This window comes from Patiria miniata, unplaced genomic scaffold, assembly GCF_015706575.1.
Source record: "Patiria miniata isolate m_02_andy unplaced genomic scaffold, ASM1570657v1 HiC_scaffold_8, whole genome shotgun sequence".
NCBI classification, from domain to species: Eukaryota; Metazoa; Echinodermata; class Asteroidea; order Valvatida; family Asterinidae; genus Patiria; species Patiria miniata.
The window spans coordinates 403,806-547,984 of NW_024037075.1; the positions used below are offsets into that span (position 1 = coordinate 403,806).

The following is a 144,179-nucleotide window of genomic DNA, read 5'->3' on the forward strand; positions in this document are numbered from 1 at the left end:
TAGCATGCAGGACGCATGGCGGACAAGCCTTCGGCATGGGCGTCAATCGGGGGGGGGGGGAGGACATGTCCTTATTGCAAATTTCTTAAAGTTGGGGTATCGTATCGTTTGTCCCACCCTCTTTCTCATCCCCGAATAAATCCTGTAGCCTACTACAGTTTGATTTTAGAGTTCTCATGATAGCTGATTCAATTACTCCAAGCTCGATGTTTTAAAGATGATCTTTTGCTAAAAAAAACTGGTTAAAGTGGTCAGATATTGCCTGAGATCGCACCACAGAACATCTAGAATCCAACATTTTTCGGGGCCCTTAAGCGGGCCCCGGACCCCACGCCACGCGCTCACAATGATTACTTTTCATCACCACCCTCTTTGGCCTTCAGCGTAGGCGCCACAACTTGCCTTTTTCACACCCACCCCCACCCCACCCCCTTTGGACAATCCTGGTTCCGCCTCTGGTTGGGGTTTGTAAAGGCCGGTTGGACCCCCCCCCCCCCGCTCCAAATTCCTGGCTACACCTGTTATCGAATGATGAGATATAATAGCAACATGCGGTGCTAAAATGTCACTCAGGCACTTCAGAGAAAATAATTATTTGATAGAAAATTAGATCAATTGATTATTATTTTAACTTTTTATTCACCAGCAAATCCAGAAAACTGAATCAAAAGTGACTTGAAATTCAGAACAAAATTGTCAGGTTGGAAAAACAGTTGCCTCTGATTTCCGCCGACTTGGCCCTGATCTGAAGCGACATCACACATCGCAAAATATCTTTGCAAATATTTGCAATGTTCCAAATATTTTTGCAAAATCACCATTTCTATGTGTAGCTTAAATACCTGTGAGATTTCTGAGTATTTTTCAAAGAATTTTGAAGTATGGGCATTTAGCACTGGTGTCTATTTTAATACAGGGTTGCATTCGTCGTTCGATCGCAGCGACACGTTTTATCACAAGAGGGCGGTATTAATCTTTTCTGTGCGTGGCGTTTTCTGTTTTGATGACCAGGCTGATCTTGGCACGAAAATTGAGCCGGATTTTCGGAAAAGCACTATTTTTACGGCGGCGCGCCGCCGTGAAGATTAACACTACGGTGGCCCTAAACAGCCATTGCAAATAAACCTTAGGAGAAAACGAATTATAAAGGAAGTTCAACTTCTTATCACGGTGAATTACCTTAAATAACTGAAACTGTTGTTTATTCGACTCTAAAGTAAATCGTAATAAAAACTGTGGCAATTTATTTTATGTTCAGAATTGGGAATGTTAATGTTATAAATTTTAACGTTACTGAATAAAGGTTCTGCCTTATAGCCGATGAGAGGGCGCTATATCCGCCAGACTGCCACTCAAGTAGTGGTGCGTTGCGGGAAAGACCGGGTCTCAGGCATGAGAATCCTGTTTAAACATGAATTCCTATTTGTTTTTTGCCAAAATGTCCCGGGGTGCCTCATTTCACATTTTTCTTTCTTTTTTTTTCATAAAAATTAATGCTCAAACGGCCCGGCCGCCATTTTCTTTTCCCAAACTACAGGGTTGTTTAGCGCCCTCTACAATACTTTTATGACACGTACGTACGCAGGTAAAGAAAATACGGATATCCCATTTTGAAATGATTTTGTACCATCCTAAATGTCCAAAATGTCCCGTTCCAATTGCATACACGGGTTGGAAGACATCCAAAGTGTATTCTATTCGCGCCCCGAATAAATCGGTATTGAAACAGAGTCAGCCCAATGAAATTAATCATACAATTGATAATTACGATACAAAAGACTGGTTTTTGCAAAGAAAGTACGGATATCCCATCTTGAAATGAGTTTGTACCATCCTAAATGTCCGAAATGTCCCGTTCCAATTGCATACACGGGTTGGGGGACATCTAAAGTATATTCTATTCGCGCCCCGAAGAAATCGGTATTGAAACAAAGTCAGCCCAATTAAATTAATCAAACGATTGATAAACGTACAAAATAGCCGTTTTACAACGAAAATACGGATTCCCAATTTGAAATGAGTTTGTACCATCCTAAATGTCCGAAATGTCCCGTTCCAATTGCATACACGGGTTCAGGGACTCTCAAAGTGTATTCTATTCGCGCCCCGAATAAATCGGCATTGAAACAGAATCAGCCCAATTAAATTAATCCAACGATTGATAATTACGATACAAAAGACCGGTTTTTGCAAAACAGATACGGATATCCCATTTTGAAATGATTTTGTACCATCCTAAATGTCCGAAATGTCCCGTTCCAACTGCATACACAGGTTGAGGGACTCTCAAAGTGTATTCTATTCGCGCCCCGAATAAATCGGTATTGAAACAAAGTCAGCCCAATTAAATTAATCCGACGATTGATCATTACGATACAAAAGACCGGTTTTTGCAAAGAAAATACGGATATCCCACTTTGAAATGATTTTGTACCATCCTAAATGTCCGAAATGACCCGTTCCAATTGCATACTCGGGTTCAAGGACTCTCAAAGTGTATTCGATTCGCGCCCCGAATATATCGGTATTGAAACAGAGTAGGTCCAATTAAATTAATCAAACGATTGATCATTATTACGTACAAAACAGCCGTTTTCCAACGAAAATACGGATATCCCATTTTGAAATGATTTTTGTACCATCCTAAATGTCCGAAATGTCCCGTTCCAATTGCATACACGGGTTGGGGGACATCCAAAGTGTATTCTATTCGCGCCCCGAATAAATCGGTATTGAAACAGAGTCAGCCCAATTAAATTAATCGAACGATTGTTAATTACGATACAAAAGACCGGTTTTTGCAAAGAAAATACAGATATCCCATTTTGAAATGATTTTGTACCATCCTAAATGTCCGAAATGTCCCGTTCCAATTGCATACACGGGTTGGGGGACATCCAAAGTGTATTCTATTCGCGCCCCGAATAAATCGGTATTGAAAAAGAGTCAGCCCAATTAAATTAATCCAACGATTGTTAATTACGATACAAAAGACGGGTTTTGCAAAGAAAATACGGATATCCCATTTTGAAATGATTTTGTACCATCCTAAATGTCCAAAATGTCCCGTTCCACTTGTATACACGGGTTCAGGGACTCTCAAAGTATATTCTATTTGCGCCCCGAATAAATCGGTATTGAAACAGAGCCAGCCGAATTAAATTAATCCGACGATTGATCATTACGATACAAAAGACCGGTTTTTGCAAAGAAAATAAATAACGGATATCCCATTTTTAAATGATTTTGTACCATCCTAAATGTCCGAAATGTCACGTTCCACTTGCATACACGGGTTCAGGGACTCTCAAAGTGTATTCTATTCGCGCCCCGAATAAATCGGTATTGAAACAGATTCAGCCCAATTAAATTAATCCAACGATTGATAATTATTACGTACAAAACAGCCGTTTTCCAACGAAAATACGGATATCCCATTTTCAAATGATTTTGTACCATCCTAAATGTCCGAAAAGTCCCGTTCCAATTGCATACACAGGTTGAGGGACATCCAAAGTGTATTCTATTCGCGCCCCGAATTAATCGGTATTAAAACAGAGTCAGCCCAATTACATTAATCCAACGATTGTTAATTACGATACAAAAGACCGGTTTTTGCAAAGAAAATACGGATATCCCATTTTGAAATGATTTTGTACCATCCTAAATGTCCGAAATATCCCATTCCAATTGCATACACAGTTGAGGGACATCCAAAGTGTTTTCTATTCGCGCCCCGAAAAAAATCGGTATTGAAACAGAGTCAGCCCAATTAAATTAATCCAACGATTGATAAATAACGTACAAAACAGCCGTTTTCCAACGGAAATACGGATATCCCATTTTGAAATGATTTTGTACCATCCTAAATGTCCGAAAAGTCCCGTTCCACTTGCATACACGGGTTGAGGGACATCCAAAGTGTATTCTATTCGCGCCCCGAATAAATCGGTAATGAAACAGAGTCAGCCCAATTAAATTAATCGAACGATTGTTAATTACGATACAAAAGACCGGTTTTTGCAAAGAAAATACGGATATCCCATTTTGAAATGATTTTGTACCATCCTAAATGTCCGAAATGTCCCGTTCCAATTGCATACACGGGTTGAGGGACATCCAAAGTGTATTCTATTCGCGCCCCGAATAAATCGGTATTGAAACAGAGTCAGCCCAATTAAATTAATCCAACGATTGATAATTACGATACAAAAGACCGGTTTTTGCAAAGAAAATACGGATATGCCATTTTGAAATGATTTTGTACCATCCTAAATGTCCGAAAAGTCCCGTTCCAATTGCATACACGGGTCCAGGGACTCTCAAAGTGTATTCTATTCGCGCCCCGAATAAATCGGTATTGAAACAGAGTCAGCCCAATTAAATTAATCCAACGATTGATAAATAACGTACAAAACAGCCGTTTTCCAACGAAAATACGGATATCCCATTTTGAAATGATTTTGTACCATCCTAAATGTCCGAAAAGTCCCGTTCCACTTGCATACACGGGTTGAGGGACATCCAAAGTGTATTCTATTCGCGCCCCGAATAAATCAGTATTGAATCAGAGTCAGCCCAATTAAATTAATACAACGATTGTTAATTACGATACAAAAGACCGGTTTTTGCAAAGAAAATACGGATATCCCATTTGAAATGATTTTGTACCATCCTAAATGTCCGAAATGTCCCGTTCCAATTGCATACACGGGTTGAGGGACATCCAAAGTGTATTCTATTCGCGCCCCGAATAAATCAGTATTGAAACAGAGTCAGCCCAATTAAATTAATCCAACGATTGTTAATTACGATACAAAAGACCGGTTTTTGGAAAGAAAATAAATAACGGATATCCCATTTTGAAATGCGTTGTACCATCCTAAATGTCCGAAATGTCCCGATCCAATTGCATACACGGGTTGGGGGACATCCAAAGTGTATTCTATTCGCGCCCCGAATAAATCGGTATTGAAACAGAGTCAGCCCAATTAAATTAATCCAACGATTGTTAATTACGATACAAAAGACCGGTTTTTGCAAAGAAAATACGGATATGCCATTTTGAAATGATTTTGTACCATCCTAAATGTCCGAAATGTCCCGTTCCAATTGCATACACGGGTTGGGGGACATCCAAAGTGTATTCTATTCGCGCCCCGAATAAATCGGTATTGAAACAGAGTCAGCCCATTTAAATTAATCCAACGATTGTTAATTACGATACAAAAGACCGGTTTTTGCAAAGAAAATACGGATGTGCCATTTTGAAATGATTTTGTACCATCCTAAATGTCCGAAATGTCCCGTTCCACTTGCATACACGGGTTGGGGGACATCCAAAGTGTTTTCTATTCGCGCCCCGAATAAATCGGTATTGAAACAGAGTCAGCCCAATTAAATTAATCCAACGATTGTTAATTACGATACAAAAGACCGGTTTTTGCAAAGAAAATACGGATATCCCATCTTGAAATGATTTTGTACCATCCTAAATGTCCGAAATGTCCCGTTCCAATTGCATACACGGGTTGGGGGACATCCAAAGTGTATTCTATTCGCGCCCCGAATAAATCGGTATTGAAACAGAGTCAGCCCAATTAAATTAATCCAACGATTGTTAATTACGATACAAAAGACCGGTTTTTGCAAAGAAAATACGGATATCCCATTTGAAATGACTTTGTACCATCCTAAATGTCCGAAATGACCCGTTCCAATTGCATACTCGGGTTCAAGGACTCTCAAAGTGTATTCGATTCGCGCCCCGAATATATCGGTATTGAAACAGAGTAGGTCCAATTAAATTAATCAAACGATTGATCATTATTACGTACAAAACAGCCGTTTTCCAACGAAAATACGGATATCCCATTTTGAAATGATTTTTGTACCATCCTAAATGTCCGAAATGTCCCGTTCCAATTGCATACACGGGTTGGGGGACATCCAAAGTGTATTCTATTCGCGCCCCGAATAAATCGGTATTGAAACAGAGTCAGCCCAATTAAATTAATCGAACGATTGTTAATTACGATACAAAAGACCGGTTTTTGCAAAGAAAATACAGATATCCCATTTTGAAATGATTTTGTACCATCCTAAATGTCCGAAATGTCCCGTTCCAATTGCATACACGGGTTGGGGGACATCCAAAGTGTATTCTATTCGCGCCCCGAATAAATCGGTATTGAAAAAGAGTCAGCCCAATTAAATTAATCCAACGATTGTTAATTACGATACAAAAGACGGGTTTTGCAAAGAAAATACGGATATCCCATTTTGAAATGATTTTGTACCATCCTAAATGTCCAAAATGTCCCGTTCCACTTGTATACACGGGTTCAGGGACTCTCAAAGTATATTCTATTTGCGCCCCGAATAAATCGGTATTGAAACAGAGCCAGCCGAATTAAATTAATCCGACGATTGATCATTACGATACAAAAGACCGGTTTTTGGAAAGAAAATAAATAACGGATATCCCATTTTGAAATGCGTTGTACCATCCTAAATGTCCGAAATGTCCCGATCCAATTGCATACACGGGTTGGGGGACATCCAAAGTGTATTCTATTCGCGCCCCGAATAAATCGGTATTGAAACAGAGTCAGCCCAATTAAATTAATCCAACGATTGTTAATTACGATACAAAAGACCGGTTTTTGCAAAGAAAATACGGATATGCCATTTTGAAATGATTTTGTACCATCCTAAATGTCCGAAATGTCCCGTTCCAATTGCATACACGGGTTGGGGGACATCCAAAGTGTATTCTATTCGCGCCCCGAATAAATCGGTATTGAAACAGAGTCAGCCCATTTAAATTAATCCAACGATTGTTAATTACGATACAAAAGACCGGTTTTTGCAAAGAAAATACGGATGTGCCATTTTGAAATGATTTTGTACCATCCTAAATGTCCGAAATGTCCCGTTCCACTTGCATACACGGGTTGGGGGACATCCAAAGTGTTTTCTATTCGCGCCCCGAATAAATCGGTATTGAAACAGAGTCAGCCCAATTAAATTAATCCAACGATTGTTAATTACGATACAAAAGACCGGTTTTTGCAAAGAAAATACGGATATCCCATCTTGAAATGATTTTGTACCATCCTAAATGTCCGAAATGTCCCGTTCCAATTGCATACACGGGTTGGGGGACATCCAAAGTGTATTCTATTCGCGCCCCGAATAAATCGGTATTGAAACAGAGTCAGCCCAATTAAATTAATCCAACGATTGTTAATTACGATACAAAAGACCGGTTTTTGCAAAGAAAATACGGATATCCCATTTGAAATGACTTTGTACCATCCTAAATGTCCGAAATGTCCCGTTCCAATTGCATACACGGGTTGAGGGACATCCAAAGTGTATTCTATTCACGCCCCGAATAAATCAGTATTGAAACAGAGTCAGCCCAATTAAATTAATCCAACGATTGTTAATTACGATACAAAATACCGGTTTTTGGAAAGAAAATAAATAACGGATATCCCATTTTGAAATGCGTTGTACCATCCTAAATGTCCGAAATGTCCCGATCCAATTGCATACACGGGTTGGGGGACATCCAAAGTGTATTCTATTCGCGCCCCGAATAAATCGGTATTGAAACAGAGTCAGCCCAATTAAATTAATCCAACGATTGTTAATTACGATACAAAAGACCGGTTTTTGCAAAGAAAATACGGATATGCCATTTTGAAATGATTTTGTACCATCCTAAATGTCCGAAATGTCCCGTTCCAATTGCATACACGGGTTGGGGGACATCCAAAGTGTATTCTATTCGCGCCCCGAATAAATCGGTATTGAAACAGAGTCAGCCCATTTAAATTAATCCAACGATTGTTAATTACGATACAAAAGACCGGTTTTTGCAAAGAAAATACGGATATGCCATTTTGAAATGATTTTGTACCATCCTAAATGTCCGAAATGTCCCGTTCCAATTGCATACACGGGTTGGGGGACATCCAAAGTGTTTTCTATTCGCGCCCCGAATAAATCGGTATTGAAACAGAGTCAGCCCAATTAAATTAATCCAACGATTGTTAATTACGATACAAAAGACCGGTTTTTGCAAAGAAAATACGGATATCCCATCTTGAAATGATTTTGTACCATCCTAAATGTCCGAAATGTCCCGTTCCAATTGCATACACGGGTTGGGGGACATCCAAAGTGTATTCTATTCGCGCCCCGAATAAATCGGTATTGAAACAGAGTCAGCCCAATTAAATTAATCCAACGATTGTTAATTACGATACAAAAGACCGGTTTTTGCAAAGAAAATACGGATATCCCATTTGAAATGACTTTGTACCATCCTAAATGTCCGAAATGTCCCGTTCCAATTGCATACACTGGTTGAGAGACATCCAAAGTGTATTCTATTCGCGCCCCGAATAAATCGGTATTGAAACAGAGTCAGCCCAATTAAATTAATCCAACGATTGATAATTACGATACAAAAGACCGGTTTTTTGCAAAGAAAATACGGATATGCCATTTTGAAATGATTTTGTACCATCCTAAATGTCCGAAATGTCCCGTTCCAATTGCATACACGGGTTGGGGGACATCCAAAGTGTATTCTATTCGCGCCCCGAATAAATCGGTATTGAAACAGAGTCAGCCCAATTAAATTAATCCAACGATTGTTAATTACGATACAAAAGACCGGTTTTTGCAAAGAAAATACGGATATCCCATTTGAAATGACTTTGTACCATCCTAAATGTCCGAAATGTCCCGTTCCAATTGCATACACTGGTTGAGAGACATCCAAAGTGTATTCTATTCGCGCCCCGAATAAATCGGTATTGAAACAGAGTCAGCCCAATTAAATTAATCCAACGATTGTTAATTACGATACAAAAGACCGGTTTTTGCAAAGAAAATACGGATATGCCATTTTGAAATGATTTTGTACCATCCTAAATGTCCGAAATGTCCCGTTCCACTTGCATACACGGGTTGGGGGACATCCAAAGTGTTTTCTATTCGCGCCCCGAATAAATCGGTATTGAAACAGAGTCAGCCCAATTAAATTAATCCAACGATTGTTAATTACGATACAAAAGACCGGTTTTTGCAAAGAAAATACGGATATCCCATCTTGAAATGATTTTGTACCATCCTAAATGTCCGAAATGTCCCGTTCCAATTGCATACACGGGTTGGGGGACATCCAAAGTGTATTCTATTCGCGCCCGAATAAATCGGTATTGAAACAGAGTCAGCCCAATTAAATTAATCCAACGATTGATAATTATTACGAACAAAACAGCCGTTTTCCAACGAAAATACGGATATCCCATTTTGAAATGATTTTGTACCATCCTAAATGTCCGAAAAGTCCCGTCCCTCTTGCATACACGGGTTGAGGGACATCCAAAGTGTATTCTATTTGCGCCCCGAATAAATCGGTATTGAAACAGAATCAGCCCAATCAAATTAATCCAACGATTGATAATTACGATACAAAAGACCAGTTTTTGCAAAGAAAATACGGATATCCTATTTTAAAATGATTTTGTACCATCCTAAATGTCCAAAATGTCCCGTTCCAATTACATACACAGGTTGGGGGACATCCAAAGTGTATTCTATTCGCGCCCCGAATAAATCGGTATTGAAACAGAGTCAGCCCATTTAAATTAATCCAACGTATGATAATTACGATACAAAAGACCGGTTTTTGCATAGAAAATACGGATATCCCATTTTGAAATGATTTTGTACCATCCTAAATGTCCGAAATGTCCCGTTCCAATTGCATACAGGGTTAAAGGACATCCAAAGTGTATTCTATTCGCGCCCCGAATAAATAAATATTGAAACAGTGTCAGCCCAATTAAATTAACCCGACAATTGATATAAATTAACATATAAAACACCGGTTGTCCAAAGAAAATACGGATATCCCATTTTAAAATGATTTGCCTTCAAAGGGATAATCGAAAAATATTTCATATAAAGCGCCCCGAGAAAATCTGTTGATTGAAAAACCCAGCCCAATTTTTTTTCTAATGCAGTTGGACTCGAGGAATTGGGCAGACATGTATAAAGACACACTGCAGACCTCACACCAGGAAACACTGTTCTATCAATCAACATGCAGATAAGATAATTGACCTCACAAATAAGTCCCCAGCGGCCAGCCTGGCCACTGCCAGCCACATGTTCGTAAAATTAATGGTTCCCATGTGGATGGCCTGCCCGAGCTGAGGCGTATGTATCAGCCCATAGATCAGCCACCAGCCAATCCAAATACATGTACAAGTAGTCTGGTTTCGCCATATGGTATGGAGCGATTGTGTGCTCAAATATAGGTGGACAGTTTTTTTTGTGGAACACAATACATACGGAGTATTAGTTTTTCCTTCCTAGGGTATAACACACTAATCCACAAACTGTCCCTGATTATGTTTTAATAAATCATGCTGAACAAGGCAAGGGCAAATTCACCAAAATGTTCCCTACTGTTCAGACATATTTCAGCACGATAATTTTATCTGCACGCTCATCAAAGTGTCAGGTTTATTTGGAGTGAGGAATGGCATTCATAATTATATTACAAGATAAGCGCCGGGGGGGGGGTGATTTTATCTATACTCATCAAAGTGTCGGGTTTATTTGGTATGGTGTGATGAATGCCATTTCACATACAAGATAATGAAAAGCGTATACATGTATGTTTCTGTAATGTAAGTGATTTTAGTTTCCATATTGAGCAACATGCAATTTTTTAAAGTTGGCATATTATTGTAATTTCATTGATCTTATGGGTATTGAAATACGAAATCTAATATACACCGCTATTGGTATTTACCCACATGAGTGAATTTGTCCATGTCCATGATTTGACCACACTGTAATGAAGTCAAACCCTATTTCTATCGACTATGTGCAACCTCTTCAACTATTAAAAGTGCAGGGGATGCATTTTGTTGTTCTGATAAACAAGATGGGAAATTGGACTAGGGTATATAATTATATTTCGACTGACTTCTGATGCAGCTTATAAAAAATCAAATGGTCGAGGCCGATTGATGAATGACGGAACTTTCACGTTAATCATTACATTTGGTATCTTTCATTTACTATCCGCTCCGTGCACAAGTAGTACCCCATTAACAGCCAGAAAAGGAGAGTTTGGGGTGATCTAGACTGGTTCCTGATCCATCCACTGCGTATTTCGAATGTCTCTAAAGTTATTGGAGGCGGAGATTAGTCTCAGAGACCCTTGCAAGTTGAATTCGAATGTATTCGCGCGCCGACGACGCATGACGCTCTTGCGAAGACACGGTTGTTATAGCTTTTGCACACTCAGGAAGTCGTGCGTACTTTGCGCACGAACCATACACACCGTACGCGCACGCTGTGTCAAAAGAGGTAAAAACGTGCCCTCTTTTGGTCGCGCACGGAGCCCATACTGGTGCTTCTTGGATTAATAAATTGAAGGTCATCCAACCCTTACATATTTTAAAAACAATGGATAGCAAAAACGGTAAAAGTAAAAGGGTGACAGAAGAGGAATTTTTGTCATTAACAAATTCATTCCAATTAAATCTAAAGCCGGAAATCCGTATTTCTGATGAAAAAATGTTTGTTTTGCCCGAATGTTAGCCTCGATATGAAATAAATTGGGCTCGGAGACTGTTTCAATACCAATTTATTCGGGCGCTTATAAAATAAACTTTGAAAGTCATTTCACCCTCCTATCCATTCAGATCTGAATTCTTTTGTAATTAACGATTGAACAAAATCGTTTGAAAATACGGCTTTCCGTTTCAATCAATGTCAATGGATGGAAAAAGCCTGATCTCCGTCTTATAATTAAATTAATTGGGCGGTGCTTTTTAACGAACAGATTTTCTCGGTGAGCTTATAAAATTTTTGTTGATCATCTCTTTGAAGGATTGTAAAAAAAAAGAAGGAATTTCTGTCATTAACGATGGAACAAATTCATTCCAAAGCCGGAAATCGGTATTTCTGATGAAAAATGGTGCTTTTTTTTTTGTCTGAATTTTGGCCTAGGTATAAAATTAATTGGGCTGAAACTAAGTCATCACCAATTAATTCGGGGCGCTTATAAAATAGACTTTCGAAGTCACTTTACCGATGTATCGAATTATATCAGGAAATTTATGACATTTACGATCGAACAAAATCGTTTTAATATACGGTTTCCGTCTTACTTTTATCCCAATGGGTGGGCCGCGTCCGCCTTATTGATCACGGGGAGACAGGGCTCAACGGTCAGCCGGCGCGCAGCGGTCCGCGCCTGCAAGCGCCGGCCGGGCTGTGACTGGGACAATTATTGGCCGCCGTACTCGTTAAAAAATCATTTTAAAATGGGATATCCGTATTTTCGTTGTAAAACGGCTGTTTTGTACGTTAATTATCAATCGTTGGATTAATTTAATTGGGCTGACTCTGTTTCAGTACCGATTTATTCAGGGCGCGAAAAGAATACACTTTGGATGTCCTTTAAACCGTGTATGCAATTGTAACGGGACATTTCGGACATTTAGGATGGTACAAAATCATTTTAAATTGGGATATCCGTATTTTCGTTGTAAAACGGCTATTTTGTACGTTAATTATCAATCGTTGGATTAATTTAATTGGGCTGACTCTGTTTCAATACCGATTTATTCGGGGCGCGAATAGAATACACTTTGAGAGTCCCTGAACACGTGTATGTAATTAGAACGGGACATTTCGGACACTTAGGATGGTACAAAATCATTTTAAATTGGGATATCCGTATTTTCGTTGTAAAACGGCTATTTTGTACGTTAATTATCAATCGTCGGATTAATTTAATTGGGCTGACTCTGTTTCAATACAAATTTATTCGGGGCGCGAATAGAATACACTTTGGATGTCGCTCAACCCGTGTATGCAATTGTAACGGGACATTTCGGACATTTAGGATGGTACAAAATCATTTTAAATTGGGATATTCGAATTTTCGTTGTAAAATGGCTGTTTTGTACGTTAATTATCAATCGTCGGATTAATTTAATTGGGCTGACTCTGTTTCGATACCGATTTATTCGGGGCGCGAATAGAATACACTTTGGATGTCCCTCAACCCGTGTATGTAATTGGAACGGGACATTTCGTGCATTTAGGATGGTACAAAATCATTTTAAAATGGGATATCCGCATTTTCTTTGCAAAAACCGGTCTTTTTTATCGTAATGATCAATCGTCGGATTAATTTAATGGGGCTGACTCTGTTTCATTACCGATTTATTCGGGCGCGAATAGAATACACTTTGAGAGTCCCTTAACCCGTGTATGCAATTGGAATGGGACATTTCGGACATTTAGGATGGTACAAAATCATTTTAAATTGGGATATCCGTATTTTCGTTGTAAAACGGCTATTTTGTACGTTAATTATCAATCGTCGGATTAATTTAATTGGGCTGACTCTGTTTCAATACCGATTTATTCGTGGCGCGAATAGAATACACTTTGGATGTCCCTCAACCCGTGTACGTAATTGGAACGGGACATTTCGGACATTTAGGATGGTACAAAATTATTTCAAAATGGGATATCCTCATTTTCGTTGTAAAATGGCTGTTTTGTACGTTAATTATCAATCGTCGGATTAATTTAATTGGGCTGACTCTGTTTCGATACCGATTTATTCGGGGCGCGAATAGAATACACTTTGGATGTCCCTCAACCCGTGTATGTAATTGGAACGGGACATTTCGTGCATTTAGGATGGTACAAAATCATTTTAAATTGGGATATCCGCATTTTCTTTGCAAAAACCGGTCTTTTTTATCGTAATGATCAATCGTCGGATTAATTTAATGGGGCTGACTCTGTTTCATTACCGATTTATTCGGGGCGCGAATAGAATACACTTTGAGAGTCCCTTAACCCGTGTATGCAATTGGAATGGGACATTTCGGACATTTAGGATGGTACAAAATCATTTTAAATTGGGATATCCGTATTTTCGTTGTAAAACGGCTATTTTGTACGTTAATTATCAATCGTCGGATTAATTTAATTGGGCTGACTCAAAGCTTTGCTTGCCACGCTCCACCCACAGTTACCGCCCACCGTGACCGTCCACCGCCTTACTTTTATTATTCAAATTGTTCGGTGCTTCTATTAATCACGATAACAATACAAGAGGATTCCAAGTCGTTGAGCGGTACAAATTTCAACATAACAAAAGAACATTCTAAGTGGCAGGATCAGGAACAATAAAGTGGAGTTGTATAGTGCTGTACCTATAGGCGACTCATGACGTGATGAAGAAATGCACTGGAAATGTTGTACATGTACGTGTATACGTGTATAGGATACTTTAGTGCACGTACAACTCAAACTCATGTTGACATTTTTCGACAAAGTTTGTCAACCCTTTTTCCTGTCAATAAAAGTAAACTCAAACAAATCTCTGCTTCTTTGAAGCTCTATCGTATAATCTCCGATAAATAAAAACTGAAATTAACAAAATAAAAGACTTGTTATCGATTATATCACATGTATTATAAATAAATAATTATAAATAAAAATTGGAAGGACTTGCCGAAACATGGGTCAGCTAAGTTTGTTGATTGTAGTTTCAGGTCATTGTACTCTTTAAACAGTTTGCAGCAGTTTTTTCGTTTTTAGTTATGAAAAGAATATGATAAAAATACGGTACATACAAATATTTCTTGATTTACTGTGATTTACTCTATAAACCTATGATTTACTCCATAAACCTCTTCTTTGTTTATAAACTTATGGCGATATGCATTAAAAACAGGTGCCCTCTCCTCATCATTGATATTCACACGGGCACATTTGTCAAACGTTCCCCATATCGCGGTGCCTCACTTTCGTCTTGCTTTCAGGGTGACAGAACCCGACGGTACGTGGCCTTTAGCTTTTACAGGCATACAATGTATATGTCTTGTTAATCTGAATACTGACTGTACCCTGCGTAAGCATTTATAATCCTATGTACCATTTGTATTGTTGTTCTAAGTAGCGCTCGTACCCTGCCTTAGCCTTATTATTTCCTTGCGTTCCGAGTGTATTGTTCATCTGAATACTGACTGTTCCCTACGTAAGCCTTTTTAATCCTACATGGTTTCTATTGTAGCGCTCGTACCCTGCCTTAGCCTTATTCTTTCCTTACGTGCCAAGTGTATTGTAAATCTGAATACTGACTGTACCCTACGTAAGCCCTTATAATAGTGTCTATTGTAGCGCTCGTACCCTGCCTAAGCCTTATTCTTTCCTTGCGTTTCGAATGTATTGTTAATCTGAATACTGACTGTACCCTACGTAAGCCCTTATAATAGTTTCTATTGTAGCGCTCGTACCCTGCCTTAGCCTTATTCTTTCTTTACGTTCCAAGTGTATTGTTAATCTGAATACTGACTGTACCCTACGTAAGCCCTTATAATAGTGTCTATTGTAGCGCTCGTACCCTACCTAAGCCTTATTCTTTCCTTGCGTTTCAAGTGTATTGTTAATCTGAATACTGACTGTACCCTACGTAAGCCTTTATAGTGGTGTCTATAGCAGTCGAACTCTGCCTTAGCCTTTTTCTTTCCTTACATTCCAAGTGTATTGTTAATCTGAATACTGACTGTATGCTGTACCCTACGTAATCAGAATAGTTTCTATTGTAGCGCAATCTTGGCAAAGGTGCAGGCAAACAAAATATGCCCGTGCAGAGAAAACCCATAAACAGAGTGTTGAAATAATTCCAAAGAAAAGCCAGCTCTTCGTCGAGAAAAAAATCAACAGGGGGTACACTTATCAATAACAGAAAGTAATAACATAGAAAGGAACATGATTGTGGCCACGGGATCCGTGACTAAAGGCAGTATGTATACAGAAGTTTGAATTCATATACCTGCACTAAACTAATTACGTGCGTAGTTCTGTTTGCTTTAGGCCAAAAAAAGAGGGTTTTTTACCTGTTTTTTTTTGCTTCAAATGTCGGCTGATGACTGCAAATGGTGCCCGACTAAACTTAGTGCAAATATTATGGGAGACCAGAGAGGCCACAAAAAGCTTATTCTCGATCATAACCCCATCTAAAAACACGTTAAAATTGTGCAGCAGCAGGATTCCAGTCAAACCAGTGAGTTTGGCGGTTTTGAGACATCATCTTTCATTGAAAAAAAAAACCTTTTCATTTTGCCGACGCGCATGGCTACGGCGACGCGCACGCATACCAGAAACCGGAGACTTTTTGTTTTGGCCTTACCGACTAGATTTTGTTCAAAACACATCATGTACAATGTACATGTACTTGCAAAAGTGCTTGGATAGAGAGATTCAGCAGGCATTATGTCAGACAAAATTCATTGTAAGAGATCCTCTTTGGTTATTTAGATTTTTGTACCGCTCAACGAGTTGGAATCCTCTTGCATGCAGCAAACAATTTGAATAATAAAAGTAAGGCTGTGGACGGTCATGGTGGGCGGTAACTGTGGGCGGAGCGTGGCAAGCAAAGCTTTTCATTGGCTGAAACGTAAATGCCCGTCTTGCGTACGTTCAAAACGAATGAACACTATTGGAACGGGACATTTCGGACATTTAGGATGGTACAAAATCATTTCAAAATGGGATATCCTCATTTTCGTTGTAAAACGGCTATTTTGTACGTTAATTATCAATCGTCGGATTAATTTAATTGGGCTGACTTTGTTTCAATACCGATTTATTCGGGGCGCGAATAGAATACACTTTGGATGTCGCTCAACCCGTGTATGCAAATGGAACGGGACATTTCGGACACTTAAGATGGTACAAAATCATTTTAAATTGGGATATCCGTATTTTCGTTGAAAATGGCTATTTTTTACGTTAATTATCAATCGTCGGATTAATTTAATTGGGCTGACTCTGTTTCAATACCGATTTATTCGGGGCGCGGATAGAATACACTTTGAGAGTCCCTGAACACGTGTATGTAATTAGAACGGGACATTTCGGACACTTAGGATGGTACAAAATCATTTTAAATTGGGATATCCGTATTTTCGTTGTAAAACGGCTATTTTGTACGTTAATTATCAATCGTCGGATTAATTTAATTGGGCTGACTCTGTTTCGAAACCGATTTATTCGGGGCGCGAATAGAATACACTTTGGATGTCCATCAACCCGTGTATGTAATTGGAACGGGACATTTCGTGCATTTAGGATGGTACAAAATCATTTTAAATTTGGATATCTGCATTTTCTATGCAAAAAACCGGTCTTTTGTATCGTAATTATCAATCGTTGGATTAATTTAATTGGGCTGACTCTGTTTCAATACTGATTTATTCGTGGCGCAAATAGAATACACTTTGAGAGTCCTTCAACCCCTGTATGCAATTGGAACGGGACATTTCGGACATTTAGGATGGTACAAAATCATTTCAAAATGGGATATCCGCATTTTCGTTGTAAACGGCTGTTTTGTACGTTAATTATCAATCGTCGGATTAATTTAATTGGGCTGACTCTGTTTCAATACCGATTTATTCGGGGCGCAAATAGAATACACTTTGGATGTCCCTCAACCCGTGTATGCAAATGGAACGGGACATTTCGGACATTTAGGATGGTACAAAATCATTTCAAAATGGGATATCCGTATTTTCTTTTCAAAAACCGGTCTTTTGTATCGTAATTATCAATTGTATGATTAATTTAATTGGGCTGACTCTGTTTCAATACTGATTTATTCGGGGCGCGAATAGAATACACTTTAGATGTCCTTCAACCCGTGTATGTTATTGAAACGGGAAATTGCTGGCATTGAGGAGGGTACAGAATCATTTTACATTTAATAATACCTGCATACGTACGTGTCATAAAAGTATCGTAGAGGGCGCTAAACAACCCTGTTGTTTGGGAAAAGAAAATTGCGGCCGGGCCGTTTGACTTTGAGCATTAATTTTGATTACGATTTACTTGAGAGTCGAATAAACAACAGTTTCAGTTATTTAAGGTAATTCACTGTGATAAGAAGTTGAACTTTCTTTATAATTCGTTTTCTCCTAAGGTTTATTAGCAATGGCTGTTTAGGGCCACCGTAGTGGTAATTTTCACGGCGGCGCGCCGCCGTAAAAATAGTGCCTAACCGAAAATCCGGCCAGCCGAAAATCCGGCCTGATTTTCGTGCCAAGATCAGCCTGGTTTTTGATGATGACTCAGTCTCACTCTCAGACAAGAGACAAACTTTAGTCAGGATAATTTGTTCATTGTTGGTAAGTGAAACGTGGACACGGTATGGGTGAATCTGTGTTTTTATGTCTGACGTTAGGAGTGAGTTAATAATAGATTGTTATGTTGCTCAGAAATACATGTGAAGATGGTACCGGGTACAATTAGCATACGGAACAGATTCCACGGAACATACACGATACCTATGGTAAAACTTAGTCCGAGTAACTTGGACCCAACTTATCGCCTTTTTTAACATTTGGACATGGTCTGGCGATAGTAAGCTGTTGTGCTCACGTTCAATGGCGTCTGACAATGGCGTCTGACCTCGACCTCATGCAAATGTCGTGACGGCGCGCTTGCGCATAATGCAACGGCAGATTCCCCTGCGCCGCGCCGACGACTGTTTCCTGATGTAGAGTGCTGTGTAAGTTCGCGGTACGCCTAGGAGTCGCGCTGGCTAGCCAGGCGCATGGCTGGCGCTCTACATCAGGAAACAGTCGTCGGCGCGGCGCAGGGGAATCTGCCGTGCATGCAGTGCATTATGCGCAAGCGCGCCGTCACGACATTTGCATGAGGTCGAGGTCAGACGCCATTATCATGCAGTTTTGAACGTGAGCACAACAACGACAACCTAGGCAGAGGGGGTCTTCAGAATTGAACGGAAAATTTCACTTTTTTCCGGATCGTAAGTAAACTTAAGTACAACCATCTTAATTATCTATGTCTACTTGTACCTCAGGTGACATATCTAGTACTTTGGAGGCCGTTTTGAAGGTGAAATCTGATGTTTTTTGTTGGAAAATGTTGGTTTTTGGGACTGTGTTGTCTAGGTCTCGGTATTAGCTTGGACCTTACTATTGCCAGACCATGTCCAAATGTTAAAAAAGGGGATAAGTTGGGTCCAAGTTACTCGGACTAGGTAAAACTACACGATCATCATGATCATGACGATGATTTATCAGGTGAAGGCGTATCGTACTGTCTGTAGCCTACATCATGCACTCGACCATTTGCCAACTCGACTCGGCCCAATTGCAGAATACCCTGCCACTCGATCTATTTTTTTAAAATGTTTTTGGACGTGCGTGCGGCAGCGCCGTACGTACATGTACGTACATGTACATTACTTGTAGACAACAGCCTAGTACGTGCATGCACACGTACGTCCGCGCGGCGGTGTGCATGCACGTACTGGGCTGTTGTCTACAAGTAATGTACATGTACATATGTACGTACGGCCCCGCCGCACGCACGTCCAAAAACACGAGGTCATACGTCACAGACTGTTTATGCATATTCATGAGTTACAGCACGGCCGTCATTTTGAAATCGCATAGGGGAGCATTTTCGGGACGATATTTGTGGAAGATGATGACTGAAAGTCGTCTTTTGGCCAGATGGATGAAAATATTGAGACCAAAGAACGTTTTTTTCGAAAAGGTATGAGTTGCTCTACGACTAAGAACCTTAAATGTGGAAATTTTTGTCCTGGATGAAAAGATAATCTCGATCAAAAGATGTAGCAAAATCGCTACATCAGCGGCCAAATTTTTTTTTGTCTTTTTGGAAGCATTCAGCGTCTGGCCGTACTACAGAGCTTGCGATAGTACTGTACGGCCAGACGCAGTCGGGCTACTATGCGTCATGCTCCATTCCATTGCACTCCCACTTCGTGACCGCGTAGCCGCCAACAGGGTAGTTGGTTTGGACTTAGAATTTTTTCAGCAACTCCCATTCCTTTTGTGTTGCTTCGTTCTCAAGCATATTCAAGGGGACTCCCACTCCGTAGCCTCGTAGCCGCCAACGCAACCACATCGCAATTCAAACACAAATCGGAATTTAACGTGTTCATGGTCGCGATAGGAGCTCTCAGAATTTAACGGGAAATTTAACTTTTCATCCAGATCATAAGTAAATTTCAGTACAACCATCTTAATTATCGATCTCTACTTGTACCTCAGGTGGCGTATTTAGTAATTTGGAGGCCGTTTTGACGGTGAAATCTGATGTTTTTGTTGGGCAATGTTGGGTTTTTGCATCAAGGACAAAATTGTGTTGCTTTGCATATACGGATTAGCTTGGACCCTACTATCGCCAGACCATGTCCGAATGTTAAAAAGGCGATAAGTTGGGTCCAAGTTACTCGGACTAGGCCGCCCTAGCCTTCACGGACGTTGTTTGTCTTGCGTCACTGGAATGTTGGTCAAATGCCAAGCATGGTGCTGCTTGGAGTTGTTTTTAAGTAATCGTGTTAATGAGTTTAAAATGCCAGGTTACGGGGCTGAGAATTTGCCAGGATGGGCGTGATAAAAAGTTGCACTGAAGAATCAGACTTCTAAACCATGTTGGCCTACGGGCCCTTTTAAAAAAAAAAAATTATGATATGGCTGTTCACAAGAATATTCTCGCATGCTGAATGAATATGTGTGCAAGGAGGTCTATGGTTGGTATTTAAATGGCTTGTAGCTGTATTGTGAAGAGTTCGGTAGTCTTCTTAAAGGTAAGGACACTGCTATGTTACGAGCATTCTTTTTTCCTGAGGCGACCTTAGGAAAAGCAGAACACTCATTTGTTTTCAGCTTTCTATGCTTTCCATTCAATTGTTGTATTCTGTTTCTTATAGGTTTGGTGAGACAACAGTCACAGCAGAATTGTTCTGCCATATTGGCCTCGTAGATGAAGAGTACACCACTGCTAAAACAACGAGTAACAGAGATCCACATCAAATCAAGTTACCGCTGAAAAGCATGACAAGAACTCGGCAATGAATGTGTCGTTTGTGACAATACAGACACAACACTGGAAATTTACCCCGACACTAGATTGATATTCTCTGATACCCGCGGCATCCATTTCAAGTTTGAATTGTCACAACAGACGTTTTACCACTTCCCGAACCCTTGCCCCGTCGCCATGGTGGGAATGTTCCGGAGTCACGTCTGGGATCCGGTTCTCCTGGTCTCCCAGATTATTGCCATGCAGTGTACTTTCTACGTCTTCTATGGATTCTGGCTGGTATTCGTTGACTTAATCCTGGATAATCCCAAAATTCTTGATCAAGTCTTCAAGTATGAGGTTAGTACATGTAGATTGCGATTAATTTATGAGGGATACCAGGGGCACGTGTGGTCTAGCGGTAGAGCATAGGATTCATGATCTTGAGATTGTGGGTTCGAGCCCCGCCATGGCCATGCATGTTGTGCCCTTTAGTAAGGCGCTTTTCCTCAATTACTCCTCTCAACCCAAGTGTTGAATAGGTACCGGCATGCTTGCTGTGGAAGAGGTGTGGCGATCCCCCACAGCAGCATTGCATGGACTTGAGTCTGGCCCAATCACTTTGAAAGAGAGATGGGCACTCCATTCCTGTGAACACAGGTTCATCCTCTTTACCTTTCACTGGGATACCGATTTCGATTCTGTACAGGGGACGCAGTCCTAATGCTGTTCGGAATATGGAGACCTACCTTTAAAAATTGCAAACATCATAAAATTGCTGTCAGGTTTGCACATGTAAGAGAAGTACATGTGCATGTAGCACACACAAAACATAATCTTGGTCATGTGGTCAACTTCGAGAGTTCCCGGTAGAACGGGGCAGGATGATTTTGCATTAAAACAAAGGATCTTCACCAAAATATTTACGAAAGTTGTCATTCAAAATGGGTATTTCAATGATTCCGCAGGAGACAGGCACATTGACACATTTCATACACGCTCCATGAGTGAATAATGAATTTTTCATTGTGAAATATTAATCTTTTTCCATAAAGCTGTTCAGAATCGGAAGTGTTTTGGTTTCAAATTATTGTCAACTTGTTTGGTTTTAATGAATTTTAAACCCCTAAATGATTTCTTTATCCTCCACACAGTGCTTAGAGTTTGGCAGCTCCAAAGGTAGAACCATTGTGGCAGTGTACGTCTTGAATTCATTAACATGGTGAGTTGAACTTTGACCAAGACGTCATATGCAATGTACCAGATGGAAACAAAGGATTTTGTACCATGCATCTGGTGTACGGCCGCATCTCTCTTAATACTTCTTGGTCGTACACAACTTGACAATAACACACGTTTATGAAAAGTGGATTCAACCGCTTCCATAGCCACTTGTATTATTACCAGCCCTAGCCAAGCAATTTGGACGTACATGTAGCCTAAAGGTCAGTTCATACTCCGCACAACAAGCGAACGCGAACGTGAATTTGTCATGTCATGGCATTTCCCTGCTGTGAATTCGCAAAAGTTTTAACATATTTCAACTCTGGTGAATTTTACAGCAAATATTTCCTGAAGTTGAAATCCCTTTGCCTTTGCTTTCGTGTGAAGTATGAACCGGCCTTTAGTTACATGTGCATTATTAAAGACCTTTTAACCCCGGTTTACACTGGTGTTCAAAAGTCGCGCCGTACCAAATTAAAGTCAAGATTTGAATTAAGTACATGAAAAGTTTGATGCCTGAAACAATTAGGAGCGACTAGACGCGCCAGATGGTGAAAGATTGCTGTGGGTACAGCAGAAAGTCCCCGCAACTCGGTCCTAATTTTCCTAACAATAAAAAACTTCCCCATAACGAGGTGTTGGCCTGCCTACATGTAGATACTTTCTCTATTGGAGGTGGTGATCGAGACATTCAGCCTGTGCTTGAGCTCCAAATGTAAACATTATTACTTAACAATTGGAACACAATGATTCTGATCTAATTTTTATTTTTGTTTGCAGTGCCTTGGGATTGTGGGTTGCCGTCGGGAGAGCCAAGCAGTGTACAGACTTTGCCTTCACAGTGCACCTGTTTCACCTGATAGTGTGCTGGATCTACAACAGACAGTTCCCCCACACAGTGTCCTGGTGGCTGGTCAATATCGTCTGCATCGCCATGATGACGGTACTGGGCGAGTTCCTGTGCATGAGGAGCGAGATGAAGGCGATCCCGCTGAGCACAGTGGCAAGGTCGGACTTATGACCTCGTGAGGACGTGTCTGTTAACCTCCTGACATTTGTCATTTTTTGTGTGCCCAAGATTTTTTACAGACCCAACTATCTAGACCCAACATATATACATGTAAATTCCTGGATGGTCAACATTGTCAGCAAACTCCAGTCGTTTGCGTGCTTCCCATTGACCTTTGACATTTGCTGGGCTACGTTAATAACTAGACTGGGGACCTAAACCTGAAATCACATACAGTAAACTCTCGTTAGCTCAAAACTCTGTTTATCTCAAAGTAATACCCCATTCCCATCAAGAGAATAGGATTTTATGTACATAAATACCCCCGTACCTTGAAATACCCCATCGGTCTGAACTGGCCTGAACTTTTGTTTGGCCAATCCATAGAAAACACCGCCAAAGTAGTCATAAAGAAGCATATAAAACAACATCACAAAAATGTTTAGCTCCAAAATGTTTAGCTCAGGTTAGAACAATATGAAATCTGAGGAAAATGATCTGAGGAAAAATACACCATAAGAATTTTAATAAAGAAGGAAAGTGTGCCAAATAACGTGCCAATGATTGAATAGTCAGTAACGGAAGAAGCCATTCATGTACAATTTTTTTATCCATTTGCTTGAGGTTCAACTTAAAGCTATAGTCCATCATTTGCAGCTATCCAAAAAAGTAACTGGCGTAATTATTGTTGAAAAACGTGCTTGGTTGAAAGATAGTAATGGGACTAAACTCCCTGTGAAATTATTCTTTCTGGCAAGCTGTAGTTTTGAAGAAATCAACGAAAGAAGGCCTTTCCAAAAGGAAATTTCCATTAGTAGTTCTTTTTTTTTATTCGGCGCTGGCACTACATCGCGTAGCTGCATTCAGCTCAGTGAGAGCGCGTCTCGAACGCTGAATTCAGGCCCAATTCAAAACTTGATTCAGCACCTTTTGATATGAAATCGAGATCCTAGAATGCTGTTTTTCTCGGAATATACAGTTTATCTGTCTAGAACCACCAAAGCCCCAAATTCTTAGTATGCTATCAATTAGTGTAATTCTAAGTATGCTATCAATTAGTGTTGTGCAAACTCAACCCAAAACCAACCCTACCTGAAACCGACTTCAGGTCGGATCAGATTGGTTTATCCATCATTTCAGTCAGGTCGGGTTGGTTTCAGTTTTGCGTTTGCGAATTTTGCGTCGGGTTGGTTAAGGCCAAAAAAAAAAAGTCTCCGGTTTCTGGTATGCGCGCGCGTCGCTGTAGCCATGCGCGTCAGCAAAATGAAAAAGTTTTTTTTTTCAATGAAGATGATGTCTCAAAACCGCCAAACTCACTGGTTTGACTGGAATCCTGCTGCTGCACAATTTTAACGTGTTTTTAGATGGAGTTATGGTCGAGAATAAGCTTTATGTGGCCTCTCTGGACTCCCAATCCCATATAGGCCTATTTGTACTAAGTTTAGTCGGGCACCATTTGCAGTCATCCGCCGACATTTGAAGCAAAAAAGTCGGGGGAGGGGGGAGGGGAAAGCCGCGTCGCCGCACCACTTCTTGGGCAAGCTCCATACCAGAAACCGGAGACTTTTTTTTTTGGCCTAAGCCATTTCGGAAAGAAACAAAATTCACATGGTGCACTATTTAGTGCAAAGTCACTGTGCCCGGTACCACCAAAATGGTTTCCGGTCTGTCATGCACGGTCTATAACATGTAGGCCCACCAGTAGTTCGCGTTATGAGTGCCATACAGTATGATTCATTTGCCGAGAGATGACGATTTTCACGCCACACTGTTAAGGCACAAAAAGTGGACACAGTTGCCAGATATTCAGGGTTTTTTTGGGTCGGTTTGGTTTCGGGTCAGTTCGGGTCGGTTTACCTTGAATTTTTGACGAGTCCGGTCAGTTTTAGGGAGTTCAGATAGGTTTGGCTCAAATTTGATTTATACCAGGTACATGTATCTACATGTATAATGTTTCAGGTCATTTTTGGCATGGTCAACCTGACCCGATGCACAAAACTACTATCAATTAGCGTACATACATGTACATGTATTGTACATGTATTTCTATCCTTTGGGTCACTTCGCAAAAATTGTACACATTTTAAAAAGTATTTTTGCAAAATCTCGATGTAAAAAAATCACTTTAAATTCCATGTGGGCCGGAAGAATTACTCTGAAAGTCTACATCTTCGCACGAGAACAGAGGGCTTGTAATGTTGAACTGCAAATTTTGTTTTTGTTTTTAGAGACATTACAGGATAACTTTAACTATTAATTACAAAATTACTGCCAAAGCATTAAGAAACAAGAGCTGACAACAAGAAGATTTGTTAACTTATTATCTGAGAGGACACGTGTATGTAAAATAATGTAATTTATTGGTTTTTTTATGTCTCGATCTAGCTGGAAATGTATAAACGTGTAAGGATATTTAATTTGTGCTTGGTAAAACCCTTAGATATTTGTTAATGGTGTCAAAAATTGTGTTAATCAGTTCTTAATTACATTGTTTCCTGTTATTAGTGTAATGAGTGTGTTAGAATGGTTGTTGACAAACAGCTTAACAACTGACCAGATTTAAGGAAAGTTTCCCAATTTATAAAAAAATATTTGGCTAGCCCTTTTTTCCAATTTTCATATGAATTTTTTAACATTTGAAAAGTTTCAACTTTCAACCCTGTTCCTTAAGTTCCTATTTCAAAAAATTTACTTATTGTAATTACAGTGTTGGAAAATCATTTTTTAAAACGACATGTAAAGGTTTTTATTTCGCACAAATATGCATGCAAGAGATTATTATTTTAATGTAAAATAAAAGTACGTGTGAACCTCTTTATATAAACAAAACAAAAACATAGTACAAGCTGGAATTAATACATGTAATGTCATATTTTAATAAATAAATGCATGTGTAAATGTTTCAAACATGCTCAGTGAACTGTCTCGTCCGTGTCTGAAAATGTAAAACTATAAATTTCAACCTCTTCACAGCTGCCTTAAAAACACCATTAAATTATAAAGGAAACTTGCAAAAATTAATGTTAGTATCTACATGTACATAATAAAATATGTACATCACTGAAGAGCCAAAGTGGCACCATGTTATATTCTGAATTCTTTGAATACCTTGAAAGGAGAAGTTGCCAAGAGATATATCTGAAAAGTGGAATTTGTCTTAAAGCTATAGTCCATCATTTGCAGCCATCCAAAAAGTAACTGACGTAATTATTGTTGAAAAACATACTTGGTTGAAAGATAGTAAGGGGACTAAACTCCCTGTGAAATTATTCTTTCTGGCCAGCTGTCATTTTGAAGAAATCAACAAAAGAAGGCCTTTCCAACAGTGCGTCCTAAGACCCATCGTTGGAAATTTCCGTTAGTAGTTCATTTTTTTATTCGGTGAAGTGCGCGCAAGCATTGAAACGACGTACACGCGCGCGCGCGGTTGCTATAATTCGTCACATCAGTGCGCGACATCGCATAGCTGCAATGGGCTCAGTGAGAACATGTCTTTGATGCTGAATTCAGGCCCAATTCAACACATGATTCAGCAACTTTTGATTTGAAATCGAGATCCTAAAATGCTGTTTTTCTCGAAATATACAGCTGAAGCTGAGCTGAAACTTCATCAGGTTAGTTGTTCAGCACCCTTCTTTAGATTTTGAGCACGTTTGTTGCTTCAAACGAACAAAATGTACAAACTAGATGTGGTTGTAACTGAACAACCACAGAGCTGTTCCCAACTTGTTTTGATTGTCTATTGGACAGTAGAAAATAATGTAATGATTTTAGATATGCTAATTAGGGTCTTAAATTAACACTTCCGGTAACACCGGAAGTAGAGGTCACATGACCCGGACATACCAATTTTTATCTATAACACTTTCCAGTCTGTATACCTGCCAGGTTTGAGATCAATCGGTCAAATGGTTCTATAGTTATAGGTCTGTAAAGATTGTCTCATTAAATATTCATGACATCATTACATGACAATAATTAAGTGCACAGTAATAATAATGCAATATAATTATCTGTCATCATAGCTTTGTATTAATGTGAAGTTTCAACCCAATCAGATTAATAATTCATGAAATATGATATAGGGGTCTAAAATTACCACTTCCGGTAAAACCAGAAGTGAAGGTCACGTGACCTTGACATATCAATTTTCATCTATAACTCTTCCCTGTCTGTATACCTACCAAATTTGAGATCAATCGGTCAAATAGTTCTACAGTTATAAGGCTGTAAAATTGAATCTATAAATAGATGTCACGTGACCCCTGATGACGTCACGATGACGAAAAGTTTCGGCATACATCTTCAGATGATGGTTAATGACTTTTGCTGAGTTTAAAGTTGATCTGATTTAAAATAATTCCCAAAGTGGCTTGTAGAATAAAAACGTGTACAAAACCTATGGGGAAAAGTGGAAAAAGAAAATGAAACTAGAAATGTATTTGTGGACAAACACTGAGCTGCTTCGACTGTTTTATTAATGACTGCCGTAAAGGAGTTTCATCCAGGTCGAATGAACATGTACATGCGTATTCTATACAAAAAGTGTCCATCCTATGAAAAAAAAAAGAAATTCATGACGTCATGATGACGGCACACATTTTTTGAAATCTATCTACGACCTTACAAACCTTTTGCAAAAAGAATTTCGAATTAACCACGTTCCATTGATGAGATATGAGTAAAAGGTCCAAAAACTGAATAATTCATATAAAATCGTCATCGTAACGTTACTGCGATTTTTGTCTATAACACTTCCTGGAATATCTGCATACCGAGATTGATACTCAGGTTCTCAAAATATAGTAACTTAAACTATGCAGTTTTAGGATGACGTTAAGTGACACGTGATGATGTCATGATGACGTCATGATTCGACCTGAATCTTCAGATGGTGGTTTAAGTGTGTGCCAGGTTTGAAGTCGATCGGACCCTATTTTATATCATTTTTGCCAAATTTGAAGAAAATATTAAAATCTGAAAAATTCATAAAATATCAGATGATGACATCATGATGACGTCACTACAGATTTTGAATGCTTTTATCTAAACCTACCTACCCACCAAGTTTCAAAACGATCGGACATACCCTTATATGTGAATCACAAAATCACGTTTTTGATGAACTCATGATGACGTCACACATTTTATGAAATTTTGTGCATCTATCTTTCACCTAACAAACATGTTACAAAAAGAATTTTGAATTTACCATGTTCCATTGATGAGATTTGAGTAAAAGGTCCAAAAATTGAATAATTCATATAAAATCACATGATGACGTCATCGTGACGTCACTGCAATTTTCGTCTATAACACGTCCCGGAATACTTGCATACCAAGTTTGAACCCACTTGGACCTCTGGTTCAGTAGATATAGGGCCTTAAAGTATGCACTTTTAGGATGACGTCATGTGACACGTGATGACGTCATGATGACGTCATGTTTCGGCATACATCTTCAGATGGTTGTTTAAGTGTGTGCCAGGTTTGAAGTCGATCGGACCCTATGTTATATAATTTTTGCAAAATTTGAAGAAAATATTTCAATTTGAAAATTTCATAAAAAATCAGATGATGACGTCATGATGACGTCACTTCAGATTTTGGATGCTGTTATCTATACCTACCTACCCACCAAGTTTCATAACGATCCGACATACTACCCTTATATGTGAATTTAAAAAAATCACGTTTTTGATGAAATTTTATGCATCTATCTATGACCTAATAAACCTGTTACAAAAAGAATTTCGAATTTACCACATTCTTTTTATGAGATATAAAAATTGAATAATTTATGTAAAATCACACGATGACGTCATCATGACGTCACTGCAATTTTCGTCTATAACACGTCCCGGAATACTTGCATACCAAGTTTGAACCAAATCGGACTTCCGGTTCTGTAGATATAGGGCCTTAAAGTATGCTCCTTAAGGATGACGTCACGTGACACGTGATGACGTCATGATGACTTCATGATTCGGCATACATCTTCAGATGGTGGTCTAAGTGTGTGCCAGGTTTGAAGTCGATCGGATTTGAAAAAAAGCCAAAAGTGACTTGTAGAACAAAAACACGTGTTATCCTATGAGAAAAAAAGTGGGGGAAAAAAATAGAAAAAAAAATAACAGAAACAAGAGCTGTTTCGATGTGTACATCGAAACAGCTAAAAAAGAAAGAAAAAAACAAGGAAAAAAAAAACCTTAAACGAAAACAATAGCTGTTCCCAATTGAAATTGGGAACAGCTAATGATGGACTATACCTTTAAACTGGTTCGAATTCATTATCCAAAAAGCTACCACTGGCAAACGCAAAGAAGGCTGCATGTGCATTAAACACCATGAGTTGTTTCAAGGTATTTGTCATGTACACATTTTTGTAACCACTAAAAATTCTAAGTTGTCATAAACAATAACTCATTAATAATGTCTTTCATAGTTTGAGAGAAACTGGAGCAGAGATACATGATGAACATGTACATGTTACAGATTTGCATGAAAGCACACCCAACACGATATCTTTGCACTCCTCATTTACAGCTTTCAGTAGAGGTTTCTTGAAATTTCGGACGGAACAGAGTAAATGTTATTCTACTAAATTAACTAGTAGAAAGTGCAATACATGAAAATACATAATGCAGCTGTGAGTATTTGTAAATTATTTACACAAGTTTTTTTAGCACGTTGAGTTGGAATGTTTTTGAATACACCATCCCAATCTTCGGAAAAACTGTTACTAAAAATGTCCACACATTCAAAGTTGTCTTTAAAATCATATCCTTAAAATGAATTTCAGCAGATTAGGAAAATGTTTGGAAAGTAAAAATAAGAACCCCCCCCCTTTCTTTTAAAACTTATAGTTGATAAATCAGATACATCTATGTGATTTACATTACAAACTTGCATAAAGTTTGGCTGTTTTGGAAGAGTAATATTTCATCAAAGAACAAAAAACACCCTATTTCATCACCAAAAAAGCTAATACAGAGATGACACAATTTCATAAATACATATACCTTAAACAATTTTGCCAAGTTGATGTGTGTTTCTACCCTGTTAGAGTTACAGTAAAAACCAAGTCATGACAGTCTACCCACAAAACACTGGATCTGGCAAATGCTTCTATGTGTTAATGTAATCCATATCATTGCATAACCCAATGACACAGAATATTCACTTTGTACTGGAGAAAATTGCTTGGACTTGACCAACTTACAATAACATCTTTAAGACACGTTTTAAGGCACAGATCTTGAAATATTCACAATGACAATAATACAGCTGAAAGTGAACATGGGTTGTTTGAAAAGTCTTAAGTTGTAAACAGCATCTGTAGATTAATCCAACATTAACCCACCAATTTGGTATGAATAATCAAACGTTAACACCAGAACAGCAAGAGTAAGGTGCAACATACAAGATAAGTAATTCAACAAATGTATATACATTGTACTTATGAAACTGTTTACACATTAAATTTGAACTGTTAAAACCAATAATATTTAAACGTTCTTGCATTGAATACTTGTATATAGCCAGGCACTTGTAGATATGCATATTAAGTCGTAAATGTTTATTATTGCTTACATATAATGTAGTAATGCTAACATATCAAATGGCATGCTAAAAATTGCCTTGTAACAGGTTACTTACTTTAGGTTAACAAATACAAATTTAAAGTCATCCAAAGTACATGTAGGAGCGATTACTGAAGTGTAACTTTTACTTTCCCAGCACCACACTATTGCCATGGCCTTTCAACTGAACTGTCTTCACTGGTACACATGTACACTCTCATAAACATCAATAGATGTCAGCCACGTGCAAACCAGAGAAAACTATAAGTCGGTCATTCTATAAATTACATCTACAGTCTGTGATTTTATAATTCTGATGCACTCCTTAATGCAGTCGTCCTCTAAGAGTGATGCTGAATATCAAACTACCTACCCGACAAATAGAAATCATTTGAAAAACCATTCTTAATCATGATGATGCTTGAGAGGTATATTACAAAGTGTGTAACTTACAAAGTGTCAAGGTAACGGGCAAAGAAAAATGTCCTGCTTTGGACCTTAAATTTATACGACCAAAGTACCCTTGCTGCAAGGCAATACAGAGCAATGCCTTTAGTATTTGTGTGGACTCCGAGTCCACTACCAGACTTAATGTGCACCTTGAATTGAGTTTTAAGGGTAAAATGCATGGTACTACCCAAAGTTTGCCTTTAACATGTAAATGTGCCCTGGCCTACACTGCGTTATGGGGAAGTTTTTTATTGTTAGGCAAATAAGGACTGAGTTATGGGCACTTTCTGCTGTCCCCACGGCATTTTTGGTCCCCACAAATACCTCGTACAGACGAGTGTATGTCCCCACAACTACGGAACAAGACAATGTGTACTTGTTCTACATAACCCCCCCAAGGACAGACACACAAAGGGAGAACAACAGATCCTTTCAGTCCTTGGGCATGTTGGGAGTTGGGTCTTTTTTTTCAAAACAGTCCTCTGTAGTAGGTTTGTGTGCTTAGTCTATGGGAGAGTGTTATATTACAGGGACAAAGGAAAACACAAAGCATGTCCTCGGGAGTATAGTAAAACAAGAGTGTGTGTACTTGTTATGTATTACCCTCTATGTTTCTTACACAGCATGCGGCTCTCAAGGCAAACAATGAACCCCCCCCCCTCAAAAAAGAGTAAAATAGAAGAAATAAAATTCTCAAACTTCACTTTCATTGGAGATATGGAGAGAAGATAAGCTCTTTTTATGTTTACAACACTGTCAGGCTGTAAAACGTCTGTGAAATTGGAAAATTCAAGAACTTACTTAAGCAAATTGCATCTTTAAAAAAAGGTTTATTGGCAAATGCTACCTTGCAACTTACATGTATACTCCCAATTTGTGGAAGGTTTCATACAATAAATTCTCCACATAAACAATTCATTGCCACTATCAAACTTAGCATTACAATTAGCACACAACAGTGAATATTTGCACCCACAATGCTCATAAAGTTGGCTCAGTGGGCAATTAAACAACAACAAAACTCTTCAAAATTTCTTTAAACAATTACAATAACAATCAAATGTACATTTTTAAATAATTATTTAATGTTTGGTCACGGAGTAAGCAACGGACTGCAATTTTATTTGCTTGTTTATTTACAAATAAACACTTCTTAAAGTGAACTATGACTAAGACTAAAAATAACAGAAGGTATACTTTGGTCCGCTATGAAAGGCAACACGGTGTGTCAAAATGCCTTTGAAACCTTCAACTTACAAGGCAGCAAAAATATTGATTTAAAAAAGTGAGGAAAAGATCTTACCCTGGTTGAGTTTTATCCTGCATTATTTTTTTTTTCAACAAAACTAAAGTGTATTTGTTTTTTACAAGAATATTACCCAGTTGACTCTGAAGGCACATTAAGTAACTTGGATTCGGTCTGTAGAATTTAAGAAAGGCTTTCAATTGTCTTGAATGTATTTCAAGACCTTAGCACAGCTTGAATAGCGCAGTGTTCAAAGAAGCTATAATAACTCATTCAATTCAGCTAGTCACCCTTTTCCCTGTAACACCGTAAAATGAACAAAAGGAAGGAAATCAAGGCTCAACTTTGAAAGTGTTGTTCCTCAGACATATTAAGTAGAAGGTTCTACAAAGAAACGTCAACCAAAAGCAGGATTTGATGCTTCCTTGTTACGCAAGAGAAATCGATCAACTGATGATGGAAGATTTAAGCTTCTTTCTTATGAGTAGTTTGGATGTCTTTTACCCTGGACTAGACATCCTTCAAGGAACCCTCATTTGTAGAAAAGCTCCAGCCATTGTTATTGTTTGATTGAATTTGTCTACCCTGTAGAGGCTCCTCACCTGATTTAGACATGGCTAAGGAAACAACAGAAACTCAATATTTTTTTAGTTATCTGGTTGTCTTTTACATTACCCTGGACAGATAGAATGTGCATCAACTGACTTGGACCTCTTCAGGGATACTTGACTTGCTGTACAGCTTCATGCTTTCTGGATATTAAATTGTGTTTGGCTACCCTGGAGAGTCTCAACATGACAAGAATATTAATAAAAAACATGTACTTATAGCATAGCTCCATTCTTCCTAGTTGTCTGGTTGTCTTCAACATTACCCTGGACAGTTAGAAGGCTCATCAACTGACTTGAACAGCTCTCTGGCAAGCACTCTTTGGGACATTTCCCCTCCTGATTGACGGTATCTAGAGATGCTGAATTATGAATTAAAAGCTCTGCCATCTCAAGGTTGCCTTTTATGGCAGCCACCATCAAGGGGGTGTTCTGTATAAAGTAAATATAATTTTTACAATAGACTGTTAGAAATTGATCAAAACACGTTGGAAAAGACTAAATTCTGCAAAACGTGTGGTTGAATATGTCCTACATGTGTATGCCTTATTGACATCCTGAGAACAAGATTTGATTTTTATTTAATTGGTAGTATACATTTTTGTACTACCATAGTCTTCAACAGTTTAAAAAACTGCACAATTTGCCTTAAGGGCCCGTGTCAAATCATATCCGGGACAAGTTCCAGATACTGTATGGGGTATAATTGGCAGGTTTCTGAACAACTTCCCCGTAATCTTCCCGCAATGAAATTATCAGTATTGGTGAGTCAAGCAGTTGCTTATGAAACTTTCCCCGGAACATGTCCGGGACAAATGCAGAACATCTTCTGGACAACTCAAATGATTCTACCCGCAACTTGTCCGGAACTCTTCCCATTCGTAAATCAATTAATCACACCATTTAGATTGACAGAAGTCAGCTGAGAAACAATTAAAACCATAAAACATTCTATCGCTTATATTTGAGAACAACTTCAATCCTTATCACATCGGGAAACTTGTATGGTTAAACTATCACATAAAAATGGACCCAAGAAAACTAAGAAACTTAAAATACATAGCTCCTTTTTTCCATAAAAAAATGACAACTCAGACAGTAGAATGTCTCTGAATACTTGATGCTGGCACAAGATTTTAAAGAAAAGAACTCCCAGATTTTATCAACACAAAATGCAACCAAGAATCACATGTCACACAGGGAAATGCCCCAAACAAATTTAATCCTTTATAAACCTACAGTATCAAGTGAAGCTAGACAAACCCAATCCGCACAGTGCAGTGATTTTCAGTTGAGATTCGAACCATGGTCACTAGAGACAGAGGAAAAAGGAAATCACCACTGTCCCATACCAGTCCTGGCTCAGAGTTTACCTTGCACTTTGCATCTCTGACGTCTGGGTCCATCTTTGCTTCTTGCAGCAGATACTCTGCCACTCTCAATGCATCATGCTCAGCAGCAACGTGAAGGGCCGAGGTCTGTTCATACATGAAACTCAGATTGACATACTGCTCCTGGTGTAGTCTTTGCACCTAAAATGGACAAGAAAGCATAGTGCCAGTATATCCACATCATTTTTACTGTATTTTACAAAGCATCTTGCAAGACGACACATATACACCACAAGACTCAAAGCTGTACTCCATGCAAAATTCAGTGCATGGAAAACTTGTTAGGGTAGCAGCAAACATCACAGTAAAACTTCATTTACAATTCATTTTCTTCGTGTATTTCTGTTTGCCTTTTGATTGTTTTGTTTGTTTATTTTGTGTAAGATTATAATGAATTTGTTGTCTATCATTCATTTTGTTTGCTCACTAATTCGTTACTGTTAACTTTATTGTGTTTGAGTTTTTTCCCATTATTTATTTGATCAGCTGAAATAGCCTGGTCGGGCGGCCATTTTGGAGGGGGAAAAAAGGGCCTCCCCCTTCCTTTACATTCATCACTTTTGATTGTAGTTATGTTTGTCCGATTGTTAGTCTGCCTCTGTATTTGTTGAGTTGTTATTTGGGTTTGGTTTTGTCAAGGCATCTCCATATAAGCCCCCGGCTTCAGCAGATGCCTCCATAATTACCCATTGATTTATTGTTCTTTCTTTCTTATCTATAAGATCTACATGTATAATCTTAATAATATTATTTATTACTTCACTTTGTTACACTGTTTTATGAAAATTGTGGCATTATGGAAATAAATGTTGATTAAATTGAAAAAATTTACTTGAAGTCTGAACCAGCCTTCAGAGTGTACTTGAACCCACAATGTGCTAAATAACCCACACAATTTTGCGTTTGACACCCCAGACTACAAGGCCACAGCCTTTGAAATTGAAGTCTTAACAGTGTTTGGCTGACTTTCACTCGGGAGGTAACACACTGAGTATACAGTGTTTAAAAAACGTCGGTGAAGGGCAAAACCTAATTTGATTTATATCGCCCCGATGCAAAATTCCATCTTATAATAGTTTATGCGGTACCCGCTGCTATGTACATCAGATTCGAACCGGCCAACCGATCCCGTTAGCTCGGTGGTCGAGTGGTAAGACATCTGCACTAGAAAGCAGGAGGTCGTGGGTTCGAGTCCCACCCGAGTGATTTTTTCCAACTTTCACTCGGGAGGTAACACACTGAGTATACAGTGTTTAAAAAACGTCGGTGAAGGGCAAAACCTAATTTGATTTATATCGCCCCGACGCAAAATTCCATCTTATAATAGTGTTTGGCTGGTCAACTATCTTATAATTACAATTGTGATATAACAAAAACACTTGACGGGGCAGTTAGAAATGCTCTAACTATTGTGCATGGCTAGCCATGTCACCAAGCCTTTAACTATTGTGCATGGCTAGCCATGTCACCAAGCCTGTAACTATTGTGCATGGCTAGCCATGTCACCAAGCCTTTACCAGTTTGTGGACTGCGGTCTCATGGACATTTTGACACCAACTACATTTAAATAGGACATAGTGTTCTCAGGGTACTGAAATGTCTTGTTCTCTCAACTGACCATGTAAAGAAAAATGCACTAATTCATGGATGGATATGTGGAATTCTGTAGATCATACTTACAAACACTAAATCGATTGAGCTCAAACTGTGCATGCATGAGCATGAAAATGTTTACTGGCCTACCAAATAGCACTTTTATCGGGCGGGGGGGGGGGGGGGGGGGGGGGGGGGGAGGGGGCCAAATTCTCCTTCCCCCGGTTGCAAGATTACAAAAAAAAACAGCTCAATGAATACAGCCTACCTCCGTCACATCGTCTTGCTGTACAGCTGTCCACATGCATCTCATCTCATCGTCATCGTAGATAGCAACAAAGGAGGAGGAGGGGGAGGCTATGTCATCATCGTCATCTTCATTGCCGTGACTACCAGAGAACATGTCGCTGGATACCACCACCTCAGGGATGGGCGTGGTCAGGGTGTGTGGGTAGGACTTGGCTGTGTACAGAAGAGGCAGAATTTCCTAAAATCCAAAGGGATTTTCCATTCTAGTAAGAAAATACTCACCTCTGTTTACCTACATTTGCATATCAGCGCGCATGCGCACAAACATTCGCTGAAAAGAATAGCGCCCAAGCCACACCCTCATTGTCCACTGCATGCCCCAAGCCCACAAAGGACCCTGTATAGGTTACAGGGTCCTTTGTGGGCTTGGGGCATGCAGTGGACAATGAGGGTGTGGCTTGGGCGCTATTCTTTTCAGCGAATGTTTGTGCTCACCTCTGCGAAATACCTCACCTCTGTTTACCTACATTTGCAGAGTAGCACCGAAAGTCTCAAGGGGGGAAGGGACATGCAGCTCGTCCTAGTTTTTTGTTTTTTTTTTTTTAAAGGGAGGGATGGTAAACAGAGGTGAGTATTTTCTTACTAGAATGGAAAATCCCTTTGGATTTTAGGAATTCCATTACAGAAAATACCTCACCTCTGTTTACCTACATTTGCAGAGTAGCACCGAAAGTCTCAAGGGGGGAAGGGACATGCAGTGGTACTTGAAAGTCTAAACTAGGCCTACATGCAATTCTAAATGGCATGAAAAGGTTGCTTATATAGACATACCCGGGTGCTGCCGATCTATTCTAAAGGAGCTTTGCGGGCTTTGCGGGCTGCTGATTGTGCAGTTTCCTTGAAGACTTTCTGCTAATGCAACCCTCTGCTTGCACAACAGCTATAAGCAAGGTGTGACAGTGTAAGGGTTCTTCCGGCAGTCCGCTTTTCTGATACCTGAAAAAGAGAGCCCTGTTCCCTGTATCTGAAAAGGAAGCTCCAAGCAGTTGAGTTCAGGAAGTTGTCACGCTGGGTGTTTCCTGAGCTTGAGATTTTGATCCTCGATTTTTGGGAGGGCACTCTTTGGTGGCACCGACAATCGAGCGATCATGGTCACAGAGGCTTGAAGTAAATTTACAGTCATGTGCCAATGGCTATGACCTGGTAACTTAGTGAAATTCCCTTCTTAAGGCAAGCTACTACAGCAGCCAGTAAGAATATGGGTTTCGCAACCCGACAGAAAGGAGAGTTTCAATGTACCTGTTGGTTCCGCAAGGGGCTAAGGCGAGTGACCCAATGATGATACTTGGATCCAAAGATGGTAGGCCTATCTACCGGTACTTTACAGTAGGCGGTCAACTGATAAACCTGCCGTGCATCCGAGTGATTTTGAGGAAACTGTAGATGTATCATTGGAACCCTGATAGAGGACTACAATTATGGTTCATCAGTAACCCTGGACAGTAGATATCTGAAACTGGATTGACTGTCAGCGAAATCCCAAATGAAGGTGCAGATGCAGATCGGGGATTGGCAGCTACTATCATACCCCATGGGGAATCAACTTGCTTCTGACTCTAAAGACTGTAGCTTTCAGATAATGAAAGCATCCAGGTACAAGATGGAGAGTACATGTACATGTAGCAATGTCTGCGTGTAGAATTATTGTTGTGAGACCAAGGTGGTCCAGGAGTAAAGGGATTATGGCTGCTGTAGCCAAAAAGGAGCTACATGTATGAATTCCTGCCGCGTTGAAGCTGAAGGATTCTTCTAGACCAGAGGACTACAGGATGAGTATAAACTTGGCGAAAGGCTGGAATTGGAAGCTGGTAGCCTGGAAGGGATGTAAATACATGTAGATAGGTGCAAGTACTGGTAGCATACTGAGAATGTTGAGGACCTGTGTCTGAATACTGAAGGGAGAAGAAATCATTCTGTTGAAGTGAATTCAACACCTTCTTTCTGGCCAGGTGAAACGTTAAAGCAACAGCCAACGGGGTGTCTCTAAAGTGGACAGGCAAGAAGAAAGAGCGAGTTCCCCGGATGAAGCAAGTAGTACACTACATCTGAACTGTGGAATTGTCCATCCGGACCAAGACAAGCTTGATTGTGACTTTGGATGAGCAAATGCCAGGTCTTGAGCACTGTCAATAGCTTTAGTTGAAGGAATGCAACTGGCTCTCTATAGTTGGCCAAGTGCTAGGTATTAAATGACCATCCAGATGGAATCTCAAACCCTGTCCGAGGTACCCAATGCGATGGTAGAAGGTGTAGTTACCTGGTACATAGTCCTAAAAGGTGCAGTGGGTCATAGCTAAGATGGGTAACTGGAATCGCTTTGGAGGTGACTCTTAGCGTAGATGGGAAGACAAAGGAAAGGCTGCACAGAGCTTCTGTGTGTCATGCACCAGGGAACTAGGTCTATCATCAAGATGCCAGAAGGTTCTGATGCCATCACGTTGTGTTTAACCTTCCCCAGTAAAGCCTGAAACGAAGTTGAAGGAGCTTAATACTGAAGATGAAAAACCACCTCAAGTGCGAGTAAGGTAGACTGTTAAAGGCTAAACTGGAGATACATTTACATGTAAGGTCTGCTGTAGCCTAACATCTAAGTACCACAGCAAATAGATCTGTTTTGCTGTAAAAAGGAATGTTGTCACAACAACGGTGATTCTTATAAAGACCCAAAGGAGGTGTGAAAATCCAAAGGTCTGTAGCGAAACCTTGTAGGTATGTGGAACTCCAACTTCTGATGATCCATGAATGGGTACTGTACAAGGACATTATTATCCCAAAGATTGATGGAAGCAGCAAACCAACCGTCTCAAGAGACTGGAGGGAAGTAGAAAGCATTTCCATCTGAATTCCTTGCTGCATGTCGAGTCTGATAATGGGCTGCCATTCGTCAAACTGCTACTGACTGAGAAAGGTTGAAGTAAGCCGAAACCTGATCCAGTTGGAAGTATCCTGGTCTAGTTCATTCCTTAAGGAAAGATAACTTTCTCTAAAGCAACAAACAAGTGTATGTTGAGGCAGAAGCTCGTGGTCAGGGATAACCGAGGTAGATAAGAATTCTGAACAATGCTTCGAAGAAGTGTCTGACAACCCCTTTATGTATGAAGTTACATAAAACCACATCTGGCCGGACTCTGTAGGACAAATACTTGTTCTAAAGACTCGAAGCAGTGGAGATATGTCGAGATTCTGCTGTAAGCCAAGGATGAAGAGAAGGCCGGTCTACAAACTCCTAGCTGAATCATGCTGGTTTGAGACCCGGTTGGAGACCGACGTAGAAGATGTACATGCATGCCAAGCACCTATGAGGATTAACTTATCTCAAAGTATGGAATCCTGCACCATAGTCTTGCTATATAACCTGATATTATGCAAAGAAACATTCATTCAAGACAAAAATGCCCAATAGCCAGAATTAGCAATAAGTCCAAATGCAATTCCACCAATCTAGACAATAAAGCAGAATGATAAAATCTCCAATAAAAACTGTATCAGTTAAGGGAGATATCATGGCAACTTGCAAGGGCACCAGACAAAGAAGAATATTCTGTGAAGGCCCCGTGGCATAGATAGATTGAAGAGTAAGGCAATAATCCTTGGTCTATTGTAAAAATCAACGAAGCATCCCAACAGGCTGATGAATATATAAACAGGCCAGCTAAGCAAGATATTCAAATGACAGAATATCAAAGAATCCAAATAAGGAATCCTCCTACACAACAAACCCCAACCCAATCGTATATATTGGGAAGAAGCAGGGAAAGAATGCTGCATCCAGACGCCAGTAACGTTTGAGTAACAATCTTGTAATGATATCAAACTAAAGTGGCATCAGGTTGCATCCTACTAAAAAGTACTATCCAAAGGTAGCTTGAGCGTAGATACATGTGAGCCTGTAATATGAACATGCTCAAAAGGACCAACCCACTGTTATAGGATGGAGAAACTGAAAGCTTACCGATAGCCGGTCGAGTGCTGCTAATGGAAAGGCGGCAAGGCTGTAGTGTTATCACGCATTTTCACTGAATAAATAACATTATAAGAGAAAACCCAGAAGGCAATCTCGAACATGGGAGACGACTCCAAAGAATAACTAATCACAATCCAATCGGCCCGAATGTCCGAAGTCAATCCTCCGTCCGAGTCCAATTGAAAACGCAAGTTGGAACCGCAAACAGGCTGGGCTCGGAAGGCGGTCCGCGCCGGGTCAAATCCCAGTGCCAAATCCCAGTGCCGTGGACAGTCGAGCAGTTGGTAAGATTAACTGCTGAAGTCATGTTGAAAAACTTCACGACGGTGCGTACATTGGATGAAAAATCCACGGTAGAATGGAATCCTAGTCTCCGAGTTAAAAAGGAACCCCAAAATCCTTCAAAGAGTGTGGAGAAATCCCAAGACGATCGACGAGTACCCATCGGTAACGCAAAGTCATGAAGGTCACTTAAGAAAGTGCGCCCTCTGTAGGGCAAAACCACGTACATATGGCAAGTCTGGTTCCATGTGTACATGTAGCCATGCTGCACCGCACCACGTGTCGATATCGCGTGGCATGCATGGCCCCGTCCTTGTAAATGTTCTCAAAATTTGAAATTTCAGTTCATTTAAATCCAGTGTTCACAATAAAGTAAATATTTAAAATACACAAAAAAGCCCACTTAGTGTTGATTCTATTGAAGGCGATGGAGAAATCTCGGGCTCGCCCGGAAAGCTTGATCATGGTGTACGTCTGTACTTGCGTGTAGTGTTGATGAAGAAGGCGGTGGTGGGTGGTGCCCCGCCTCTGTGACCGGGCGGGCTGGTCGAATTACCGAGGGACCATTGGGTTTTGAACGCCAAGCCTCGCCTACCCGCAAGCACATGAGTGGCGATCTCTGATTCCGCTGCTTGCATGTGCTGTAGTACTAGTAGACCGTCGAATGTGCGGGATTTTCCGGGAATCTTGCAGTGACTCTCTCTGGAGAGAAGTGCTTGTTCCCGGGGTGTTTCCTACCGTCGAGCCCGGGAATTACATGTAGACCCGGTCGTAGTGGCGGGATTTTCCGGAAATCTTGCAGTGACTCTCGCTGGAGAGACGTGCCTATTCCCGGGGTATTTCCTACCGTCGAACCCGGGGATTAAATCCGGTTGAAGTGGCGTAAATATCACGCTTGGAGTGTACGATGGAGGGTGATTTAATTTCCTTTAGAAGAATGACTTGGGCTAACAGTAATAGTTTACTTTTTTTGGCGGAGGCCGCCATGTTTTTTTTGTTTTTTTTAACAGGCACAGCGAGTACAGTTAATTTGTACGTGTTGACGCTACGCGTCGCTGAAAAAACTAGGACGAGCTATTAGGTTACAGGGTCCTTTGTGGGCTTGGGGCATGCAGTGGACAATGAGGGTGTGGCTTGGGCGCTATTCTTTTCAGCGAATGTTTGTGCGCATGCGCGCTGATATGCAAATGTAGGTAAACAGAGGTGAGGTATTTTCTGTAATGGAAATTTATAATCAAGCATTTGCTTAAAACAAAAAAGCAAGCAGAGGGCACAGCAGAACAATAAACACCTAAGAAGTTATACAGAACAGTCCTTTTCGGGACTACCATTCTTCCAAAGAGAGAAATGACAATTTTTGCCCACAAAAAAATAAAAACAAACAAACAAACAAAATTACGAAATTAAGACAGCAAAATTTCCTTCACTCCAAATCCATTTCAATCCTTGTAAGTGGAAATTCAGACCATGGAACCCCCCCCCCAAAAAAGACGCACTTTTTTTAGTGACCATAACTCACTAAATGTTTTTCTAATTCAAAAGATGTTTTGTCGTAGGAAAGCTAAGGAACTAAACTTGTAAAATACGTATCAAGATTTCTGTTGTATTTTTTAAAAACCTGTGAAAAAGAGGGTGCTTTGAGGTTTTTTTTTTTTTTGGACACCCTGTTATAGGCCACAATAGCACTGACTCATACCAGCGTAATGCAATGGAGTGTTGTTATTGTCCGTCAGCTGTATCTCGAGTTCCTCCTTGTAATCAAGTATGAACTGCGATTGGCGATCCGTCAAGTGGTGGCGCTCTTCTTGGGTCAGATGGAAGATGCGTCCCTCCACTGTTGGTGAGATGGTGCACTGGGCCCTCTCGGCCAGGTCTAGGCTGGCCTGACGCATTAAACTGTGACGTCTTCATATTAAGTAGAAAGAGACATACCACTTTAGACCATGCAGCACCCTGTAATAGGGCTCACTCAATGACGGCCATCTCTGTAGAAAAACTGCAACTGCAAATTTTACGCAATCAAGCACGCATTGCACAGTGTTAAAAATGTTCCAAACACGCATGCTTGTTGCTCGAAATGTGTTTGAAATATGACGCAGCCGATGCACGTTATGCAAGTTGACGCTCAAAATGCCAATGCACATGGATGTCTGTAGGAAATGACGTCATTTGAATGAGACCTACAACTACCTCAACTCTTGAACTATAGAGTTCACTAGGCAATTCCATGAGACAGTGGACACGGCTTAAAAATGGAAAATGTATATCTTCAGAACTGCAGAACATCACAACCTCAACTGTGGTATCAAATTATAAATTGTGGTACACGATCCCATAATCTGGAACCAGATCCTGCCATCAACGGTCAGGTACTCGGGAACCCGGTTCCAATGCACAGCCCTATAATTAGCTACGATCTAGTGAGCCCACTGATAAGCCATATATGTCAGCTTAACAAACACAAAATTTAGTGCCATCAAATTTGCGAGTAAATATTTTTGCATTGATTTTTACCAGCAATATTCATATCTTTAGCAAGGCAGAGTCAACACATTTAACAAATTAATGTGCATCCACAATTGTCATTTCAGGTACATACATTCCCTTTGAAGAAGACTAACGCATCAGATCAAATAATTAATTTTCCTCAAAGTCAAATGATTACCATACACAAAATTGCAAAAGGCACTAATTAATGAAAGACAGCCTGCTTTAGAAATCATGAAGCTTGAACGTTGACCATGTTGGAGACCATTCCAGGCTATCTCTCCCTCCCCCCAAACAAACAAAAACACCACTTCTCCCCATCCCAAATAACTCTTTGTCTACAGAATGATTAGTGCCAATGTTTTCAAAAGACTTAGGGCGCATATCAATTCATATCCGTCCGGGATGAGTTCCGGAAAAATTGCAGACATTTAATTGGGTATAAATTTAAGGATTCTGAACAACTTCCCCGCAATCTTCCTGCAAGGTAGTTATCAGTATTGGTGAGTCAAGTAGTTTGCTAATGAACATTTTCCTGGAACATGTCCCGGACACACAGAGCTTCAATTCTTGCCAAGTGAATGATTTTACCTGCAACTTGTTCAGAACCCGTCCGGGATACGAATTGAGATGGACCTGTACTGTCTTCAAGAGGCGACATCCCAAGCTGATATTTTTTTCACAGGAGACAAACAGCCTAAAAGAATTTGACCAAGTGCCCTTACCTATTGAGACTAATCAGGCTCTGCCTATGGCCTGAACGGCAGGGCTTGAGACCCTTGACTATGTGGATGGACATGAAGTGATTCTGGACGATGGTAGACAGGATGGGACCCTCCTCTCTGGACGACAGATGCTTGCAGGCTCGGAGGACATCATAACCATCTTTACCTTGGGCTATATAGTCTTTGGTACACAATCTATAAATCTGTACATGGAAAAACAATACTACTTAATTTTTGATAAAAGTTCTTCACTCTTAAAAAGGGCAGTAAAGTTATAATACTGACACATTGTTTAAAATGGGTCTGTTCTGTTAAACCCTTGGTGCACACATTTTTTTGATTTAATGCTCAGGTTATAACATTTCGACAACCCTGTCCGACAAAGGGTTAACCCTTACAGTCAGGTGGCATATGGTCGGAATCGTGACCGACTGGGCCAAAGCACCAAACTTGGCAGAAAGATTCTTATAGCGCTAGAGAAGATATTTAGAAGGGGTGACACCTGAAATTCTTTTGGGAAGGGTGCCTAATTTGCATAAATCGTTAATCCCTGCCGTGTAATATATTTATTCCCATATTCGGGTATATTTTTATTTTTTATTTTTTTTTGAAAAGTGTATTTTGGTGATTCTACTTGCATATTCTTACTTCAATAACGTTTTGTAAAGCATATAAGTGACTGAATAATTAGGAGGACATAGTAAAGAACCAAAATTGCTATTATTGTACCCTAAAGTTACGCACATTTACCTTTTCCTTAGATATCATCAACTAGTCTCGCCAAACGTGGGAATTGATGAGCTTCAAATTCACAAAGTTACTTACTGGCATAGTTACCCTAACAAAAATAAGTGGAAATCATGTGAAAATTGATAACATCTTGGTGTTTAGCCCAAAAGACCAAAAAAGGGGATAAAATGTGGTGTCTGTAAATTGGGCTACTACGGGAAGGGTAATGTGGGGACTTGAACAAGTTCAAAGAAATCCCCCCAAATAAGAGATTATTGTTGTTCACAATAATTTTGTCTACGCCAAAACGTTTTCTCAACAATAATTTTGGGACTTTCCTTGAACTTGTTCCAGTCTTCCAACCCTTCACCTACTTGTTAGCCCAATTTATGGACTCCTCGTTTTTTTTTCCAGTTATTTGTTTTCTGGGCTAAATATCACAATGTTATCATTGTTCACATGATTTTACATAAGGTTTTAATAGGGTAACTGTGCCAGTAAGCCACTCGGTGAATTTGAAGTTCATCAATGCTGATGTTTGGCAAGACTAATTGATGATATCTGGAGACAAGGTAAATGCGCGCAACTTTAGGGCATTATAGTAGCCATTTTGGATCGTTTCTATATCCTCATAATTATTCAGTCACTTATATGCTTTGGAAAATGTTATTTAAGTAAAGATATAGAATCCCCAAAATACACTTTTCAATTTTGTTTTTTTTTAAATATACCCCCATATGGGAATAAATATATTACACGCAGGTATTAACAAATTATGCAAATTAGGCACCCTTCCAAAAATAATTTCAGGTGTCACCCCTTCTAAATATCTTCTCTAGGTCCATAAGAATCTATCTGCCAAGTTTGGTGCTTTGGACCAGTCGGTCACGATCTTGACGAATATTAGATCTAAGCCACCTGACTATTATGGGTGTAAAGATTTCATCAACGTATAAAAAACTGATGTATTTTCGTATGTGTCATTCTATAAATAAAGGATTTAAAGTGTGCATATTTCTGTCCCTGTTAACTGTTTATTTTGTAATTTGCCATTCAAGCATCATCACCAATGACTTCAAATGATTTTTTATTTGTTGGGTAGGTAGTTTGCAATTAACGACCACTTTTGGAGGACCACTGCATTAATAAGGAGTGCATCAGAATTATAAAATAACAGCGTTGCTGTTGAAACCCCTCAGCCGAAGTTTGTCGAAAAGGGCAAACTGACATTCCATGCAGAAACTATTAACTCACCACAGTGACCTTGACCTTTGCAATCCACTACCAAAGTAAGACACCAAAATCTCATTTCTAATTCAGGTTATCATCCAGAAACTATTTACCTTTAGCTCACCACAGTGACCTTGACCTTTGACCCAAAACCAATCCCAACTTGCCTACTCCCAAGGGCAACCCCCTACCAAAGTTAGACACCAAAATCTCATTTCTAACTGAAGTTATCATCCGGAAACCATTTACCTTTAACTCACCACGGTGACCTTGACCTTTGACCTTTTGACCCCAAAACCAATCCCAACTTACCTACTCCCAAGGGCAACCCCCTACCAAAGTTAGACATTAAAATCTCATTTCTAACTCAAGTTATCATCCGGAAACCATTTACGTTTAACTCACCACGGTGACCTTGACTTTTGACCTTTTGACCCCAAAACCAATCCCAATTTACCTACTCCCAAGGGCAACCCCCTACCGAAGTTACAATCCCAAACAACATTTCTAACTCAAGTTATCATCCAGAAACTAAGCTGCCCGGACGGACGGACGGACGGACGTTCCAGCCAGACGGAATTGTGGGGTGATAGCATTGTGTTCCCATTATCCCTTTTTCTAAAGATTCTCTTCTGGGGTGATGTTTTTCTATTGTGAAAATAGTGGGGTGATGTGTCCTGAAAGGAACATCAGACATACGGACGGACGGACGCCGTAGGCGTTGACAATACCCCTCGAGCCTCTCGGCTGAGGGGTAACAATTTTAGATGACAGATGCAACAGGGACACAAAGTGTACCACAAATTTATAGAATGAAGATTGTGCAAACCCTAAACTGTTGAAGTTCAGCTCAGTGGATATTACACCTTTCGAGAAAACAGTGAAAAAACCATGCACAACCTTTTGATTACGAAACATGATTTCTTCATAAAATAAAATTCTTTATTCCCAACGATCAGTTAATTGAGTGATTGTTGGAAATCACCTACATGAACACTTCTTGATTTTGCTATAAAATGACAGTGTGTTAAGTACCAGTACCATATTTGGGATAAATGCAAATGATCCTGGTACTTACCTTACTTGGAGAAACAGGCTGACCCCCGACACTAATGGAGTAAGGATCCACTCGACAGCCTGGGGAAGCCTCGGGGTTAAATCCAAACTTCATTCCTCCTACTTGAGGGAAGCGGCCATCTTTCTTAGGATGTTGGGAGACGCCGTTCTCTAGAGCTTGCCACAGCTGAATGCCTGCATTCACAAAACATTAGTTATGATCAACATGGGTCATTTTCCTGATGGAATAACATACAATTCCAAAAACAACATTGCCACAACCAAAGTTCTACATGCATTTATACTAGGTGAAAAACCAAACCAAACTGTATTATTTCCTTACAAATATACGTCAGACTCGTCTTTGAATTTGCTAACTAAATTTCTGAACGTGTAGCTATCGAAGCACATACAGATATAAAAGTTTGGGGAAAAAACCCAAATAATGGAACTGCACTTTTTATAAAAAAAAACTGAGCAAAAGCTCTCACAAACTGACAGAAATGTCACAAAAATTAACACTAAGGTTTTGACATCAATGTAAAAGGCAGAAAGAGTTATATATGTCTGATGTATCTGATAGAGTTATATGGTATAGTTATCTGGCATCAACTGACGTTATATCTTTGATGAAATGTTATTGTTATATCGTGCTTGGATACTGTAATTTCATTGGTCTAGGACGGCCACGTGTCTGGACAATAAAAATGCATGTCACACACTGAGGGTGATATCACATTGCTTTCATTGCGCGTTGCGCCCGCATGTGGAACCTGGCAGCGCACTAGCTCTGCGCAATGAGAACTGCAACGTCAAACGCTCAGTCTCGTGTCCAGCAGGACATCAAACCTTCAGTTATCAAAGGTTGCATCTCAGTGATTTAATATTTACTTCTCATACAGTAGGCTACAACCATGTATCTTTTAGAGTTATTGGCATGATATAACAAAACAATTTTTGACTACTGTAATGTGGGATATGTCGTTTTTAACCTCCTTGGGACGCATAGCACCCTCGGCGAATATGTGCCTCTGGGTGTTCAAACCGTCATATCCCACATCACAGCAGTCAACAATTGTTTTTACCTTAATTGTTTACACCTTAAACATGAGTTAACTTTGGAGAATTTTTTTCAAAGGGGGTCTAAGCAAAATTATGCAATGCACCTGAGAACTTCGTTATTTTTGTGGAAGCATGTAACAGGACTCCTGCTCCTTTAGGAAAATAAAATTCCATGACTTTTCCATGACCACATTATGAAAATCCACAACATCGTTCATCAAAATGCACATCACAACTGTAAAACTTGTTCACGGGGCAAAATAAATTGAAGTCAAAATGCTAGCATTAGCCAATGTTGTCGCATTTTGTCAGGTACAAAATTCAGATTTCCGATGCTAAATTATGAAAATTCCATGACTTTTCCAAGACTTCTGTCATTTTTACAAATTTCTATGACTTCTCCAGACCCGAAAATTGAAAGTAAAATTCCATGAATTTTCCAGGTTTTTTTTCAGGCCGCGAGATCCCTAAAATAACATACGGAGTACTTATACTGCAGTGATGTGTTTTGCAACTTGAAGTAAAACAAAACCAAGATCAATCTTCCAAATCTTTTCAATTTCTTTCTTAAATGCTGTAATTACCAGTTAATTGAAGCACAACCAACGAGTCAACCATTGGCAGGAGACACGTCAGGTCTTTCTTCTTAAACCAGCCAGCTGGGTGGATCATGTCGGACCGGAAAGTCCCTGAATTCAGCAATGCTACATCAGCATTGGTGGAGGCCAGCATTATGTCAGTCACAAAGTTCCCTATAATAGAAAGAAAACAGTGACCATTTCAACCCTCAGATGCAAAGTTCCAACATTCTCTAAATTCCCAGTATACATGTAGGAATACTGAATTTTCAGTGTACGTTTCCTAAATACTGCAAATGTTCTGACGGGCATTTGCGTTTCTTTTGATTTCTGGCAGATTTTGTAAATTATAATTATACGACATTGCACATATGCTAAACAAGATTTCATGTTTTCAACTTTGCAAAGAAGTCTATGGGTACATGGTTATTACTGAATCCTCATTTCGCATTCTTTCACGCAAGCAAAGAAAAGATGGACACTTGCTGTGCACAAACATTGGAACACACATAGCATCCTTATGCTGTACAATGGGGTTTTTTTTGGAGGGGGAAATTTTGCACTCACATTTGTACACGTACAAGAACTGTTTCTTTAAAGGGAAGATACAACATTAGCAAACATCAAAAACAAAATGATCAAGTTACCACGAAATTCTTTACTGGACTGTTGGGGAATGACAGTCTAAAGCATCCCGTACAATCGTGGCTCTTGGTGTGCTGACATTTTTAAGTAAAGTCGTATTTTTGTATCAATTCCCAACGCTGGTCAGCCGACCAGCGTTGGAGAAAACTGGCTTTTTTTTTAAACTGCTCCTAATTTTTCATATTTAGTTATTCCGCATTTTCCTTGCAATTGATTACTCACCTGTGAAGGGGTACAAGTCAGCTAGACTGATTCTCTGACCTTATAATTCCCCAACGTCTATTAATTGCTTTGTTTTACCTTAAGTGGGGTCAGGGAACCAGACTACACGAACAGGATTGGTTTTCTTGGTTTTTACAACATCTAAGAACCCAAAACATGAAACAAAGTCAGTTTAAGAATATTTGCTTTAACATACTAATCCTCCAAATCCATTTACATGTATTTCTGAAAATTACAACAAAAGCATATGCTGTACATTCACTTTAATTCCATTCGTACCTACTACAGTTTTGCATGCAAGTGGGATATTGTAAAAACCCAAAACGAAAAATTGTACTAGCACAGCTGAAATATCAACTGGCTTATTACCCGTGCTGTCGTCGAAGTCTTGTAATGGATCACATGTATATCACAAGTGCTGTCATAGGTATTCAAAAGACCATTCACAAGTCCAGTCACAAGAAACAGGGGGATAAAAATAACAAATGAATGCCTTTGACCCACTTCATTTGAATAGCTTTTGAGTTGGATGACTTGTGATGGACTTACAATGACTTGTAATCCATTATCAAGCACCTGTTTATTACCTAAGTTAGTTTCCTGGGTTCGGATTGAAGCGAATCTGGCGTCCAAGTCCACCTCAATGTTGCCTAGTGTGCCTTCTAACTCTGTGCCAAGAATTTCTGGTTTGAGGGGTAAAATAAGAACATTCTTAAAAAAAAAACAGTGTGAAAGCCAGCTTTATATTTTTCACCCATCTAACAGTATTTAAAAGTCTGTAGTATTTAAAAGTACTATTGATCTTTAAAGTAGTAATACAACTTTCACCTTTATGTCAACCTGTATGGTCAGTAAGAAAAAATGTATTCCAGTGTAAACAAAATCTGAATCTCTGCATAACATCTGTTTTTTGAAAAAAATGTTATAGGCCTATATAAGAATGGCAGAATGCAACATCTTTAACACAGAATCTCAACAATGTGCAAGTCGTTAAATATCCCTGAAATCACAGGAGAAAAAGTATATTGTTCAATTGAAGACCAAGTTTCCTTCATCCCTGTACACAACATGTTCAGAGGTGAATTTAAAAACAGACGTTTGACATTTTCCCAACTGTTTGTTGCATGACTGTAAGTGATGTAAGTGTGATGTAATATGTGATGTGATGTAAAATGATGTAAGTGTGTTTGAATTTGAAACTCTGCATTAATAGTTCATAATAGGTCTCGTTCAAATGACGTCACTTCCTACAGACAATCCACGTGCATCAGCATTTTGAGCTTCAACTTGCACAACGCACAACAGCTGCGTCGTATTTCGAACACATGACGAGCAACAAGCGTGCGTGTTAGGAACATTTTCAACACTGCACAATGTGTACGTAGTTGCAGTTTTCGTACATAGATGGCCGTCATTGAGCTAGCCGTATTGACTATGCATGCCAGTTCCCTTTTGGGCATAGGCCTCGTTGTTAAGCTGTGTGACTTAAGATCAGAAGGTCAGGAATCCCAGTCAAGCTTGGGGCCACATGTTGCATCCTGCAGGCAAGCCACTTCGCCTCCACTTGTTTCTCTCCACCTAGCACAGGCGTAGCCAGGAATTTTAAAACAAGGGGGGCCAAGTCCGGCCAACCTTAACAAACCCCTTTGTGTATGGTTTGTGCGTTTAATCATTTAAAGGGTCCATGTGATGACATTTTCTTAGGAATACATTTTGTTTAATTTTCTACTCCTCTTAAATGCATGAAAACTATTTGACATCCCTTTTTTAGTTATTTAAGTGAAAAGAGCACTTCTTTAAACATTTTTTAAAAATTCTATGCTTTAACGGACAACTGAGAGTGATTTTGCTGTAATGTTATTTCAGGAAGCAGTTTATTAGGGGTTTGCTGTTCAAATTGTGAACCCAAAATTTGTTCACTGAAAACATTTGTGAGAAAGGTTGCCTATTGGCTTACTGCCATGTTCTGACACAATAACGAATCACCAAAGAAAAGAAATTTTGCGACAGCAATATATCCAAAATTCTGGCAACATTTTGTGCTGAAATAGCTGTAGCATTGAGTTTTGTGCCCGGAATGACATCACAGTTTTACTCATGAATATGGAAATTTGCATCAGCATAAAAACAAAAAAAGGCACCAAAACACTCTTGAAAATGGCAAAACGAAAATCAAAATAAGGTTAAAATGGGACAAAAAGTTACATTTTTAAGGATTGCATTAAAAAATTACATTGCATGGGCACTTTAATATTGAAGCGATATTGTTCATCATACCATGGCAACAGATTATAGTCGATGAATGAATTTTGCGGAAGCTGTTTAAATATTCAACAGTGCGAGTTACATGCAATATAATACTGATGCTTTGTAGTCCCATAATTTTGTGCAGACCTGCGCGTTAATCGTTGTTCCACATGTATTCTTAATCAGTGTCCTAGACAGGGTGAAATAATTGCATGGGGGAATTTGTTCGTCAAGGACTAAGGCAAGCGCACAGCATGAAGCCCTTACAGCGTGAAGCAGGCCCTGGAAAATTTTGGATTCTAGATGCTCTGTGATAAGGTGATTCCTGGCCACTTTCCCCTGCCTTTTTTTCGCAAGATTATAAGATTATAAAGATTATAAGGAGACTCTGGAGAGTTCATTTCATTGGTTTACTCTTACTCTTATAAAGTTTCATATTAATCAAAGTTGAGAACCATGTTTTTCCATCTCCATATTTTTAATAAAATTTACTTTTGGAAAAGGGATTACCGTAATTTTTGGAATATAAACCGCGCGGCGTATAAGTCGCAGCACGCAAAAATCTGAAAATTAAGATTTGAAGTCGGCGTATAAGCCGCACTGGCACTGGCATATAAGCCGCACCGACCGCAGCGGTTTCAATTATTTTTAAGGCTTCCAAATTCTAGTCAAAATGCTCTGAACCAGTTCCATTTACACTATGAAAACTATAACAAGGGCCACAAAAGTTATATCAAATCATTTACAGTCAGTAGGCCTACTCTTACAAACAAATATGGAAATTTGTGATGAGAAATAAACACCAGGAATTGCTGCTGGCTGGCCCGTACGTCCCCGGCCTTAAAAGTTAGAGCATGGCCTGGCAGCCTGCGCCGGCTTGCGAATGACAACGTTTTCCCGCAGCACTTGAGAGAGTATGCAACCCACCATGTGTCGTCTGACTGGAGCACTACAAATCTTGCTTTGTGGCAACAGATGCTGATTTGTTTTGTCCTAAGAATAAACAGGTCCGTTTTTACAACAAAAGTTATCAAATTGTTATTATTACTAATGAGAAGTAAGGTCAAAAATTCAAGTTTCGATCGTAAATTTCTTCAAAAACAGTCACCATGATGCTGACATTTTTATGGACGCATCCATTAATTTCGTAAGGGGTAATTTAGCCCCTGTTTTGAGTTTTACATCGTTTCTTGAATACACTTCAAGAAAAAAAATATATTGTGACTTTGAACAACTGATTATCGAATAAAGAAATGTTTCGAACTCCATAAAAAAGTATTAGTTGTCTTTTTGATATTTTAAAACAGTGGAAATATTGTTAATTATTGTTCCCAAGAAAGTACACCCCTTTATTACCACAAATGGTGTGGTCTGCATGGGGCCGGGAATACAGCGCATGCAGCAGCACCAGTATCACGTACCGGTACGGCTGGTCGAAAGCAGCATCGAAGAGACCGTGAGCTTTCACTCACGCATATGGCCGGCCGGCCTGCCGTACTTTTTCTGCTCGGTACCTTTTCGTGGGACGTGCTTTCGGTTTGTTAAAAAGAGGGCGCTGTTGAACATGGCTGCTGGGTTTTTAATTTGTCTCCAGTTTGAATGTAAAAAATCCATTTTTATCATGTTGCGTGTACACCATCCTGCTTTTTTGGACTTGTTTTTAGCCTTGTGAGTCGTCATAGATTAAGGTATGATGCATTTTGCCAGTGTATTGCCGTTCTATACCGAGATTTTTGTGACTGTTTTGTGTCAGCTTGTATCATTCAGTGGCACATTGACTTATTCACCACAGCAATTGCGGCACAACTATTTGTGCTTTCATTCATCAACAGACTCAGAGATAGTTTTTCATCCTAGTAGTTCCTTGCTAGTGAACTGTGACATGATTCCTGTTACAGTTGGAAACCGTGCCTCACTACTCCATAGTTGTCGGAATGTATGCACTTGCACGAATCTGATTCAGATACATACCAGTCATGTCAGTAAATACAACCAGTCGAAAGTTGCCACGTTCTGCATGTTGAATGCTCGATCAATCAAAAACAAGGCTGATGAGTTCGTTGAGTCTGTGCTGGATAAGGGTTTGGATGTGGAAGGAATTTCCGAGACTTGGCTTACTCCGAATGACCCAGCTGTTATCGCTGATTTAACTCCTGATGGATACTCCTTCCATCATATACCACGTGCCAGTAAACGTGGAGGAGGTGTTGGCCTACTATGCAAGAATTCAATCAAGATTACAATCAAGAAGAATTGCAGGAAGTTTTCTACTTTTGAAGTTCTGCAAGCGGAACTGGCCGGCACAGAGACTTCTATTCATCTTGTGATCATCTACCAGCCACCAGGGTTTCCTGTCAGTGCATTTCTTGATGAGTTTGCTCCATTTATCGAAACCTACCTTTTTGTGCAATCATCATTATTCATTACTGGGGACTTCAACATACACATGGACAATCCATCAGCTGCAAACCCTTCTCAGTTTTTGGATGTGCTTGCTTCTCATGGATTGAAACAATACATCAGTGTCGCCGATACATTTGAAATCAGTGTAATTTAATCCAAAAAAAACTCAAACAAAAGAGCAATAACAGTCAAACTCAACAGCTTAACACTAGTGTTTAGCCATGTCATGACCACAAAAATTAACGTTTTCCATGAAAAATTTCCCAAAATTTTCTTGGTATTATTATTCAGTCCAATTTCAATTTTCGCGCCTAACCTTAGGTTCAGGTTTACTGTACGCAAAACCATCAGCAGATCGGCGGCAAGACAAAATGTGAAAGATACATGTACATGCATGTGTTCTTCTATCGTCTGACATCAACAGAAAGTAAATCATCGGCGATTGTAATTTGCACATGTTACATCACAATTTGCAGGAAGCATTGTCACTTTTTAATGTAAAAAAATAACTCAATTGTAGATGACGCTGCTCAAGCTGAGAATAAACATCAGTGATATTGGGAATTGCTACTTAGCTATACCCTACCACTGAACTATGATCTTGAGTCCAAAAAAAATCCCTGCGTGCACTTGAGAAAACAACACACTACGTTCCGTCATGTCAGAGAATAGTGGTCAGAGCATGTCTGCAACACTAAAGGGTTTTGTGACAAAAATGGCTGATTGTTTTTTCCTGAGAACGAACATGTCCCTTTTAATTAGTACCAAACTTCTCAGATTTTCTTTTGACAGCCACTTGAGTTCAATTTTTTTTCAGATTGCGACTCCCTTCGAAAAATCAAGCCAGTGCCGAAATTTTTTGGACAGATTCATTTATAGTTTCAGGGGTGCTACTAAAAACATTTCTTCAGAGTTATACATCGTTTTTTGAGTAAATACTTTACGGTAATTATATGGTGATGTTGAAGAACTCATTTTCAAACAAGAAAATTACTTACTCCAAGTAATTAAAGTATCATTTGTAATTTTGAAAGGAAAGGGAACGAAGGCAAATTGTTTATACTAAAGCACAACCCTTGACCGTAAATTGTGTGGTCCAAAGAGTATTGTGTGTGACACGTACATGTGGATCACACTGGCAGTGACACTGCACAGTTCATCGTGCTGCGCGTTCTTTGTAGAGAATGCATACGTTCGTATGCATGATAGCATGGATATCAGCCTATTTGTACGTACGGGTACAGGTACTACGGTGGGGATAACACCATTTGTTTTTTTGAGGATAACACCTTTTTTTATTTGTCATAAATTTATTGTTAAGGCATAGGGAACAATGATGGCCATGGCCCCCTCTGCCCCCCCCCCCCCCCCCCCCATTTGGGTATGCCATTGCCACACAGGAGTATAACGAAAATGCATCCCATCCAGGGGAAAATAGAAATATTCTCAGTCATCTCATGCCAAGGACAGACTTTTTACTTTGCATACTTTTTGGCCGATAGGCAACTTACTCTTGTAATTGGTGATGATTTCCTTCACCTCCGCGTCCTCGAGCACCTCAGATGTGACGTCGATGCGTTCCACCTTCACCCTGGTTTGGCCAAAATCAGAAAAGGTCAGCTGCAGTTGGGACAGGGTCCTGAAGTCTGTGCCGCTCTTTACGATGAACTTCCCGTTCCGCTGCAAGAAAACAAATTTACAGTACAATCTGATTCAAAATGAAGCAATGACTTTTCCTGAGGAATAGCAGGGGCTGCCGCGCATTCCCGAGAGTTTCAAAAAGACACAAATGTCCCATATCATACGCAGCCAACAGTAGTTTGGTTTTATGTTAGGCCAAGTAAAAAAATAAACCAGTTTTTTTGTCCCCGCCCACTTCCTTTTTCCCGCATACCTTGTTTTTTGGGTTTTTTGTAATTCAAACATTTGTAATATATTTTCTAAAATATAGTTTGCACAAATATTGTTTTATTTATACATTTTCATTTGTTTCCAACAAAATTTTAGCTACATGTATGTAAAAAGGGCGACAGCTCCTTTGGTCATAATTTTATATCAGCAAAAGAGTCGGGTAAATATGGAAGAACCCATCCCCCATGTTGGAAAATCTACCATCTTGGGGGGAAAAAGGGGGGGGGCCTCTTTCATTTTTTCAAAAAGCCTGAATGAAAACTATTTGAATTATTTATTCTGCTTTAGACCAATAAGTCAAAAAGACAAATGTTGTGACTTACTCTGTAAGAAAAGAATAAAAAGGCTCTGATTCCTTATGCTTTTTTCGACAGATGTGAAAGCTGAGTCCAGGCTGCATCATGTGCATAAACATACTGTGCAACGTGTTGTGCCTCAATTCCAATGATGTGCTACACGGTATCCAAGTTATAATTATCATAAGTCACATTCCTTCTTTCCGCAAAGTCTAAATTAAAAAGTTTCCTGTCGCAGACATTTTTCGAAGACTCCTTTGCAGCTGCAGATAAGTAAAACTCTGAGAACAAAAGATCAAGGTCCACCCAAATTTAACTGTCAGTTTATTCCAAATTTCCAAAAGTAGCTTCAGAGTCCAAACTGAAATATCTATTGCCCTAGATAATTCGTATGACATCACTAACAAAATTGGCCCTAATGTATTGCTTCCATTAGGCATTTAGCAGCCTCACAAATGTGACAAGTGTAACGATGGTTGCCATGGTTACCTCCATCAGTTCGTAATCGTGGTCGTGCCCACCAAGGATCAAATCAACGTCGTCCACGTTGTCGGCCAGCCGTACGTCATTAGGCATCCTCATGTGAGTCAGTGCTATCACATAGTCAGCTCCCTGCAGAAGGTTAGAACACAGAAATACACAAAGAGCTCGCTTATGTGCATAAAAGTCATCATTTTGATATAAAGTACCACAATGTATAGGAAATACTTACAAGCAACCCCAGTTGCAAACTCGTTTGACAAAGGTTAATGATGCGCAATGAATTATTTACACAGAAAACACAAAGCTTTAATAGAACAGTCACTTCCAGTATTAAATATTTGTTCTTGTGTTTAGTAAATTTTGTTCTAGTCTCTGTATATCATAAAGCTTTGTCATTGAATCTATAAATCAGGGGTGTGATTGGTCTGTGACAAAGAAACCTGAAAACTTTATGCATGACGTGCAGACTCCGGCGAGTGTGAAGCAATTACGGCGTGGAGTCGGGGGCCCGCTTAAGGGCCCCGGAAATTTTTTGATTGTAGATGCTCTGTGGTGCAATCTGTGGCGAATACTGGGCACTTTCCCCTGAAATTTTGGAGCAGAATTTGTTTTAATTTTAAGAAGAATTTTCCTTCATTTGTTAAAATGTACTCTTGTACTTACTATAAAGTTTCTTCTGTACTCAAAGTTGAGAACCATGCATTTTCATGTTACCTCGCCGTATTTGCCATGCTTTGATGTGCTTTGGGTGTTTCACATGCACATGGGATATGAGCGATTTCTTTCCACTCGACGCGTAGTTGATAATGTTGTTGCAAACATTGCAAAAACCTTGCCAGCGGTTGCTATTTTATGGAAACACTCTTGAAATTCATGCTGATGCCCGTCAATAATAACGGAGTCCCGAAACCATTCCCACCGGAACTTATTTTTCACTTCTTTATCAAACTCTCACACTGATAAATCTCCTTGCGATCCCACAGTATCAACTTGGGCGCAGCCATGTTGATAGCATACGTACACAAACACTCCGAGCCGACGCACGTAAAACAACAAAGTGCATAATCCACATGATTGTACTGTACTGTATGCCACGCATTGTGCACGCTGAGTAATATTAGTCTACACCTGACCAGCGCAACACGTGCATCTCGAATATCGACACAGGAACTAGACCTAAATAATCACAACCTCGGACCCGAGCGAAAAAATCACATGATCGCGCTAAAGGCAACGCATGGTCTTCAACTTCATTCTCACATTGGGTATTCAATATGTGCGTGCGTTAAAAGATATATCGATCAACAAAGTAATGTCCGTCGGATATTTCAGCAAGCAAAACGCATTATGAATAATTAATTAGCGCATTCTACCCCTCTATTTTCTCAACGGATGCACATGATTCACGTTGGTGGACTTTTGAGGCCCAAAAAAACGGATTTCCGGAAAAAAACGGAGAAATCACATCCCTGATAAATAAAAGTTGTGGTGAATAATGCCTTGTATTTTGTCTAGAAAACACCACGCTTCGCATTCCAACCAAAGACAATCTTCAGTAGGTATATATAGTATACCTGTGAATATGTGATGCAATCAAGCTAAATGAGTCGTTTGTTGACCCTGGTCTATTTTTTTTTTACCGATTTGAAAAGAGCACAATCTCAGCATAACTGCTATGAAAACTGCATGCTGATACCAACTTTATTTCAAAAATTATGGAAGTCGGAACACCAACAGATGTACAAAAATGTAGTGATGTGATGAAGTGGCCTTATAGTGAGGTGCCTTAGTGACAAAAATGCCAAGGATCGTGACACGGTGGACAAAAGCACCATTTTTTCACCAAAGCATCTCCATGGTATACCTTTTCGAAAAAAAGACGGACGCAAAAAATTGGATGATGGGAAGGGCATGTATGACGTCATTATGACGTCATCAGCTAATTATTACATGAAAAACATATAAATTGATAATATCTTTAGAACGACAAGCATGACAACAACAAATGTGGTATCAAATTAAAGGGAACAACAAGATCTTTCATTTGAGTGGTATGTCAGTGGGATGGAATGTAGTACAGGGTGGTTTTTTTTTGCCAAAAAGCCCTTTTTTGGTAAAAAATAAATAAATTGGTGCTCAAATCATGGATTTGGGGTAATCATTTTGGCACCTTGTTTAAACATACAGCCGTAAGTGGTATTGTGACTTTTGGTTCTTAAGTCAGAAAGAATGGTTCAAATACTATGCCAAGAGAGTTTTCGTAATTGATTATTGTTTTTTTTAATGTTTAAACTTATTCCAAAGATAAGATAGGCGGACAAAAAAATGTAACATAAGTTACAGTCGGATGCCCATCCCAGAGTATCTAAGTTACAGATTCATCACATGTCTCGTTGTCGAGCTTGGAGGGGTTAGGCAATCTGCCGGGTGCATCTGCGATCACCATCATAGCACCAGGTTTGTAGATATCGTCGAAGTTGTATCCTTGTAGCTTTAAGACGCTGCAAGCGGTGTGGTGTACTGGCTAGGATTTTGGGCCAGATCGTAACCAATGGATTTAATGGTCAGTGACATCAATGAAGATTGAGCCGAATGAAGTTGCAGCAGTGCCACGGCTTCCCTCTCGATATTCGAGAATATGCTCTGGGAAGAGGATCTATAGGCTCTTTGAGGAAAATGCGATGGGTTTACCTTCCTGGGTGTTGCCCAATCCTCTTTCAGATTCATCTACTTTGAGGATGGTTTCTATACCTGTGTGTCGGAGAATCGTAGCCAGGACTGAGTTGAGATGGAGTGTTTAAGGGTTGTAAAAGAAGCTTGATGGTCCTCTTCCCAGAGAAATTGTACATCTTTTCGAAGAAGATCGCTGAAGGGAGCAACTTTGTCTGCGCAATTTGGGGTGTAGTGTGAGACATTGTTGACTATGCTAAGGAACCAGCAGTTTCCATCAGGGCGATGAGACATTCGGCCGCTCGTCATGCTCTTCAAGGGAGACCGAATACTGCAATGTCGTCACGGTGATTGTTCCAACGCATCAAGGCATCTAGCTTATTTTGCCATCAATATTTTTTGGGACTATTATCTTGGCTTACTGATAAGCTGATGAATGGGCGACGAAAGCTGTTAACAACCAAATTGTATGTTGTCAGTTTTTCAGACTGCCCTAGATGAGCAGACCAATACCCTGCTTTTGACGTCTAGCTTGGAGGAGAACCTTTCCAGTGCAAATTCTGGCTTGAGCTCCTCGAGAGTGGGGATTTTTAGAAAACATTATGTGTTTAGCTGCTTAGGATCCGGACACATCCTGAACGGGCCGTCTTTTTTGGCAGTTGCTGTGATAGAGCTGTATCTGTCCGTGTGATGGAAGACTTTTCGTATGACCCAGCCTTTCTCAGTCTTTTTTAGCTTGGCCTGCGGTTTTGGTTTGACTTGAAAGCTGCACCTATGTGGCGGATTTATGTGGGACTGAGTATCTGGCTTGAGGTGTAAGAGAGCGCGTATCTAAGTCGTCGAAAGTATCCAACTGCGTTGGGAGCCGGTACTTCAGGTCTTGAATGTCTCTCACCGGAGTGGTAGTGGTCAGCCCTTTGGTTCCTGTGGGGGCCTGAGGCTTACGGGGCAGTGTGCCAGTGTAGATTTTGACCAAGTGTAGGGTGCGGCTTGTAGGGTACGTGCGGCTCATATAGTAGGGAGCCCATTGATAGCTGGTCCTGGCACATTGACCACTTGGAACTTCTCACGTTGCCAGTCATTCTGCTGGTATACCCATAAGGTGTATCGAACCATGGCAGATGATTCCGGAAACATTATATGCCTTCATTGGGAGGGTTCGTTTCTTCAACGAACTGGTAAGGTATTTGCATTCGAGTTTGTGTTAACCTCGTTGCAGACATGTTGCTAGAGATGATCCGAACAGATCACATCCAGTGTTCGGCGGTGCTCGCTGTTGTGCATCATATGTCCGATGCTGATAAGGTAATGGAGTTGAATGTTTTTGATGACTTGGACATCCAATCTTCTGCAGTAGCCTGAAGAAACCTTTTCTACTGACGAAGGTTAAAGGGCTTCATCGGCTAGGTCGGCGGTCAGTACATCGGCCGTCGCTGCTCTCGGCACTTCTCCTGGAGCTGCCGTAAGTCGAAGACAATGGAGAAGATAATGTCGATCTTTAATCTTTCAGCTCTGAAACCGCACTGCCTCTCAGGGTATATGCGTTCAGCTAGCAGCTGCGATCTGTTCAGCACAACAAGGGCGAAGGCATTCTTAACGATACCGAAGAGGGAGATTCCTCGTGTTGCACAGATCTGGGATTGACGTCCTGGCGATGTTTGAAGTATGGGTGTCTTTTTTGCTTTGAGCGGTGGATCTGTTTATTTGGGAGTGGCCTGTATTACAGTCAGTTCTGCGTGTGATGAGAACGCAGTTTCGTGAGGGTCTTCCTGTGATGACGAGATGAAGCTGAAGCCAGTGACGGGATCTGAGGTGCTTCTGCAGCCTCTGCCCATTCTCAGTTAGCTTGCCAATGCCAAAGTGAGCGATGTAGCTGGGCCAGGAGTTGTGGTCAGATCCCACTCGGGCGTTGAATTCGCCAAGGAGGTACAGTTGTTCTACGACAGGGATACCTCTGATGGTGGTGTTGAGTTCCTCGTAGAACTGGTCCTTAGAATTTTATTGGAAGATGATAATGTTGAGATGCTGTGCTATGCAATGGAGTACTTCAGTGGAGATAGGGCTGCTCATTTCTCCATTTCACCCCAGCACATCCTAACCGATTTGACCCCAAATGGATTAGGCTTACTCCTGACTTATTCTGATTGTTTATGGGCGAATCCACGACAACTTTAGATTTTCAGGCACTTTAAAACGCAAAAAGGAGTCTCACCACTAAATGCATTGGTTTCCACAATCAGATAGTCAATTTGAACATAATGAATACAAAGTGGTAAGCTTTTATTTGTGGGCTGTTGCACAACACTTTAAGCTTTTTTACTTTCGATATATAAAAAGAACGTAGGCCTATGCATGATTTGTTGGAGGTCTTGATTCAAAAGTCTCCTCAAACTGGACATGTATTGATAAAAGTAATGCATACCATCTATTTGCTGGTAACTTAACTATGTATTAGGCCCAAAAAATGATAGTAAACTGTTCTGCTTCCGGTTTCCCTACCTACCCTATTCTGACAGCCCCTACCCTAATTTGTTTTATGGGAAAAATTTAAAAAAAAGAACCCAAAACAATCAATTTCTCCCTTTCACCCTTGACTACACGCAGACGCCTCCATATATGAGTGTACACACACACACAAATCCTTACCTACCAACCCTGTTTTCAAATTCCATGTAATGGGAAGCAGAACTATTTTTTGGGCCTTATCAAGGTAATACAGGAAATGTTAAGTCCCATTTTGGCCCATACCCTAACATGGTGATAACTTTCCTTACGGTAACTGCGGTTTTTCCACCTATCTAAGGAACAAGTTTAAGCATTTAAGATACTAATAATCTATTACAAAAAATAATAATCAATTGCAAAAACTCTTTTGGCATAGAATTTGAACCTTTTTCTCCGACTTAAAAACAAAATCTCACAATAACACATACGGTTTGCATGTTAAACAAGGTGCCAAACAAAAATACATGATTTTAGCCAAAAATCAGGTTTTTTGACAAATCAGGTTTTTTGACAAAAAAAGTGGGGTTTTTTTGCCCCAAATACCACCCTTTAGTACATCCATGCCCCTGACATACCACTCAAATGAAAGATCTTGTTGTTCCCTTTCATTTGATGCGACTTTTGTTGTTGTGATGTTTATTGTTCAGAAGATATATATATTTTATGTAATAACTAGCTGATGACGTCATAATGACGTCATACATGCCCTTCCCATCATCCAATTTTTTGCGTCCGTCTTTCTTTCGAAAAGGTATACCATGGAGATGCTTTGGTGAAAAAATGGTGCTTTTGTCCACCGTGTCACGATTTTTTCACTAAGATACCTCACTATTATTTTGGCCTGAATCTCCAAATGAAAATTCTTGACAAACGGCTTATTAAGCTTGATAGCAGCACATATATCTCTTACACTTAGTTCAGAGAGGCTTTCAAAAGTCCTATTTTGATATTCAAGTAGGAGTGCGAGTACAAGTACTCTAAACAAAAAAATATATAAAAAAGTACCTGAGTTGTACTTGAGTATGAGTACTGAGTACGAGTACTACAAACTTGGCAGAATACTTTTATAAGCAAGGAAGAATCAAGAAGGTCTATTCTATCTTCACCTGTTGTTTGAGTTCTTGGGCCAGCTTCTTGCCTTGCTCCACAAAGTCCAAGTAGGTCAGGTTTTCCCGGTCAATGGTTGCCAAGGTAACCAGCCACTCTTCCTCCACGAGACCCATCAAGCCGATCTGAAATTTTTCGAAGGAGTTTTCTATTACAAATATAACTTGTTACTTTTGGGATAGCTGCAATGATATACTTTATGGTTACACTGGCCCATCATCATGAGCAAGGGTAAAAGACATCAAACATTTTGATGGACAAAGTAATATGCATTAAACTGTGTAAATCCTATTTAATAACTTAATGAACATTATGTACACTCTTTAAAGATGCATCCCCCATGCTTTTTTCGAGTACCACCTCGAAAAATAGATTTGCTCTTCTTGATTGCTATTTTCCTAGCGGCATAAAAGTTATTCACTTTCAAATGAGACATTTAGCAAAAATCCATCAATATTTACTTATTGAATTATTTCTTCCAAAAAAAAATCAAGATATCAACTGCCAGACTATAATTCTGCTCTCGCAAGCCATTATTCATAGGGTTGCTCACGCCCAAAATCTGAAGCAAAAAAGTAGGGTTTTTTTATACAAATTGGAATTTTTTTAGGAGAAAAAAAACCATTTTTTGGGAAAAGCACGGTGTATACAACTTTAAATCAAATTACACATATGTGTAAACTACAAATCTGGTGTACAATCAATGCCTTTCGGTCGTACTTTCATACAATGATCGGATAAACAAGGTCTACCTTTTTGCCCTGACATGTGACAGTCCGTGTGACCAGGCCATCTGCCAACTGTTGACCGGTGAAGTTATCAATGACGTTACTGATCATCCAGGGGAAGTTGGTATCCCGCACAATGTCCTCCAGCTCATCCACTCCAAAGTCTTTGGAGGAAAATACGCAGAGTTTGTGAGGAGTTCAGATTTTGCATGGTGGAAAATAGTGCTTGTAAGGCCCAAAAAAAAATAAGTCGGTCTCTGGTCAGCGTGCACGTCGATTTTAATCATGCGCGTCAATCTTTTTTTCTCTCCAAAATGTTCCGCGGTAGCTCCAACAGCGCCCTCTATTGCCGCACCCACTCAATTTTTTTTACCAAAGAGCACCAAGGAATGGGAAATTGCACCAAGGCAAATGATCGAGAGCACCAAGGCAAATTATGGAGGACACCAATGTACATGAGGACACCAAAAAAGCAAAATAGTACCCCACCTTGTCTGTACAATCCAAGCTTGAAGAAAAAAAAAAAAGCTGCGTCCCCGCGTCAATCCCGGAATTTTGGTCTGACCAGAGACCGAATATTTTTGGGGGGGGGCCTTAGACTGCAACTTTGCATAATGGGAAAAAACTTGAAAAACTCCAGTCCAAAAATTTCATTTCAAATCAATCACTTCAAAGGTCATACTTGTTATTTTTATTACACCTTGTGCAGTTTACACTTGATGAGGACCGACAAAGATTTTACACTATCACAATAAATTACTTGATGGTGTTCAAACAGGAAATTATAATAGATTACCGAAATCATGGTTGCCATACACCGCCGTGTTCACCTTGAGTGCATTCAGAATAGGAACCATGTGCCGACCTCGTGTCACACTGCTCACTGTGAAAATCACAGAAAAGAAAACAAAGACAAACGAATAAACAAATGCTTCAGACAGTATTGTCAGAGAAAAATTGTCTAATTAAGATATTATAGATACCTGCCTGAGTGAAACTTATACATGAAAAGGAAGTCCCTTTTTTAACCCTTGTACAAATATGTGTATTTCTGATGGTACTGTAGAATACCGCTGCTGCACCCAATAAACATCTCCTTCGGTTCCAAAAGTTTAAGTTCCTTTACTGAGAAGAATTATCAGAAGCCTAAAAATGCCTTAATGAACCACTGCCTTTTCAAACAATCTTTTCTGGACTGCACTGTGTTTGCTACAGTGAAGTTCTACTGTAAGTCCAACTATTGTAAGTCCAACTCTATTTTATTAAGATCAGGTTGAATAGAAATAGGTTGAAAAGGGATCCAGTAGTAAGGGGAGATTGCGAAGTTACACAGGCAGGATTTAAAGGTAGAGTATCAAAAAAGTAACTGACAAAATTGTTGTTGAAAAGCATACTTGGTTTAAAGATAGTAATGGCACTAAACTCCCTTCAAAATTGTTCTTTCTGGCATGCTGTCATTTTGAAGAAAACAATAAAAGAAGGTCATTTCAAAAGCATTTTTGGAGATTTCCATTAGCAGTTTGTTTCTATTTTAGTGAAGCGGTGAATGGGTGCGCACAAGCGCCGACACGACACACACGCGAGCCGACGTGCTATAATTCGTCGGTTCCGTCTGTGACATCGCGAAGCTGCAATCAGCTGAATGAAAATGTGCCCTGGGCACTGATTTCGGGCGCAAATTCAAAACATGACTCGGCAACTTTTGATTTGAAATCGAGATTCTAGAATATTGTTTCTCCGAATATAAAACATTCATTGAGCTAAAACTTCATCAGGTTAGTTGTTAAGCACCCTTATTTAGATTTTGAGCAAGTACTTTGCTTCTTGAGAACTGGTACCGTGAATTCGAACCAGAGTATTTTGATATTCGAGTAGGAGTGTGAGTACGAGTATTAATTCTCAAAACGTACTCGAGTATGTGTAACTAGCACAAGTACTACATCACTGCGTGGACTAAACCCCTCAGTCTTCTGTTCAACCACTTACTGATGGATGGGTTCAGTGCGTCTCCGCTGAAAAAGACCAGTGGGTTCTCTGGCAGGAAACCCTTGACAATGGTGGCGAACCGTGCTGCTCCGCCCACCGGCTCCCAGTCTCGGGGCTCCACGTTGTACACGTCGTTGAAGTGCAGGAGGGTCAGACTCACCGCATTGTCTCTGGTGTACATGGCCCTTATGTCGGCCGAGAGCTGGCGCTGGCGGGCCGACTTGTGGCTGGGGGTGGGCGAGGAGCCATCCAGGCCTTAGACGAAAAAAAAAGGAAGATGTGGGGTTCAAATTTCATGAAAGAAACCTAAGGCATAAAAAAAAACACAATTATGTGTCAACGGTAACCCGACCTACCTGGATTTTTTTTAGCCTCAAACATTTTACTGCCACATTTTGCCAATTATTTAGATTGATGTTTATTTTGAAAATCCAAAAAGTCTTCCCCTATGTATGTTTGTGTGTGTGTGTTACTGGTCAATTAAGGGCCCCCAGGGAGAACAATTCTTAGACAACTGATTGGGCTACCCTGCTCAAATGAAACAATAAATATATATACAAAATAAATAACATGAAACAATTAAACAGGTTAATTAAACAGCATACTGTTAAAAATACCCAAAAGTAAAGAGACAAGTACAAAAGATGAATAGATGAACATAGACAAATTACAAACTAAAACTATTTTCCTACATGTACCTACATTTTTTTGTACCTTCCTGGATAACTTTTAGGCAGTTTATACTGTAAATACACCATTTTTTTAAACAATGTTACCATTTATGTTTAAAAGGGACTGGTGCCAAAGTATTTTTTGCTTTTCCGCTTGAAAGCGGAAAAGCATTGTTTCTGTTCTGATTTTTTTTCTTTTTTTTCTTGCCTTTCCGCCTGAAAGCGGAAAAGCATTGTTTCTGTTCCGATTTTTTTTTTCTTTTTTTTTTTTTCTTTTTTTTTCTTTCTGTTCCACCCCCAAATCCCATAGACTTTGTACACATTTATTCACCGCGGCATTTTGGACCTAAAACAAACTCATATTCTAATGAAACTTGTCCCATGTAAAGACCCCATATGGCAATCAAAATAATATTTCAGGGTCGTAATTTTCGGTATTAAGTGCAAAATCATGTGACCCTTCCTTCAAACATGGATTTAAACATGCATCGAAACCGGAAGTGTCTAATTATTTGAAATTGAAAGACAATACGAACTTGCTTTCAACGATGTGAGTGTCTGCCTAGGCTGTACTTTAGAAATATATTACATGTGACGTTATAAATGTTAGAGCGCCCTCTAGCGCCTGGTAAAAAAACTTCAAAAACGCCTTTTCACTTGATGTCTGTGGCGAAATTTGGGGTAATCGCCTCAAAATTAATATACATAATGACCCCATACATAATGACCCCATACATAAAGACCCCATAGTGACATTGTGTACCGAAGAGTGACATCATGATGACGTCATCACGGGTCACGTGACGTCATCTTAAATGTGCAAACTTTAAGACCCTATATCTAGAGAACCGTAAGTTCGATTGGGTTGAAACTTGGGATGTAGGTAGACCGGGATGTGTTATAGACGAAAACTGAAGTGACGTCATCATGACGTCATCGTGTGATTTTATATCGATTTCTGAAGTTTTGGACCTTTAAACCATATCTCACGAACGCAATATGCTAAATTCAAAATTCTATTTGTATTAGGTTTGTTAGGCAATAGGTATATGTGTAAAATTTTGAAAAATGTGTGACGTCATGATGACGTCATCAATAAAAATAACAGCGTTGCTGTTGAAACCCCTCAGCCAGAGTCAAGTTATCATCCGGAAACCATTAACCTTTAACTCAACGTGGTGACCTTGACCTTTGGCCTTTGACCCCAGAACCAGTCCCAACATGCCTGTACCAATGGGAAACCCCCTACCGAAGTTAGACACCAACATTTCATTTCTAACTCAAGTTATCATTCGGAACCATTTACATTGAACTCACCACGGTGACCTTGACCTTTGACCTTTTGACCCCAAAACCAATCCCAACTTGCCTGTACCCAAGGGCAAACCCCTACCTCAGTCAGACACCAAAATCTCATTTCTAACTCAAGTTATCATCCGGAAACCATTTACCTTTAACTCACCATGCTGACCTTGACCTTTGACCTTTTGACCCCCAAACCAATCCCAACTTGCCTTCTCCCAAGGGGAACCCTCTTCCAAAGTTAGACACCAAAATCGCATTTCTAACTCAAGTTATCATCCGGAAACCATTTACCTTTAACTCACAATGGTGACCTTGACCTTTGACCTTTTGACCCAAAAACCAATCCCAACTTGCCTACTCCCAAGGGCAACCCTCTACCAAAGTTAGACACCAAAATCTCATTTCTAACTCAAGTTATCATCCGGAAACCATTTACATTTAACTCACCACGGTGACCTTGACCTTTGACCTTTTGACCCCAAAACCAATCTCAACTTGCCTACTCCCAAGGGCAACCCCCTACCAAAGTTAGACACCAAAATCTCATTTCTAACTCAAGTTATCATCCGGAAACCATTTACATTTAACTCACCACGGTGACCTTGACCTTTGACCTTTTGACCTCAAAACCAATCCCAACTTGCCTACTCCCAAGGGCAACCCCCTACCAAAGTTAGACACCAAAATCTCATTTCTAACTCAAGTTATCATCCGGAAACCATTTACATTTAACTCACCACGGTGACCTTGACCTTTGACCTTTTGACCTGAAAACCAATCCCAACTTGCCTACTCCCAAGGGCAACCCCCTACCAAAGTTAGACACCAAAATCTCATTTCTAACTCAAGTTATCATCCGGAAACCATTTACATTTAACTCACCACGGTGACCTTGACCTTTGACCTTTTGACCCCAAAACCAATCCCAACTTGCCTACTCCCAAGGGCAACCCCCTACCAAAGTTAGACACCAAAATCTCATTTCTAACTCAAGTTATCATCCGGAAACCATTTACATTTAACTCACCACGGTGACCTTGACCTTTGACCTTTTGACCCCAAAACCAATCCCAACTTGCCTACTCCCAAGGGCAACCCCCTACCAAAGTTATACACCAAAATCTCATTTCTAACTCAAGTTATCATCCGGAAACCATTTACATTTAACTCACCACGGTGACCTTGACCTTTGACCTTTTGACCTCAAAACCAATCCCAACTTGCCTACTCCCAAGGGCAACCCCCTACCGAAGTTACAACCCCAAACAACATTTCTAACTCAAGTTATCATCCGGAAACTAAGCTGCCCGGACGGACGGACGGACGGACGGACAGACATACATACATCCGGACGGACGGACGCCCTAGGCGATGACAATACCCCTCGAGCCTCTCGGCTGAGGGGTAAAAATGCGCTATTATGAAACACATATAAGGGAATGTTCGATCGTCATGAAACTTGGTGGGTGGGTAGATAATAACACTAGTACACAAAATCTTGAATGACGTCACGATGACGTCATCGGTAGATTTTTTACGATTTTTTAATATTGCCAATTATATTCTGCCTACAAAATTGAACACTTGTATTCATCCGATTTTTTTTCAAACTTGGTACAGACTAAAACCACAAAAAAATAATGAGCACTGCAAAGTACTGTTACAATGACATCATCATTAGACATGTGACGCAGTGGCGTAGCCCATGAAACCTTGTCACCCCCCCAGTTGCCCCCCCCCACTGAGATTTTGAGTTTCTTAAAAAATTATCATTGATCTACATGACGCCCCCCCCATGAAATGTTCCAGAAAATAATAAATTTAATATTTGAAATTCAATATAAAATCAACCGTGAGAGACCGCAACTTGAATTTTGCGGGAATGGATATGATAATACATGCTCTTCAATTTATCTTGTGTGCGTAAAATCACATGACCCTTCCTTCCGGTCGAAACCGGAAGTGCCTAATAATTCAAAAGTGGAAAAAGATATGAACTTGCTTTCAACGATGTTAGCCTGTGGGTGGGTTGATCTTTCCAAAAAAATAATCGGTGACGCCATCAAGTGTTCGAGCGCCCTCTAGCGGCAGGTTAAAAAATGTCCAAAACGCATTTTCAGTTGATGTCTGTGGCGAAATTTGCGGTAATCGCTTCAAAATTAATATACATAATGACCTTAATGCAGACAAGACCTGTGCTCGAAAAAAAAATGATTACGTCATCAGACCGGAAGTTGCAATGAAAAGACCTCTTTTCCTTTGAAAATTGCTAAAAAATCAACCTTCAGAGATATAATCCAGTTTTGTGCTTTAAATGGCACTTTAATAATAGGTCTAAAACTTCCCAAGGTTTCGTTACAATAAATTTACTAGAAAATGCCCTGCAGCCCCCTTGAAGTTTGAAGTTGAACACGCCTACGCATTGAAACGCTCATTTATTGCCACGTACATTGTGTGTACAGCAAATGGGAATAATTGCGTACAAAGGGAAAATCCCGAAAAACAGTGCGCTGCGATTGCGTAAAAGGGAACTTCCTGTCATATGATACTCAAAAATTGGGCTGGCAAAAATGAGCGCCCAATTGGGCGCTTTTTTAAATTGGGCGTTTTTTTCTAAAAACATGCGCATTGGGGTAAAGAGGGTATGGCGAGCAATATCTTGTATTGCGCCAATGGTGTGCGACCTTTACTTGAGATATGAGCTATTTAATGGGTTTTGTAACAATTGTGCTAGATAAGTTTACAGTTAAGCAGCATACGTGCGTGCAGATTCTCACCTGACTCTTTTTAACTATCCTCTGTATAATTACTCCACGCGCTATTTTTCAACCCTCAACATCAACATCAACATCAAAAATCAACATCAACAATCAACAATCAACATTAACATTAACATCAACAATCAACATTAACATTAACATCAACAATCAACATCAACAATCAACATCAACATCAACAATCAACAGCAACATCAACAATCAACATCAACAATCAACAATCAACAATCAACATCAACAATCAACAATCAACATCAACAATCAACATCAACATCAACAATAAACAATCAACAGCAAGATCAACAATCAACAATCAACATTAACATCAACAATTAACATCAACAATCAACAATCAACATCAACAATCAACATCAACAATCAACAATCAACATCAACAATCAACAATCAACATCAACAATCAACATTAACATCAACAATCAACAGCAACATAAACAATCAACATCAACAATCAACAATCAGCATCAACAATCAACAATCAACATCAACAATCAACAATCAACATCAACAATTAACATCAACAATCTGACATTCAACATCAATAACCAACATCAGTAATCAACATCAACTATCAACAATTAACATCAACAATCTGACATTCAACATCAATAACCAACATCAGTAATCAACATCAACAATCACCATCAACAATCAACAATTAACATCAACAATCATTAACCAAAAAAAAACATCAACATCAACAATCAACAATTAACATCAACAATCATCAACAATCTACATCAATAATTGTTAATCAATATCAACAATCAATTATCAACAATCAACAATTGACATCAACATGAACAACTACCATCAACTATAATTAACAATCAACATCAACAATCAACAATCAACATCAACAACCAACATCAACAATCAACAACAATAATCAACAATGCAAAAAAGCCAAACCTCTAGCCCAACACTGTGTGTTTGTCCTCAAACTCTAGTGTATTTTTGTGTTTGTTTACTTTTCTCCTATGCAAAATTTGCAAATTCTTCTCCGGAACTGTTTGTCAAAATGAAAAACATACATGTATATGAACTTCAATTGTCAATACATGAATGCACAACCCACTGAAGATGTGCTTTTTTGCAATTACGTCATTATGACGTCATCACGGGTCATGTGACGTCACTTCAAAAAATAATAAATTTAATCTTTGAAATTCAATATAAAATCAACCGTGAGAGACCACAATATGAATTTTGCGGGAATCGACATGATTAGACATGACTTTTAATTTATCTTGTGCGTACAAAATCACGTGACCCTTCTTTCCGGTCCAAACCGGAAGTGCCTAATAATTTGAAAGTGGAAAAAGATATGAACTTGCTTTCAATGATGTTAGTGTCTGGATGGTTGACATTTTTTTTAAAAAGTGATCAGTGACGTCATGAAGAGTTGGAGCGCCCTCTAGCGGCAGGTTAAAAAATGGCAAAATTTGTGGTAATTGCTTCAAAATGAATATACATGATGACCTTAATGCAGACAAGACCTGTGCGCGAAAAAAAAATTGATTACGTCATCAGACCGGAATTTAGCGGGAAAAGACCTCTTTTCCTTTGAACATTCCTGGAAAATCGACCCTGAGGGATTTTATCTCGATTTGTCGGTTTAAATGGCAGATTAGAAATAGGTCTAAAACTTCCTCAAGTTTCGTGCTAATAAGTGAACTTTTAGATGTCATGCAGCCAGTGGCGTAGCTAGGAATTTTTCAGTGGGGGGCGCTGGGGGGGGGCTGGAACATTTCATGGGGGGGGCGTCATGTAGATCAATGATAATTTTTTGTGAAACTCAAAATCTCAGTTGGGGGGGGGGCGACTGGGGGGCGACAAGGTTTCATGGGGGGCTGTCACCCCCCCCCCCCACGCCCCCCCGTGGCTACGCCACTGCATACAGCCCCCTTGAAATGTGAAGTTGACGACGCCTACGTCTTGAAACGTTTGTTCCGGACAGAAAAATTTATGAATGAACGTTTGTTTACATTTTTTGCAAGTGCCGATGGAGGGCGCTTTTTCAGTAACCAAGTATCGAACACGGAAGTGAAAAGCGACGTGACGGCTGTTATTTTGTACAGAATTATTGATCGAAATCACTTCATTTTGGGGAACTGTAGTAGTTTGAGGCCACAAACTGAACTGATAATTGACTCTACTATCAGCTGAGTAAGATCACTTTGATTGGTTGTGTAATGAGTGCCATTTTGGTTTTGCACTGGTTGCTTCTTCGTCGCTTAAATATTTGCAAATAATTCGCTTATCAATGTAGTTATATCGTTGGATCGTTCTGATGTTGTTTCATTGACAGTTAAATAGTTTGAGAGTTCATTGATGATTGTACTACAAGCGCTATTTTTCAACCCTCAACCCTCAACTCTCAACATCAACATCAACATCAACATCAACATCAACAATCAACAATCAACATTAACATCAACATCAACAATCAACTAGAGTTTGAGGACAAACACACGGTGTTGGGCTAGAAGTTTGGCTTTTTCGCATTGTTGACTGTTGATTCTTGTTGTTGATTATTAATGTTGATTGTTGATTGTTGGTTGTTTATGTAGATGTTGATTGTTGATAGTTGATGTTGATTGTTGATTGAATTTGACGGTGGTTGTTCATGTTGATGTCGATTGTTGATTGTTGATAGTTGATTGGTGTTGTTGGATAACGATTATTGATGTTGATTGTCGATATTTGTTGATGTTGATGTCGATGTTGAATGTTGATGTTGAATTTGATTGTTGATTGTTGATGATGACTGTTGATTGTTGATTGTCATGATTGTTGATGTAAATTGTTGATTGCTGATGTTGATTGTTGATTGTCGAAAGTTGATTGTCGAAAGTTGATTGTTGATGTTGATTGTTGATGTTCATGTTGATGTTAATTGTTGATGTTGATATCGATGTTGATTGTTGATTGATGATTGTTGATGTTGATGTTAATGTTGATTGTTGATTGTCAAAAGTTGATTGTTGATGTTGATTGTTGATGTTCATGTTGATGTTAATTGTTGATTGTTGATGTTGATATTGATGTTGATTGTTGATTGATGATTGTTGATGTTGATTTTTGATGTTGATGTTAATGTTGATTGTTGATTGTTGAAGTTGATGTTGAGGGTTGAGGTTCAATTGAGGGTTGAAAAATAGCGCGTGTAGTTATTATACAGAGGATAGTTTAAAAAAGTCAGGTGAGGATCTGCACGCGCACATGCTGCTGTACTGTAAACTTATCAAGTTCAATTGTTACAAAAACCCATTAAATAGCTCATATCTCTAAAAGTAAAGGTCGCACACCATTGGCGCAATACAAAATATTGCTCGCCATACTCTCTTCACCCCAATGCGCATGTTTTTAGCGCCCAATTTCAAAAAAGCGCCCAATTTGCCAGCCCAATTTTTGAGTATCACATGACGTCATCAGAAGTCAAAAATGTGCTTGCGTTAAGAAGTTGTCATAAATAAACGTGTACAAAACACTGGTAAACACTTAAAATACATCGGTTCATCAAACAGCCGTTACATGTAGCTCAATAGTTAACATACAACAGTTGTAAAACCAGACACTCACGAAGCTAGCACGGGGATTTCCCTTTTGTACGTAATCTGCTGTGAACACAATGTACGTGGCATGAAATGAGCGTTTCAAGACATAGGCGTGTTCAACTTCAAATTTCAAGGGGGCTGCAGGGAATTTTTTAGTTAATGTATTGAAAAGAACCCTTGGGAAGTTTTAGACCTATTATTAAAGTGCCATTTTAAGCACAAAACTTGATTATATCTTTGACGGTTGATTTTTTAGCAATTTTCAAAGGAAAATAGTTTTTATCTTTGTAACTTCCGGTCTGATAACGCAATCATTTTTTTTTCGCGCACAGGCCTTGTCTGCATTAAGGTCATCATGTATAATAATTTTAAAGCAATTATCGCAAATTTCGCCACAGACTTCAACTGAAAATGCGTTTTGGACATGTTTTAACCTGCCGCTAGAGGGCGCTCTAACTCTTCATGACGTCACCGATCATGTTTTAGAAAAGTTCAACCCACCCACAGACTTACATCGTTAAAAGCAAGTTCATATCTTTTTTTACTTTCAAATTATTAGGCACTTCCGGTTTCGACCGGAAAGACGGGTCATGTGATTTTACGCACACAAGATTAATTGAAGAGCATGTATTATCATGTCGATTCCCGCAAAATTCAAGTTGCGGTCTCTCACGGTTGATTTTATATTGAATTTCAAAGATTAAATTGATTATTTTTTGAAGTGACGTCACGTGACCCATGATGACGTCATGATGACGTAATTGCAAAAAAGCACATCTTCAGTGGCTTGTGCATTCATCTATTGACAATTGAAGTTCATATATGTTTTCATTTTGAGAAACAGTTCCGGAGAAGAATTTGCAAATTTTTACAAAAGAGAATAGTCAACAAACACAAAAATACACTAGAGTTTGAGGACAAACACACGGTGTTGGGCTAGAAGTTTGGCTTTTTCACATTGTTAATTGTTGTTGATTGTTGTTGTTGATTGTTAAGGTTGATTGTTGATGTTGATTGTTGGTTATGTTTATGTTGATTGTTGATTGATGATATTGATGTTGATTGTCGATTTAATTTGACGGTGGTTGTTAATGTCGATTGTTGATTGTTGATAATTGATTGGTGTTGTTGATTAACGATTATTGATGTTGATTGTTGATGATTGTTGATGTTTGTTGAACGATAAGAAAACTGAATTTCTGATATGTGGTACTCCTAGGCAAACATCAAAGTTACAAATAGAGAGTATCAAGGTCGTTACGTCACAAATATCACCCTCCACCTCAGTAAGGAATTTAGGCATTTGGTTTGATTCACACTTGACATTTGATAAGCATATTTCTGAAGTTTGTAAGAATGCATTTTACTATCTGTTTAATATCCGGCATATCCGTAAACACTTAAATCGTGGTTGTACAGAAAAAATTATTCATGCCTTCGTGACTAGCAGGTTAGATTATTGTAACAGCTTATTCTTTGGTTTGCCTGACACTCAGATTAACAAATTGCAAAGGGTTCAGAATGCTTGTGCTAGATTAATCTGTAATTCCTCCAGATATTCTCGATGCAGTCCATTGTTACATGATTTACATTGGTTACCCATTCGACAAAGAATAGCATTTAAAATTCTTTTAACAACTTATAAAGCCATTAATGGTATAGCACCAATGTACATTCAGGAGCTCATAACCATGAAATCACTCTCTAGAACAACCTATTGTCTCAGGAGTTCGCAAGACCACACATTGTTGGCTTACCCTTCAAGAACATCAAAGGCTACCCTCGGTGATCGGGCATTTGTGCACGCTGCTCCTACACTATGGAACAATCTCCCTCCTTGTATCAGACAATCTTCTTCACTTAATGTATTTAAGTCCAGGTTAAAAACACATTTATTTCACAATTAACTATTTCTAGTATTTTGTATTTTTCTGCATTTCTGTTTGTTTTTTGTAATGCGCAGAAGAGTATATCCATATAGGTTTTGCGCAATATAAATGTCCTTTATTATTATTATTATTATTATTGGTTGTCGATGTTGATTTTGATTTTTTGTTGTTGATCGTTGATGTTGATTGTTGATTGTTGATGTTGATTGTTGATGTTGTTGTTAATGTTGATTGTTGATGTTGATTGTTGATGTTGATTGTTGATGTTAATGTTGATTGTTGATTGTTGATGTTTATTGTTGATGTTGCTGTTGATTGTTGATGTTGATGTTGATGTTGATGTTGATTGTTGATGTTAATGTTAATGTTGATTATTGATTGTTGATGTTGATGTTGAGGGTTGACAAATAGCGCGTGTAGTTATTATACAGAGGATAGTTAAAAAGAGTCAGGTGAGGATCTGCACGCGCGCATGCTGCTGTACTGTAAACTTACCTAGTAGGCCTACAATTGTTACAAAAACCCATTAAATAGCTCATATCTCTAAAAGTAAAGGTGGCACACCATTGGCGCAATTCAAGATATTGCTCGCCATACCCTCTTAACCCCAATGCGCATGTTTTTAGAAAAAGGGCCCAATTTGAAAAAGCGCCCAATTGGGCGCTTTTGCCAGCCCAATGTTTGAGTATCATAATGAGGGGAAGTTCCCTTTTACGCAATCACAGCACACTGTTTTTGGGATATTCCCTTTGTACGCAATTATCCCCATTTGCTGTACACACAATGTACGTAGCATTAAATGAGCGTTTCAATGCGTAGGCGTGTTCAACTTCAACTTTCAAGGGGGCTGCAGGGCATCTTCTAGTAAACTTATTGTAACGAAACCTTGGGAAGTTTTAGACCTATTATTAAAGTGCCACTTAAAGCACAAAACTGGATTATATCTCTGACGGTTGATTTTTAGCAATTTTCAAAGGAAAAGAGGTCTTTTCATTGTAACTTCCGGTCTAATGACGTAATCATTTTTTTTTCGCGCACAGGTCTTGTCTGCATTAAGGTCATCATGTATATTAATTTTGAAGCGATTACCGCAAATTTCGCCACAGACATCAACTGAAAATGCGTTTTGGACATGTTTTAACCTGCCGCTAGAGGGCGCTCGAACACTTGATGGCGTCACCAATCATTTTTTGGAAAGATCAACCCACCCACAGGCTAACATCGTTGAAAGCAAGTTCATGTCTTTTTCCACTTTTGAATTATTAGGCACTTCCGGTTTCCACCGGAAGGAAGGGTCATGTGATTTTACGCACACAAGATTAATTGAAGAGCATGTATTATCATGTCGGTTCCCGCAAAATTCAAGTTCCGGTCTCTCACGGTTGATTTTATATTGAATTTCAAAGATTAAATTGATTATTTTTTGAAGTGACGTCACGTGACCCATGATGACGTCATAATGACGTAATTACAAAAAAGCACATCTTCAGTGGGTTGTGCATTCATGTATTGACAATTGAAGTTCATATGAGTTTTCATTTTGACAAACGGTTCTGGAAACGAATGTGTCTTGGAGAAATAAAAAAAAAAAAAAATAGTAAATTCTTACAATAACAATAGGTGTTGGGCTCAGGCCCAACACCTAACTAGAGTTTGAGGACAAACACACGGTGTTGGGCTAGAGGTTTGGCTTTTTCGCATTGTTGACTGTTGATTGTTGTTTTTGATTATTAATGTTGATTGTTGATTGTTGATTGTTGGTTGTTTATGTTGATGTTGATTGTTGATAGTTGATGTTGATGTTGATTGTTGATTGAATTTGACGGTGGTTGTTTATGTTGATTGTTGATTGTTGATAGTTGATAGTTGATTGGTGTTGTTGGATAACGATTATTGATGTTGATTGTCGATATTTGTTAATGTTGATGTCGATGTTGATTGTTGATGTTGATTTTGATTGTTGATGTTGATGTTGGTTGTTGGTTGTTGATTGTTGATTGTTGATGTTGACTGTTGATTGTTGATTGTCATGATTGTTGATGTAAATTGTTGATAGTTGATTGCTGATGTTGATTGTTGATTGTCGAAAGTTGATTGTCGAAAGTTGATTGTTGATGTTGATTGTTGATGTTCATGTTGATGTTAATTGTTGATTGTTGATGTTGATATCGATGTTGATTGTTGATTGATGATTGTTGATGTTGATTGTTGATGTTAATGTTGATTGTTGATTGTTGAAGTTGATGTTGAGGGTTGAGGCTCAATTGAGAGCTTAAAAATAGCGCTTGTAGTTATTATACAGAGGATAGTTTAAAAGAGTCAGGTGAGGATCTGCACGCGCACATGCTGCTGTACTGTAAACTGATCAAGTACAATTGTTACAAAAACCCATTAAATAGCTCATATCTCTAAAAGTAAAGGTTGCACACCATTAGCGCAATACAAAATATTGCTCGCCATACTCTCTTCACCCCAATGCGCATGTTTTTAGCGCCCAATTTAAAAAAAAGCGCCCAATTGGGCGCTTTTGCCAGCCCAATTTTTGAGTATCATATGACGTCATCAGAATTCAAAAATGTGCTTCGTTAAGAACTTGTCATAATAAACGTGTACAAAACACTGGTAAACACTTAAAATAAATCGGTTCATCAAACAGCCGTTACATGTAGCTCAATAGTTAACATACAACAGTTGTAAAACCAGACACTCACGAAGCTAGCACGGGGATTTCCCTTTTGTACGTAATCTGCTGTAAACACAATGTACGTGGCATGAAATGAGCGTTTCAAGACATAGGCGTGTTCAACTTCAAATTTCAAGGGGGCTGCAGGGCATTATTTAGTCAATGTATTGAAAAGAATCTTTGGGAAGTTTTAGACCTATTATTAAAGCACAAAAATTGATTATATCTTTGACGGTTGATTTTTTAGCAATTTTCAAAGGAAAATAGTTTTTTTCTTTGTAACTTCCGGTCTGATGACGCAATCAATTTTTTTTCGCGCACGGGCCTTGTCTGCATTAAGGTCATCATGTATAATAATTTTAAAGCGATTATCGCAAATTTCGCCACAGACTTCAACTGAAAATGCGTTTTGGACATTTTTTAACCTGCCGCTAGAGGGCGCTCTAACTCTTCATGACGTCACCGATAATTTTTTTGAAAAGTTCAACCCACCCACAGACTTACATCGCTAAAGGCAAGTTCATATCAAATTTCAAGGGGGCTGCAGGGCATTATTTAGTCAATGTATTGAAAAGAATCTTTGGGAAGTTTTAGACCTATTATTAAAGCACAAAAATTGATTATATCTTTGACGGTTGATTTTTTAGCAATTTTCAAAGGAAAATAGTTTTTTTCTTTGTAACTTCCGGTCTGATGACGTAATCAATTTTTTTTCGCGCACAGGTGTTGTCTGCATTATGGTCATCATGTACATTAATTTTGAAGCGATTACCGCAAACTTCGCCACAGACATCAAGTGAAAATGCGTTTTTCGCATTTTTTAACCTGCCGCTAGAGGGCGCTCCAACTCTTCATGACGTCACCAATTATTTTTTTTGAAAGGTCAATCCTGGTAGACATCAACACTGTTAAAAGCAAGTTCATATCTTTTTCCACTTTCAAATTATTAGGCACTTCCGGTTTCGACCGGAAGGAAGGGTCACGTGATTTTGCACGCACAAGATAAATTGAAGATCATGTATTATCATGTAGATTCCCGCAAAATTCAAGTTGCGGTCTCTGACGGTTGATTTTATATGGAATTTCAAAGATTAAATTTATTATTTTTCGAAGTGACGTCACGTGACCCATGATGACGTCATGATAACGTAATTGCAAAAAAGCACATCTTCAGTGTCTTGTGCATTTATCTATTGACAATTGAAGTTCATATACGTTTTCATTTTGACAAACAGTTCCGGAGAAGAATTTGCAAATTTTTGCAAAGGAGAATAGTCAACAAACACAAAAATACACTAGAGTTTGAGGACAAACACTCGGTGTTGGGCTAGAGGTTTGGCTTGTTCGCATTGTTGATTATTGTTGTTGATTGTTGATGTTGGTTGTTGATTGTTGATGTTGATGTTGATTGTTGATTATAGTTGATGGTGGTTGTTCATGTTGCTGTCGATTGTTCATTGTTGATAATTGATTGTTGATACTGATTAACAATTATTGATGTAGATTGTTGATGATTGTTGATGTTGATTGTTGATTGTTGATGTTGATGTTTTTTTGTTAATGATTGTTGATGTTAATTGTTGATTGTTGATGGTGATTGTTGATGTTGATTACTGATGTTGGTTATTGATGTTGAATGTCAGATTGTTGATGTTAATTGTTGATGTTAATGTTGATTTTTCATGTTGATTGTTGATGTTGATTGTTGATTGTTGATGTTGATGTTGATTGTTGATTGTTGATGTTGATGTTGATGTTGAGGGTTGAAAAATAGCGCGTGTAGTTATTATACAGAGGATAGTTAAAAAGAGTCAGGTGAGGATCTGCACGCGCGTGTGCTGCTGTACTGTAAACTTACAATCGTTACAAAAACCCATGAAATAGCTCATATCTCTAAAAGTAAAGGTCGCACACCATTGGTGCAATACAAAATATTGCTGTCAATACCCACTTTACCCTAATGCGCATGTTTTTAGAAAAAAGCGCCCAATTGAAAAAAAGCGCCCAATTGGGCGCTTTTGCCAGCCCAATTTTTGAGTATCATATGACGTCATCAGGAGTCAAAATGTGCTTGCCTTAAGAAGTTGTTATATAAACGTGTACAAAACTCTGGTAAACACTTAAAATACATTGGTGCATCAAACAGCCGTTACATGTAGCTCAATACTTAACATACAACAGTCGTAAAACCAGACACTCAAGAAGCGAGCACGGGATATTCCCTTTTGTACGCAATCATAGCGCACTGTTTTTCGGGACTTTCCCTTTTGTACGCAATAATCCCCAGTTTGCTGTACACACAATGTACGTGGCATTAATTGAGCGTTTCAAGACGTAGGCGTGTTCAACTTCAAATTTCAAGGGGGCTGCAGGGCATCTTTTAGTAAACGTATTGTAACGAAACCTTGGGAAGTTTTAGACCCATTACTAAAGTGCCATTTAAAGCACAAAACTTGATTACATCTCTGAAGGTTGATTTTTCAGCAATTTTCAAAGGAAAAGAGGTCTTTTCTTTGTAACTTCCGGTCTGATTACGTAATCAATTTTTTTTCGCGCACAGGTATTGTCTGCATTAAGATGATCATGTATATTAATTTTGAAGCGATTACAGCAAAGTTGGCTACAGACATCGACTGAAAATGCGTTTTGGACATTTTTTAACCTGCCGCTAGAGGGCGCTCCAACTATTCATGGCGTCATCGATCATTTTTTTGGAAAGGTCAACCCACCCACAGACTAACATCCTTGAAAGCAAGTTCATATCTTTTTCCACTTTCAAATTATTAGGCACTTCCGGTTTCGACCGGAAGGAAGGGTCACGTGATTTTGCACGCACAAGATAAATTGAAGATCATGTATTATCATGTCGATTCCCGCAAAATTCAAGTTCCGGTCTCTCAAGGTTGATTTTATATTGAATTTCAAAGATTAAATTTATTATTTTTTGAAGTGACGTCACGTGACCCATGATGACGTCATGATGACGTCAATGCAAAAAAAATCATCTTCAGTGGGTTGTGTTTTCATGTATTGACAATTGAAGTTCATATCACTTTTCATGTTGACAAACAGTTCTGGAGAAGAATTTTGCTGAGAAGAACCAAAAAAAAAAAAAAAACAATAATAGTAAACTCTTACAATAACAATAGGTGTTGGGCTCAGGCCCAACACCTAATAATCAACGTCAACATCAACAATGGCCCAACACCGTGTGTTTGTTCCCACAAACTCTAGTTAGGTGTTGGGCCTGAGGCCAACACCTATTGTTATTGTAAGAGTTTACTATTATTGTTGTTTTTTGTTTTTTGTTTTTTTTTAGTTCTTCTCAGCAAAATTCTTCTCCAGAACTGTTTGTCAACATGAAAAGTGACATGAACTTCAATTGTCAATACATGAAAACACAACCCACTGAAGATGTATTTTTTTGCAATTACGTTATCATGACGTCATCATGGGTCACGTGACGTCACTTCAAAAAATAATAAATTTAATTTTTGAAATTCAATAAAAAATCAACCGTGAGAGACCGCAACTTGAATTTTGCGGGAATGGATATGATAATACATGCTCTTCAATTAATCTTGTGTGCGTAAAATCACATGACCCTTCCTTCCGGTCGAAACCGGAAGTGCCTAATAATTCAAAAGTGGAAAAAGATATGAACTTGCTTTCAACGATGTTAGCCTGTGGGTGGGTTGATCTTTCCAAAAAAATAATCGGTGACGCCATCAAGTGTTCGAGCGCCCTCTAGCGGCAGGTTAAAAAATGTCCAAAACGCATTTTCAGTTGATGTCTGTGGCGAAATTTGCGGTAATCGCTTCAAAATTAATATACATAATGACCTTAATGCAGACAAAACCTGTGCGCGAAAAAAAAATGATTACGTCATCAGACCGGAAGTTACAATGAAAAGACCTCTTTTCCTTTGAAAAATGCTAAAAAATCAACCGTCCGAGATATAATCCAGTTCTGTGCTTTAAATGGCACTTCAATAATAGGTCTAAAACTTCCTAAGGTTTCGTTACAATAAGTTTACTAGAAGATGCCCTGCAGCCCCCTTGAAGTTTGAAGTTGAACACGCCTACGCATTGAAACGCTCATTTAATGCCAGGTACATTGTGTGTACAGCACATTGGGATAATTGCGTACAAAGGGAAAATCCTAAAAAACAGTGCGCTGCGATTGCGTAAAAGGGAACTTCCCGTCATATCATGCTCAAAAATCGGGCTGGCAAAAGCGCCCAACTGGGCGCTTTTTTAAATTGGGCGCTTTTTTCTAAAAACATGCACATTGGGGTCAAGAGGGTATAGCGAGCAATATCTTGTATTGCGCCAATGGTGTGCGACCTTTACTTTTAGAGATTTAAGCTATTATATGGGTTATTGTAACAATTGTACATGTACTATATAAGTTTATAGTACAGCAGCATACGCGCGTGCAGATCCTCACCTGACTCTTTTTAACTATCCTTTGTATAATTACTCCACGCGCTATTTTTCAACCCTCAACCCTCAACCCTCAACATCAACATCAACAATCAACATCAACAATCAACATCAACAATCAACAGCAACATCAACAATAAACATCAACAATCAACATTAACATCAACAATCAACATCAACAATCAACAATAAACATTAACATCAATAATCAACAATCAACATCAACAATCAACATCAACAGCAACATCTACATCAACAATCAACATCAACAATCAACATCAACAATCAACAATCAACATCAACAATCAACATCAACAATTAAAATCAACAATCTGACATTCAACATCAATAACCAACATCAGTAATCAACATCAACAGTCACAATCAACAATTAACATCAACAATCATTAACATCAACAATCATCAACAATCTACATCAATAATTGTTAATCAATATCAACAATCAATTATCAACGATCAACAATCGACATCAACATGAACAACTACCAACAACTATAATCAACAATCAACATCAACAATCAACAATCAACATCAACATCAACAACCAACATCAACAATCAACAACAATAATCAACAATGCGAAAAAGCAAAACCTCTAGCCCAACACCGTGTGTTTGTCCTCAAACTCTAGTTGATTTTGTTGTTTTTTAAATTTCTTCTAGACACAATTCTTCTCCGGAACTGTTTGTCAAAATGAAAACGTACATGAACTTCAACTGTTAATACATGAATGCACAACCCACTGAAGATGTAGTTTTTTTCAATTACGTCATCATGACGTCATCGTGGGTCACGTGACGTCACTCCAAAAAATAATAGATTTAATCTTTGAAATTCAATATAAAATCAACCGTGAGAGACCGGAACCTGAATTTTGCGGGAATCGACATGATACTACATGCTCTTCATTTTATCTTGTGCGCGTAAAATCACGTGTCCCGTCCTTCCGGTCGAAACCGGAAGTGCCTAATAATTTGAAAGTGGAAAAAGAAATGAACTTGCTTTTCACGATGTTAGTGTCTGCCTGGATTGACCTTTTAAAAAAATGATGGGTGACGCCATGAAGCGTTGGAGCGCCCTTTAGCGGCAGGTTAAAAAATGTCAAAAACACATTTTCACTTGATGTCTATGGCGAAGTTTACGGTAATCGCTTCAAAATTAATGTACATCATGACCATAATGCAGACAAGACCTGTGCGCAAAAAAGAATTGATTACGTCATTGGACCGGAAGTTACAATGAAAAGACCTTTAAAGAAATTGCTAAAAAAAATATACCGTGATAGATGGGCAATTCTCCATGGGAGAGCAAAAAATGTCAAAAATAAATATTTACATATTAAACCTTTTTTGTACTTTTTCCAGACCTCAATTAAATGGGGAATTCAGTTCAAAAAAACAAAATTGAAAAAAAAATACATATTTCTGGTAAAAAAAGTTATTTTTGCAACTTATGATTAAAAATGTTTTAGATTTGGTAAAAAAATAAAATTTTGTTTATGTATTACTTTCTGAATTACAGGCAAAAAATTTGATTTATTTTATAATGTTACAAGTTACTAACATTGCTCAGGGTCATTATAAAAAATCTATACATATAAATATATATATGTATACTGTGTAGGCCTTCATTTAAAAATGTCAAAATTAGCACGTAATTGCGTTACCGAAAAAATGGCAAAAGTTACTTATTTCACAAATGTTCTTGTTTTTTTTCTTCAAATCATGTATGTTGAGAAAAGACCCTACTATAAACATAAATGAAAAATAAAAACTTTAAAATAGTAATTTCTTGGCATTTTTCCAAGTGGTAACGGAATTACAGTAACGGAATTACGCATGCACAAAGTATGCACATTTCCTCCAGCTTATGTACATGACATATTGAATAGGACATTTTCATGTAACCTTGGACAATAACTTTAAATACTAAATTACTTAGTTAAATTATTTCCCTTTTTAATTTGCTTTTAGTATTATACAATTAAAAATAATCAGGTGTTCCATTAATATTTCTGTTTTACTATTTAAAAAATGCTAATAGTTGTTCGGATGCTTAAAGGGAATAAACAACATTTGCAAACATCGAAAAATAAAACTACCAAGTTTTTACAAAATGCCTTACTAGGGTGTTGGTAAATGACAGTCTAAAGCATCGTGTAAAATTATGGCACCTGGTGTGAAGTCATTTTCAAGAAAATGGTATTTTTGTATACATTTCCAACGGTGGTCGGCAGACCACCGTTAAAAAAACCTAACAATTTTGCAACTTCTGCTCCAACTTTACACTTTTTTCAGTCCAAATTTTGTTTGCTATTGGTTACATATTCATAAACGGGTGCAGGCCAGCTAGACTGGTTCCCTTACCCTACAATTTTTCGGCATCTACATGTATAAATTGATCCATTTTATCTTTAGTGGAGTCAAGGAACCAGACTACTTGAACAGTTTTGTTTTTCTTGGTTTTTCCAGCATTTTCGAACACAAAACTTCAAACATGTCAGTGTAACAATATTTGATCTATTATACTAACCCCTCAAATAGTTCATTTCTAAAAATTACAGCAAAAGCCAATGATGTACAATGTACATTCCCTTTAAATATGTGTTGCCAAAGCTATTGTCTGGTACCCGCAGAAAATATATTCCACAACAAGTATATGAAAGTTGAGTACCAGACTGTACTTGTACTTCTTTACTTTCTTAAGATCTTCCCTTGCTCAGAGATGCCAACCAGTACAGTTTTATTGTATTTTGCACGATAAACTAGTGAAATTTGATAATACAATTGTTCATAGTAAAATTCGATTTTCGGTACAAAAAAATATACATTGCTAACCAGCAATGCAGCCATCACCAGACTGCTTTCATTTGACCTTGACCTTTGACCTAAAAAAATGAAGCCCAGACATGTTTAGGCCTACATTTACATTTTGATCTGCTAATTTTCACTTAGCTTTCCCCTTGTGCCATTTTATAAACTTCTAAAATTTGTATTGTGATGAGTTTATGTTGAATTCAATGTTAATGTATTGCATTTACCTATTACATGTAAACCTATGGCGTAATTCCGTTACCGCCCAGGCGTAATTCCGTTACCGTGATTAAAATGCAAATTATGAAAAGAGTGATTATTTTTTCAACTTTGTTCTGCATTGAAGTTAACAACAACCCTGAACTCTACAAATAACAGGTAGTGTCCAATTTTAAAATTTCAAAACTTCAGAGATTTTTATTAATTTATGCGAGAACTCAAATATGCTTGTCCTCCGTCCATACTTCCGTTACCGATATTAAGCTCCGCCCCTTAAAGGGTTATCTTGTGGGATTTTTTTTAGCGGTCAATCAATTGTATTGGGTCTTGGCTCCCTTTCCATGTTTAGATTAGTTGCCTAGCATAGAACATATTTTTCTTGGGAAAGAATAATCCTTAACAAAGTGACAAATGGGCGTAATTCCGTTACCAAAGAATTGCCCAGATATAATCAAGATTTGGCAGTCATACTAAAAAGCGTCAACACAGCGTCAACACACTCCAAAGCGTCAACACAGCGTCAACACAGCATCAACACATCCAAAATGCATTAAAAGTGACAAAAGCAGTATGTAACCCATACAGTATGGACAGAAACAAGATTTTGGCTTAAATTAATAGATAAAACGTCTGAAAATTGCGATTTTCAGTTCAAGAAAATTGGCTCTCCGTGCCGCTCCAAAATCAGCTGCCATGTTACCTCAGTGGCAGTGCGGACCATACCATTAAGCTAAAGGGTGATAGCGTTGTACAATAAACCAACAGAGAGGGCACGGCCGGCCAATACCAAAAGATGTCCATTTCAATAAAGTAAATGAAACATAAATACAACTCACAAAAATAATGATCAAACACTCCGATCCTCAGTCCTCACAGATCTGGTATCCCTCTCTTGTTTATGGCAAGATAATGTCATTACCTACACACCCCTACTTGAAATGGTGTAGTCCAAGCTTTATGCGAAGTCAAGATGAAAGGTCATTTTTTCGCGTGAAAATACTATATTTTTAACAACGAAATGGAAACTCAATCCAATGGAAATTCTCTTTTATTCTATGCTTTACAATTATATACCATTTTTGTCAATTCAGAATGTGTTTTGGATGTGTTGACGGTGTGTTGACGCTTCTGTCATGTGTTGACGCTTTTTAGTGCGACCCAGATTTGGCTATATACAGCACAGTTACCATAGCTCTTGAACTTTCTGGTAATGACATCACAATGATGTCATCAAGTATCGTATTACAAGCAATCAAAGATTTCTAGATTTAATCTTTGAAAATCAATTTAAAATCAACCGCTACAGATTTGATTTTGTTCTTTATGGCAATCGATACAATATTGCAGGGTGGTAATTTTCGGTATTAAGTGCAAAATCATGTGACCCTTCCTTCAAACATGGATTTAAACATGCATTTTGAGGATCCATGTGTGTGGCATGGTACGAATTTGCTTTCAACGATGTGAGTGTCTGCCTAATATTGTAGGTGATGTCATAAAATGTTAAAGCGTCCTCTAGCGGCAGGTTAACAAAGTGAAAAATGCATTATTACTTGATGTATGTGGCGAAATTTGCGTAAAATTTTTTACAGGTGACGTCATCAAATGTTAGAGCGCCCTCTGGCGGCATGTTGAAAAAGTCAAACATGGATTTAAACATGCATATTTTGAATAGATGTGTGTGGCAAAGTTTGCGGTAATCCATGGCCCAACACCGTGTGGTTGTTTCTACAACCTCTAGTTTTGTTTTGTAATGTTTGCAAATGCTGTGCATTATTATGCCATAGACCTTTATCATGCTGCCACTATTTTAGTCATGTTCCCTGTACCCAATAACAGTACTGAATGATAATGATTTTTGTGCAAAAAGGAGCCAGACTACTTTTCCTTCCAGCCTCGTTTTGGTTACATTGATTTGAATGGGAAAAAATCACGATGGCCGCAACATGATAATGGTCTATGGTTGCAGGTCAGTAAATCTGTCCGAAATCGCCTACGCCGGCCAAATCACGATTTGCATGCCCTAAAATTCTTCGCTATATTTGAGCATATTGTGGGCCATGAACTTGAGGGTTTGTAAAAAATATGTGGTGGAAGCCGTGCACAGGACTGTGAGCTTGTAGTTCTGAGCAGTTTGGATAAAATTGGAGCCCTAAAAGCGCTCTATTTTGCAATGGAGTGTAGGTGTCGTTTTTCAAAATGGCGATGGGCTTCAGGACCATTTTAAGGGGTGATCATCTTCGGATGGAAATTTGTCCTAAAAGTCATCAGTTAACCCCCCGAAAATTGAAAAGAAAATGAAAGATGATGAAACTAGCTTTTATTTGATGTGTGTCTGGAATACCTTGGAGAGTTGTGAGTATTTTTCCTGAATTTAAGTGGGGGCATTTATCATTGGGGTCTATGGCAGTTTATTTACTGGTCTGCAACCCTATAGCTTTCCGGTCTGAGCTTCAAGGATTAAGGATAGATTACATCCCCCTTGGACTGATAATCCATCTCATTCTCTGAGATCACCCCCACTGGCCTCTCCAATGGAGAATCTGTACTCATCCTTTTTATCCAGAATACTTCAAAAAGTCCTCATTAGACTGGTCACAATAGGTTTCACCTCGCAGCCATGACAACTGACTATCTGAACACAGTAAATGTACCACACAGGTCTGCACTTCATCATTAATTGTCTCTCTTTTTTGGGAAAATGGTACTCGGGTTGATATGGAAACATGCACATGTATGTACACACCATACAAATTTACATGCACAAGTAATGTGTGATGTACCAGTACATGTACCAAAGTGTTAAGTTTAATAACCAATGACCCATTCTCCATTTATAATCCATTATTAATTGTTTTTTTCCTACTTCATCCGTTCATCAATAGATGACTGGTTCCCTTTGTTAAAATCCATGTAGCTACATGTACATGTAGCCCAAAAAACAGTAGCCCTGGCCTACAATCCCCAAGTGACAAGAATTGTTTTCTTCACCAAAATTCTTCACCAAAATTTTACAATGTGTGTCAATTCTCATTCTACATGTTGTAGCACTTCCCGTATTTCTTACTACTAACAAATCAAATGCATTGAATCTTCTATGAATGCAAAAAAACAAAAAAAAACACAAATTATTATACATGTACAAAGAACATGAAGCAAACATTTTCAAAACTGCAGAAGAGAAATTAAACTGAAAAATACATGTACATATATTCTGGCAAAATGAGACAGAACCGAGCAGAGGTTGAAATCATGTGAGGGTTTATGGATATAAGGAAAGAGAATAAAATTCTCCTTACAATACTGTTTGTTGCATTTCAATCAGACATTCCGTTGACAAGTTATAAGGCTGTTTAAAGTTTGCATTTAACGACATGTCAAATGAGTATAATAATGAGAAAAAGGCCATTAAAGTTTTGAGTTTTGTTGTGAAAATGAAATATGCCAATTGTTTTTCCTTAAAAACACTTGAATTCCACATTTACATACTAGTTAGCTTTTTAACACATGTGTAGTAGACATATCAAAGATAACAAATAATGAATTAATCCGAATATCGAAAAAAATCAACCCCAATCAGGTTTTTTTGCATTTTTCTCCACTACGGTCTGTGCCCGGCTCCGTCTCATTTTGCCAGAACGCCTCACATATTATGTGGATAAAAGGAAAACGGTCATTAAAAAAAGGGTTCTACACATACATGTAGATGTACACACGATTTTCAAGACCAGGTAATCCATTCAATTGTACATGTACATGTACATGTACCGTATACTTTATGACCAATTTACACTGTTCTGGAGACAATTATCTCGCTTTTCAATCCACAGCAAGAAAATTAACCTTGGAAATGATTTTTGTCAGCTTGGGTGGTTAAAATTAATGGCCACTATTACTGCGATCAATCATGCATGGCAGTAACTCGTTAAGAATTCATTAGCAATCCTTCCCAGCACACTGAGCACTGGAAAGTGCATGCTATCACTTTTCCAAAGGCGGGCTTTGAGCAGTGTGCATACTGGGGTGATAGTTCAAGCGACAAAAAAATTATTTTATGTGTTGTATTATTAGCAGTTCACAAAATGTACGTACATGTACAGTATGTACACGTGTACATGTACCGGTACATGTATGTGTGGATGTCGTTGGGCAACTCCAAAGATGGAAGGGCTTTGCAAAATCTGTTCTAATCTGTCTTGTTTCACAAGTTAGTATAAAGAGCCCATCTCAATTCATATCCGGGACAAGTTCCATACAAGTTGCCGACATTGCATCGGGTATAAGTTGCAGGATTCTGAGCAAGAACTTCCCGGCAATCTTCCCGCAATTGGTGAGTCGAGCAGTTTGCTAATAAAAATTTCCCCTGAACATGTCTGGGACAAATGCAGTATATACCGCACCTTGTCCAGAACTTGTCCTGGATATGAATGGAGACGGGCCCTAAATGATACTTCTGTGAGAGAGAGAGAGGTGGGGGGGGGGTACAAAACTGTTGCATGGTCTGCACTGGTGTTAATCTAATGATAGTTTCTTGGTGCGAGTCTGATAAATTGTATGCAGTACAATCAGACACCAATCTTGCACTAGCTATATAGCTTGGCATGTATCGTACATCGGGAACAACTGCTGTAAGCTGCTATTACAAGTACTACTTATAAGTTCACTTCTAAAGTTACAAGGGAACATTAGCGTTTTGTACATTGTTTTCATTTGAAGCAACAAAATTGCCCAAAATCTTATGATTGGTGCATTTACATTGTAAGTGTTACCACTAACTTGTTGAAGTTTTAGCTCAGTGGATAATATTCCTGAAAACAGAGAAAATGTATGCACAATTTTTGGGGTCTTGTAACTGAACTCTGTTGCCGACGCACCTACAAACTAAGCACATTGGCACATTTTTCTTAGAACACCTTCAATGATCGAATGATACCAATTCAGGCAGAATGATTTCACAGGGTATTTGGTACCACAGGGTTTTGGTACCAGGACTTTCATGCACTATTACTTGCCTATAGTTTGCCCTGGCACACAGGGACATCAAGCAAAGATGAATATTTGTAACCAAAGCTCACCATTGCCATAGAGCACATGGCCTCTCCACCTGACGACCTCTTCATCCTGATGTTTGACGGCCGTGGACCCAAAGGAGCAGGTAGTGCCCATATCCGGCCCTTCCCTCCCAGCGGCAGGCAATCAACGACTGTAGTCCCTACTGCCTCTCATTGTGTGACTGTACGGACGGCCCATTCTCTCATCACTGTTGCTACATTATAAATGCCATGGTGTGTGCAGGTGTCTGCAGTGTCAAGAATTTATGGATATTCATGGAACATACAGGTAATAATTGTTGACTGCTGTGATGTGGGATGTGGTGTTTTTAACACCCGAGGGGCGCGTAGCACCCAAGGCGAAGCCAATAAGTCAAAACAATAAAGGACTTAAACTCATAATTCAAGAAACGCATGTAAGTAAAGCACTGCAGTTTAAAAAGGTTAAACTTTCACCTTTTAAAAACTGTGAGCTTTGAAGCAATTCATCCAGACACGAGACTGAGTGGTTACAGTATGTCTCAGTTGCAAGTCGTGTGGGGTGGTCACACGCAACGATTAGAGAATACTATCCAACTTCCTCTAATTAAAAGATAACACACCCGACCTTTTCATGTGACAATTAATGAGTGTAAACTCTTTCCAGGGAAACTTTTGAGCCGTACAAATTGTGTGTACACAAATACATGAGGCTCAGAGCGGAGGGGGGGGTGTTAATAAAATATTAATTAATAATATGATATTATTTTCTTCAATACAGCATGTGTATGTTGTGAATCTAGTTCTATCGACCAATCCGGCAACAGCCTATTTTCTGAAGTGGCTTGATAAATACAGCCGAGATATTATGTTGTGTGTGGATATGAATGAAAAACGTGATTTATGGTACGTGTACAGCGTACATACAAAAAAATATGAGTACAGTTCTCCATGGGCACGTTAATTTCATAAAAATGCTTCTAATTTCAAAACTGGCAGCACTGATCCTTGTGTAACTTAAAGTGTTTGATTGATGGTCCTTCATACAAGGTGCAGAACATCAATAAAGTATCATAATAAGAATATCAATAAATTGGACTTAATACACCTTTAGATGGTTCAGGTAAGCCTTCACCTGCATAGTTGATTCACAATTTTTCTATCAACAGATCAAGGTATCATTAAAGCAAACGTGAGTGTGCTGTCTTTGAAATTCAAACTTTGAAGAAAAACTTTTAAACTCAGATCTTGACTTTGATCAAAACAATGATTTTGGGTCATTATGCAAAACCTATGCAAGTTGAGTCAATGCTGATGAGGTAGGGGTGTTTGAATGTGTTAACAACATCTTACGCTTTGTAATTACATGTAACTGGAATCAGTGAATTCAATTTAAAAAATAAGATTTACAAAACACTGATTTTAACGGTGAATTAAAAAAAATATTTAAATCAGTGATTTAAATCAAAGTGATTTTTATCAGCCAATCCTGCCTTTCACCTCAGTAATGTCTTCCCACCCAAGGGACACTACATCCAAGTTTCATCAAAATCCATGCAAATTTTTTTTCTCAAAAACTTAACCTCAACTTTAACATATAGGCCTACCGATAACGGTCATGATACGGTCGGATCAGGCCTTAGGAACAATGTCATGATGTATGAATATTGTACTATTGTGTATATACTGGCCCCTATACAGCCTAGTATTAATAAGAAAACAAAAATTCACTTTTACACATGTTTTACTTTTAGTCATTAGTCTTGGGTCAAGTAGGGACTTGCAATGAATGACCTTCATTAAAGGACTTGAAGGACCTAGTGCCCTTTTAAAGAGGGCCATATTAATTGGCCACACAATAGCTTGAGTAATGCGCTATAATTTATAAATTGTTTTTGTTGAGCGCGATCGGTCGATCTGTTTGATGGGTCAATCCCACTGCGCTATTGATCGATCGTGATGCTATATCGCATCGGGGTATACCTGCATCGGTAATGTCGGTCGATCATGCTGCCACCAGTCGAACACCTTTTTCTTCTTAATTCACGGCTCTGGGGTTTTTTGCTCCCCGTTATTGTACAACCATAGAATACAGGGCCACTCCATTCTATATCCGCGCATCCATGGCTGCGTGGATGCGCAGTCGGTTTTCTATAGCGCCCTCTATTGATTAAAACTTACTTCATGCCCACTCCGCATCCGCGCATCCACGCATTCAGGCATCCAATAAGGCACCCTCTATTGATTAAAATTTACTTCATGCCCACCCCGCATCTACGCATCCGCGCATCCAATAAAGCGCCTCTATTGATTAAAATTTACTTCATGCCCACCACGCATCCGCGCATCCACGCATCCAAGGCGGAATGAGTGTGTAGGTTGGGGTTGGTTTTAGATAGGGAAATAAAGTAGAGGGTCCTGTCCTAGGGTAAATAAAGTAGAGGGTCCTGGGGTAAATAAAGCGCCCTCTATTGATTACTTCATGCCCATCCACCCCGCATCTGCGCATCCACGCATCCATGGCATCCCAAGCCGTCTCACTCGGTATTAATTCCAAGTACTATAATTCATGTGTAATTCAACGTCAATAATTCACTCTCTACAGCGTCCTCTATTCATCACAATTTGCTTCATGCCCATTCACTCTTTATGCCGCCCTCTATATTTTGTTACACATCTACGTTCATACCCGTAGTAATCTCATATACCTGCGTTGCTTCGTTCTCAAAAGAGTGCCATTCTATTCAACAACCCCACTCCTCACATCGCATCCAACTACAAAAAAAAAATTCCGATGTGGCCCTGCATTCTATAGCTACTCCTGGTTTTTTTTTAAGGCACACAAAGTTCGAGCTAACCGTCACGATTGACCGATGCGATAGCGCAGTGCTATCAATCGATCACGCCCAGCCCACGCGCCCAACACGACTAAGGGTTATGCACAAACATTGAAAAAGTGAAAAACCTGATCCCTCTTTCCTACATTTGTCGTTAATAACGAAGTTGATATTCTTCCTTGCCTAGGAGATACCTTAGATTGTATTTCTAGGTAATATTATGAACATTTACTCACCGATCAGACGTCTTCGATTAATAAATCACGTAGGCTATCAAAAACTTTAGGTTTAGCTGACGGTAGCAATTTTAATTTTTTTTCTTTTTTCGCGCGGTCTCAAATCAAAACTGTAATTTATTTTTTTTATCTCCTGTTACAGAAGAAGAAATAATTGATGTTGTAAGTAATTTGCCCAACAAAACAAGTGCTGGCTTTGATCTAATTGGCTGTTTCGGCAACCAGCCAAAATAGCCTTTGTTTTTGTTAAAGTTTTTATTTTTTATTTTTGGCTTTTTCGCAATTTGCGAAAAAGCCTTTCTTTTTGTTCTGATTTTTTTTTTTTTTTTTTAATACTTTCTTCTTTTTGTTCCATGCAAAATCCCATAGACTTTGTACACAATTTTAGTACACGCCACTTTTGGCATTAAACTTTGTCATACATCATTCAAATTAAGCATATGACGTCATCACCTGACGTCATCACAAATGTGCATATTTTGAAGTACTATATCTACAGAACTGTAAGTCCGATTGGGTTGAAACTTGGTTTGTAGGTAGACCGGGATGTGTTATAGGTGAAACTGGAGGTGGCGTCATGATGACGACATCATGTGATTTTATATGAATTTTTGAATTTTGATTTTTGAAACGGATATAAGGGAAGGTCCGATCGTCATGAAACTTGGTGGGTAGGTAGATAATGGCACTAGAATAAACAAAAATAGGAAATGACGTCACCATGACGTCATCGGTTGATTTTTTTAATGATTTTTTTAATATTTATAATTTTATTCTACTTCCACAATTGCACAAAATGTGCATTGAGAAGGATTTTCAAGATGACGTCATCGCAGGGCATATGAATGTGAAAGAGCTTTATTTTTGGAATTATTCTAAGCACTGTAAACAACCTTTAACTGTATTAAACACTCTAAAAAGTGACTGCAAAGGACAAACATAGCATAAATAGCTTTTAAGCGGAAAAGCAAAAAAAAAAAAGAACAAAAACAAAGGCTTTTCCGCAACTTTGCAGAAAAGCCAAAAAAAAAAAAACCAGAACAAAAACAAAGGCTTTTCCGCACTTTGCGGAAAAGCCACAAAAAAAATCTGAACGAAAACAAGAGCTGTTTTGGTGGGTCACAGAAACAGCTAAAAAAAAAAAATGAGAACAAAAACAAAGGCTTTTTCGCAAATATTGCGAAAAAGCCAAAAATCTTAACGAAAACAAGAGCTGTTTCGGTGTGTCACCGAAACAGCTAAAAAAATTAAAATCTTAACGAAAACAAAGGCTGTTTCGGCAAAAAGTGCCGAAACAGCCAATAATCCTTGTTTTACCGTCCGTGCCATGTTATGTTCGTGAACGAGGCCGAGGCGGTACTGCACCGGATTTACAAATGCGATACCGAAATTGAAAGTCCTAGTTTCGGCGCACCAAATTTACAAATCCGTTGATTCCTAGTTACGCTGCAACACTTAGTCGGACTCCCTATTATCGCCGCATCCCTATTATCGGGGCAAGGGAAATTTTTTTTTTGGCGTTGCCAAAACTCCTTGAAGTGGCGATTTTTATCCAGTTCACCAGTCATTAAGGACTTTTTGCCGAGTTGTATAAAAAGAACGATTAAAAAACAGGGTTGGCTGATTTAAATCACGTTGATTTAAATCACTGATTTAAATTGCGATTTAAATCAACTGTTTTTTTTATAAAAATCACTGATTGAAATCACTCTTTTGTAAAATCTTATTTTTGGCAAAATCAATTGATTGAGGGTCATTTTAATCATTTAAATCAACTGACCTACTTAATTACAAAGTGTAAGATGTTGTTAACACATTCAAACACCCCTACTCATCAACATCGACTCAATTTAGGTTTTGCAGAATTACACAAATTGTTGTTTTGATCAAGTCAAGATTCGAGTTTAAAAGTTTTTCTTCAAAGTTTTTGATTTTAAAAGAGAGCACACTCACGGTAGCTTTAATCATTCCTTGATCTGTTTACAGTAATGTTGTGAATCAACTGTGCTGGTGTAGTCTTACATGAACCATCAAGAGGTGTATTAAAAGTCCCAATTGATAGTCTTTTTCCTAACGTTTCTCCCTACAAATTTAGATTGAGATTTGTATAAAACCTTTTAAAGGTGCAAGGCCTGATTTCTGTTCTCCACCTTGGACCATCAATCAAACACTATAAGTTACACAAGGATCAGTGCCTCCGGTTTTGAAATTAGAAGCATATTTATGAAATCAACATGCCCATTGAGAACTGTCGTATTTTTTTTGTATACCATGTACACGTACCATAAATCAAGTTTTTATTCATATCCACACACAACGTATCTCAGCTGTATCAATCAAGCAATGCACCTTTAAAGTGTCTTTAGTATTAATGTACCATTGAACCAATGACGTAGACTACATGTAGAAGAAATCAACTGATTTTTTTTAAATCACTGATTCAATTCAATGTTGGGTATTATAGGAACATGTAAACTCCTTTGTGATGGATTGAGGGTGCGAGGGTGAATGGGGAGATTTAAACACATGTTTAGACATATCAATATTTTGAAAGTTAAAAAAAATCAAAAAATCTGATTTGAATCAAATAAATCTGATTTAAATCAAATAAATCAGATTTTTTTTATTTATTTTTCTGAATCAAAAAAATTGCCAACCCTGTTAAAAAATGTTGTGTCTTTCGGGACTTTTAACAATTTTTAATAAATAATAGCGTTTTCCAAAACTTGCAAATTTTCCCTCACCGTGTCTGCTAAAAGGTACAATCTTTATTTTAACATAAATCTTTAATGGTGCTCTTTCCATGAAAGTTCCACTGTCTGGTTCCCATTCTTCAGCTGCAAATGTAAAATGAAGTCGAAGGACGATATTTGCACCGCGAAATCGTAAAAAAATTTACGGGATCAAGTGCGTTAACAAAAATAAAACGGCACACCGTGTAAAGTGAATGGCACCCCCAATCGCCAATCAGTAGACTTGCCTCAGTGAGTTGTGTTCTCCTTTCGGGGGAATTAGGGCAGGGTCTTAAGAAATCATCCTGCAGACATAATAGTCTTTAAGCAACTTGAACTTACAGGGAAAATATCAGACTTTATTCAGGGGATGTTTTGGTCAAACATTAAAGGGAAAATACAACATTTGCAAACATCAAAAAATAAAACTACCAAATCATTTTGAAATACCTTGCTGGACTGTTAGTGAATGACAGTGTAAAGCATCCTGTAAAATCATGGCACCTGGTATACTGTCATTTTCAAGAAAAGTGGTATTTTTGTATCAATTTCCAACGCTGATCGGCCGATCAGCGTTGGAAAAAAACTGGCTTTTTTCAAACACTGGCCCCAGTTGACCATCGCACTTGTTTGCAATCGATTACAAACCTATGAACGGGTACGAGCCAGCTAGACTGGTTCCCTGATCTTACAATTCCCAAAAGTATGTAAACTGCTCTGTTTCTTCTTATATGGAGTCAGGGAACCAGACTACAGGAAAATGATTGTTTTTCTTGGTTTTTATAGCATTTTCGAACCCAAAACCTCAAAAAAGTCAGTGTAACTATATTTGCTATATATTTCCAACCCCCCAATTCCATCCATTTCTGAAAATTACAGCAAAAGCAAATGATGTATATTCCCTTTAACTATGAATAAAAAAGTTGAGATCATTATAAAAACCACTTCCCGCATACCGCGATAATAAGGGAGTCCACCTCCGTTCGCACACTCCGCGCATGTCTATTTCCACAGGCATCGTACACGGAATACACCACACCACCGAAGGATTTTTTTATATCAATTTGAAAAGGAAGAGTTATACTACACAAAAGACAGGACAATTCGGGAAGGTTAGTGGGCAATCTCTATTCCGAACGAGAAACGTGATAAGTACCGCGATAATATGGCAACCAATCCTATGTGTTGTGTTGTTTGTGACATTGTTGTTGTGTGTGTAACTTGTAAATTTTTGTATTGCATTGCAACTGGGGTCCGGGATCTCTACTCGACAAGCATTGCTTTTTATATTTTACGGATCCCCATCCACATATTTTGTATACATTTAACTCTGATTGTCTTCTTTTACGTTGAAAATAAAGTGAATTGAATTGAATTGAACTCACTAAATCTGTTGATGATGAGTCGAGTCGTCGCTGAAGTGATGGATGAGAAAGTAAACATCGGATTCGCAAAAGAAAGTAACACAGCGCCCTCACGTGCCCAGTTTTGTTTAGGTCTAACTTTTTGACAAACTTTCAAGTGGGGGGCCAATGTACTTCCGTTGGCATGAAATGTTAATTTTTGGCAATAGGTTGGACCATCTTCTGGGATGTTTTAACTTACAAAAAAATGATGTTGCCATTTTTTTCTGACCATTTTCTGATACCTTAATCTTATTTTCCATAATATACCCCAAAACGGGTCAAAATGCACACAACATGGTGTTAGAAAGCGGAGCTTAAGTATTCATTAAGTATCCATTTACCCCTTTGGGGTTTTTAATAATGCTTCTTATACTAAGTACATGCGTCTTTAAAGTCCTGTTAGTGTGTGGAGTATAAACAGCTGAATTTTCCAGTAAAACATCAACATATTTTCGACTATTTAAATATTAACATGACATCTTTTGCTGGAACAATATATACATGTACATACACGTTTAGATCTTCCAGCAGACACATGTTCATCTGTCTAATGTTTATAAAGGATTCTGTCCATGGCCGACCATAGCAGCAGTACAAACTGCTGCAGTGTCAGAACTAAATTGAAGGATCATCCCCCTCATCATCGTCGTCACTCGAGTAACGTGACAGGTTGGCATACAAATGCCTTGATGCCTCCTTCTGTTGCGGCTGTCAGCTTGCAGGTAGCTCCCAACGCAGCAAAGGCAGATAACACCTCAGCAGAACACTAATTTAGTGCCTGCCAACAATAAAGCTTGCCCTTCATCGTAAACTTGCCCGTCTGCTTAGCTCCAGTGAAAGCATGGAAGCCTGCATCTGTGGAGGCGCCGCTGAGGGTATTGGCTATTATTGGTGCCAATGGTATTTCCTGTTTCTTAGTCCCAGTGCCACTGCAACCAACGAAAATTCCAGATGTCTCTCCAAATTCCAGATGTCATCTCCACCCCACCCACAGCAGGGCACAGCAGTGGACTCCCGGAGGCCTTTGTTAAGGCCGGCGCTAACAGTAATATCTGCTAACTTTGAGGGGACATGGACAACCAAAGACTACCTTCTTGCCAATATCTGCAAGAACACCAAGTGCGGTGTCCTTTGCCTGCAAGAAATGCACCGTAGTCTCAACAACAGACCAAAAATTCATGGTGTGACACTGACAATGATGTCAGAGCGCCCCAACGAGAAGTAAGGGAGTGCGTTGGGGTTTTTTTTGGGGGGGGGGTCAAAACTGGGACTGTCATCCAGTCAACTTCCATATCCGATGACCAGAACATCAAAGTCCTGACATCTGTCATCATAACATCTGTCTACAAACCACCCGGACGCCCCTTCCTAATGCCACCGCCACAATCCACAAAACAGTTAAAGCCGGGCATAATTATCGGGGATTTAATAGCCACAGCAGCATCATTGGCTACCATTCCACCACAGACGGCGACGCTTTGGAATCGCTGGCCGAAGCTAGCAAGTCAACTGAGCCTGCAATGCGAAACTGCCGATAAGTCTTTCGACAATGGAGGCCGAAGTCTTTCCACTGTGGAAGCTGGAGATAAAGTTTCATTCCTGCTCTAGCCTTTGTGAGCCACAATATCGCCTCGCTTATAATAAAGGTTGGTCGAGGCGATAAATAATATCGCCTCGACCAACAAGATGGTCCTTGACCCCATTCCAAAGACCCGACGTCGCCCTATTGGAATCAAAGTGACTGCTGCTGTCTCTCCGCAACAATTCCATTCCGCCGCCGTTTCAACTTTATAGTAAGGCCAACTGGGAAGGCTTCACCAATGAGCTCAAACACCATCTAGCTGACATTGATCCAACCCCCGATAACTATGACATCGGTTTGTTGATGTGGTGGTGCAAGAACATCTCTAGGGGCTGCCGTTTACAGGAAATACAAACGCCTGTATGAAAACGACCCTCTTGCTGTCGATACCATCTCAGCTGGGGAGGAATTAATAACAGCCATATCAGAACAGCTTCTGTTATCTAAGCTTGTGGCAAACCCCTGTGGTAACCACCAATATGGCCAAGAAGCCAATATGGCCTCCAAGCCTGGAGTATAATCAAAAAGCTCAGCAATGACCGCACAGAGCCTAGTAAACAGCATTGTAACATCACTGCCAACCAAATAGCCCACAACAACTGCTATTAAATGGTAAAGCGACCGAAACGCAAGCTCCGCCAGAAAGACCCCGCCATCGACCTTGGCTTCATCAAATCCTTCTCTGCTAATAAACTTGCGACTGGCATAAATAAAGAACACGAAAGCAACCAAACTGGATAACATTTTCACCGAAGAACTGAAACATCTTGGATCAAACGACTCAAATTGGTTACTCCAGCTCTTCAACACCTGCCTCGCCACACAAACAATACCTAAAGTGTGGCAAAAATCAAAGGTAATCGCCCCCTAAAACCTGGGAAAGACCCACTGCATGTCAAAACTTATAGTCCCAAATCCCTTCTAAATAGTCTCGGTTAGTTTGACCAAAAAAAGTCAAGTGCGGTCACACAATCAAGTTGCTGAAACATTTCCTCCTCAACTGTCTTGCCTCTTCATTGAGAAACATACAGGAACAGGCAGGCAGGCTTCCGTCCCGGCAAATCTACAACTGGACAGCTTCTAAACCTCACTCAGTCCATTTGTACATTGAGGACGGCTTCCCGCAGAAAAAAATAGATCACCGGCATTGTCTTTGTTGATCTTACAGCTGCCTATATCACTGTTAACCATTGCCAACTCCTTCAGAAGATCCTGGACATGAAGGCAGACCTGACCCTTACCCAGTTTATTGGTGTTCTACTGAAGAATTATCGTTTCTTTGTAGAATTCAATGGCAGAGTAGAGTACGACGTCTTCAAAGGAACGGTCTCCCCTAAGGGAGTGTGCTTGTATTCTCCTGTACAACATCTATACAAGCTACCAACCGACAGACTCGCTCGCAAAGCGCTTCATATGCTGACGACCAGCAGTGTATAGCATATCAACACACATGCTTTACCGCGATAGAGAAGACATTGACCGATGCTCTTGACCAGTCACAGCAGTGCTACACTGTGAGTCACCTGAAAGCGATCAACCCTACTATTAAGACCCAAGTGTGTACCTCCTGGGTTGGCCAGGCTGGTGTCGTCTCCCCCACTACATGAGAAGTAGGGAGATGGACAGGCACTATTCCAAATCCCATTATCTTTCCCTCCTTAATTACCCCCTCCCCTCCAAATGACCCTTCCCCAAAATAGATCCCCCTCCCCCAAAATAGATCCCCCTTCCCCAAATAATCTCCCCCTCTAGCTCCCCAAATATATCTCTTCTCTCTCCGAGTTGTTATATTATAAGTGGGGGGGGGGGGTACGGCGACAAACCCCATATTTCCCTCTGTCTAGGCACCAGACCAGGCTCTTACTATCTAATATCTTTCGCCGTCTTGGAGATCTTTACACAGACTCACAGCAACTGGTGGCGCCCTCTATCAATACTTATAAATAAATAGATATACAACGTTTTCTTAGGTTTACATGTCTGAGTTTTTCACTTTATTAAAAACGGCTGACTTTACCATTAAAACATATAACTTTAACAATATATAATATAATAAATATAGATCAAAAAATGATGTCAGAGTTCTATTGAACTAAAGGGAACTGCCAGTTCCCTTTTCTTTGTCAAACAAATTTTATTCATAAGCATGATGTCATCACTAGTTCTATTGAACTAAAGGGAACTGCCAGTTCCCTTTTCTTTGTCAAACAAATTTTATTCGTAAGCATGATGTCAGAGTTCTGTTTAAATAATTGTCTAGCACATTTTAGTTTTTCATACAAAATGCTCTTTTCGAGACCACTGACATCCAGACATTGTGCTAATGGTTAAATATCTTATTTACAAGGGGCCACAATGTTTGCATTTGCAATCTAATCGGTGTCCCCATTTTCTACCTTCCTTGTCGTGTATGCTAAAAAAATTCACTATATGCTTTTTGTTTTTTCGGAAAAAACTTAAGGGTAGGCGGCAGTAAATTAATTGGGGATAATCCTTTGTTAGATCGTAAAATTCTCTCAATACTTTTGCCCACTTCTTCCCAAATGCCGCAATTGTTTTTTAACCATAAATCGAATTTTGGCGAAAGTACCCTCCCCTTTTCTTATCTTCTCGAAATGTTTGAAACGACACTTCTAACCATTCCCCAAACCTTGCTGCATTTAACAAAACCCTGTTTTCCCCATTTTTGTATAATTTATTACAGTCTTTGATACATGTTTCTAAATAACTTAAACTATGGCGTTGATTTACAGGTACAGCTGGAATATCCTCATTTACTGGTTGCCGCCATGGCTCATAACGGGTTTTTATTTTTTCATAGATTTCTTGGTGATTTACAGGGTTTTTCTTTGGTACTCGAGGCTGCTCATCTTCAGGTTCATCAATGTGTACTTCTAAAATGGGGAGTGGTGGTGGATTACGAAAACGACGCTGAAGGGCTTCAACGTGATCATTAAACTGTGGAGTCGCTATCAGTTCTTTTGCCTGTGCTACTACCTGTAAGCATTGAACGAATCCCACAACACACCAGTCGCTGAACGAGGAAATGATTCCGTTAGCCTCGTTTAGACCCTCCTCAACGTGAGTTATGCCAATGGTCTGCCTTGGAATCTCCATAGTGTTTCTAAAACGAGAGAACGAAAAAATAATAAATAAAGTGGCATATATATATTTTCATCCGTTTTATGAAATGGTAATTTTGATGTAGTATTCAGACAACCTTTTGTTACAAATAGTAGTCATGATTGCTGTTGTATCGGAAAAAATACAAATACTAAAAAGTTGAAAGTTATTTACAAAAATTTTTATGTGCTCTGCAACTGCTCATATCCTTCCTCAAAAATCTAGTCGACATGCATTTGTGTGATAGTGCCCTCCAGGGTTGAAATTGTACTTAGTAAAAGGTTGTTGTGTGGAACGTGAGTCTTGTACGCGCTACTGCAAAATTGTGTCGTTTTCTTCCGATTATTGTGAGTACTTTTCATACAATTTACGGGGAATATACCACACTAGTCAAGGGTGAATATTTATGTTTACCTTTCGATGGTGCAGACAACTTGTTTGGATTGCTGGGTTTCACGTTGTGTCTCAATTCCTCTTTTAGGAATCTGAAAAAATAATAATAATTTAAACAGTTAAAAGTTCACTTTAAAACTTTGTTACGTACTGTACAGCTCCCTCGCATACTTTTATTAAAAATTCTAGTGAAAAACAAAGCTTATAGTTTACCTTTTCAGTGGGGGTTGCTTGATTAAAACAAGTGTAGATATTACTGCTCTGTATTTTTACTGCAGTTGTTGATGCTGCTAGGCTGATGAACGTCTATCTGCTGGGTAGAATGTCTGTTGAATGGCAGGACTGTTCATTTGTCTACTTATATAACCAAAAAAATGATTAGTCATGATCATCACAGTGTTTCATAAGTGGTTGCAATTTTGGAAATCTCTAGAAAATTCCAATTCGAGACTATAACACCTTGCACAATTGTGCATTGTGTAATATTCTCAAATTTCAGGAAACAACAACCAAAATAACCTACGTCACTGGGGTTTTACACAACACACAATTGTGCATTGTGTGATATTCTCCTGTTTCCGAAAACTACAACAAAAAATAAACTACGTCATTACTATGAAACACTGTGATGATCATGACTAATCAAACAGTTTACTAGAACTGGGGTTTACACAACACACAATTGTGCAATGGGTGTTTTCCAACACACAATTGTGCGTACATGTACTAGAAAATTCCCATTTCAAGCCTGATAGATTTTGAGCGCTCAAAATCTATTCATCTGCATTTGCTTTGCAACTGCTCATATCCTTCCTCAAAAATCTAGTCGACATGCATTTGTGTGATAGTGCCCTCCAGGGTTGAAATTGTACTTAGTAAAAGGTTGTTGTGTGGAACGTGAGTCTTGTACGCGCTACTGCAAAATTGTGTCGTTTTCTTGCGATTATTGTGAGTACTTTTCATACAATTTACGGGGAATATACCACACTAGTCAAGGGTGAATATTTATGTTTACCTTTCGATGGTGCAGACAACTTGTTTGGATTGCTGGGTTTCACGTTGTGTCTCAGTTCCTCTTTTAGGAATCTGAAAAAATAATAATAATTTAAACAGTTAAAAGTTCACTTTAAAACTTTGTTACGTACTGTACAGCTCCCTCGCATACTTTTATTAAAAATTCTAGTGAAAAACAAAGCTTATAGTTTACCTTTTCAGTGGGGGTTGCTTGATTAAAACAAGTGTAGATATTACTGCTCTGTATTTTTACTGCAGTTGTTGATGCTGCTAGGCTGATGAACGTCTATCTGCTGGGTAGAATGTCTGTTGAATGGCAGACCTGTTCATTTGTCTACTTGTATAACCAAAAAAATGATTAGTCATGATCATCACAGTGTTTCATAAGTGGTTGCAATTTTGGAAATCTCTAGAAAATTCCAATTCGAGACTATAACACCTTGCACAATTGTGCATTGTGTAATATTCTCAAATTTCAGGAAACAACAACCAAAATAACCTACGTCACTGGGGTTTTACACAACACACAATTGTGCATTGTGTAATATTCTCCTGTTTCCGAAAACTACAACAAAAAATAAACTACGTCATTACTATGAAACACTGTGATGATCATGACTAATCAAACAGTTTACTAGAACTGGGGTTTACACAACACACAATTGTGCAATGGGTGTTTTCCAACACACAATTGTGCGTACATGTACCAGAAAATTCCCATTTCAAGCCTGATAGATTTTGAGCGCTCAAAATCTATTCATCTGCATTCTCATGCACTCTCGAATAGTGTCAACTCACTTTCAATGTACTTGTAATTCAAAGTTGGCCCTCTTTATTCCCGAGTCTAATTCTGATGTCAGTGGATAAACATTTTGGTTTTATTCAAAAAAAATAAAATAAAAAAAATATTATCTAGTCCATATTTGAAGAGATAATATCTCTATATATTAAATGGAGACCAACTCAAAGCCATCACCTAAAGGCTATTCGCGGTGGGTTAAAGCTGCATTGAAGAGTTACGTTGATCAAAATAATATAGAGATCGATGAACGAGAAAATTATACTCGTCGAGACTATATTAAAGCCATAAGGGCTGAAGAGAGTAAATTTAAACGCTTGAGAAAAAGACACTACATGAGCTCAAACAGATTGTAGACGAACAAAATCTAGAATACGTACCGACGGGTTATAATGGTCGATTTTTAAAAAAAGATTTATTCTCAGCGATCAAGAGATTTAAATCTCCCGAAGATTTTCAAGAGGCTGACTTCAGAGGTACGAGAAGGTTTAGAAATAACTTTCGTAACTGGGAACTGATTCCGAGACAGTTTAATAATGACGTTGAACTGGTTTTTTTTCGCACTCACGAGCGACAGATCGAAAGCAAAGTCGTATCAGAACTGAGAGAACTCACTAACATGAAGCTTCAGATTGCGATTACAGTGAGATATGTTAAAAATGTACCTGATGGAGAACGGGTGACTGCTGAATTTACCTTTATCAGTAACAATGTGGTTATTTTGAGGGAGAGTCAGGTAAAGCAAATTCTTAAAGAAGCGATCGATCAAGTAAAAGAAAAACACGCGAGTCATACAAATCGAGGATCAGGTTGGGTAGTCGATAAAATACTCGCGTTTTACATTAACGTAAACCGTTATGCTCAAGCAGGAGATAGTTCTTACATAGAGCTACCGACTATCTCAAAAATAACTAGAAATGTGTTTGTGGACAAACACAAGCTGTTTCGGATATTTGAAATACTCTGAGCACGGGATGTACAATCAGTGACGTCACTAAAAATGTCATCTATAACAGCACATTATAATATGTACATGTCAAGTTACAACCAAATCGAACATTTTAGTTCTGTAGATATAGACCTATAAAAGAATAGAATGCCCCTTTAAGGTACTTCACATGACATTTGATGATGATGTCAATTCAATTTCCATCTATAACACATCCATGTGAATATGCATACATGTACCAAGTTTTAACCCAATCAGACTAGTACTTCCGAAGTTCAGTTTGAAGAAAAACGTGTACAAAACCAATAGGGAAACAATGCATCTTTAATGTGATGTAACCTGACACCTCATGACGCCACGATGACGAATTTCTTCTAGGACCATCTATGGGTAGTGGTCTAAGTGTGTACCAAGTATAAAGTCGATCGGATTTACGAAGATGCCAAACTGGAGCGTTTTAAAACATGTACAAAACCTATGGGGAAAATGTGCATCTTTAATGTGAAGTAACGTGACACCTGATGACGTCACGATCACGAATTTCTTCAAGGACCATCTGTGGGTGATAGTCTAAGTCTGTACCAAGTGTAACGTCGATCGGATTTACGAAAGTGCCGAAATGGAGCGTTTTAAAACGTGTACAAACCCTATGGGGAAAATGCATCTTTAATGTGACGTAAAGTGACACCTGATAACGTCACGATCACGAATTTCGTCTAGGACCATCTGTGGGTGCTGGTCTAAGTATGAATAAGGTTTAAAGTCGATCGGATTTACGAAGATGCCAAACTGGAGTGTTTTAAAACGTGTACAAAACATATGGGGGAAAATGCATCTTTAATGTGACGTAACCTGACACCTGATGACGTCACGATCACAAATTTCTTCTAGGACCATCTGTGGGTGGTGGTGATGTAAGTATGTTCCAAGTCTGAAATCAATCGGATTTTAAAAAGTGGCAAAGTGGACTGGTGGAAGAAACGTGTGTTAAACCTATGGAGAAAAAGTCTGAAAAAGGAGAGAAAAAAAAAAAAAATAGAGATCTATGTCTGTTTGCAACAGAACATAGGGCTTTTCCGCATTATGATTTTTTTTATCAATAATACGTCCCTGACAATGCATGAACATAAAATCTGTCAAAGTTAGCCGAAAATCGGCTAAAACGGTCACTGTGGACAGGATTTGACCTCAGCAACACGTGCGCTGCGGGCTGACTGACATACGATGTACATGTGCGTATGTACAACGTACGTGCATGTGCAATACACATTGAGGAAGTCCTGTGCATGTTTTACAGCTCTCTACCGCAACTTGCGTAAGGGTATTTTTTGCCGACGTCGCGTCAACTGTGTGAACAATTTGACAAGCTGGGAACTTGGCACTGTTGAGGCAAATGTTTACGCTATCATTTAATGGGCAATTCAAGATTATATCTGTACGGATTGATCTGTTAGCAATTTTTAAAAAAGGAAAGGTCTTTTCAACGGAACTTCCAGTCTGATGACGTCATATGCCTAAAACTTCGCACACCTCTTAAGTGGGTCAAGATCATCATATACACCAATATTTAGGCAATTCCGACAAACTTCGCCACAGACATCTATTCAAAATACATTTTTGAACATTTTCAACCTGTCGCTAGAGGGCGCTCGAAGATTGCATGACATCATTGGTAGATGATTTGAAGAATACTATTGGCCAAGAGTCTAACACCGTTGAAAGCAAGTTCATATCTATTACCATTTTCAAATAATAAGCCACTTCCGGTTTTGGCCTTTTTCGACCGGAAGCAAGGGTCACGTGATTGCACGCACAATGAATGAAATAAAGACCTCAACCTACTCTACCACTTGACGGCAACAGAATGCTGCGGACGCGTACGGTTGATTTCTTATGCATTGTTAAATATTAAAAGTGTCACAATTTAATTGCCTATAAATAAACACCGGATGACGTCATCATGACGTCATCATTACACAATGTTGTTTGAATTAGGGTCTTTGCTTGGACAAAGATTGGTGTAAATGAATTACTGGCAAAGAGTCGAAAATGCACTTTGAAAATCGACAATTTTGTTTTAAATTTCTGTGTACAAAGTCTATGGGAATAATTAAATATTCAAAATTCTATAATAAATCACGTGATGACGTCAGCATGACGTAATGATTCGGCACACATCTGCAGGTGATGTTCTAAGTATGTGCCAGGTTTGAAGGGAATCGGAATTGTTTTAAGGCCAAAAGTGGCATGTAGAAAAAACGTGTACAAAGTCTATGGGATTTTGTGCAAAAAAGAAGTGGAAGAAGAAGAAGAGCAAGAAAGAAAAACTAGTACATGTCAAGTTATAACTAGTACATGTCAAGTTATAACCAAATCGAACATAAAGGTCTGGAAATATAGGTCAATGAAGAGCAAAATGCACCTTTAAGGGACGTCACATGACATTTGATGATGACATCACATGAATGTTCATTCATAACCCATCTTGGCATTGGTACGATCACGAATTTCTTCTAGGACCATCTGTGGGTGGTAGTCTAAGTGTGTACCAGGTCTAACGTCGATCGCATAATTTACTAAAGTGCCAAAGTAGAGTGTTTTAAAACGTGTACAAACCCTATGGGGAAAAATGCATCTTTAATGTGATGTAACCCAACACATGATGACGTCACGATCAAGAATTTCTTCTAGGACCATCTGTGGGTGGTGGTCTAAGTATGTATTAAGTCCGAGGTCGATCGCATTTATGAAGGTGCCAAGGTGGAGTGTTTTAAAACGTGTACAAAGCATATACGGAAAATGTGCATCTTTAATGTGAGATAGCGTGACAACTGATGACGTCACGATCACGAATTTCTTCTTGGACCATCTGTGGATGGTGGTCTAAGTATGTATTAAGTCTGAGGTCGATCGCATTTATGAAGGTGCCAAGGTGGAGTGTTTTAAAACGTGTACAAAGCATATAGGGAAAATGTGCATCTTTAATGTGAAGTAGCGTGACAACTGATGACGTCACGATCACGAATTTCTTCAAGGACCATCTGTGGGTGATGGTCTCAGTGTGAACCAAGTGTAACGTCGATCGTATTTACGAAAGTGCCGAAATGGAGCGTTTTAATACATGTACAAACCCTATGGAGAAAAATGCATCTTTAATGTGACGTAACCTGACACTTGATGACGTCACGATCACGAATTTCGATTAGAACCATCTGTGGGTGGTGGTCTAAGTATGAATTAAGTTTAAAGTCGATCGGATTTACGAAAATGCCAAACTGGAGTGTTTTAAAACGTGTACAAAACATATGGGGGAAAATGCATCTTTAATGTGACGTAACCAGACACTTGATGACGTCACGATCACGAATTTCGTCTAGAACCATCTGTGGGTGGTGGTCTAAGTATGAATTAAGTTTAAAGTCGATCGGATTTACGAAGATGCCAAACTGGAGTGTTTTAAAACGTGTACAAAACATATGGGGGAAAATGCATCTTTAATGTGACGTAACCAGACACTTGATGACGTCACGATCACGAATTTCGTCTAGAACCATCTGTGGGTGGTGTTCTAAGTATGAATTAAGTTTAAAGTCGATCGGATTGACGAAGATGCCAAACTGGAGTGTTTTAAAACGTGTACAAAACATATGGGGAATAATGCATCTTTAATGTAACGTAACCTGACACCTGATGACGTCACGATCACAAATTTCTTCTAGGACCATCTGTGGGTGGTGGTCTAAGTATGTACCAAGTCTGAAATCAATCGGATTTAAAAAAGTGGCAAAGTGGACTGCCAGAAGAAACGTGTGTTAAACCTATGGAGAAAAAGTCTGAAAAAGGAGAAAAAAAAAAACTAGAGGTCTATGTCTGTTTGCAACAGAACATAGGGCTTTTCCGCATTATGATTTTTTAAAATCAATAATATGTCTTGAATATGCATGAACATAAAATATGTCAAAGTTAGCCAAAAAATCGGCTAAAACGGTCACTGTGGACAGGATTTGACCTCGGCAATACGATGTATGTGCGTGTGTACAAGGTCTTTGCTTGGACAAAGAGTGATCTTAATCAATTACTGGCAAAGAGTCGAAAACGCACTTTGAAAATCGACAATTATTTTTTAATTGTTGATGACGTCATCGTGACGTCACTTCGAACTGTGCATACTAGTATGATTAACTGCCTACTCACCAAGTTTCATGACAATTGGACCTTTCCTTATATGAGTTTTGAAAAATCGCATTTTGATGACGTCATGATGACGTCACACATTTTTCAAGTTTTGTGAGAATAGCTATTACATAACAGACCAAATGCAAAAAAGAATTTTGCATTTTGCATGTTGCGTTCGGTAGATATGGCTAAAAGGTCCAAAAAAATAAATTTTCATACAAAATCTCAGGATGACGTCATCATGACGTCACCTCATTTTTAATCTATAACACATCCTGATATAGCCACATACCAAGTTTCAACCCAATCGGACTTACATTTCTGTAGATATAAGACTTCACAATATGTACGTAAATTTTCAAAAATCAATAAAAAAATTAGGTGGTGACGTCATAGTCTTGGCATAATTTTTGTATGAGGGTCTTCCTTGGCTGTAACTTTGATGACGATTCCAGATCGCCAAGTTATAAAAATTTTGGCTTGAAAACGTGTACAAAGTCAACGGGTTAAAAATCCCACAGCAGAAAAACTGCACCTTTAAATACGTGATTTGCCTTTAAACTGAAACATTTTTATGAAATATTACTTGATATTCTGACTCTTGGGAATATTTTCAATCCAATGGCAAAAGTAAAAAAAAAAATACGATTTCTTTTTCCTTCTCATAGTAATTCTCAGCCGAAGTTCAGAACTACTCAGTAAGATATACCAGTGTTGTATAGGAAAAGACTTGTGGAGAAAGCTGTGTACTAAGTCTATGAGAAAAATTAATTATTCATGACTCCATAATAAATCACTTGATGATGACGTCATCATGATGTCATAGTCTTGGCATAGTTTTTGTATGAGGGTCTTCCTTGGCTGTAACTTTGATGACGATTCCAGATCGCCAAGTTATGAAAATGGTGGCTTGAAAACGTGTACAAAGTCAATAGGTTAAAAATCCCACAGCAGAAAGACTGCACCTTTAAATGCGTGATTTTCCTCTAAACTGAAACATTTTTATGAAATATTACTTGCTATTCTAACTCTTGGGAATATTTTCAATCAAATGACAGGCGTTAAAAAAATACGATTTCTTTTTCCTTCTCATAGTAATTCTCAGCCGAAGTTCAGAACTACTCAGTAAGATAAATCAGTGTTGTATAGGAAAAGACTTGTGGAGAAAGCTGTGATATCTGACAAAGATTAATGCCAAAAGTGCTATAATACGTCCCTGTCTATGCGCATGCATGAACATAAAATCTGTCAAAGTTAGCCGAAAATCGGCTAAAACGGTCACTGTGGACAGGATTGGACCTCAGCAACACGTGCGCTGCAGGCTGACTGACATACGATGTATGTGCCTATGTACAACGTACGTGCAAGTACATGTACATTGTGGACGTCCTGTCCTGTGCATGTTTTGAAGCAGAGGTATTGTCATTGTGAAGTTTTAAGCGTGCGCAGGGTATGTTCGAGTTCGCTTATCGCCTCGAAACTTTGAAATGTTTTAGACCTACTCTCCAATCAACAATTAAAGTAAAAACAAATATAAATTGATGACGTACGTTCTTGGATGACTCAAAACTGGCTTAAATTCAACGATGAAAAGACCGAATTTATCATCATAGGTTCAAAGCAGCAATCGTGCAAAGTTCATGTTCCATCCATAAGGGTTGGTGATTCAACCATCATGCCATCAAATCAAGTCAGAAATCTTGGTATTATCTTTGATTCATCTCTATCCATGGAACCTCACCTTACATCAATCTCTAGATCAGTCTGCATGTCGATCCGTAACATCGGACACATACGAAACTATCTTGACAAACACACAACTGAAATACTTGTTCACGCTTTCATCACATCCAAAATTGACATGGGCAATTCACTATTGTATGGCATTAACCTAAATCAACTAAACCGTTTGCAGCGACTACAAAACATCAGTGCCAGACTAATCTCTCTCACTAGTAAACATTCTCACATCACTCCTGTACTAGCAGATCTCCACTGGCTTCCAGTATCATACAGAATTAAATACAAACTCGGCCTATTCGTGTTCAAAATCCTCCACAGCAATGCGCCGGAGTATCTCATCGACCTCATCCACCCGTACTCAACAGCACGCACCGGACTCCGCTCCAGTGAGCTCATGATGCTTCACGAGCCCAGGACCTCCACTCTGTGGGGTGACAGATCCTTTGCGGCAGCGTCAACCCGAGTGTGGAACCAACTCCCTCTGGCTATCAAATCATCTCCATCCATCACAACATTTAAGACAAACATAAAATCTCACCTGTACAAACAAGCTTACTCTCACAACACACAATCTTAACTTGACTTTCTCCTCGAGCGCCATGAGCGCCTATTTTTGGCGGATACCGGCGCTTTACAAATGTTCTTTTATTATTATTATTATAAAAACTGCCATGGTTGATTTTTCAGGAATTTTCAAATGAAAAAGGGTCTTTTTATTATAACTTCCGGTCTGATGACGTCATTCGCCTAAAACTTCGCACACGTCTTAAGTGGGTCAAGGTCATCATATACACCAATATTTAGGCGATTCTGACAAACTTCGCCACAGACATCTATTCAAAATACATTTTTGCTAATTTTTAACCTGTCGCGAGAGGGCGCTCGAAGATTGCATGACGTCATCGGTAGATAATTTGAAGAACACTATCAGCCAAGAGACTAACACCGTTAAAAGCAAGTTCATATCTATTACCACTTTCAAATAATAAGCCACTTCCGGTTTGGGCCTTTTTCGACCGGAAGCAAGGGTCATGTGATTTCACGCACACTAAATGAAATAAAGACCTTAACCTAATCTACCACTTGCCGGCAACAGAATGCTGCGGACGCGTACGGTTGATTTCTTATGCATTTTTAAATATTAAAAGTGTCAAAATTTAATTGCCTATAAATAAACACCGGATGACGTCATCATGACGTCATCATTACACAATGTTGTTTGAATTAGGGTCATTGCTTGGACAAAGAGTGGTGTAAATGAATTACTGGCAAAGAGTCGAAAATGCCCTTTGAAAATCGACATTTTTTTTTAAATTTCTGTGTACAAAGTCTATGGGAAAAATTAAATATTCAAAATTCTATAATAAATCGCGTGATGACGTCAGCATGACGTAATGATTCGGCACACATCTGCAGGTGATGTTCTAAGTATGTGCCAGGTTTGAAGGAAATCGGAATTGTTTTAAGGCCAAAAGTGGCGTGTAGAAAAAACGTGTACAAAGTCTATGGGATTTTGTGCAAAAAAGAAGTGGAAGAAGAAGAGGAAGAGGAAGAGGAAGAGGAAGAGGGTGAGGAAGAAAGAAAAAAAATCAGAACAAAAAGAAAGGCTTTTTCGCAAGAATTGCGAAAAAGCCAAAAAATGAGAACAAAAAGAAAGGCTTTTCCGCTTTTTGCGGAAAAGCCAAAAATGAGAACAAAAGAAAGGCTTTTCCGCTTTTTTGCGGAAAAGCCAAAAAAAAAGGAAAAAAAAAAAACTTTAACGAAAACAATAGCTGTTCCCAATTGAAATTGGGAACAGCTAACAAGAGCTGTTTCGACGTGTACACCGAAACAGCTAAAAACTAAAAATAACAAAAACTAGAAATTGTGGTTGTGAACAACCACAGAGCTGTTCCCAATATGGATTATCAGTTGGACCCATAGACATATAATTAGAGATCTATGTCTGTTTGCAACAGAAGATAGGGCTTTTCCGCATTATGATTTGTTTTTATCAATAATACGTCCCTGACTATGCATGAACATACAATCCGTCAAAGTTAGCTGGAAATCGGCTAAAACGGTCACTGTGGACAGGATTTGACCTCAGCAACACGTGCGCTGTGCGCGGGCTGACTGACATACGATATGTACAACGTACGTGCATGTACATGTACTGGTACATTGTGGACGTCCTGTGCATGTTTTAAAGCAGAGGTATTGTCAACCTAAAGTTTTAAGCGTGCGCAGGGCATGTCCGAGTTTGCTTATTGCCTCGAAGCTTTGAAATGTTTAAGACCTACCCTTAAATAGACAATTAAAGTAAAAACTAATATAAAAACTGCCATGGTTGATTTTTCAGGAATTTTCTAAGGAAAAAGGGTCTTTTCATTATAACTTCCGGTCTGATGACGTCATACACCTTAAACTTTGCACACGTCTTAAGTGGGTCAAGGTCATTATATACACCAATATTTAGGCAATTCCGACAAACTTCGCCACAGACATGTATTCAAAATACATTTTTGAAAATGTTCAACCTGTCGCTAGAGGGCGCTCGAAGATTGCATGACGTCATCGGTAGATGATTTGAAGAATACTATCAGCCAAGGGACTAACACCGTTGAAAGCAAGTTCATATCTATTACCACTTTCAAATAATAAGCCACTTCAGGTTTTGGCCTTTTTCGACCGGAAGCAAGGGTCACGTGATTTCAGGCACACTGAATGAAATAAAGACCTCAACCTACTCTACCACTTGCCGGCAACAGAATGCTGCGGACGCGTACGGTTGATTTCTTATACATTTTTAAATATTAAAATTGTCACAATTTAATTGCCTATAAATAAACACCGGATGACGTCATCATGACGTCATCATTACACAATGTTGTTTGAATTAGGGTCTTTGCTTGGACAAAGATTGGTGTAAATGAATTACTGACAAAGAGTCGAAAATGTCCTCTTAAAATTGACATTTAAAAAAAAAAAATTCTGTGTACAAAGTCTATGGGAAAAATGAAATATTCAAAATTCTATAATCAATCACGTGATGACGTCAGCATGAAGAAAAGTTTCGGCACACATCCTCAGATGATGATTAATAACTATGCTTAGTTTAAAGTTGATCGGATTTAAAATAATTGCCAAAGTGGCTTGTAGAATAAAAACGTGTACAAAACCTATGGGGAAAAGTGGAAAAAGAAACTAGAGCTGTATGTCTGTTTGCAAACAGAACACAGGGCTTTTTCGCAGTTTACAAATGTTTGTTATGTTGGTTCTTTTGCAGTCACTTTTCAGAGTGTTTCATACAGTTAAAGGTTGTTCAAAATGCTTAGAATAATCCCTAAAATACAATTGTATCACATGACGTTACATGCCCTGCAATGACGTCATCTTTAAAACCCTTCTCAATGCACATTTTGTCATTGTTGTCTTGGTTTAAACCAAGTTTAATATCAATCCGATAAAAGAAAGTGTGCAATTTTTGGAAGCAGAATAAAATTATAAATATTTAACAAATCATAAAAAAACAAACGATGACGTCATCGTGACGTCACTTCGGACTTTGCATACTAGTACGATTATCTACCTCCCCACCAAGTTTCATGACAATTGGACCATTCCTTATATGAGTTTTGAAAAATCGCATTTTGATGACGTCATGATGACGTCACACATTTTTCAAGTTTTGTGCGAATACCTATTACCTAACAGACCAAATGCAATAAAGAATTTTGCATTTTGCATGTTGTGTTCGGGAGATATGGCTAAAAGGTCAAAAAAATCAAATATTCATATACAATCTCAGGATGACGTCATCATGACGTCACCTCATCTTTAACTATAACACATCCTGGTATAGCCACATACCAAGTTTCAACTCAATCGGACTTACATTTCTGTAGATATAAGACTTTGCAATATGCACGTGAATTTTCAAAAATCAATAAAAAAATAAGTGATGACGTCATTGTGACGTCATAGTCTTGGCATAATTTTTGTATGAGGGTCTTCCTTGGCTGTAACTTTAACGACGATTCCAGATCGCCAAGTTATAAAAATGGTGGCTTGAAAACGTGTACAAAGTCAATAGGTTAAAAATCTCACAGCAGAAAAACTGCACCTTTAAATACGTGATTTGCCCTTAAAATGAAATATTTTTATAAAATATTACTTGCTATTCTAACTCTTGGGAATATTTTCAATCAAATGACAGGCGTAAAAAAAATACGATTTCTTTTTCGTTCTCATAGTAATTCTCGGCCGAAGTTCAGAACTACTCAGTAAGATATATCAGTGTTGTATAGAAAAAGACTTGTGGAGAAAGCTGTGTACAAAGTCTATGAGAAAAATTAATTATTCATAAATCCATAATAAATCACTTGATGACGTCACCATGACGTCACTCTTCGGGACACATCTTGGCTATAGGGACTATGCTAATGCCAACTTTCAATGATGTCTGACAAAGATTAATGCCAAAAGTGCTATAATACGTCCCTGTCTACGCGCATGCATGAATATAAAATCTGTCAAAGTTAGCCGAAAATCGGCTAAAACGGTCACTGTGGACAGGATTTGACCTCAGCAACACGTGCGCTGCAGACTGACTGACATACGATGTATGTGCGTAACGTACGTGTATGTACATATACATATAGACGTTCTGTGCATGTTTTAGAGCAGAGGTATTGTCAACCTGAAGTTTTAAGCGTGCGCAGGGCATGTCCGAGTTCGCTTATTGCCTCGAAGCTTTGATATGTTTTAGACCTACCCTTACATCGACAATTAAAGTAAAAACTAACATAAAAACTGCCATGGTTGATTTTTCAGGAATTTTCAAATGAAAAAGGGTCTTTTAATTATAACTTCCGGTCCGATGACGTCATTTGCCTAAAACTTCGCACAAGTCTTAAGTGGGTCAAGGTCATCATATACACCAATATTTAGGCGATTCCGACAAACTTCGCCACAGACATGTATTCAAAATACATTTTTGAAAATGTTCAACCTGTCGCTAGAGGGCGCTCGAAGATTGCATGACGTCATTGGTGGATGATTTGAAGAATACTTTTAGCCAAGAGACTAACACCGTTAAAAGCAAGTTCATATCTATTATCATTTTCAAATAATAAGCCACTTCCGTTTTGGCCTTTTTCGACCGGAAGCAAGGGTCACGTGATTTCACGCATACTGAAAGAAATAAAGACCTCAACCTACTCTACCACTTGCCGGTAACAGAATGCTGCGGACGCATACGGTTGATTTCTTATGCATTTTTAAATATTAAAAGTGTCACAATTTAATTGCCTATAAATACACACCGGATGACGTCATCATGACGTCATCATTACACAATGTTGTTTGAATTAGGGTCTTTGCTTGGACAAATATTGGTGCAAATGAATAACTGGCAAAGAGTCAAAAATGCCCTTTGAAAATCGACAATTTTTTTCTAAATTTCTGTGTACAAAGTCTATGGGAAAAATTAAATATTCAAAAATCTATAATAGATTAATCGATGACGTCACCATGACGTCAATCTTCGGGACACATCTTTACTATAGGGACTATGCTAATGCAAACTTAGAATGATGTATGACAAAGATTAATGCCAAAAGTGGAGGCCAGAAAAAACGTGCACAAAGTCTATGGGGTTTAGGCGACAAAAAGAAGAAAGAAGAAGATGAAAAAAAACTAGAGCTGTATGTCTGTTTGCAAACAGAACACAGGGCTTTTTCGCATTTTACAAATATTTGTTTCGTTTGTCCTTTTGCAGTCACTTGTCAGAGTGCTTTATGCAGTTAAAGGTTGTTCAAAACGCTTAGAATAATTCCTAAAGTATAATTTTATCAAATGATGTCACTTGCCCTGCAATGACGTCATCCTTAAGACCCTCCTCAATGCACATTTTGTCATTGTGATTTTGGTTTGAACCAAGTTTAATGTCAATCCGGTGAAAGAAAGTGTGCAATTTGTGGAAGCACAATAAAATTTAAAATATCTTAAAATTATAAAAACCAAACGATGACGTCATCGTGACGTCACTTTAAACTTTGTATACTAGTACCATTATTTACCTACCCATTAAGTTTCATGACAGTCGGACCTTTCCTTATATGTGTATTTTGAAAATCGCATTTTTATGACGTCATAATGATGTCAGATATTTTGTTCAAAATGTTGTGCAAATACCTTTTACCTAACAGACCAAATACACAAAGAATTTTTAATTTTGCATGTTACGTTCATGAGATATGGCTAAAAGGTCAAAAACCTCAAATATTCATATAAAATCTCCGGATGACGTCATCATGGCGTCACCTAATTGGTTTTTTTACCTATAACACATCCCGGTCTAGCCACATACCAAGTTTCAACCCAATCAGGCTTACAGTTCTGTAGATATAGGACAACATAATATGCACGTAAATTTTCAAAAATCAATAAACAAAATTGGGTGATGACGTCATCATGACGTCATAGTCTTGGCATAATTTTTGTATGAGGGTCTTCCTTGGCTGTTACATTGATGACGATTCCAGATCGCCAAGTTATAGAAATGGTGGCTTGAAAACGTGTACAAAGTCAATGGGCTAACACGTGTACAAAGTTAACGGGCTAAACAAAATCCCACTGCAGAAAAATTGCACCTTTAATTTGTAATTTGCCTTTGAACTGAAACATTTTTATGAAATATTACTTGATATTCTGACCCTTAGGAATATGTTCAATCGAATGACAGACCGAAAAAAATACGATTTCTCTTTCCTTCTCATAGTAATTCTCGGCTGAGGTTCAGAACTACTCAGTAAGATATCAGTGTTGTATAGGAAAAGACTTGTGGAAAATCCCACTGCAGAAAAACTGCACCTTTAAATACGTAACATAGGGCTTTTCGGCATTATGATTTTTTATTATACGCCCCTGACTATGCGTATGCATGAACATAAAATCTGTCAAGGTTAGCCGAAAATCGGCTAAAACGGTCACTGTGATGTGGACAGGATTTGACCTCGTCAACACGTGCTCTGCAGGCTGACTGACATACGATGTACAGTATGTGCGTAACGTACGTGTATGTACATGTACATATAGACGTTCTGTGCATGTTTTAGAGCACAGGTATTGTCAACCTGAAGTTTTAAGCGTGCGCAGGGCATGTCCGAGTTCGCTTATTGCCTCGAAGCTTTGATATGTTTTAGACCTACCCTTAAATCGACAATTAAAGTAAAAACTAACATAAAAACTGCCATGGTTGATTTTTCAGGAATTTTCAAATGAAAAAGGGTCTTTTTATTATAACTTCCGGTCTGATGACGTCATTTGCCTAAAACTTCGCACACGTCTTAAGTGGGTCAAGGTCATTATATACACCAATATTTAGGCGATTCCGACAAACTTCGCCACAGACATCTATTCAAAATACATTTTTGCTAATTTTCAACCTGTCGCTAGAGGGCGGTCGAAGATTGCATGACGTCATTGGTAGATGATTTGAAGAATACTTTTAGCCAAGAGACTAACACCGTTAAAAGCAAGTTCATTTCTATTACCACTTTTAAATAATAAGCCACTTCCGGTTTGGGCCTTTTTCGACCGGAAGCAAGGGTCACGTGATTGCACGCACACTGAATGAAATAAAGACCTTAACCTACTCTACCACTTGCCGGCAACAGAATGCTGCGGACGCGTACGGTTGATTTCTTATGCATTTTTAAATATTAAAAGTGTCACAATTTAATTGCCTATAAATAAACACTGGATGACGTCATCATGACGTCATCATTCCACAATGTTGTTTGAATTAGGGTCTTTGCTTGGACAAAGATTGGTGTAAGTGAATTACTGGCAAAGAGTCGAAAATGCCCTTTGAAAATCGACAATTTTTTTGTGTACAAAGTCTATGGGAAAAATTAAATATTCAAAAATCTATAATAAATTAGTCAATGACGTCACCATGACGTCACTCTTCGGGGCACATCTCTGCTATAAGGACTATGACTATGCTTAATTTGAATGATGTAAGACGAAGATTAATACCAAAAGTGGCACTGAGAAAAAACGTGTACAAAGTCTATGGGATTTAGGCGACAAAAAGAAGAAGAAGAAGAAGAAGATACAAAAACTAGAGGTCTATGTCTGTTTGCAACAGAACATAGGGCTTTTCCGCATTATGAATTTTTTTAATCAATAATATGCCCTGAATATGTATGAACATAAAATCTGTCAAAGTTAGCCGGAAATCGGCTAAAACGGTCACCGTGGACAGGATTTGACCTCGGCAATACGATGTATGTGCGTGTGTACAAGGTCTTTGCTTGGACAAAGAGTGATCTAAATAAATTACTGGCAAAGAGTCGAAGATGCACTTTGAAAATGGAATTATTTTTTTAATTTTTGATGAAATCATCGTGACGTCACTTCGGACTTTGCATACTAGTACGATTATCTACCTACCCACCAAGTTTCATGACAATTGGACCTTTCCTTATATGGGTTTTGAAAAATTGCATTTTGATGACGTCATAATGACGTCACACATTTTTCAAGTTTTGTGCGAATACCTATTAACTTAACAGACCAAATGCAAAAAAGAATTTTGCATTTTGCATGTTGCATTCGGGAGATATGGCTAAAAGGTCCAACAAATCAAATATTCATATAAAATCTCAGGATGACGTTATCATGACGTCACCTCATTTTTAATCTATAACACATCCTGGTATAGCCATATACCAAGTTTCAACCCAATGGGACTTACATTTCTGTAGATACATTTATAAGACTTCACAATATGCACGTACATTTTCAAAAATCAATAAAAATTAGGTGATGACGTCATCGTGACGTCATAGTCTTGGCATAATTTTTGTATGAGGGTCTTCCTTGGCTGTAACTTTGATGACGATTCCGGATCGCCAAGTTATGAAAATGGTGGCTTGAAAACGTGTACAAAGTCAATAGGTTAAAAATCCCACAGCAGAAAAACTGCACCTTTAAATACGTGATTTGCCTTTAAACTGAAACATATTTATAAAATGTTACTTGCTATTCTAACTCTTGGGAATATTTTCAATCAAATGACAGTCGTAAAAAAATACGATTTCTTTTTCCTTCTCATAATAATTCTCGGCCGAAGTTCAGAACTACTCAGTAAGATAAATCAGTGTTGTATAGGAAAAGACTTGTGGAGAAAGCTGTGTACAAAGGCTATGAGAAAAATTAATTATTCATAAATCCATAATAAATCACTTGATGACGTCACCATGACGTCACTCTTCGGGACACATCTTGGCTATAGGGACTATGCTTATGCCAACTGTCAGTGATGTCTGACAAAGATTAATGCCAAAAGTGCAATAATACGTCCCTGTCTATGCGCATGCATGAACATAAAATCTGTCAAAGTTAGCCGAAAATCGGCTAAAACGGTCACTGTGGACAGGATTTAACCTCAGCAGCACGTGCGCTGCAGGCTGACTGACATACGATGTATGTGCCTATGTACAACGTACGTGCATGTACATACTATGTACACATTGTGGACGTCCTGTGCATGTTTTAAAGCAGAGGTATTGTCAACCTGAAGTTTTAAGCGTGCGCAGGGCATGTCCGAGTTTGCTTATTGCCTCAAAGCTTTGATATGTTTTAGACCTACCCTTAAATCGACAATTAAAGTAAAACTAACATAAAAACTGCCATGGTTGATTTTTCAGGTATTTTCAAATGAAAAAGGTTCTTTTTATTATAACTTCCGGTCTGATGACGTCATTTGCCTAAAACTTCGCACACGTCTTAAGTGGGTCAAGGTCATCATATACACCAATATTTAGGCAATTCCGACAAACTTCGCCACAGACATCTATTCAAAATACATTTTTGAAAATTTTCAACCTGTCGCTAGAGGGCGCTCGAAGATTGCATGACGTCATTGGTAGATGATTTGAAGAATACTTTTAGCCAAAAGACTAACACTGTTGAAAGCAAGTTCATATCTATTATCATTTTCAAATAATAAGCCACTTCCGATTTTGGCCTTTTTCGACCGGAAGCAAGGGTCACGTGATTTCACGCACACTGAAAGAAATAAAGACCTCAACCTACTCTACCACTTGCCGGTAACAGAATGCTGCGGAAGCGTACGGTTGATTTCTTATGCATTTTTAAATATTAAAAGTGTCACAATTTAATTGCCTATAAATACACACCGGATGACGTCATCATGACGTCATCATTCCACAATGTTGTTTGAATTAGGGTCTTTGCTTGGACAAATATTGGTGCAAATGAATTACTGGCAAAGAGTCAAAAATGCCCTTTGAAAATCGACAATTTTTTTTAAATTTCTGTGTACAAAGTCTATGGGAAAAATTAAATATTCAAAAATCTATAATAAATTAGTCGATGACGTCACCATTACGTCAATCTTCGGGACACATCTTTGCTATAGGGACTATGCTTATGCAAACTTAGAATGATGTATGACAAAGATTAATGCCAAAAGTGGAGGCCAGAAAAAACGTGCACAAAGTCTATGGGGTTTAGGCGACAAAAAGAAGAAAGAAGAAGATGAAAAAAAAACTAGAGATCTATGTCTGTTTGCAACAGAACATAGGGCTTTTCCGCATTATGATTTTTTTAATCAATAATACGTCTCTGACTATGCATGAACATAAAGTCTGTCAAAGTTAGCCGAAAATCTGCTAAAACGGTCACTGTGGTCAGGATTTGACCTCAGCAACACGTGCCCTGCGGGCTGACTGACATACGATGTATGTGCGTATGAACAACGTACGTGCATGTACATGTACATTGTGAAATTCCTGTGCATGTTTTAAAGCAAAGGTATATTGTCAACCTAAAGTTTTGAGCGTGCGCAGGCCATGTTTGAGTTCGCTTATTGCCTCGAAGCTTTGAAATGTTTTAGACCTACCATTAAGTCGACAGTTAAAGTAAAAACAAATATAAAAACTGCCATGGTTGATATTCAGGAATTTTCAAAGGAAAAAAGGTCTTTTCATTATAACTTCCGGTCTAATGACGTCATACGCCTAAAACTTCGCACACGTCTTAAGGGGGTCAAGGTCATCATATACACCAATATTTAGGCGATTCCGACAAACTTCGCCACAGACATCTATTCAAAACACATTTTTGCAAATTTTCAAACTGTCGCTAGAGGGCGCTCGAAGATTGCATGACGTCATTGATAGATGATTTGAAGAATACTATTGGCCAATAAACTAACACCATTGAAAGCAAGTTCATATCTATTAGCACTTTCAAATGATAAGCCACTTCCGGTTTTGGCCTTTTTCGACCGGAAGCAAGGGTCACGTGATTTCACGCACACTGAATGAAATAAAGACCTCAACCTACTCTACCACTTGCCGGCAACAGAATGCTGCGGACGGGTACGGTTGATTTCTTATGCATTTTTAAATATTAAAAGTGTCACAATTTAATTGCCTATAAATCAACACAGGATGACGTCATCATGACGTCATCATTCCACAATGTTGTTTGAATTAGGGTCTTTGCTTGGACAAAGATTGGTGTAAATGAATTACTGGCAAAGAGTCGAAAATGCCCTTTGAAAAGCGACAATGTTTATTTTAAATTTCTGTGTACAAAGTCTATGGGAGAAATTTAATATTCAAAAATCTATAATAAATTAGTCAATGACGTCACCATGACGTCAATCTTCGGGACACATCTTTGCTATAGGGACTATGCTTATGCAAACTTTGAATGATGTATGACAAAGATTACTGCCAAAAGTGGCACTGAGAAAAAACGTGCACAAAGTCTATGGGGTTTGGCGACAAAAAGAAGAAGGAAAAAAAAAAAAAAAAAAAAAATGAGAACAAAAACAAAGGCTTTTCCGCACTATGCGGAAAAGCCAAAAAAATGAGAACAGAAAGAATGGCTTTTTCGCAAAATTGCGAAAAAGCCAAAAAAACTAGACCTGTGATTGTGGACAATCACATAGCTGTTTCGGAGTCGATCGGACCGTATTTTATATAATCTTTGCAAAATTTGAAGAAAATATTGAAATTTGAAAAAAATCTTTCAAAATCAGATGATGACGTCATGATGACGTCACTTCAGATTTTGAATGCTGTTATCCATACCTACCTACCCATCAAGTTTCATAACGATCGGATGTACTCTTATATGTGAATCAAAAAATCACGTTTTTGATGACGTCATGATGACGTCACACATTTTACAAAATTTTGTGCATCTATCTTTGACCCAACAAACCTGTTACAAAAAGAATTTCGAATTTTCCACATTCCGTTTATGAGATATGAGTAAAAGGTCCAAAAATTGAATAATTTATATCAAATCACACGATGACGACATCATTACGTCACTGCAATTTTCGTCTATAACATGTCCCGGAATACTTGCATACCAAGTTTGAACCAAATCGAACTTCCGGTTCTGTAGATATAGGGCCTTAAAGTATGCTCTTGTAGGATGACGTCACGTGACACGTGATGACGTCATGATGACGTCATGATTCGGCGCACATCTTCAGATGGTGGTCTAACTGTGTGCCAGGTTTGAAGTCGATCGGATTTGAAAAAAAAAAAAGTGACTTGTAGAACGAAAACACGTGTTATCCTATGAGAAAAAAAGTGGAAAAAAAAAAAGAGAAAAACTAACTAGAGGTTGTGGTTGTGAACAACCACAGAGCTGTTCCCAGTTATGATTCTCTATTAGACCGTAAACAAAATGATTTAAAGGGAATATACAACATTTGCAAACATCGAAAAAAAAAACTACCAAGTTTTTGCGAAATACCTTAATAGGATGTTGGTAAATGACAGCCTGAAGCATCCTGTAAAATTATGGCACCTGGTATACTGTCATTTTCAAGAAAAGTGGTATTTTTGTATCAATTTCCAACGCTGATCGGCCGATCAGCGTTGGAAACAACTGGCTTTTTTTTCAAATACTGGCCCCAATTGACCATTGCACTTGTTTGCAATCGATTACAAACCTATGAACGGGTACGAGCCAGCTAGACTGGTTCCCTGACCTTACAATTCCCCAATGTATGTAAACTGCTCTGTTTCTTCTTATATGGAGTCAGGGAACCAGACTACAGGAAAATGATCGTTTTTCTTGGTTTTTTATAGCATTTTCTTACCCAAAACCTCCAAAAAGTCAGTGCAACTATATTTGCTTTATATTTCCAACCCCCTAATTCCATCCATTTCTGAAAATTACAGCAAAAGCAAATGATGTATATTCCCTTTAATGATTAACAAAAAATGAAATTAATAAATTGAAATTATTACTTTGAAAGATTCCACTTTCGGTACAACCTTTTAAATATTCATGACGTCATAGCATAACAATAATTATGTGCACAGTAATAATAATTCAACATAATTATCTGTAAATATAGCTTTGTATTAATGTGAAGTTTCAACCTGATCAGATTAATAATTCATGAAATATGATTTAGGGGTCTAAAATTACCACTTCCGGTAAAACTGGAAGTGAAGGTCACATGACGTTGACATATCAATTTTTATGTATAACACATCCCTGTCTGTATACCTACTAAATTTGAGATCAATCGGTCAAATAGTTCTATAGTTATAAGACTGTAAAGATTGTCTCATTAAATATTCATGACGTCATAACATGACATTAATTATGTGCACAGTAATAATAATGCAATATAATTATCCGTCAATATAGTTTCGTATTAATGTGAAGTTTCAACCTGATCAGATTGTCAACCTGAAGTTATAAGCGTGCGTAGGGCATGTCTGAGTTTGTTTACTGCCTCGAAGCTTTTAAATGTTTTAGACCTACCCTTAAATCGACAATTAAAGTAAAAACTAATATAAAAACTGCCATGGTTGATTTTTCAGGAATTTTCTAAGGAAAAATGGTCTTTTCATTATAACTTCCGGTCTGATGACGTCATACGCCTAAAACTTCGCACACGTCTTAAGTGGGTCAAGATCATCATATACACCAATATTTAGGCGATTCAGACAAACTTCGCCACAGACATCTATTCAAAATACATTTTTGAAAATTTTCAACCTGTCGCTAGAGGGCGCTCGAAGATTGCATGACGTCATCGGTTGATGATTTGAAGAATACTATCAGCCAAGAGACTAACACCGTTAAAAGCAAGTTCATATCTATTACCACTTTCAAATAATAAGCCACTTCCGGTTTTGGCCTTTTTCGACCGGAAGCAAGGGTCACGTGATTTCACGCACACTAAATGAAATAAAGACCTTAACCTACTCTACCACTTGCCGGCAACAGAATGCTGCGGACGCGTACGGTTGATTTCTTATGCATTTTTAAATATTAAAAGTGTCACAATTTAATTGCCTATAAATAAACCCCTGATGACGTCATCATGATGTCATCATTACACAATATTGTTTGAACTAGGGTCTTTGCTTGGACAAAGAGTGGTGTAAATGAATTACTGGCAAAGAGTCGAAAATGCCCTTGAAAATCGACAATTTATTTTTAATTTCCGTGTACAAAGTCTATGGGAAAATTAAAAATTCAAAATTCTGTAATAAATCACGTGATGACGTCAGCATGACGAAAAGTGTCGGCACACATCCTCAGATGATGGTTAATAACTATGCTGAGTTTAAAGTTGATCGGATTTAAAATAATTGCCAAAGTGGCTTGTAGAATAAATACGTGTACAAAACCTATGGGGAAAAGTGGAAAAAGAAAAAAAAAGAAAAACTAGAGGTTTATGTCTGTTCAATCAACAGAACATAGGGCTTTTTCGCATTGTTGATTGTTGTTGTTGATTGTTGATGTTGATTGTTGATTGTTGATGTTGATTGTTGATTGTTGATGTTGATTGTTGACGTTGATTGTTGATGTTGATTATTGATGTCGATTGTTGGTGATGTTTCTGATGATGATTGTTTATGTTGGTTATTGATGTTGATTGTTGATGATTGTTGATGTTAATTGTAAATTGTTGATTTTGATTGTTGATTGTTAATGTTGATGTTGATTGATGATTAGTTGATGCTGATTGTTGATGTTGATTGTTGATGTTGATGTTGTTGTTTAATGCTGATGTTAATTTTTGATATTGATCTTTGATGTTGATGTTGTTGATGATTGTTGACGTTGATTGTTGATGTTGATTATTTATGGCGATTGTTGATGATGTTTCTTGATGTTGATTTTTGATGTTGGTTATTGATGTTGATTGTTGATGATTGTTGATGTTAATTGTTAATTGTTGATTTTGATTGTTGATTGTTGATTGTTGATGTTGATGTCGGTTGATGATTATTGATAGTTGATTGTTGATAGCCGATGATTTTGGTGTTGATTGTTGATTTTGACTGTTGATTTTGATTTTTGATTTGTTATTGTTGATTAGTTGATGGTGATTGTTCAATGATATTTATATGTGTTTTCAACTATCGCATTTTTGATGACGTCATGATGACGTCACATTCTTTTCAAAATTTTGTGTATATACTTATTCCCTGTCAAACCAAATACAAAAAGAATTTTGAATTTTGCATGTTGCATTCGTGTGATATGGCTTAAAGGGTCCAACAACTCATAAAATCATATAAAATCGTATGATGACGTCATTATGATGTCATTTCAATTTGTACCTATAACACATCCTGGTCTACCTACATACCGAGTTTCAATACAATCAGACTTACCGTGCTGTAGATATTGGGCTTTGAAATATGAACTTTTAAGATGACGTCACGTAACCCATGATGACGTCATTATAACAATACTTGGCGGTGCTCATTATTCTTTTGTGGACTTAGCCTGTACCAAGTTTGAAGCGACTTGGATGAATAAAAGTGTTAAATTTCGTAATCAGAATAAAATTGTAAATATTAAAAAAATCGTTAAAAATCTGTCGATGATGTCATCGTGACGTCATTTCATATTTTGTGCACTGGTACAATTATCTACCCACCCACCAAGTTTCAGTACGATCGGACATTCCCTTATATGTGTTTTACAAAATCGCATTTTTGATGACGTCATCATGACGTCACACATTTTTCAAAATTTTGTGCATATACCTATTGCTTAACAAACCTAATACAAAAAGAATTTTGAATTTAGCATATTGCATTCGTGAGATATGGCTTCAAGGTCCAAAACGTCAAAAGTCGATATAAAATCACACGATGACGTCATGATGACGTCACCTCAATTTTTATCTATAACACATCCCGGTCTACCAATATACCGAGTTTCAACCCAATCCGACTTATAGTTCTTTAGATATAGGGTCCTAAAGTTTACACATTTCAGATGACGTCATGTGGCCCATGATGACGTCATGATGACGTCACTTTTCCATGCACGAGTTCACTTTGGGTCTTGACTCTGTGCCAAGTTTCATTAAGATTGAAGTATGTTCAGGGTCAAAAGTGGGGTCCAGAATGAAACATGTGCAAAGTCAATGGGATTTGGGATAGAAGAACAAGAAGAAGAAGTAAGAAAAAAAAAAATCAGAACAGAAACAAAGGCTTTTTCGCTGATGGCGAAAAAGCCAACTAGAAATTGTGGTTGTGAACAACCACAGAGCTGTTCCCAATATTGATTATCTGTTGGACCCATAGACATATAAGTAGAGATCTATGTCTGTTTGCAACAGAAGATAGGGCTTTTCCGCATTATGATTTGTTTTTATCAATAATACGTCCCTGAGTATGCATGAACATAAAATCTGTCAAAGTTAGCCGGAAATCGGCTAAAACGGTCACTGTGGACAGGATTTGACCTCAGCAACACGTGCGCTGCGCGCGGGCTCACTGACTACGATATGTACAACGTACGTGCATGTACATGTACATTGTGGACTGTGCATGTTTTAAAGCAGAGGTAGTGTCAACCTGAAGTTTTAAGCGTGCGCAGGGCATGTCCGAGTTTGCTTATTGCTTCAAAGCTTTGATATGTTTTAGACCTACCCTTAAATAGACAATTAAAGTAAAAACTAATATAAAAACTGCCATGGTTGATTTTTCAGGAATTTTCTAAGGAAAAAGAGTCTTTTCCTTATAACTTCCGGTCTGATGACGTCATTCACCTTAAACTTCGCACACGTCTTAAGTGGGTCAGGGTCATCATATACACCAATATTTAGGCGATTCCGACAAACTTCGCCACAGACATCTATTCAAAATACATTTTTGACAATTTTCAACCTGTCGCTAGAGGGCGCTCGAAGATTGCATGACGTCATCGGTAGATGGTTTGAAGAATACTATCAGCAAAGAGACTAACACCGTTAAAAGCAAGTTCATATCTATTACCACTTTCAAATAATAAGCCACTTCCGGTTTTGGCCTTTTTCGACCGGAAGCAAGGGTCACTTGATTTCACGCACACTGAATGAAATAAAGACCTGAACCTACTCTACCTCTTGCCGGCAACAGAATGCTGCGGACGCGTACGGTTGATTTCTTATGCATTTTTAAAAATTAAAAGTGTCACTATTAAATTGCTTATAAATAAACACCGGATGACGTCATCATGACGTCATCATTACACAATGTTGTTTGAATGAGGGTCTTTGCTTGGACAAAGATTAGTGTAAATGAATTACTTGCAAAGAGTTGAAAATGCCCTCTGAAAATCGGCATTTTAAAAAAAAAAAATTGTGTACAAAGTCTATGGGAAAAATTAAATATTCAAAATTCTATAATAAATCACGTGATGACGTCAGCATGACAAAAAGTTTCGGCATGCATCCTCAGATGATGCTTAATAACTATGCTGAGTTTAAAGTTGATCGGATTTAAAATAATTGCCGAAGTGGCTTGTAGAATAAAAACGTGTACAAAACCTATGGGAAAAGTGGAAAAAGAAAAAAAAAAAAAAAGAAAAAAAAAAAAAAAAAAAAAAAGGAAAAAAAAAACTTTAACGAAAACAATAGCTGTTCCCAATTGAAATTGAAACAGCTAAAAACTAGAGGTCTATGTCTGTCTGCAACAGAACATAGGGCTTTTCCGCATTTTGATTTTTTTTAATCAATAATATGCCCTGAATATGCATGAACATAAAATCTGTCAAAGTTAGCCGAAAATCGGCTAAAACGGTCACTGTGGACAGGATTTGACCTCGGCAATACGATGTATGTGCGTGTGTACAAGGTCTTTGCTTGGACAAAGAGTGATCTAAATAAATCACTGGCAAAGAGTCAAAAACGCACTTTGAAAATCGACAAATATTCATAAATTTTTTGATGACGTCATCGTGAAGTCACTTCGAACTTTGCATACTAGTATGAGTAACTACCTACCCACCAAGTTTCATGACAATTGGACCTTTCCTTATATGAGTTTGGAAAAATCGCATTTTGATGACGTCATGATGACGTCACACATTTTTCAAGTTTTGTGCGTAATAGACCAAATGCAAAAAAGAATTTTGCATTTTGCATGTTGCGTTCGGGAGATATGGCTAAAAGGTCCAAAAAAATAAATATTCATATAAAATCTCAGGATGACGTCATCATGACGTCACCTCATTTTTAATCTATAACACATCCTGGTATAGCCACATACCAAGTTTCAACCCAATCGGACTTATATTTCTGTAGATATAAGACTTCACAATATGTACGTAAAGTTTCAAAAATCAATTTAAAAATTAGGTGATGACGTCATCGTGACGTCATAGTCTTGACATAATTTTTGTATGAGGGTCTTCCTTGGCTGTAACTTTGATGACGATTCCAGATCGCCAAGTTATAAAAATGGTGGCTTAAAAACGTGTACAAAGTCAATGGGTTAAAAATCCCACAGCAGAAAAACTGCACCTTTAAATACGTGATTTGCCTTTAAACTGAAACATTTTTATAAAATATTACTTGATATTCTGACTCTTGGGAATATTTTCAATCGTATGGCAAACGTAAAAAAATACGATTTCTTTTTCCTTCTCATAGTAATTCTCGGCCGAAGTTCAGAACTACTCAGTAAGATATATCAGTGTTGTATAGGAAAAGACTTGTGGAGAAAGCTGTGTACAAAGTCTATGAGAAAAATTAATTATTCATGAATCCATAATAAATCACTTGATGATGACGTCATCATGATGTCATAGTCTTGGCATAATTTTTGTATGAGGGTCTTCCTTGGCTGTAACTTTGATGACGATTCCAGATCGCCAAGTTATAAAAATGGTGGCTTGAAAACGTGTACAAAGTCAATAGGTTAAAAATCCCACAGCAGAAAAACTGCACCTTTAAATGCGTGATTTTCTTTTAAACTGAAACATTTTTATAAAATATTTCTTGCTATTCTAACTCTTGGGAATATTTTCAATCAAATGACAGGCGTAAAAAAATACGATTTCTTTTTCCTTCTCATAGTAATTCTCAGCCGAAGTTCAGAACTACTCAGTAAGATATATCAGTGTTGAATAGGGAAAGACTTGTGGAGAAAGCTGTGTACAAAGTCTATGAGAAAAATTAATTATTCATAAGTCCATAATAAATCACTTGATGACGTCACCATGACGTCACTCTTCGGGACACATCTTGGCTATAGGGACTATGCTTATGCCAACTTTCAATGATATCTGACAAAGATTAATGCCAAAAGTGCTATAATACGTCCCTGTCTATGCGCATGCATGAACATAAAATCTGTCAAAGTTTAGCCGAAAATCGGCTAAAACGGTCACTGTGGACAGGATTTGACTTCAGCAGCACGTACGCTGCAGGCTGACTGACTACGATGTATGTGCCTATGTACAACGTACGTGCATGTACATGTACACTGTGGACGTCCTGTCCTGTGCATGTTTTGAAGCAGAGGTATTGTCAACGTGAAGTTTTAAGCGTGCGCAGGGTATGTTCGAGTTCGCTTATCGCCTCGAAACTTCGAAATGTTTTAAACCTACCCTTCAATCGACAATTAAAGTAAAAACAAATATAAAAACTGCAATGGTTGATTTTTCAGGAATTTTCAAATGAAAAAGGGTCTTTTTATTATAACTTCCGGTCTGATGACGTCATTCGCCTTAAACTTCGCACACGTCTTAAGTGGGTCAAGGTCATCATATACACCAATATTTAGGCGATTCCGACAAACTTCGCCACAGACATCTATTCAAAATACATTTTTGCTAATTTTCATCCTGTCGCTAGAGGGCGCTCGAAGTTTGCATGACGTCATTGGTAGATGATTTGAAGAATACTTTAAGCCAAGAGTCTAACACCGTTGAAAGCAAGTTCATTTCTATTACCATTTTCAAATAATAAGCCACTTCCGGTTTGGGCCTTTTTCGACCGGAAGCAAGGGTCACGTGATTGCACGCACACTGAATGAAATAAAGACCTCAATCTACTCTACCACTTGCCGGCAACAGAATGCTGCGGACGCGTACGATTGATTTCTTATGCATTTTTAAATATTAAAAGTGTCACAATTTAATTGCCTATAAATAAACACAGGATGACGTCATCATGACGTCATCATTCCACAATGTTGTTTGAATTAGGGTCTTTGCTTGGACAAAGATTGGTGTAAATGAATTACTGGCAAAGAGTCAAAAATGCCCTTTGAAAATCGACAATTATTTTTTTAATTTCTGTGTACAAAGTCTATGGGAAAAATTAAATATTCAAAAATCTATAATAAATTAGTCGATGACGTCACCATGACGTCAATCTTCGGGACACATCTTTGCTATAGGGGCTATGCTTATGCTAACTTTGAATGATGTATGACAAAGATTAATGCCAAAAGTGGCGTGTAGAATAAACGTGTACAAAGTCTATGGGCTTTTGGGAAAAAAAGAAGAAGAGGAAGAAGAAGAAGAAGAAGAAGAAGAAAGAAAAAAAATCAGAACAAAAAGAAAGACTTTTCCGCAGTAATGCGGAAAAGCCAACTAGAGCTGTATGTCTGTTTGCAAACAGAACACAGGGCTTTTTCGCATTTTACAAATATTTGTTTCGTTTGTCCTTTTGCAGTCACTTTTCAGAGTGCTTCTTGCAGTTGGTTGTTCAAGGTTGTTCAAAACGCTTAGAATAATTCCTAAAGAATAATTTTATCAATGATGTCACTTGCCCTGCAATGACGTCATCCTTAAGACCCTTCTAAATGCACATATTGTCATTGTGATTTTGGTTTGAACCAAGTTTAATGTCAATCCGATGAAAGAAAGTGTGCAATTTGTGGAAGCAGAATAAACTTATAAATATCTAAAAATTATAAAAACCAAACGATGACGTCATCGTGACGTCACTTTAAACTTTGTGTACTAGTACCATTATTTACCTACCCACTAAGTTTCATGACAATCAGACCTTTCCTTATATGTATTTTGAAAAATCGCATTTTTATGACGTCATAATGATGTCAGATATTTTTTTTTCATTTTTGTAAATACCTTTTACCTAACAGACCAAATACACAAAGAATTTTGAATTTTGCATGTTACGTTCATGAGATATTGCTAAAAGGTCAAAAACTTCAAATATTCATGTAAAATCTCCGGATGACGTCATCATGGCGTCACTTAATTTTTGTTTTACCTATAACACATCCTGGTCTAGCCACATACCAAGTTTCAACCCAATCAGACTTACAGTTCTGTAGATATAGGACTTCATAATATGCACGTCAATTTTCAAAAATCAATAAAAAAAATTAGGTGATGACGTCATCATGACGTCATAGTCTCGGCATAATTTTTGTATGAGTGTCTTCCTTGGCTGTAACATTGATGACGATTCCAGATCGCCAAGTTATAGAAATGGTGGCTTGAAAACGTGTACAAAGTCAATGGGCTAACACGTGTACAAAGTTAACGGGCTAAAAAAAAATCCCACTGCAGAAAAATTGCACCTTTAAATTTGTACTTTGCCTTTGAACTGAAACATTTTGATGAAATATTACTTGATATTCTGACCCTTAGGAATATGTTCAATCGAATGACAGCGCGAAGAAAATACTATTTCTCTTTCCTTCTCATAGTATTTCTCGGCTGAAGTTCAGAACTACTCAGTAAGATATCAGTGTTGTATAGAAAAAGACTTGTGGAAAATCCCACTGCAGAAAAACTGCACCTTTAAATACGTAACATAGGGCTTTCGGCATTATGATTTTTTATTATACGTCCCTGACTATGCGCGTGCATGAACATAAAATCTGTCAAAGTTAGCCGAAAATCGGCTAAAACGGTCACTGTGATGTGGACAGGATTTGACCTCGGCAACACGTGCTGTGCAGGCTGACTGACATAGGATGTATGTGCGTAACGTACGTGTATGTACATATAGACGTTCTGTGCATGTTTTAGAGCAGAGGTGTTGTCAACCTGTAGTTTTAAGCGTGGGCAGGGCATGTCCGAGTTCGCTTATTGCCTCGAAGCTTTGAAATGTTTTAGACCTACCCTTAAATCGACAATTAAAGTAAAAACTAACATAAAAACTGTCATGGTTGATTTTTCAGAGATTTTCAAATGAAAAAGAGTCTTTTTATTATAACTTCCGGTCTGATGACGTCATTCACCTAAAACTTCGCACACGTCTTAAGTGGATCAAGGTCATCATATACACCAATAATTAGGCGATTCCGACAAACTTCGCCACAGACATCTATTCAAAATACATTTTTGCAAACTTTCAACCTGTCGCTAGAGGGCGCTCGAAGATTGCATGACGTCATTGTTAGATGATTTGAAGAATACTTTTAGCCAAGGGACTAACACCGTTAAAAGCAAGTTCATATCTATTACCATTTTCAAACAATAAGCCACTTCCGGTTTTGGCCTTTTTCGACCGGAAGCAAGGGTCACGTGATTTCACGAACACTGAATGAAATAAAGACCTCAACCTACTCTACCACTTGCCGGTAACAGAATGCTGCGGACGTGTACGGTTGATTTCTTATGCATTTTTAAATATTAAAAGTGTCACAATTTAATTGCCTATAAATACACACCGGATGACGTCATCATGACGTCATCATTACACAATGTTGTTTGAATTAGGGTCTTTGCTTTGACAAAGGTTGGTGCAAATGAATTACTGGCAAAGAGTCAAAAATGCCCTTTGAAAATCAACAATTTTGTCTAAATTTCTGTGTACAAAGTCTATGGGAAAAATTAAATATTAAAAAATCTATAATAAATTAGTCGATGACGTCACCATGACGTCACTCTTCGGGACACATCTTTGCTATAGGGACTATGCTTATGCAAATTTAGAATGATGTATGACAAAGATTAATGCCAAAAGTGGCACTGAGAACAAACGTGCACAAAGTCAATGGCATTTGAAGTGGAACAAAAAGAAGAAGAAGAAGAAAGAAAACTAGAGGTTTATGTCTGTTCAATCAACAGAACATAAGGCTTTTTCGCATTGTTGATTGTTGTTGTTGATTGTTGATTGTTGATTGTTGATTGTTGATGTTGATGTTGATTGTTGATTGTTGATGTTGATTGTTAACGTTGATTGTTGATGTTGATTATTGATGTCGATTGTTGATGATGTTTCTGATGATGATTGTTTATGTTGGTTATTGATGTTGATTGTTGATGAATGTTGATGTTAATTGTTAATTGTTGATTGTTGATTGTTAATGTTGATGTTGATGTTGATTGATGATTAGTTGATGCAGATTGTTGATGTTGATGTTAATTGTTGATGTTGATGATGTTGTTGTTGAATGTTGATGTTAATTTTTGATATTGATCTTTGATGTTGATGTTGTTGATGATTGTTGAAGTTGATTGTTGATGTTGATTATTTATGTCGATTGTTGATGATGTTTCTTGATGTTGATTGTTGATGTTGGTTATTGATGTTGATTGTTGATGATTGTTGATGTTAATTGTTAATTGTTGATTTTGATTGTTGATTGTTGATTGTTGATGTTGATGTCGGTTTGATGATTATTGATAGTTGATAGCTGATGCTTTTGGTGTTGATTGTTGATTTTGACTGTTGATTTTGATTTTTGATTTGTTATTGTTGATGGTGATTGTTCAGTGGTGTTGATGTTATGTTTATATGTGTTTTCAACTATCACATTTTTGATGACGTCAGGATGACGTCACATTCTTTTCATAATTTCGTGTATATACGTATTCCCTGTCAAACCAAATACAAAAAGAATTTTGAATTTTGCATGTCGCGTTCGTGTGATATGGCTTAAAGGGTCCAACAACTCATAAAATCATATAAAATCGTATGATGACGTCATTATGACGTCATTTCAATTTGTACCTATAACACATCCCGGTCTACCTACATACCGAGTTTCAATCCAATCAGACTTACTGTGCTGTAGATATTGGGCTTTGAATTATGAACTATAAGATGACGTCACGTGACCCATGATGACGTCATTATATCAATACTTGGCGGTGCTCATTATTCTTTTGTGGATTTAGCCTGTACCAAGTTTGAAGCGACTTGGATGAATAAAAGTGTTAAATTTCGTAATCAGAATAAAATAGTAAATATTAAAAAAATCGTTAAAAAACTGTCGATGACGTCATCGTTACGTCATTTCATATTTTGTGCACTGGTACAATTATCTACCCACCCACCAAGTTTCAGTAAGATCGGACATTCCCTTATATGTGTTTTACAAAATCGCATTTTTGATGACGTCATCATGACGTCACACATTTTTCAAAATTGTGTGCATATACCTATTGCTTAACAAACCTAATACAAAAAGAATTTTGAATTTAGAATATTGCATTCGTGAGATATGGCTTCAAGGTCCAAAACGTCAAAAATCGATATAAAATCACACGATGACGTCATGATGACGTCACCTCAATTTTTATCTATAACACATCCCGGTCTACCAACATACCGAGTTTCAACCCAATCCGACTTATAGTTCTTTAGATATAGGGTCCTAGAGTTTGCACATTTCAGATGACGTCACGTGGCCCATGATGACGTCATGATGACGTCACTTTTCCATGCACGAGTTCACTGTGGGTTCTGACTCTGTGCCAAGTTTCATTAAGATTGAAGTATGTTCAGGGTCAAAAGTGGGGTCCAGAATGAAACATGTGCAAAGTCAATGGGATTTGGGATAGAAGAACAAGAAGAAGAAGTAAGAAAAAAAAAAATCAGAACAAAAACAAAGGCTTTTTCGCTGATGGCGAAAAAGCCAACTAGAGGTCTATGTCTGTTTGCAACAGAACATAGGGCTTTTCCGCATTATGTTTTTTTTAATCAATAATATGCCCTGAATATGCATGAACATAAAATCTGTCAAAGTTAGCCGAAAATCGGCTAAAACGGTCACTGTGGACGGGATTTGACCTCGGCAATACGATGTATGTGCGTGTGTACAAGGTCTTTGCTTGGACAAAGAGTGATCTAAATAAATCACTGGCAAAGAGTCAAAAACGCACTTTGAAAATCGACAAATATTTATAATTTTTTTGATGACGTCATCGTGAAGTCACTTCGAACTTTGCATACTAGTATGATTAACTACCTACCCACCAAGTTTCATGACAATTGGACCTTTCCTTATATGAGTTTGGAAAAATCGCATTTTGATGACGTCATGATGACGTCACACATTTTTCAAGTTTTGTGCGAATAGCTATTACATAACAGACCAAATGCAAAAAAGAATTTTGCATTGTGCATGTTGCGTTCGGGAGATATGGCTAAAAGGTCCAAAAAAATAAATATTCATATAAAATCTCAGGATGACGTCATCATGACGTCACCTCATTTTTAATCTATAACACATCCTGGTATAGCCACATACCAAGTTTCAACCCAATCGGACTTACATTTCTGTAGATATAAGACTTCACAATATGTAGGTAAAGTTTCAAAAATCAATTAAAAAATTAGGTGATGACGTCATCGTGACGTCATAGTCTTGACATAATTTTTGTATGAGGGTCTTCCTTGGCTGTAACTTTGATGACGATTCCAGATCGCCAAGTTATAAAAATGGTGGCTTGAAAACGTGTACAAAGTCAATGGGTTCAAAATCCAACAGCAGAAAAACTGCACCTTTAAATACGTGATTTGCCTTTAAACTGAAACATTTTTATAAAATATTACTTGATATTCTGACTCTTGGGAATATTTTCAATCGAATGGCAAACGTAAAAAACTACGATTTCTTTTTCCTTCTCATAGTAATTCTCGGCCGAAGTTCAGAACTACTCAGTAAGATATATCAGTGTTGTATAGGAAAAGACTTGTGGAGAAAGCTGTGTACAAAGTCTATGAGAAAAAAATAATTATTCATGAATCCATAATAAATCACTTGATGATGACGTCATCATGATGTCATAGTCTTGGCATAATTTTTGTATGAGGGTCTTCCTTGGCTGTAACTTTGATGACGATTCCAGATCGCCAAGTTATGAAAATGGTGGCTTGAAAACGTGTACAAAGTCAATGGGTTAAAAATCCCACAGCAGAAAAACTGCACCTTTAAATACGTGATTTGCCTTTAAACTGAAACATTTTTATGAAATATTACTTGATATTCTGACTCTTGGGAATATTTTCAATCGAATGGTAAACTTAAAAAAAATACGATTTCTTTTTCCTTCTCATACTAATTCTCGGCCGAAGTTCAGAACTACTCAGTAAGATATATCAGTGTTGAATAGGAAGAGACTTGTGGAGAAAGCTGTGTACAAAGTCTATGAGAAAAATTAATTATTCATAAGTCCATAATAAATCACTTGATGACGTCACCATGACGTCACTCTTCGGGACACATCTTGGCTATAGGGACTATGCTTATGCCAACTTTCAATGATATCTGACAAAGATTAATGCCAAAAGTGCTAAAATACGTCCCTGTCTATGCGCATGCATGAACATAAAATCTGTCAAAGTTTAGCCGAAAATCGGCTAAAACGGTCACTGTGGACAGGATTTGACTTCAGCAGCACGTGCGCTGCAGGCTGACTGACATACGATGTATGTGCCTATGTACAACGTACGTGCATGTACATGTACACTGTGGACGTCCTGTCCTGTGCATGTTTTGAAGCAGAGGTATTGTCAACGTGAAGTTTTAAGCGTGCGCAGGGTATGTTCGAGTTCGCTTATCGCCTCGAAACTTCGAAATGTTTTAGACCTACCCTTCAATCGACAATTAAAGTAAAAACAAATATAAAAGCTAACATGGTTGATTTTTCAGGAATTTTCAAATGAAAAAGGGTCTTTTTATTATAACTTCCGGTCTGATGACGTCATTCGCCTAAAACCTCGCACATGTCTTAAGTGGGTCAAGGTCATCATATACACCAATATTTAGGCGATTCCGACAAACTTCGCCACAGACATCTATTCAAAATACATTTTTGCTAATTTTCAACCTGTCGCTAGAGGGCGCTCGAAGATTGCATGACGTCATTGGTAGATGATTTGAAGAATACTTTTAGCCAAGAGTCTAACACCGTTAAAAGCAAGTTCATTTCTATTACCATTTTTAAATAATAAGCCACTTCCGGTTTGGGCCTTTTTCGACCGGAAGCAAGGGTCACGTGATTGCACGCACACTGAATGAAATGAAGACCTCAATCTACTCTACCACTTGCCGGCAACAGAATGCTGCGGACGCGTACGATTGATTTCTTATGCATTTTTAAATATTAAAAGTGTCGAAATTTAATTGCCTATAAATAAATACAGGATGACGTCATCATGACGTCATCATTCCACAATGTTGTTTGAATTAGGGTCTTTGCTTGGACAAAGAGTGGTGTAAATGAATAACCGGCAAAGAGTCGAAAATGCCCTTTGAAAAGCGACAATTTGTTTTAAATTTCTGTGTACAAAGTCTATGGGAAAAATTAAATATTCAAAAATCTATAATAAATTAGTCGATGACGTCACCATGACGTCAATCTTCGGGACACATCTTTGCTATAGGGACTATGCTTATGCCAACTTTGAATGATGTCTGACAAAGATTAATGCCAAAAGTGGCGTGTAGAAAAAACGTGTACAAAGTCTATGGGCTTTTGGGGAAAAAAAGAAGAAGAGGAAGAAGAAGAAGAAGAAGAAGAAGAAGAAGAAAGAAAAAAAATCAGAACAAAAAGAAAGGCTTTTCCGCAACAATGCGGAAAAGCCAAAAAAAAAAAACGAGAACAGAAAGAATGGCTTTTTCGCAAAATTGCGAAAAAGCCAAAAAGGAAAAAAAATAACTTTAACGAAAACAAGAGCTATTCCCAATTGAAATTGGGAACAGCTAAAAATAACAAAAACAAGAGCTGTTTCGGCGTGTACACCGAAACAGCTAAAAAGGAAAACCTATGGGGAAAAGTGGAAAAAGAAAAAAAAGAAAAAAAAAAAGGAAAAAAAATAACTTTAACGAAAACAATAGCTGTTCCCAATTGAAATTGGGAACAGCTAACAAGAGCTGTTTCGGCGTGTACACCGAAACAGCTAAAAATCAGAACAAAAAGAAAGGCTTTTTCGCAAGAATTGCGAAAAAGCCAACTAGAGATCTATGTCTGTTTGCAACAGAACATAGGGCTTTTCCGCATTATGTTTTGTTTTTTTAAATTGAGGTCATGTTTTTCTGTTTTGTGCAAAATTGTGTGCAATTACTTTTTGTCTAACAAACCTCGTTCAAAAGGAAATTTGATTTTGGCATATTGCATTTGTGAGATACGGCAAAACTACCTATACGGCCTACCCCCATACCAAGTTTCAACCCAATCTGACGTACTGTTCGTGAGATATAGGGGCTTAAAAAATACAAGTTAATGATGATGTAACATGTCTAATGATGACGTCATCGTAACAATACTTGGCAGTGCTCATTATTTTATTGTGGTTTTAGTCTGTACCAAGTTTGAAAACAATCGGATTAATAAAAGTGTTAAATTTTGTAAACAAATAAAATTTGCAATATTAAAAAAATCTTTAAAAATCGACCGATGACGTCATCGTGAGGTCATTCAAGATTTTGTGTACTAGTGTTATTATCTACCCACCCACCAAGTTATATGACGATCGGACGTCACATGACCCATGATGACGTCATCATGACGTCGCTCGTCCGCACACATCTATGCTGTATGGACTACGCCTATGCAAACTTTGAACGACATGCAACAAAGTTTAATGGCAAAAGTGGCGTGTAGAATAAACGTGTACAAAGTCTATGGGCTTTTGGGAAAAAAAGAAGAAGAGGAAGAAGAAGAAGAAGAAGAAGAAGAAGAAGAAGAAGAAGAAGAAGAAGAAGAAGAAGAAGAAGAAAGAAAAAAATTCAGAACAAAAAGAAAGGCTTTTCCGCAACAATGCGGAAAAGCCAAAAATCAGAACAAAAAGAAAGGCTTTTTCGCAAAATTGCGAAAAAGCCAAAAATCAGAACAAAAAGAAAGGCTTTTTCGCAAAATTGCGAAAAAGCCAAAAATCAGAACAAAAAGAAAGGCTTTTTCGCAAGAATTGCGAAAAAGCCAAAAATGAGAACAAAAAGAAAGGCTTTTCCGCTTTTTGCGAAAAAGCCAATAAAAAAAAATAAAACAAATCAGAACAAAAAGAAAGGCTTTTCCGCAACTATGCGGAAAAGCCAAAAATCTTAACGAAAACAAGAGCTGTTTCGGTGGGTCACCGAAACAGCTAAAAAGGCGATTATCAACGTACAAAACAAAGACAACAAATGTTTGAGATGGTGCTTGAGAGCTGCTCTTGGTAAATATTCGGACAAAGTAAAAAAGCGAATCGAAAACAACCCAAAATATCAGGTCCATGAAGAGAGAACTACGATATACAACACGAACGATGGATTGAAATTCGAAAATATAGACTTTCCCACACCAGTGGATCAAATGTCTAGGGTAGAAAGACAAAATATTCTATCAATAAACGTTTTTGGTTGTACTGAACAAGATAACATACATGTATTGGCATTATCTAAAAACACAGATCCTACCGTTGAGGCTATCGATCTGTTGTTGTTTTTCAACGGTGATAAGAGTCACTACTGTTGGATAAAACAATTTTCTAGATTATTTTATACCGTAACGGCAGATCGACACAAGAAATATTTTTGTCGAAGATGTCTGTCACACTACGGAACGCAAGAAAAACTAGACAGACACAAACAAGATTGTGAGGGAATAGACAAACCTCCATCTAAAATCGTTTTTCCCGAGAACAACGTATTAAAATTTAAAAACCACAGATTTGCACAGGACGCACCATTTGTCATTTACGCCGACTTTGAATCGGTACTAGAAAAAAATCAGCACGATAAAAAGGAAAACACGCAAAAGACAAACATTCACAAAGCAAGCGGTTATTCGTTGGTAGTTGTTAGATGTGATGGTGAAAATATGTATGGAGAAACTTACAGGGGCAAAGACGCCACAACTAAGTTTGTAGAGAAGATGTTACAATTACAACGTGATATTAATTGAATATTTGCCGATCCCATACCCATGGAATTTACGGAGCGAGATAAAAAAAAACATCACGAAGAAACAAACACGTGTTGGATTTGCGAAAAACCAATTTATCCCAATTACTCCAGCAACTGTCAGTGCCAGAAACCCAAAAAAAACAAAAACAGAAAAACAAATAAAAGAACATCAGTACGAAAACAAAAATGGATTTATCGAGTCTAAATGTCTCGAATGCAAAAAGAAGATCAACAAATTTAGAAAGGTGAGAGATCACTGCCACGTCACGGGTAGATATAGAGGTGCCGCGCACGCCTACTGTAACACCAAGCTACGTGTTAAACCTGGTTGTACTACGATACCGGTCATATTACACAATTTACACAATTACGACGTGCATTTGATCTTGCAAGGCATTTCTGTTTGCAAAGGTAAAATAAATTGTATCCCTAGAAATCAGAAAAGTACATTTCGTTTTCAATCGGAAATCTACGATTTATAGACTCGTTCAATTTTATGGCGTCATCGCTTGACAACTTAGTCCAAAGCTTGTCCAAAAGAGTCGTTCACTTTACTGAGAAAACATTTTAAAAATTCGCCAGAGAGCTTAGACCTTTTACTACAAAAAGGAGTTTACCCTTACGAATATATGGACTCGTTTGATAAATTTGAAGAGACCAGTCTACCACCAATCGAAAAGTTTTACAGCAGTCTAAAAGACGAAGGGATATCGCGAGAAGACTATGACAGAGCTCAACGAGTGTGGAAAGAGTTTAAGGTAAAAAAACTTGGGCGAATATCACGACTTGTACGTGACTACCGACACGTTATTACTAGCCGGCGTGTTTGAGAATTTTAGACGCGTGTGTAAAAAGAATTATAAGTTAGATCCGGCTAATTATTTCACCGCACCCGGGTTATCGTGGGCTGCACTGTTAAAACACTCTCAGATAGAACTCGAACTATTGCAAGACGTAGACAAACATTTATTTTTTGAAAGAGCAAAACGAGGAGGCATGTCGAGCGTTGGTAGCGCGAGATATCACAAAGCAAACAATAAATATCTGCCCGACCACGATCCTGATAAACCAACGAGTTACGTGACCTATCTAGACGCTAATAACCTATACGGTTGGGCTATGAGCCAGTACTTGCCGTAAAAAGATTTTAAGTGGTTAAAGCCTAAGGAATTTAATACCGAGTATATCATGTCGATTGATAAAACGTCAGATACGAGCTATTTCTTAGAGGTGGACCTCGATTACCCAGCCGCTCTTCACGATTGGCACAACGATTACCCGCTAGCGCCAGAAAACATAATCATACCACAAGAATGGATGTCTGATTATCAAAACGAGTTATTGGATACCGAGCCTAGTAGCAAAGTACCCAAATTAACCGGTACGCTAAAACCCAAACGCAAGTACGTTTTGCACTACATCACTTTACAGCTTTATATCGAGCTCGGATTAAAACTCAAAAAAGTACATCGCGTCTTGGGGTTTAAACAGAAGCCTTGGATGAAGTCGTACATGGATAAAAACACTCAACTCAAAACTAAAGCAACTTTTAACTTTGAAAAAGATTTTTTTTTAACTTATGAATAATAGCGTTTTTGGAAAAACGATGGAAAACGTTAGAAATAGAATGGACGCAAAGTTACTCAGAGAGGATGAGCATAAAAGATACAAAATGATAGTGTCTAAACCAAACT

The 144,179-nt window shown here is 38.4% G+C and overlaps 2 protein-coding genes and 1 long non-coding RNA gene across 8 annotated transcripts; 1 reads left to right on the forward strand and 2 right to left on the reverse strand.

Annotated features, from left to right (window-relative positions):
• The first annotated feature begins 18,112 nt into the window (after positions 1-18,112).
• On the forward strand, positions 18,113-24,185 carry LOC119719558 (protein SYS1 homolog). 3 transcript variants are annotated; one of them, XM_038189027.1, is made up of 4 exons: positions 18,113-18,263; positions 20,846-21,297; positions 22,092-22,159; positions 22,942-24,185. In XM_038189027.1, the coding sequence occupies exons 2-4, from the start codon at positions 21,136-21,138 to the stop codon at positions 23,180-23,182; spliced, it is 471 nt and encodes a 156-aa protein (XP_038044955.1). In that variant the 5' UTR covers positions 18,113-18,263; positions 20,846-21,135; the 3' UTR covers positions 23,183-24,185. The 3 variants fall into 3 exon arrangements, with proteins under 3 accessions (XP_038044955.1, XP_038044957.1, XP_038044956.1); XM_038189029.1 differs by lacking the exon at positions 18,113-18,263 and adding an exon at positions 18,302-18,321; XM_038189028.1 differs by lacking the exon at positions 18,113-18,263 and adding an exon at positions 18,312-18,427.
• A 7,498-nt stretch (positions 24,186-31,683) lies between these two features.
• Positions 31,684-98,357, reverse strand: LOC119719387 (mannosylglucosyl-3-phosphoglycerate phosphatase-like). Of its 3 annotated transcripts, none has more exons than XM_038188817.1 (16): positions 98,288-98,357; positions 91,143-91,366; positions 65,667-65,921; positions 64,477-64,563; positions 63,705-63,844; positions 62,952-63,077; positions 56,677-56,799; positions 55,492-55,660; positions 49,918-50,013; positions 48,470-48,637; positions 46,846-47,018; positions 43,809-44,011; positions 42,293-42,501; positions 36,310-36,503; positions 34,431-34,589; positions 31,684-33,489 (listed from the first exon to the last, which is right to left on the reverse strand). In XM_038188817.1, the coding sequence occupies exons 2-16, from the start codon at positions 91,231-91,233 to the stop codon at positions 33,274-33,276; spliced, it is 2,409 nt and encodes an 802-aa protein (XP_038044745.1). In that variant the 5' UTR covers positions 91,234-91,366; positions 98,288-98,357; the 3' UTR covers positions 31,684-33,273. The 3 variants fall into 3 exon arrangements, with proteins under 3 accessions (XP_038044745.1, XP_038044747.1, XP_038044746.1); XM_038188819.1 differs by lacking the exon at positions 98,288-98,357 and adding an exon at positions 96,915-96,932 and having other exon boundaries at positions 33,274-33,489; XM_038188818.1 differs by lacking the exon at positions 98,288-98,357 and adding an exon at positions 93,081-93,128 and having other exon boundaries at positions 33,274-33,489.
• Positions 98,358-101,860: 3,503 nt separating this feature from the next.
• On the reverse strand, positions 101,861-104,502 carry LOC119719165. Of its 2 annotated transcripts, XR_005269884.1 has the most exons (4): positions 104,422-104,502; positions 103,620-103,732; positions 103,428-103,498; positions 101,861-103,014 (listed from the first exon to the last, which is right to left on the reverse strand). It is a non-coding gene; the product is annotated as an uncharacterized LOC119719165 (long non-coding RNA). The 2 variants fall into 2 exon arrangements; XR_005269883.1 differs by lacking the exon at positions 104,422-104,502 and having other exon boundaries at positions 103,620-103,753.
• Positions 104,503-144,179: the final 39,677 nt, after the last annotated feature.

Coding starts and splice junctions, on each gene's coding strand:
- LOC119719387 (XM_038188817.1), bottom strand. CDS start 91,233: ATGGGCACTACCTGCTCCTTTGGGTCCACGGCCGTCAAACATCAGGAT. Junction 44,012..46,845: donor AGCCTGTTTCTCCAAGTAAG/GTAAGTACCAGG, acceptor TTCCATGTACAG/ATTTATAGATTGTGTACCAA. Junction 42,502..43,808: donor AGCCTGATTAGTCTCAATAG/GTAAGGGCACTT, acceptor CTTAATATGAAG/ACGTCACAGTTTAATGCGTC.
- LOC119719558 (XM_038189027.1), top strand. CDS start 21,136: ATGGTGGGAATGTTCCGGAGTCACGTCTGGGATCCGGTTCTCCTGGTC. Junction 21,298..22,091: donor ATCAAGTCTTCAAGTATGAG/GTTAGTACATGT, acceptor TCCTCCACACAG/TGCTTAGAGTTTGGCAGCTC. Junction 22,160..22,941: donor GTCTTGAATTCATTAACATG/GTGAGTTGAACT, acceptor TTTTGTTTGCAG/TGCCTTGGGATTGTGGGTTG.